Genomic DNA, 144,179 nt, shown 5'->3' on the forward strand with positions numbered 1-144,179 from the left:
CAGCAGACTCTCTATAATATTGTGCCGCTGTCATGCAAAGATCTCTTATCTTCAACATGGCAACTTTACAGGAGAAGGAAAAACCTTCATAACTTCAAATGGACGTCAGTGTAAAAAGATTTTATTCCACATCCTCTTGGAGCAGTTCTATTGGTCGTTAAGAAATGTTGACACAATATAAGGAACAGCAGCAGGATTTAAATGATGGCAAAAACTGACAGGTGCATTGAACAACACTGATTAGCTACAGTGGCATCCATCAAAGGGTGAATATATTGAGCCAAGGGCAAAATTCTGATGGCTAGACGACTGGGTCAGAACATCTCCAAAACCTCACGCAGGATCTTGTGGGGTGTTTCTGGTATGCTGTAGTCAGTACCTACCAAAAGTCCTCCAAGAAAGGAACCACTGGTTACCCAAGGCACCTAAAGCTCACTGACGTGATCCATGGAGGTCCCACCTTACAACTTACAGGACTAGTCCAAGTCTTGATGTCAGATACCAATATATATATATGGTGTTTGGTGTTTGCATTGGCGAGTGGACTGGACTGCAGCTGGTGCAGGCTGGATCAGGAGCATTACAGCACCCGAAACATCAACGCTAAAAGACAAAAGTATTGGGACACCTGCTCATTTATTGTTTCTTCTGAAATCAAGGGTATTAAAAAGAGTTTATCCAATCCAATACTTTAGTTACTCCAAGAGCTTCTGTCTGAGCTTCTGGGGGGGGGGGGGGTTAAATTCAGTAAATATATTTTTATAAATAAAACATTTTTAAATAAACTGTGCAGAAGTGTGCCTCAGTACAGGTATAGATGATACAGCAGGGGTACAATTAGCAAGGTGAGATATACTGTATATGTGGATGTACAGGTTGATTAATTTTTTTATGACATCACAACAAAACTATGCTTTCAGAACAGGCTGTAATTTCTGCTTAGTTTCCATCTGTGGACAGCATGGACTGGGGGAATGAACCACATGTTTCAGATCTTTAGCACTGTTAATACACCAAACTTCATTTCAAAAGTGAGGGAAACTGGCCCATAAAGAAGGGAAGGGTGTGGATTAATATTTTTAGTCTGCCCTCAACTGGACAAAGCAGAAACCACACACAGGCCTGTTTCTCATTCAGCTCAGCGTGTCTTGCTCTGGGCATCTGCACAGACCTGTAAAATTAACCTTGTAAACATCTTTTTGAATCACACTCCTCATTAGGTAAACGTGACTGCAGTGCTCATTTAAAGACCTAAGAATGGTTCAGGAACGAATGCTCTTGCTGGCTTACAGCCATGCCAGGCACTATTGAGTGTATTTCGCTGCTGTTTCTGCCAGTTTTAAGTTTTCGCCATGGTTTGGACCCTGTAGCTGCTCTGTACACGGTATCGATCTCCTGTAAAGTCACCATTTTAGAGATGTTTAGATTTTGACATGTTTTTCATTGGACAGTGATGATACACAGAACAAGTGAGAGTGGCAACTTTTCAGGAAAAGGAAAAACCTTCATAACTTCAAATGGACGTCAGTGTAAAAAGATTTTATTCCACATCCTTTTGGAGCAGTTCTATTGGTCCATTCATCATGAAATGTTGATATAATATAAAAAAAAAACAGCTGCAGGATTTAAATTATGTCAAAAACTGACAGGTGCAGTGAACAACACTACAACTACAGTGCCATCCATCAAGGGGTGGATATATTGAGCCACTTTGACAAGGGCAAAATTCTGGGTGACAACTGGGTCAGAACATCTCCAAAACATCATGTAGGGTCTTGTGGGGTGTTTCTGGTGTGCAGTAGTCAGTACCTACCAAAAGTCCTCCAAGAAAGGAACCACTGGTTACCCAAGGCACCTAAAGCTCACTGACGTGATCCATGGGAGGCCTCACCTTACAACTTACAGGATCTGCTGCTAATGTTAGATGCCTTCAATGTTAGATGTCAAATACCACAGGGTCAGAGGTCTTGTGGAGTCCATGCCTTGAATTGTCAGATCTTTTATATCTATCTATATCTATATCTATCTATCTATATATCTATCTATCTATCTATCTATATATATATATATATATATATATATATATATATATATATATATTTGTGTGTGTGTATATATATATATATATATATAAATATATATATATGCAAATGGATAAAATTATTGGGACACCTGCTCATTCATTATTTCTTTCTGAGTTTATCCTGCTTCTGTTGGATTAACGTAAAGTAAAGTATTGGATGGAGCACCATCCATCATTCCAGAGAATACAGTTCCACTGCTCCGCAGGTCAATGCTGGGGGGCTTTACCTAATGAGGAGTGTGATTCAAAGAGAGAATGTATTATGAATAATAATAATAATAATAATAATAATAATAATAATAATAATGATAATAATAATACAAACATACAATTAAAAATGTGTATTTAGAACTGTCAGTCATGTCAAAAAAAACAACACATGTATATACAGTCTATCCACCTGTTAATGCCGAGTTCCATTCAAACTGGGATGTCGGATCCTAAGTATGAAATTTCAGCTGGAACGCAAGTCGGGAGAACCTCGCCAACCCCCCCAAAAATGTTCACGATCCAAGATGTCTGCACCGTACATCAACAGTAGTAAAAGCAGTGGTGTTATACAGCTCTTCTATCCAGTTGTGTCTCATTAAATCAGTCTTGAACACGCAGTACTGTCCAACTGTCCAGGTGTTTGGATGCACAAAATATCATATAATGCAGTTGGTAGCTAACAGGTAATGGGACCTTACAGACTACCAGTTAGCATGGTGCTAACCGCATGGCTAAATCAATACAAACCGATAACGGCCATTTGTTAGGCAATGCATTCAAACCTATACCATATGTCCAAATGTTTGTGGACACCCCTTTTAATAAATGCATTTAGCTACTTTAAGTTGCTCCCATTGCTGACACAGATATGCAAATGCACACACCTGCACATACACACACACAGCCAATAGAATAGGACTCTCTGGAACAGATAAACATGAATCTATTAGCACCATGCCTAAATCCATACAAGGGCTAGAGGGGTGTAAAGCCCCCCAGCATTGAGCTGTGGAGCAGTGGAACTGTGTTCTCTGGAATGATGGATGGTGCTCCATTCAATATTTCTGGGATGAGGTGGGGAGTTGAGGATGAGGTGGGGTGGTGATCATCGAACATCTAGCCCACACTAACGCTCTTGTTGCTGAATACAATCAAACCCTCACAGGAATGCCTCTCCAAAATGTAGCAGAACGCCTTGAGTGGACAGTAGAATTACTTCCTCCAACAAAAGCTGGATAATCCCTTTTTAATCCCCTTGATTTTTGGAGTAAACATTTTTGGAGTAAGCATACTTTTGTCCAAGTAGTGTAGCATTATGCAAGGTCTGTATGTTGTGGTACATTTGAAACACACAGAACTCACACACAAACAAAACCTTCCTACCTTCTTTATTTGTAAGAAGGGGGTTTGGGCACCCCTGAGTTACAGTGTTAACCCCATGTGTCCAGCAGGGGGCAGATTTGCACAACAAAGAAAGCCCAGTGTGGGCAGCAGAAGCAGATAATCACTCTCAAAGTGACCACATGGTTGGCTAAACTGTAGATGAAGTGTAAAAAATAATAATACACCAGCAGACAGACCCTGTGTCAATATCTGAGGACATATCACACATAACTCCCCGACGTTGATCTCATAGACTCATCAAAGTTTTCTGGTGTAGTTAAGAATTCAATCAAATGACTGTTGAGTAAAAAGGAGCGGCAGGCCTGTCCAAAGTCAATCGAATCAATTACAGTGTTTTAGTTGAAAATCTAAAAAGCAGAAAATTGTTAATCAAGCTATGTGTTAATATCAGACGTTATTGCTGCGGATGCTTTAAGTGGTAATTGAAAAATTAATAGCCTGATATCTGTGGGGAAATAGCGCCAGCTAATGCATTAATGATACTGCAATTAGCGTGAGGGCAACCTTCTTTGTCTTTTTGTGTATCTTAGAACCAGTGAGGACCTTTGAAGGTCCTGTGCGTACTGCACATTGCTGTGATTTACTATGAAACAGTGTGGTCATTTGCCAAATACATTTGGGTTGCCAAATTGTCTAATGAAATCCTCCTAGAATTGTAGCCTTTCATTTCAGCCAGTTTCTCATACAGCACACAACACACTCATTATAACTGAATGCCCTGAGGTCAGCACTAAAAGCAAGCCAAGAGGAGAGTGTAATGGGACAGGCAGAAATGTGTGCCCAAGAACCATTTAGGGACCTACAGAGCAGATTTTGTATTTATTTAGGCCTTCCTGGTCGGTTACAGCCAATAATACAGCATCGCCAGCACCAGGCTTTAGCGAGCTTTAGCCATTATAAAGGGGTTCTTCTTCAGTGTCCACTTTCAGTGTTGGAGACACACATTCAACACATTCAAAGTGGGTTGGTTGTGAAACGGAGGTTCACAGTGGTGGTGAATGGAGCCAGATGTATAGTCATTTTAAGTACTATCTGAACCCACCAGTGAACCTATATGTGCCTTCTGGGTTTTACATGCAATGTTGATGATGGTAAACTAATAAATGATAAATAAATACATAAAATGAGAATGATGACTAAATATGTTTTCTTTGGGGACTATTTTCTTTTGCCACACAACACCCTGCATGTATGCCTCCACATTTTTTTTAATAATATGGAATTTAAAAAATACATTTTAGACCCAAATTCTTCTCAAAACTCTGGCAAAATAGTATCTCAGCCATCAGACAGCATATGTATAACCATTTGGTATATTGACATTTGCACCACCACTTTTGGGCCCTGTAGCACACTCAGGGCCACCAGCCATTATGCAGTTTGATTTAGGGCGTGTCGATGTGTCTTTGCTATCGTAACAATGGGAAAAGTACATTAATCATGGGTGTGTTTTGGGCAAAACGTTTAATAAACCAATCAGCGTGTCCATCGCCATTCCCTTTAAGAGCCAGGTGCTGACTTGATCTGGCAGATTGCTATTTCGATGGGTGTATTAGCAATGGGCACACTGTGGCCTGTGTTGACAATTCACTGCCAAGATAGCAACGGACAGCTGACTGTTCACGTCACCCTGGGTTGGTTTTAGTCAGTGGAGCACCTGTGTTTTCCGTTGCCAGAAATTGACCTGAACACACCCCATTTTGAGACCACCACGCCCATCGGCGTAGATATATTTGAACTCTAAATGACTGTTGCCGGGGTGTAAGATAGCAATTAGCATCGTGACGCGCCTTCTGTAGGGTGTAAGATAGGGCCCTTACTGGGCACTTACTGTTTATACAGCAAGGAAGAACCTGATACTTTGCCAACTTTAAGGCCTCTTATGTCATTAGCTTCATAAAACATGCTTGCAAGCTGATCATTAAATATGCTTATGTTATAACGTCCCTGTGTAGGCAGCCTTCAAATCCATTTGTTCTATTTTTTTTGAGACTTTAAATAAATTTTTTTTTAAAATATTTCCCTCTCAGACACGGCCAAAGCTGCTTCCCAAAACAGAGCAAAGAATAAATAGAATAAATGTCAGATGTTTCAACTGAATAGATCCAATACCTCACTGCTTTTTTTCTTTCTTTCTATTTTACCATTTAATAAAAATCCACTGAACAAACCAACCTTTATGCTTGTTGGCCTGAGATAACGTTTCCTTGGTTACGCACACAATAGCCAGCTTTCTTTATATATTTCTCTATAATAATGATGTTTGAGGGACACTGTAATCAAACGCACAAGTCTAAGGCCAGAGCTGTGACTCCAAAGCTTGGGAATCCAGAACAATATTAAAGATCTAACAGTGATAACAGATATACAGTGTCATGCTGACCATGACACAGCATGTAGCTCTTCTTTTAGTTTAGTACTACAGCTTAAAGGGGCAGTTCAAGGTTTTTCCATGTAAGCGCTATCTGCCGTATCTGTAGTGCACGATCAATAACTGCAGACAATAGTCTTGGGTTTGCTCTGTGCTTAGAAATAAACATTAGACTTGTGGCACTTTTGAAAAGGGTTTTGTAAATTAAACTAAAAACTTGCCTAATTCACTCTCTCAGAGGTGGGACTGGTTGTCCAGAAGGAAGGATTTGTAGTAATTTGTAAGTAAGGCATGATAACGAGATCATAAGTCATGGCCATTGTGTTCCCTCTTCTTACAAAGTAGTGGGCCTGACTTAATTATCTCATTACCATATGCCTTACTAAGTTGTGGCCATGTCTTTGGATCTTGTTCCCACGCCTTACTAAGTACTGGCCATTACTTAATTATTGTGTTTCCATGCCTTACTAAGTCAAGGCTATAATTTAGGATCTTGTCCAATGCCTTACTAAGTTGTGGCCACAACTTAGTTATCTGGTTTCTAAGATGAGACTATGACTTAGGCTCTCGTTCCCATGCCTTACTAAGTTGTGGCCACCGCTTAATTATTTTGTTTCTAAGGTGAGGCTATGACTTAGGCTCTCTTTTCTTTGCTTTAATAAGTTGTGGCCACCACTTAATTATCTTGTTCCCATGCCTTACTAAGTCATGTCAATGACTAAGGATCTTGTTTCCACGCCTTATTAAGTTGTGGCCATGACTTATTTATTGTGTTCCCATGCCTTACTAAGTCAAGGCTATAATTTAGGATCTCGTCCAATGCCTTACTAAGTTGTGGCCACAACTTAATTATCTGGTTTCTAAGGTAAGGCTATGACTTAGGCTCTCTTTTCTTTGCTTTAATAAGTTGTGGCCACCACTTAATTATCTTGTTCCCATGCCTTACTAAGTCATGTCAATGACTAAGAATCTTGTTTCCATGCCTTAGTAAGTTGTGGCCACGACTTATTTATTGTGTTCCCATGCCTTACTAAGGCATGGCTATAATTTAGGATTTCATTCCCATGTCTTACTAAGTTGTGGCCACAGCTTAATTATCTTGTTTCTAAGTTGAGGCTATGACTTAGCCTCTTGTTCCCATGCCTTACTAAGTCATGTCAATGACTAAGGATCTTGTTTCCACGCCTTACTAAGTTGTGGCCATGACTTAATTATCTTGTTCCCATGCCTTAGTAAGTTGTGGCCATGACTTAATCTCGTTTCCACAACTTACTATGTCATTCCTAAGGTGTATTTTTAAAGTACATTTATGTTGAAGGGATGCATTAAGGATGTGGTGCAGCAAAATATTCCCCAAAGAAGAAAAATATTTTTCCATATTTGCCACTTTCATCATGATCAGTATTCCATATATAGCTCAGAAGAGGCGTGTAGATTCAATGGAAAACTCACCCCACTCTGAATCTACAGGAGTGAATCATGCAAAAATGTTTAAAAAAATAATAGTGGAATTCCCCTTTAATTGGCACCAGTGTTAACACCAGCCCCGTTTTCACTTTATTAAGTTGCACACAAGGTTAATTCAAGCTGTGTGGTTTTACAGTGGTTTACTGGAGTACGCTGCTGTAATCGTGGGGGGAATAGGCCGGTTTTAGCATCTATTGTGCTGTCTGCCTCAATCGGCCTGTCTGAACATGAATGTGTGTGTGTGTGAACATGTGTGTGTGAGCTGTCACATGCATTATTCATGTCTCCATTCCACCAGCAAATTTCTTACCTGACACTTCATGATCCAATTAGCCCTGAAAATGATTCCCTTTGTATTGCAGGTCTGTAGATAACGCTAAACCCTCCCACCAAACTGCACTCTTCCCCGTCACTCAAGCTTTACAGCACGCTGCCTCCGAAAACGTGGCCTTCAAACGCTGAAGTGTTGCGTGAAAAGATGAGTGCGAATGGAAAATAAGCGGCAGCTGCGAGGCCTACTAACACTAATATTCAGGCAGACGCATGAGTGTATGTGTGTGTGTGTGCTGATACACAGCTTAATACTCTTCCGTATGTTGCGCAGGGATTTCTTTTAAGCGGTCGACAGTAATTTAAAGTGTGGGGTGGGGTGGTGGGAGGGCTATACAGGGAATGAATTGTTTACATGTCAACCTGTAGAGCCTTTTCACAGTTTTCGATGAAGTCTTGGCGAATGCTAACGCGTGTAGCCTGCTGTAGCCTGTCATCGCGCCTGAGTCAAAGCTGCCTGTGCTGATGTACAGCAGTGGTGTAACAAATTTGCAAAATCAAAGGCAAAAATGAATGGAAATGAAAAGCTTTTTGCCCCATTACTCACAACGGGTCTGTCTTGTTCCCATTAGCTGCTTCAGAACATGCTATGCAAAGATAACTAAAGGTAAATTAACATTAAGGAAAGCTGCAATGGCAAAAACTGCACCTTTATTTCTGTGCACATTTTATAAAATCAGATTTTGTGCTGTTGCGCAAGCATGAAGACTAAATCACAGCTATGCACACCCTTAGCTCTTGTACACTGACCACGGTTTCTGTCCTTTACACACTATTCTCTCTGATATGCACAGCTGTAAGCGCATATCAATGATTAAAGCAACGGTTTGGAGACAATCCAACTGAATATGATCGATCCCTGACCCCAGAAACAGTCGATCAGCCAAGGCTGATGTTTACTATCCGACGTGTGCTTGGTGAGATGTTAGGCTAATATTGTACTAACAAACACTGGACGTAAGACTGTCACCGATCACATGCCAAAATATTCATTTATTTGCTTCAGATACACAATACCTCCAAACACACAGTGTGACACAGCTTGTCTAGTGCCTCCCCTTTTTGGAGTAGATCAGCCTGAGCCTATTGGCACCATGTCCATGAGCTGTGGAACAGTGGAACTGTTTTATCTGGAGTGATGGTTGGTGCTCCATCCAGTACTTTTGGCATGAGGTGGGGTGCTGATCTCCTCACAGCAATGCTCCACAATGGCAATGCCCTTTCCCCTGGACAGTACACAAGACAGTTACTCCAACAAAAGCAGGATAAACTCTTTTTAATACCCTCGAGTTCTGAAGAAAGAATGAACGAGCAGATGTCCCAATACTTTTGTCCATATAGTGTATGTCATTTTTCAAAGTGTTGTATAATAAAAGCAGTGATGGTAAATGGGACCAAGCACCTGAAGAGCATAACACCTCTAAAGGAATCCTCTCAGAAAGCTGTATTACACCAAATGGTTATGAATACACAGCCGGACGCCTGAGAATTCATGGTGGAGGGATACATGCAAGGTGTTGTGGGGAAAAATATCCCCCAAAATCAATCCATTTCATCATCAACATTCCAAATAATTTACTGGTGGGTTGGGATAGTAAATAAAATGGCTATATCTGTGTTGCAGTCTGGTTCCTGTCACTTCCACTGTAAAGAAATCTGAGATGGTGAGATTTTCTACAGTGAACCACAATTTTATCATGACGCTGTTTTGAAAATTTGGTGGAATCCCACTTCCTTAATGAGCTACAACTCATAAAGGGGGTTGTGTTTCTCAAAAAAAGAGTGGAGTAAAAATGCGCTCACGGAGCAGACTTAAACTATAATCGCCCAGATCCTCACTAAGACCTTTTATTTGTCTGCTGTCTGAGCTGATAAGTACTCCGTAATGCCACGGAGATGATTTTGCCCTCTGTAGCTGCTCCTGTGAGCCTGCTGAGTCACGCTATCATCTCTAGGGAGCTTCAAAAGGCCTACATTTTTGCTTCCAGAGAGCTCAGGAGCAGCATTTGATCCTTTACATCCAACTCTGCTGCAGCTAATACTGCGCATCACTTCGGCAAGAATGGGCGGAGCCAAACTATGCACTGCTGTAGGCTAAATGGGCCACCATATGTAAATGTTTTCAGGGTTGACATTGCAGAACCTGACAACTTCACAGATCCACAAAAAACATTAGTATCAGTGTGTTTGCTAAGGTCGACCACAGAGTTTGGGAATTTCAGCCAATGCAATGTCATTGAAGCTCAACACGCTTGGAGGAGAAGGCTAATCCTCAATGTTATTAGGCTGGCTACCAATGCGCTGGCGCAATGAATGGCCAAAGAAAGGCATTGCTTTGCTATTATTGCTGGACCGCCTACCTGGCCGGCCTAGAAGAGGCAATTTCGCTTACTGAGTGATTGACTGATGAAACCTGTTGAAGTGTGCATGAAAATGAGGAGACATTTTCTGTTACTGATGGTCTGAGGACTACATTTAGCCACAAAGCTAACAAGTATATGTGCTGCCGAGAGGAGGTGTATTCTTAGGTAAGCTGAGGTTGTGTTTCTTTGCTTGAATTATTATTGTAAAGGGAAAGTGGTGTGAAAACATTAATGGTGTTAATGTGTGTCTCGAAGTTCATGGCAATAAAACGTGGACTTAACATCGGTGTTGCACCATTAGCAGGCCGCCAGGCACTGGCCTTAATTGGTGTTAGCATGTCCTTCGTCGGCCTTGCACAGCATCACTACTGCACACTCAGATACTGCTCAACATTCTCTGCTCTCCATAAAATCCTCTCAGAACTAACTCTGTCTCTTTACCTTCTCCAAATAAATGGCCACCCAGCCCGACCTGCTGGAAGATTGCCCACTGAGGTCCCCCTTACCTGCGTCAGAACAGCTGCCACCTACCAGTCTGACCAGCAGGCCCCCCACCCCCCACCACCCATACCTGTCTAATGACCATGTTCAAACCTAAATGGACTCTTAACTATCTGCCACTAATAATATCACATCTATTAAATATCTGTTGTATCTGGTTTGGTAATTTTCATCAATAATGTTTAAATAGTTCTGACCAGAGGAGGACAGGTCGGGTCCCTCTTGTGAGTCTTGGTTCCTCCCAAGGTTTCTTCCTCCAGCTCTGAGGGCTGTTTTTCCTTGCCACTGTAACCATTGGCTTGCTCACCGGGGGTCTTTGATCCTTCATGTCTTCTTACGTTATTTCTTTTATTCTGTCTTTTACTAATTACTGATTGTGTAAAGCTGCTTTGTGATGAGAACAGTTGTAAAAAGCTATACAAATAAATTTGACTTGACTTGACTATTAGCACGCCGGCTGCTGGCCTCGTCCAGCACTGCTACTGCAGCGTTAGCATTACTGCTGTGCTGGCTGACAGCCTCGCTGGCTGACATTCTGCACAATTGTTTACATACAGCATCAAACTCTTTCCAAAAAAGAAAAAATATTTCCAAAAAAGAACCGTGGAACCTTTAACACTGAAATGAAAACCAATTCCAGAATGTTTGGCCTTCACTCACAAGCTCATGACTGCGCGGTATTAGTGCTAATGTTTTCAATAACTGCAATGGCATTCCTGTCTATTAAGCCAGGGTGATGAAGGACACTTGTAATCACTTGTAATCATCAGAAACGATTAGAACTCAGAAAAGTCGTGTTTGTCAACATGACAACATGAATTGGCAGACATTTACCCTTACCATTAACTGCAGCTTGTTCTGTGCTTATTATTGTGTTTATTCCAAAAAAAGAAATGCATTCACCGAAAAGACAGATCCGAAGATCGGATCAGCCTGAGCTGATAAGTACTCTCTAAAGCCACATAGACGATTCTGTCCTTCTGTATTTGCTGATCTGAGGTAGCTAAGTCACGCCAAAGTCATGACTTAGCGTAAGACAGTTCCGGATCATTTAAAGTAACACTTAAAATAAGTGCTCTAAATTCTAAATTGGGACGCTCCACTGGTTGGTGCTATAAAGAATTGCAGTATGTAGGCTAACTTTGGAGAAGCAGGCAGGATAAAGCTCGCAAGAACTTTGTATCAAATCTGATTATACTCAACCACGTCAGTCCACAGGCTTCTTTCCCTTTCAGTTATGATTCTGTATCTCACAGCTTGTCCAGAAATGCATGTCTAAAGCCTTTCCTTTAGGTGTCTCAAAGCCCAATTTGTACTTCTCAACTGCCGGGGGAGCTCAGGAGCAAGAAATAACCAATTCTCCATAATGCTTCTTTAATATTGAGTGTCTTTTCGTACCAAGCGTTGACATTTGTATGTTCAGAGATAATAGAACCACATTTAATTGCATTGTTGAACCTCTGGATAGACAAAAGACCATCACTTAGCTTCATTCCAAAGGAGAAAAATCCACACCTAAGGATCATTGATGGGATTCATGGAGACCACATCCACATCACAACATGCAGGACTTGGATCAGGATCTGCTGCTAATGTTAGTCTTGGTGCCAGATACCACAAGATGCTTTCAGGGGTCTTGAGGAGTCCATGCTTTGAATGCTTAGATCTGTTGTGGCAGCACAAGGTAAGTATTTGGCAGATGGTGTTAATGCCGTGCTGCTAATGGTGCTAATGATAATGATGTTGCATGTAGGTTCACTGGTGGGTTTGGATAGTAAATAAAACGGCTATATTTGTGTCGCCACGGAAGTCACTCTTTGCGGCAAATCCCATTCAAACGAATGTATCGTCATTTGTGAGAATTCGCAAACAGAGGTCCAGTATGATCTCGGCTTTAGTCTGTTATCCATTGCCGAGCCACATTTTTCTACTTAGGACTTCCTTATCTGTGGGAACCATTTGTCATTGTCGAATGTTAGCGTAATGAATGCTGGACTGGCCATCCAGAGGGCCGGGACAATTCTCGGTGGGCCGCTATGGGGGTGGGAAATGTGAGAGGAGAACACTTCCCTCAGTGCACCAGCCAATCATGCAAATACCAACTAGTGTACTGAGAGTTGGGCTCATGTTCCTTTGCTCTACCACTCTTTGGTCTTTCGTGCACATGCTCTCTGTCCGAGCGGGATGATACATTCTGCTGAATTGGTGCCATTTCCGTTCCCAGGAAATGAATAATTGTAAAATAAATTTTATTATTAAGCACAGTGTCTTGTACATTGACCTAATTGCAAATTTACGATATAAAATTAAAAACATTAATAAAAACTACCAAGAACACTTACAAAATAGATTTACAAAGGTGCTTCATTGTTTACTCAAGATTAACCTCAGCTAGTTTGAATAGGCCTAAAATTCAAAGATACCTCTAAGCTTAGACACAACTAAACACAAGTCAATATGGAGACCATAATACTCTACACTTCACCCAAGTATTCTTTGAAGAGGAGGGTCTTCAGTCACGGTTTGAAAACAGCGAGCTACTCTGCCATTCGGACACCCAGGGGAAGTTTGTTCCACCACTTTAGTACCAGGATGGACGCTTGTCTTCCGTGGATCTTAAGGGATGGCAAGCCAAACTGTTCTTGAAGCTGGAAGGGCTCTTGGTGCAGATCGTCTTTTGACCATTGACATCAAGTACAGAGGGGCTGGTCCATTCTTGGCTTTGTAGACCAGCGTCAGGGGTTTTAATCTGATGCGGGCAGCAGCTACAGCAGGAAGCCAGTGAAAAGAACGCAGCAGTGGAGTGACATGGCTGACCTTAGAAACGCTGAAGACAAACCGTGCCGCTGCATTCTGGATCAATTGCAGGGGCCTGATGGTGCGCAAAGGGAGACCAGCCAGAAGGGAGTTGCTGTAATCAAGTCTTGAAGTGACGAACACCTGGGTGACTCTCTAGAGAGGCCTCTATTTATTTGTTCTCCTGCCCCAAAAATTCAAGGATGTGCTAGCTAGCATTTTAACTTGTGATTAATCCTAGTAATTATTCACAGAATATTGTTAAGGCATTAATCTTTTTAGTAGATTGATACCACTAAAACAAATACCAAAATCAATTTAGCATCACCTCAGTTACCTTATAATTACCCTGATATAGTCCTTAACGCTATCGAAATATCTTTCCTATACTTCTGCTTGCAGCATTTATTCTAATATTTATCAACTATTTTAGCCTATTGAAATATCCCATCTACTGCTTCATTGAGGCAGCTCTACCTACAGACATACACTATGCACTATACTAGCAGATGTTTCAACCTCATAAAATGTGATGTCAAATACCCCAGGAAGCAAGAAACAAGCGTAACACCCACAACAGACGTAAATACAACAGGTCTCCATAACCTCCCTCACCTCCTTTGTGTAGTGAAAGGGTCTCAGTGCAGCCTGTGATTGAGGCGGCCTGGTCTTAACAAATGTCCAGGGCTGAATTAAGCTCCAGTCCAGCCCTGCTGTGCACCAGTGTTATGTTATGCTATGTATGTAAGTCAGTAAGTGGTGTCATGTCTATTGAGGCAATCTCAACTGTGTATGACTGAGCATTGAAGAGGTGCCTTTACATACACTTGCTAGTAGTCTTCCAACCTCGGCTGCAGCCTTGGCTTGTGTGATGCGACTGCAGTGGCACAGAAAAGAGTGGAAAGAGCCACACTCACTGAACATAGGCTTCATTTAATTATGCCACACATTTCCATTCGGCCTAGCCGAGTCCATTCAGCATATACAGTACTGCGCAGAAGGCAGAGAGAACCATTGATTGAATTTTATTCAATCAGCTATTAAGGACAGGTTTTCTAATTTTTCAGCTTCAGGGGACAAAAGCTGGAAACATATTAAAGTGGCCCTGGAATGTCAAACTGTACTTATCCAGGCATAGTTAAATAAGAAGAACCAAGACAGAGCTGTACAACGAGCCAATCCCTAAAGCCTACAACAGTCTTGACTCATTATACAGGATTTACAGCTCCAAAATGTACATGAACCCCGCACACTTGCAAAAGCACATAGTCAAAGCTGGCAAAGCAGTAAGAAACGACAGAAACTATGCTAGTAATGGGAATACGGGTTGCTACGAGAACCATAACTCGTGATCATGGCTTTTGCTAGTTACAGGGAAAAGAGGTTGCTACGAAAACCTGAACTCGCAATCATGGCTTTTGTTAGTTATGGGAATATGGGTTGCTAAGAGAGAACCATAACTCGTGATCATGGCTTTTGTTAGTTATGGGAATACGGGTTGCTAAGAGAGAACCATAACTCGTGATCATGGCTTTTGTTAGTTACAGGAATATGAGTTTCTACGAGAACCAGAATGTGTGAGGGGAGCTCAAACTTGGCTCATGACAAAACGAAAGCCGAAGAGGCTAAAAGCTAACTCTAGCCAAAATTAGCTTTTACCATCCCCTCTCTCCCCAGTACCCCAAGTTCTGCAACTTTTTTGTGAACGTTTTTCACATTTATTGGCATTAGCTTGTATACAAACCAAAAAAATGACTAAATATCTAAGAAAAAAGAAAATGAGAGTACAGATGACAACAACAGTACATTCACTTCAACACTCATAATACAGTGCTCTCAAAACGTTAATTGTGCATTTGCTCCAGACTTACAAAAAAACTCTAAATCACAGCCTTAAGGTTGGAAATTAAAGCTTTTATTTAATTTCTAGTCTGAGTCTTAAGTCTCACAGTGGACGGATAAACACAAACAGCTGTTGATGTTTTAACGTGTGAAGGAGTTTGGATTTCTCTTCTCTCTCAAAGATGAATGTTGGGTGCTGTTTATTTAATCAGGGAGTGGTGCTAGTGGTCTCCCTGGCCTTTCAGAGGGTTGTTGTGGGTTTTTTTTAACTGTGTTTTCATCTCTGTTACTGTGATTCTTCTTGTATGCAAGTGGATTATCTTCTGTCTAATGTCCTCAGAAACATCTACTGAACACTGAAGACTTAATAACACAATGGCTATTTTGACTGGAAATGACATGAGGTAATGACGTTAGTATATTCGTCCTTCAAACACGTCCCCTTGGTTCACTGGTTTCACTGGTTCATAGTGTAACGGGTAAAACAGCCCTAAGAAAAGGTCAAAAGTCACCAGGCCTTAAATTGCCCCAACACTAGTTTTCAGATCCGATCCGGATGTCCCTACTTCAAAGGAGTTCAAAGAGCGTCCCTGGCTGCTGGTCCCTGTCAGCGCTGTCTGGAGAAGAGGTTCCTGAAGGCGTTGTTGTAGTTCTTGTTGAAGGCCGTGTAGATGAGCGGGTTGAAGAACGAGTTGGAGTAGCCGAGCCAGAGAAAGACGCTTTTCCACACGGGCGGGACATGGCAGGAGAAGAGCGGAGTGACCAGTTCGGTCAGAAAAAACGGGATCCAGCAAAGGACAAACACTCCGATGAGGATTCCCACCATCAGTGCCGCCCGCCTTTCCTTCTGCTCCCGCCACGTCTCTCCATCTGTCTGGAACGTGACGGTGGCGTGCCGCACTGTGAAGGCCATCTGAGGCTGCTGCCGGGACGCCTCCTTTACCTGTCCCAGAAAACACACAAACACACACATATGAAAACCCTGTGGGCTCATATATGTATCACTCATGCATATATACTATATGTCCAAATGTTAGTGGACAGCCCTTCTCATTAATGCATTCTGCTATTTTAAATTGCACCCATTGCTGACACAGATGTGCAGCTTGTTGAGTCCCTGTAGAGAACTACTGCCAATAGAATAGGACTCTCTGGAGCAGATAAACATAAACCTATTAATGCCACTAATGCCAGGCATGCCATGATGCATGCTGCTCCATCCTATACGTTTGGGATGAGTTGGGGAGTTGGGTATGAGGTGGGGTGGAGATCTTTCAACATCCTAAACTTACTAAAGATCTTGTCACTGAATGCAATTAGTCCATGCCTGGCATTGGGCATGGTGCCAACAGGTTCACATTTATCTGCTCCAGAGAGTCTACAGGAGTCTATTCTATTGGCAATACTACTTTACAGGGACTGGATAAGCTGTATGTGTCTGTGCATTTGCACACCTGTGTCAGCAATGGGTGCTTAAAGTAGATAAATGCATTCATTCATTTATTAGAAGGGGTGTCCACAAACACTTGTATAGTGTATATATGTGTGTGTGTGTTTTTAATATATCACTGTATTGTTATATTGTTTGTTGTGTTCAGGGTTTATAACATCAGGCCTTGGAGAATACGGCTGAGAATTACTGCTATTCATTTATTGATGTATTTATGTACATGTTAAATGGGCATTAATACTGATACACAACCAAACAGGCTTTACCATTGTGCTTCACTCTTACCTCACTAACCCAAAGAAATGGTTTTGTAAAAAGCATTTTACTGCTAAGTCGGCACGGTTTGTCCCAAACACACCCACACATACACGTCTAAAAGCAGGAATAAAGACATACTCGAAAGATTCCAGCGTCCAGTTTTAGTACTTTAAATCTGAGTGGACCACAAGCCGTGTAATCCAGTGGAGACCCTGTAGGTCCACAGAGGGAACAAAAAAAGCCTTTTAGCCGTTGCAGCCACTGACATCCCCTTAAAGTGCCAGGACATGTTCGGGAACTGACCACATGCTGTTCAACTTAATGGTGCCCTTGGGGACAACCTGACCTAATAAAAGCGTATTCATTTTAACACAAAGATTAACTTAAATGGTTGCTGAGAACACAGCTAATTACAGGGGCTGGAATAATTCCCTGTTGGCGAAGTACAAAGAACGAAACGAGTGAAATAAAACCGTTAGATTGGTGATTCAAGACTCTACAGAGTTCTTACTACAGGTACTTTTTTTAAAACCCTGTTAGGTGGTTTTACGTTTTTGAGGTTTGTGTAAAATGTCTAGTTGTTCAAAATCCATTCATTCTTCTTATCCACTTCTCCTGCTCAGGGTCAGGGTGGGCCCAGAGCCTACCTGGAATCACTGGGCACAAGTGATCGTCTAAGGCTAGACGATACTTCTACAGTGTATACTTCTAAGGTCTCACAAACATCTATAGAAGTACGACTCAAGCTTTGCTTTTGCCACTCATAAAAATATTCTCCTGTTAACCTAGCGGCCTTGAGTGCAAAATGTCTGTAGTCAAAACTCAAGATCCTTGTCTGAATAACAGGCCTACAGGTTAAGAAATTTGATTAAACGCTGAAAGGAGAAGACACACACGTACCTCCACAGCTTCAGCTACTGGCGTAATGGTGTTCATCTTCTTGGACCCGATCCGAAACTTGGCCGCTTTATAAATCTTCCAGTAGACGAAAAGAACCACGCAGAGCGGAAGGTAGAAGGCCCCAAAGGTGGAGAAGATGGTGTAGGACGGCTCCTGGCTCACCTGGCATTCCATGCCCTCCTCCGAGTACGTCTCCCCCCAGCCAAACAGAGGAGACAAGGAGATGACCGAGGACAGCAGCCACGTTAGTCCGATCATCACGTTGGAGATCTTTTTCCGGGCCTTCAGCGTGTACTCCAGGTGGCGGGTGATGGACCAGTAGCGGTCGAGCGCGATGGCCGTCACGTTCCAGATGCTGGCCGTGCAGCACAGCACATCGAAGGAGATCCAAACGTGGCACAGGACTCCGCCCAGCTTCCATCGCCGGCCATTCAGTTCGTGCACCAGGCTTAGTGGCATGACCAGCGCGGCCACCATCACGTCAGAAATGGCCATGGAGGCCACCAGGTTGTGCGGGACGCGGTGGAAGGTGCGGACCCTAAGGATGGTAACCAGGACCAGCATGTTCCACACAAACGTGGCCACCACCAGCATGGCCAGCAGAGTGAAGGTCAGCACGCTGAACACTGTGACCGGCCTGCGGGGGCTGCCATAGGCCGAGCTGTGATTGGAGAAGGCGGAGGAGCTGAAGTTGGTCATGCCAGGAACGCTCTGGACGCTTACTGGATCCCTTTACAGCTGCAATAAGAAAAAAAAAGTTAGAACTGTCATACAAGCTCATTGTCTGAACCAATCGGAATCCACATAGTCAAGACTTGAGGTAGACCAATATATGGGTCGGCCGATATATCGGGCCGATATTTGCCATTTTTTAATATATCTGCATCGGCCGATATCTATGTTTAGTAGCGGCGTTTGAAAAGTCATGTACATCGGTGGGCAGACCTGTGTTATTGGTGGGTTTGACCGAATAATTTGTACCGAACAATGACATTTTAATAAAGCTAACTGCTCTAGTGTAATACACACATTAACACGTGATTTTTACACAGCGAGTCTGACCGGAGCAGCCATAGTTTCCCAGATAATTTTAGCTTCAAGCATTTGAGTCAAACATAAATGAAGAAGAAGTAAAGAATACAGAACAGCTGCTGTGTTACAATCATTACAGCATATCAGCGTCTTTCTCTCTCGCTTGCTGTTTCTCTCTCGCACGCATCGTGCACTATATCTCTCTCGCTCTTTCAGAGTGCCTTATCCTCCTTCAACAACCGCAAACTCCAATTTTACTACGACGCGATAAAAACCCAACCGTGAAATGAGGCACTCTTTGTAGCGACAGGCAAATATGTTGGCTGTGTGGAAGAGACGCCGTACAGGAGAACATGCAGAACAGGGTAGATGTTATTTTTTTTTTTTTATGCTGCTACATCAATTGCACTGAAGCAGTTTTTTTATGCACAGTTGGTTACTTGAGGACTTGTTTTATATGAAAATCCTAAAAGTTTCTACTTATAATTATACTATAATTGATTTTTATATATATATATTTCAGTTTAATTCAAATTTATTTATAAAGATGGTTTTAAAAAATGATGTTAAGTTCAGAAATGTTGTGCATCCACTTTATTAGTGTGACATTTTAGCATGCAAATAAAGCTGAAAACTTCTAGATATCGGCCATTGGCTGACCCTGACCTCTAAACATCGGCATCGGTTATTGAAAAACCCATATCGGCTGATATCTAGTCAAGACCGAACAAATCAAATTCTCCTTTTCAATTGGGGCCTGAAACAGATGTTCAATCTCAGTAATAACCAATTGAAATGTCCTTTTCACTTGGGGCAGGACAACAGGCCTTCATTCACAGTGAATGAACCAATGAAATTCTGCTTTTTTAGATGGGGCAGGACAACAGATGTTCAAATCTCAGGGAATGAACCAATCAAAATATTCTTTCTACATTTGGGGCATGAAACAGATGGTCAATCACTGACAACCAATCGAAATGTCTACTTCTCTTAGGGGCAACAAACAGTCAATCTCACTGACTGAACCAATCAAATTCTGCTTTTTAGTTGGTCGCAGAACAACAAACAGGCGATCTCGATGAATGGGCCAATTAAAATATCCTTTTACAGTTAGGGGCGGGACAACAGACAGTCAAACTTATCGACTGAACCAACCATAGTCTCCTTTTCAGTGGGCAGGGGGCAGGACAACAAACAGGTAATCTCAGTTACAGAACAACGGTCGGGAGAACAGGTAGTTAAACTCATTGACTGAACCAGAATCGCACACATACTTGTTTTTACTGTGATTAACAAACTAATGCGTTTTAAAATGATTAAAATATTAATTTGAAATTCTATTCAAGATTTTGTATAAAGCTTAATGCTTACTGGCTCATATGCTTGCTTCCAGATACTAATACAGCTGATGAGTTAGATATTAAATAAAGTCAGAGACACAACATTGTTTGATACTCAGCTAATAGGTACCCAGCCCAACCCTGGAATGAACATCTTTTAAACAACAAATCACCTGATAATAAAAGTTTTATCTCCTCCAGGTGACCCAGAAAACCAGGCGAGAGTAAGACATTCACATCAGACTTCTAAAAGGAAAATAGAGCAGTCATAGTGAGATAAAAATACATCATGATGTGACATTAGCAATATTTTTAGCTGAAGCGACACCCCAGCCAGCGTCTCTGGTGTGCCAGGCTGATTTACTCTCACTTTTGGAGACGCGTCAGCCTGACTGACACTGGAGCTCCTGTCAATTTAGAACAGAGGAAGAGCCGGGAAGCCGCGAGGAAACAGAAATAACACCTTTCTCAAAGATTCCCCCGGAAAAGGAGATGCAGGATGAGCTAGAGACAGTTTCCCACGTTCATTAAGTCAATAAAATGTAGATATCTAGACACCACTTACTTACACAGCACTTACACAGCTTATATATTCTCCATAATAAAGCACTGATCAATAGAACGGGGTGCTCTTGAGCAGCTGTAAGCACATAACCCCAAGGTCCCTGTGTCTTACGCCTAGGGTGGGCTAGAGGGGTATACAGCCACCCAGCATTGGCAGCAGTGGAGCTCCTGGAGTGATTAAGCTCTATCCAGTACCTTTGGGATGAGCTGGAGTGGCAGAACTAATCATCCACAGCTTGAGGATAAAAATGAATTATTAAATAATAATAATAATAATAATAATTACTTAAGAATCTGAGCCAACTTCTGATGACAAGACGACTGGAGGGTCAGAACATCTCCAAAACATCAGGCAGGTCTTGTACCAGGTCAGTACCTACCAAAAGTGCTCCAAGGAAGGACAACAGGTAAACTGGCGACAGGGTCCTGGGTAATGCTATGGAGGCCCCACCTACCAAGTGCTGAGAGGTCAGTACCTACCAAAAGTGCTCCAAGGAAGGACAACAGGTAAACTGGCGACAGGGTCCTGGGTAATGCTATGGAGGCCCCACCTCACAACTTACAGGACGTCTTAAAGGATCTGCTTCTCTCGTTAGTCTTGGTGCCAGACACCACAGGACACCTTCCGAGGTCTTATGGAGTCCAGGCCTCGACACGTCAGAGCTGTTCTGGTGGGCCCAATATTAGGCAGGTGGTTTTAACCTGAAGGCTGATCGGTGTGTACGTCCACCTTCTTCGGCTTCTACCGCTATCAGCTGAGACCTGTCTGCTTTATGCTAATTTCTCAGCTGCCTCAGTTATCTGGACCGTTTGGTCAGTGTGCTGTTGGGCATCCAGGCAGTGTGTTTAAAGGGCATTTCACTTTTTTTTAAGATTTATTTTTCTCTAACTCATTTTCAGCACCAAAGCAAACGACTTCACAGTAACTCAGCGAGGTAGCTGCTCTTTCTGCTGTCTGCTGATTCACACTGGGTTATAAAAAAAAAAAAAGTATGTTTTAATGGGTTCCACTGTGGAAAATGAATTACACATCCAATCCTGGCTTTCCAAATCCAGATTAAGCCTATGGTTAATTTATGAAGACTTTTTCCACTGAGAATCTGCACTGAGAGGCTGCAGAATTCAGGCTGGGACATGGTCTAACGTGAGTCAGAGAAAGTGTCACAGGGGTGTAACGATACATTTGTTTGAATGTTCGATTCGATTTCCAATTCTGAGGTCAAGAAAAGGTCTGATTTTGGATGATGTGTTAAAATGACTGTAATTATATACTGCACTAAAAGCAAAGCACGAGTCTTCGTGCTTTGGCGATCATTTGGCGTCGGATCACCCTGGTAATGGTTAATGCCAGGTGTGAAGATGACTGTACTTGTACTGTACTGTACTAGTTTTTACTCGCTTGTAGCTCATATTAGGACAATTTCAGTGCTTGGTAAGCCTCCTAGTACCAAAATAGATCCCAAAAATTAGAATTCCAGGCCTCTTCAGAAAACTCCTGTTATTTGAGCCTGGATATGTCCGTAACATAAGCCTCACGTCCCTCCTTACCCACTTTACACTGATAGGCTGCAACCACATGCCTAGTTTAGATCACTAACATGCATTCACTGATATATATATATATATATATATATATATATATATATATATATATATATATATATATATATATATATATAAAAGAAAGAAAGGCGTATCAGCATTGGTGCCACGCTTCGATATGCTGATATGCTGATATGCTGATATGCTGATATTGTTACACCATCACACACAGCATGAAGGCTCTTCTTCACATGCAGTTTTGCAGAAGCCTGGAGCCTCAATGATTTTGAAAGACTTTGCTGAGCCTTCGTCTCGTCAGCTCTGTTCAGCTGCCCGGTGTTTGCATTTTGATGTGCATCCTGCAGGGAGAAAGTGAGCCTTTGATGATTTATTCATGTCTAAAGTGTGTCACTGAACGGCTTAAACCCATATTTTCGTTCAGGTTCACCCAAAAAAGCCCCCCCCCCACTTCATTACTTTCTAATGGCCTTGAATTTGGAAAGCCAGTCCAAGCTAGAAAAACACGACTAAGCTGCCAGTTAGATTTGGCTATATCTGTATCAGTGGGTTGGTGTGAAATGCTCTGGTCTAGAGAAACCTGGCGCGTCAGAAATGTTCACAGTGGTCTGTGGCAGTGGTGGCTCAGTGGCCAGAGCACCGATAACAGGGTTGTGGGTTCGATACTCTGCAAGCTGACACTGTTGGGCCCTTCAGCAAGTCCCTGAGATAGCTGCCCACTGCTCTAGGCATGTGTGCTCACTGTCACTGTGTGTATACGGATGGGTTAAATTCCATCTGTGTCCAACACTAATGGTGAATGGTTGTCTTTTGTCTTGTCTTGCTGGACTGGGCTGGACTGGACTGGACTGGGGAAATTCTGGGGGAAAGGGCTGAAGCAGTCACTAAAGTGCAGAAGACCGGTGAACTAGCGGTCACTGCAGTTCTTAAACTACAGTACTTTGGACATCTGACAGTGATATTTTAAGAAAATTAACTGTACCTATTGTTATTCAAAAATATACATCCACTCACTGTAACTACGGTACCAGACTGTAGCGGGCTAGGCTAGTCTAGCCTGAAGTTCAGGGCTGAATTTAATTCCTAGCCCTTCTCTGACAGTGGTGGTGAACGGAGCCAGATCTACAGAATTTAACGCCTCTAAAAGCTTAGAAAAAAGGGTATTTACACCAAATTAGACAAATCAGACACTGTTTTACCACAGTTTTAAGAAGATGTTGCCATATTCATTGGGGAGGTCTACATGCAGGGTGTTGTGAGGCTTAAAATAGTCCCACTTTTTCAGATTTCTTCAAATGTACCATGATTTTCCCACCATGAATATTTCACATAATACTCAGAAGATACATATTATTTGGACTGGTGGGTTTGGATGGTAAATACAATGTAATATTGTGTATTTGTGTTGTAGTCACAACAACACTGTATAATGATAAATCCAAGTTGTTAAGGGGTTCTAAAATGAACCACAATTTCACACCGCTGTTTACATCTCGACCACTAAAATTATAGTTGTGATTTCTCCTGAATTTCTTAGGTAAGGCCTGGACCACCAGCACTATTACCAGCTCTGAAGAAGCTGCTGCAGTACAGACCTGTGAATACGCTGCTTGGGGCGTGCTACATATCTAGCCCCCACACTGGATATTGCTCTGGGACCTGTGTTGCTGGACAGAGACTCTATAAGCACTCAAGGACGACCAGCTTGGAAGGACCAGTGAGCCAAAACTCTGTATTTCTCTATCGCTACACTGCAGACGGAACTGAGGGTAAATTAGATTTACCTTTTTTTTATTTTATTTATTTATTTATTTTTTTAACATGCCACCTGCCCTTTACCCTGTTCCAAACGGACCAGCAATAATGGTCCAGAATTGCCTGGAATGAAATCATAGCATACAGAACATTTTGTTACAGCGACTTTCACATTACAGGGTTTTCTATACAGTCTTCACGATCACACATTAGTGTACCGGGTGCTGCTCTGAGTGCGAATGTGGTCTTTTAAAAATGATATGCGTGTGTGTGGGTGGCTCTAACCCACACTGACACCACCATCTACCCTTCATCAAATCTTGAACGCCCAGCGCCCTCGCTGCTGAGTCATTACTTTAATGACTGCTCAAAGCGCCCAGGCTGGAGTGGACAGAAGCATGGACCACCACTGAACAGCTAGTGATCCTGCAGAGCCTCAGAGACCTCGCTGCGTTCAGATCAGCACGCTTCACAGCCTGGAACAACTCGTGAGGTTGATATTTAATTCATACATAGATGTGCAAATGTATACAGTGTTGTAATTAGCATAATCAACAGTACCATAACATTATCATGTCTGATTAACTTATGTCAAAATGAACATAGCTGAACATTACCGTAACCCATTATTCAATATATTATATATTATGCCGTAATCATATAATAAACGTATATGTATACACATACACACACACACACACATATATATATATATATATATATATATATATATATATATGTGTGTTTGTGTGTGTGTAATCATATAAGCTTAAGTGATACTTGATATTGATACTAGCATTTTATAACACAGCTAACTGATAAGCTTAATCATTATAATCGTATCATAATAATAATAAGTCTATATAATTTATATTTCATTATCTAATTAGCTTATATGTAAACATTAACATTATCATCATAGAGTTTTTGTAATGACCAATTATCTTAGCATAGCTTATATGCATATCTTATAGCTTATAGCTTTGGCAATTAGTTCGATTGTCAATTAATATGTTAACATCATAACTCATTAATCCATACGTTAACATTATCCTAACTCATATTATATAACAGTTTAAGAACTGATTAACTTAGCATAACTGATAGCTTATATGTTGGCTGCATATTTATAACATCAGTTTATAAAAATATTACTGTTTAGACGACCATAATCTTGACCTCTATTATGTCTAACATCATTATAACTGATTAGCTCATATGCTAACAGTATCATATTTCATTAATATATTTGCACTATCAGAACCAATTAGACTGACATTATCATAATTTATATTTTAACACTATTGTATTAGATTAGCATTTTTATATGATCTTAACTGATTAGCTAGTATGTTAACATTATCATAACTGATTAGTTCATAAGTTAACATTATCAAATTCCATTCATGTTTGCATGATCATAACCAATTAGACATACATTATCATAACGTACATAATATTATAGCATGTTTTGTAATAAATTAGCATCTTTATATGATCATAACTGATTAAATCATATGCTAACATTATCATATCGATTATTCCATTAATCTATGTTTGTATGATCAGAACCACCTAGACTGACATTATCATGACGCATATCGTAGATTTTAAAACATTTTGTAATAGATTAGAATTTTTATATGATCTTAACTGATTAGCTCTTGTTAACAATATCTTAACTGATCATCTCACATGCTAAAATTATTTATATATATATTATATTTCATTAATCTATGAGTGCATACCCAATTATACTGACATATCATAATTAATATCTTATTTTTAAACATGTTTTGTAATAGATTTGCATCTTAGATGATCTTAACTGATTAGCATCTATGTTGACATGATCATAGCTGATTAGCTCCTGTTATAATTGATTAGCTCTGATTGATTAGAACTGATAGTTTAACACATTTTGTAATAGATTAGCATCTTTATACAATCTTAACTGATTAGCCTGTACGTTAACATTATCATATTTCATTAATCTATGTGTGCATGATCATAACCAATTAGACTGACATTATCATAATTTACCTTATTTTTAACATGTTTTGTAATAGATAAGCATCTTTATACAATCTTAACCGATTAGCCTGTATGTTAACATTATCATAACTGATTAGCTTATATGCTAACATTATCATATTTCATTAATCTATGTGCATGATTAAAGCAAATTAGACTGACATTATCAAGACTTATATCTTATATTTTGACATGTTTTGTAATAGATTAGCATCTTTATACAATCTTAACTGATTAGCCTATGTTAACATTATCATAATTAACTCATATGCTAACATTATCATATTTCATTAATCTATGTGTGCATGATTATAACAAATAAGACTGACAGTATCATAATTTACCTTATATTTTAACATGTTTTGTAATAGATTAGCATCTTTATACAATCTTAACCGATTAGCCTGTATGTTAACATATTCATAACTGATTATCTCATATTATCTCATATCTCCAATTAGACTGACATTATTAAAATTTACCTTATTTTTTAACATGTTTTGTAATAGATTAGCATCTTTATACAATCATAACTGATTAGCCCATATGCTAACATTATCATATTTCATTAATCTGTGTGCATGATTAAAACAAATTAGACTGACATTATCAAGACTTATATCTTATATTTTAACGTTAGCATCATTAGCATCTTTATACAATCATAACTCATTAGCCTGTATGTTAACATTATCATACCTGATTAGCTTATATGCTAATCATATTTGCATGATTATAACCAATTAGACTGACAGTATTAAGACTTATATCTTATATTTTAACACATTTTGTAATAGATTAGCATCTTTATACAATCATAACTGATTAGCTCATATGCTAACATTATCATATTTCACTAATCTATGTGCATGATTAAAACAAATTAGACTGACATTATCATAATTTACCTTATATTTTAACACATTTTGTAATAGATTAGCATATTTATATGATCTTAACTGATTAGCCTATATGTTAACATTATCATAACTGATTAGCTCATATGCTAACATTATCATATTTGCATGATTATAACCAATTAGACTGACATTATCAAGACTTATGTCTTATATTTTAACATGTCTTGTAATAGATTAGCATCTTTATACAATCTTAACCGATTAGCCTATGTTAACATTATCATAATTAACTCATATGCTAACATTATCATATTTCATTAATCTATGTGTGCATGATCATAACAAATAAGACTGACAGTATCATAATTTACCTTATATTTTAACATGTTTTGTAATAGATTAGCATCTTTATACAATCTTAACCGATTAGCCTGTATGTTAACATATTCATAACTGATTATCTCATATGCAAACATTATCATATTTCATTAATCTGTGTGTGCATGATCATAACCAATTAGACTGACATTATTAAAATTTACCTTATATTTTAACATGTTTTGTAATAGATAAGCATCTTTATACAATCATAACTGATTAGCTCATATGCTAACATTATCATATTTGCATAATTATAACAAATTAGACTGACAGTATTAAGACTTATATCTTATAGTTTAACGTTAGCATCATAAGCATCTTTATACAATCATAACTGATTAGCCTGTATGTTAACATTATCATACCTGATTAGCTTATATGCTAACATTATCATATTTGCATAATTATAACAAATTAGACTGACAGTATTAAGACTTATATCTTATAGTTTAACGCATTTTGTAATAGATTAGCATCTTTATACAATCTTAACCGATTACCCTGTATATTAACATTATCATAACTGATTAGCTCATATGCTAACATTATCATATTTGCATAATTATAACAAATTAGACTGACAGTATCAAGACTTATGTCTTATATTTGAACACATTTTGTAATAGATTAGCATCTTTATATGATCTTAACTGATTAGCTCATATGCTAACATTATCATATTTGCATAATTATAACAAATTAGACTGACAGTATCAAGACTTATGTCTTATATTTGAACACATTTTGTAATAGATTAGCATATTTATATGATCTTAACTGATTAGCCTGTCAGTCTATGAATTAGCATGAGCTGAAGCCAGTGGGCTACATTACCATCTAACAGCAACATTATCGCTGCCTGGTGTGAATTTACTGAAAGTGATCAGATTAACAGCCAGCACAGCTGAACACCTCATTCCTTAATGTTAAATAATTAATAAACAGCTAATCAGCAACTAGTCTGTTGCCATTTTACCAAAATTAAACTCCCCAACAGACAGTAAAGCAGTGTGTTTTACAGACTGTAAAGCCTAATAACCTTCTCCCCCCAGTATCACTATTCCACCAAGCAGCTCAGAAACAGCAGCGCTCTCTCAGCAGTTCCACCATATGAAAATACATGAGGTGGGACACAGCGTCTCACAGTCAGAGAAGCCTAGAAGCCCACCCACACATGAATGGACGCGGGCAACAGCGCTCAAGCCTCAGTGACTTCACTGCTAATAACCCACTCAGTTCAGTTCAGTGCGGTCCGGTCCGGTCCGGTCCGGGCAGGTCAGGTCAGTCCAGCAGCGGGAAGTCATGCAGGAAAATGACACATGCGTGAAAAGTGAACCCAACTTAAGCAGCAGTCCAGCCCTGAACAAACACTGAACGTACCTCGAGCTGCAGACGCCCGTCCACTGCCCAGCAGGAGCAGAGCTGACCACTAAAGTACAGGCTGGCTCCCTCGCTGCTGATCCGTCTGCACGCGGACTCTCTCCGGTTCTCTCCGTTTCATCGCTCAGATGTTCTTCGTGTTTTTCTTCCAGACTCACCTTTAACGAAGAGAGCAGAGGAGGGAGGGGCAGCAGATCACCCCCCCCCCCCCAACACTTCCACAGGAGTGCACAGGAGTGTGGGGCAGCAGAGTTCCCCTTAAACTGAAATACTACTATTGTTTTTTATAATATGATTTTAATAAACAAAAAATATACAATATACAACAGACAGGCTCGTCTGAACAGTAGAATATATACAGTCTGTAGTTCATTAAGATGACCCACACAGAAGTGCTGCACAGCTTTATTCCATAGAGTTTACTGGTTTACACCCGGGTCAGAAGATAAACACTCAAGTTTACCAACAGAAGCCCAAAATCACCTGTTTTTTATTATCCTCATCTGTTTCTTGCAGGAGAGTGGCAAAAATTGGACTTTTCAAAATAATAAGCTCATCAGACACTGGTTCAACATTTTGTCAGTTTTTCTTTTATAGTAAGGGATTATTTTGTGATTCTAAAGTTTGAGATAAAATAATTTTAGGAAGCCAAATTTCATAAAGTTTAGCAAAATAAGTCAATAAATAAAATTAGTACATTTAGTAAATTGTTGTAAAATACATCATTTGTGGTACTAGGTCAGGTTGCTGAGATAAAAGCCAAATCTTAAAAGCCATCCAAAAGTTTCTAAACTCAAAATTTTGAAGATAATGAAGAAAGACAGCACTGATGATAATGAAGGTGGTGCTGATGAAGATAATGAAGAAGACAGCAATGATGATAATGAAGGTGGTGCTGATGAAGATAATGAAGAAGACAGCACTGAAGATAATGAAGAAGGTGGTGCTGATGAAGATAATGAAGAAGACAGCACTGATGATAATGAAGGCGGTGCTGATGAAGATAATGAAGAAGGTGGTGCTGATGAAGATAATGAAGAAGACAACAATGCTGATGAAGATAATGAAGAAAACAGCAATGATGATAATAAAGGTATAATGATGGGGCTGATGAAGATAATGAAGAAGAAAGCAGTGAAGATGATTATCTTCATCAGCATGACCAACATTATCATCATGAGCATAATGAAGAAGGGAAGTAGTGATGAAAAACAAGGAGGCGCTGGTGAAGATAATGAAGAAGCAGCAGTATAGATGATTATGATGATAATGAAGGTGGTGCTGATGAAGATCCTGATGAAGACAGCAGTGAAGATCTTCGTGCTCATGATGGTAATGAAGCTGGTGCTGATGAAGATACTGAACCCAGTGAAGATGATTATGTTCATGATAATAATGTCTAAAGATATTGCAAAAAAAAAACAGAAGTGGTGATGATTATGCTCATGGTGATAATACAGGCAGTGCTGATGAAGATAATGAAGAAGAAAAACTATGATAATGAAGGTGGTGCTGATGAAGATAATGAAGAAGACAGCACTGATGATAATGAAGAAAGATGAAGAAAGATGATGATGCTCATGGTGATAATAAAGGTGGTGCTGATGAAGATGAAAAAGAAAGCAGTGATGTTGATGATGATAATGTTGTTGTTGATGCTGATGATGATGATGAAGATATTATTATACACTTGATTATACACTTTATTTGTATGTGTCTAGAACCCACAAAGCCATCAAGAGTCCCATGCTGGAACTGCTGGAACTGCTGTAGTTGTCTCTGATTGCTCTTCAGTAGCCCACAAACAGTGTGACTTGCGGTGGGAACGTATTCCCCCCTGACTTAACTCTTAATGACCAGAAACACATTAATACAGTTATTATTCAACAGTTATTATTTTACTACTCAATCATTGCAGATGTTTAGGTGGTAATACAGCACTATGCACAGCCAGAAGTCAGTCAGAGTCAGTCTAACACGAAACATTAGAAAAGCTGAGTATCTGTCCTCAGCGACCCCTAATCAACAGAGAGCTGCGATGCCGGTAGGATGAGCTAACGAGGTTTAGTCTTCCTAAAAAGTGGGAAAAGAAGAAATGAGCTGACCCGAGGTCAGCAATTACTCACTTCAGAAGCATGTTCTGCTGACTCAGTTTGCTCTTCATAATAGGGACCACCGTAGTCCACTGTAGGCCTTCTTATCAGGCCCACACAGAAGAGGTCAGTCTGAAATGTGTTGGTGGCACTTCGTGCATTTCTGAGTTTCGTTTCACATTTGCATTAATTTGCCACCTGTGGCTCAGGCAGCTTCATTTGCGAGCACAGTTGGCTTCAAGCCAAATGTACCATAACTGTAACTTTCTGAAGGCCCAGTAGCCAGTGCATGAATAATAGCGTCCACTTAAGCAAGCTCGCTGAGGAAGCATTTCTTTACGTTTTTTTTTTAATCTAGAACCAAAAAATCTCTTCTAATGAGTCCTGTCCAGAAACTGTCCAGAGTTTCTACAGACGACTCCATCTGTTATTCCGATTACAAGTAGCAGATAGGTAGCAGATACTTATCTGTGTTTCTTTCTGTCTCAAAATTCTTATTATCTTCACTAGCACCACCTTCATTATCATCACTGCTGTCTTTTTCAGTATCTTCACCAGCACCACCTTCATTATCATCACTGCTGTCTTTTTCAGTATCTTCACCAGCACCACCTTCATTATCATCACTGCTGTCTTCTTCATTATCATAACCATCTTCACTGCCTTCTTCTTCATTATCTTCCTCAGCACCATCTTCATTATGATCACTGCTGTCTTTTTCAGTATCTTCACCAGCACCACCATCATTATCTTCACTGCTTTCTTCTTCATTATCTTCATCAGCACCACCATCATTATCATCACTGCTTTCTTTTTCAGTATCTTCACCAGCACCACCACCCTTATCATCACTGCTTTCTTCTTCATTATCATAACCATCTTCACTGCCTTCTTTTTCAGTATCTTCATCAGCACCACCATCATTATCATCACTGCTTTCTTCTTCATTATCTTCATCAGCACCACCATCATTATCATCACTGCTTTCTTCTTCATTATCTTCATCAGCACCACCATCATTATCATCACTGCTTTCTTCTTTATCTTCACCAGCACCACCTTCATTTTCATAATTAAACTATTTTTCACAGCTTTCTTCATTACTTCCATCTCCATCATTATCATCACTGCTTTCATCATCATCATCATCATCATCATTCTTCTTCTTAATTAGCACCACCTTCATCAACACGATCACAATCTTCATTATTTTCATCACTTTCTACATCATTATTATGATCACTTTCATATCACTATCATTACAATATGTATCAGCACCACCTTCATCATTATCCTCACCATTGTCGTGCTCATAATCTTCCTCACCATCTGCTTCTTCATTATTTTCATCACCAGCCCACCAGACTTCCACTTCTAACTTTACCTTCATAAGCTTGTCCATCATTATTATCGTGGTCATCATCACCATATCTATCTATCTATCCGTCTATCCGTCCGTCCTTCCTCCCTCTTCCTCCCTCTTCCTCCCTCGTCCTCCCTCGTCCTTCCTCCCTCCCTCCTCGTTCCCTCTCAGGAGGCTGTTCTTCGGACGCTTCACATTTGGCGCCTTAACTACTAAAAATTCGTGCGTGTCGGACGTAGCTCCTCCCACAACCGGCAGCTCTTTCATTTTAGAGGGGTGACGCAAACTGCTGTTTTAATTATTTTCTAAAAACACAAAAAGTAATTGCATTTAAAATGTTTCACTTTGTCTATAAAGTCATTATATATAACGTGGTGTAAAAACATTTGACCCTTTTAACATAATATTATCAACATACAGAATCGTGGTACCGTTGCCCCCCCTCTGGAAGAATGGCAGATCCGCCGGCTCGGCTTTGGCGCTCTGGCCGGGCTCCGTCTCTCCTAGGCTGGCTGCTGACCTGACCGAATAATGCTCACTTTTACCCACACAAGTCCTCTTAAAACCGCCTGATCTTCTTCGCAACAATGTCGGAGGAAGAGCTAAAGGTTCCCGACGAGCTTTTCAAGGACGTGAAGTTCTACGTGGTCGGTGATATTGAGCAGAAGGTAAAAGTTTGCGGTGGTTTTCGGTGCTAGCTAGCTTACTGAGCTAAGGTAGCTAGCTAGCGTTAGCATAACAGAGCGCGCTGATCGCATTTAGCAGCTAGCTAACGAGCTGCACTTTTCCACAAAGCGCTCATATGGGCCAGTTTTATAAAAGCATGTATAATATAGTTATTAAGCTCAAGAGAGGTGTTTTGGAAATCGTTTAAAGGAGTATTTTCGGTTTACTCAGCTGCCAAAGGTGACTAGCCTGCAGCCTCCTTCATTCAGAATGAACAGCACGAGCTAGGCTAGGCTAGCTAGCGCTAATAGCTACGTGACACAGTCCCTAAGTAAACAAACCAGGGTAGATATGTGATATATTGTACTTAAAGGATGAGTTCATGATAATTAGATGATCACTGCGACGTCCTGTGTCATTAACGTTGTGTTATTTAGCTAGCTAGCTAACTTGCCAGCTGATTTAGCTACAGATTTAGCTAGCTGATCAGCTGACACACTTTTTGGATAGGGTGATGGATGAACAGATGGGTAGACAAGTTAAGTAAAGTCAAGCTAAACACTGACAAAAACTAGATAGACACACAAGTCAGATTAATCTGAAGACTAGCTAAGTAAGTAGACAGACAGACAGGAAAACAGATATACAGAGAGAAAGGCAAACTGAAAACTGTGGACAGACAAAGAGATCAGATCAGACAGCGAATTTGTTACTGTGAAGGTTTTAAAAATCATATTCTAATGTCAAACCAATAAAGTCAATGTGGCAAGAAATCTGAATCTGCTTGGCATCGCAATTGTATTACAATCTCTGATCATTGTGAAGGAGCCCTGTATATGCCGGAGCTCCTCAGCAGCCACCGCTGTGTTTCTTGTCTAACTGAATTTTCCATGCAATTTTAGGTGGTGCAGCTGCTGAAAGCAGGGAAGGGTAAAGAAGTCTCCTACAATGCCCTTGCCACCCATATTATCGCAGAGGATGGAGACAATCCAGAGGTTGGCGAGTCACGGGAGGTGTTTGACCTGCCTGTTGTGAAGGTAAGCTGCATATTGATGCATGGCACAGTTGCCAGGTTTGGTCAAATTCTTCACTTTCTTCACTTTTTCATGTAAACATGAAAAAACTGCTTGTGACTTTCTTATCTAGTGGGGAAAACTATGAATCTGATAACCCTGACATCAGTCTAAATATCAGTTTTTGTCCTTGTATATTAAAGCTTCAGTGTGGACAAGACACAGTATTACCATTCTATTACTACTTAATTGAATTGCTATACTCCTTGCAATCTGCTGTAACACTTTGGTGAAAGCTTTATGTCACCTGTACTTAAGGCCTGCGTTATTTTGATTAAAATAAACGCTGTGGGTTAGATGGCTGACTTGATTCATATGACATACAAGAGTTAAAGTCTGATTTTGTCAGGATGCTGACAGGACAGTGCTTGATCAAATGTCTCCTTGGCATTTTGACTATGATATCAGTGTTGTAAATGCCAAAATGTCACAGTAATGCCTAACAAATCATATACAGTGCAGCCTGTGTGTGTGAAAACCTCACTGTGATATTTTTTTTGTGTCTTTCAGCCCAGTTGGGTGATCCTGTCCGTGCGATGTGGAGACTTGCTACCGTATCCTTATGAAGTACCTGGATTTGTCTAGTTATGATATTTGTAATATACATTTCATAGGTCTGTCTCATACAGCAGGCTGTTTTGATGGTCAGCTAACCTTAAGCTGAATTTGATTCCGTCTCATGTCAGGGGATCAAGCTAGAGCTGGGCAATATGACCATTTGTTTTTATCATATCTTGATAAGTTTTGTTATTGTGATGCATAATCTGCTTTTCTTATTGTATTGAGGACATTATTAGTGCTAAATAAACACTGCTGCACGATTCATTACCAACAGTGTGATTAGACTGGTTTAAGTAGATGACGTGCAGCAGATATTAAATAAAAACCACTGTATTACATTGTATTCACTGTAAGATTAGAGTATCTGAATAGCGGTTTTTAATAATCTGTCACTACTGATGTATTCAGTCTGTAATTACATGTATCGTGATTGTGTATCGTAAAATGTCTTTAAATACTGTGATATAGTATGTTTACCATATCGCCCAGCCCTATCCATAATTGCAGGAGAAGAGGTAAAAAGAGTCTTAACTCCTATGTTCGGTGTTTGGGATTGTAGATTGCTCTTGGACCAATCAAGGACAGTGGACACTTCTGGCCCTTTCAGTGTACTAAAAAAAGAAGCAATTTTATGTTTGATGATTGGCTGTTAATGGCAGAGTCATTAAGTCAAGTTAAAACAAGTGAACCATGGGTGCATTTATGAGGTTTTGTTAATCGAATACTTGGTCAGGAACCTTGTGTAAGTTAACTTTGCTAGATCCCAGCTTTCTACATATATGTATCTTTTAAAAGTGCAGGGGTGTGTGTGTGTGTGTGTGTATGTATATATATATATATATATATATGTATATATATGTATGTATGTATGTATATATATGTATGTATATATATATATGTATGTATATATATATATATATATATATATATATATATATATATGAATGAGAGAGAGAGAGAGACCATATCTTATATAATGTATGTATGTAAGATATGCAAGGATCAATGTTTTATTTTGTGTTGTTTGAACCCCTACTATTAGATAGCAGTGTTGTTCTTTATCTTTAAGTTTTATGCTTATTATGGTCTGTATTTTATAATCTGTAACAGTATATCGCCTTGCTTACAGTTTCACAATATATCGCAGTATGTTGAATCGCAACCCCTGTATCATGATGCGTATCATATCGCCAGGTTCTTGCCAGTTCACAGCCTTAATGTATGTATTCATATGATCATTATTTACATGGCTTATTAATTGTCACCTTAACCAACAATAATTCAGGGTTACAGGCTTTTCGCCTGAATCTGGGCAGCTTTTCTTTGGAGTCCGTGCGTGTTTACCCCACGTAAGTTGTTATTATTAGTTACCTAGAGGGTAGATGTTTTATTTACTGTACCTTCATGCTCTTCATGTTCAGGCCCTTAAATGACGTTCACTTATATTGTATTATGTATTGGCTTCACAGCTTGCCGAAGACCTCAGCACCCTGTGGGCCTTTATAACGTTTTACGGAGGCGAATGTCAGCTGAATTTCAACAAGAAGTGCACACACCTGGTGGTCCCTGAACCTAAGGGGGTAAGAAAAATATAAGCTATTCATCTTGTCTCACTGGAGTTTATAACCAGTGCTTTCCATTTGCATTTAGATTTGGCCTTAGCTGCTGGTTGTGAAGGCTGAGTATATTGCTGGGGGCACTTTTACGGCCAGTGAGTGACTTTTTAACGGTGCCGTTGGCTTTGTTTAACAGCCAGCCGTCTACTGTGACCGTGCGTCTGCTGCCTTTGTACTGTTGGATTTGCTTGTTTGGGGAGGGAGGGGGGGTTGGGTGTTTATTAGCCCTGTCTTAGGTGTTGATGCCCTTTGTGGACTGGGTTGGAGGAAGAGTTTATGGTGTCCAGCCTGATATTTCCTATGTGAGAATCCACACCAGCCACATTGTGACTTGTCAGCAGGTTTAGTGTTCATGAGACGGCCGCTCTAGCCAGTTGTTTCCACACTCTGTTTACTTTGGTCGAAAATGTTCTTGGACATGTCCCAATCTGTTCCAGTGACATGGGGACAGGGGCTGGTCCAGGATTTTTTTTTTTTTTTAAATGGATCATCTGTGACTTTATTTTGGTGAGCGAAACTAAATGGCTTTATTGGAACTGATAAGTGCGGCAACATTACCAGTTAACAGCCCAAATTAAAACTAGCTAGAAGTTAGCTTCTGACTCCATTCCACCTTAAATAGTGCTGCAGTTACACTGTGTACATTTCAACAGCATAACGTAACTGCTGCATTATTTAAGGTGGAACAGAAAGTTAGAAAGATCTAAGGTTCCTCTCATCCCGTTTCTACTCCTGTATATGCATTCAGAACTAAGGGGGAGGCTAATGCACACACACTAAGTGATCCGACTGCAGAGTTATGAAGGAATTGGGAGCTGAATAGTCAAGTGGTTCAGTCAGACTGGACTGTAAGATATTAAACACTAGAGTTTTAAACAGTCTTTAAAATATTGCTCCAAACAAATCAGATTAGAATTTAGTTTGATTGTTGAAGCTAGAACTAGAACTAGCTAGTACTAGTTATTTTCCTGCTGTTTATTATTGTTACTTTGTTACTATGTTACTTTGAAATCACTTGCTGTCATACACTATATTTACATTTACAATTATGGCATTTAGCTGACGCTCTTATCCAGAACGACTTACAAGGTTACTCGTATTACAGAGGAGGTGTTAGCAGTGTGTTAGGACCTTGCCCAAGGACTCTTATTGGTATAGCGCAGCATAGTCAGGCAGGTAGTGGTGTTATCTGTTGCGCCACACCAACCACCTGTGTTTATATGTCTTTGTAAGTGTTTGTAAACCCCTTTTTAATGAATGCTGCCAATATAATAAGAGCAGATAAATATGAACTTATTGGCACCATGCCTAATGCCAGGGTCTTGGCTGGAGGGATATAAAGCCAGTTGTGATTTGAAACTTGGCTAACATTTTCCATGTTATGACCATGCATGTCCACCCAAGCTTGTCATCACATTAACCATGAAAGGAGCTGAGAAAGCAGCCATGTTAATAACATTGTTTGTGTGTTGTTTATGTACATTGTGTGTGTGTGTGTGTGTTTCCAGGCCAAGTATGAGTGTGCTTTGAGACACAGTAGTATTAAGATCGTGACCCCTGAGTGGATCGTAGACTCCGTCAAAGATAAGAGCAGAAGGGACGAGGCTCTTTATCACCCACGCCTCACCTACCACGAGGAAGATGAGGAGGACGAAGAGGACGAAGGGAGCGAGTATGAAAACGAGCGCAGCTCCGAGGGCAGCTCTCGCAGCAGGCGCTCGAGCCCTGGCTCCTCCCGTGAGGCCACACCGTCCAGGCGCCACACCCGCTCCCCTTCCCCCAAACCCGAGCGGCGGCCAGAGCTCATGTTCGACGACTCTGACGACTCCAGCCCGGAGAAAGAGGAGCGGAACCTGAACTGGACGCCTGCTGAAGTGCCCCAGACCGGCCCGGCCAAGCGCCGCCTGCAGCCAGGCAAAGATACGGGCCTCATCAACCTTTGTGCAAACGTGCCGCCTGTCCCGGGCGCGGTGGGCCCTGCAGAGGCTCGCCTGGGGGGAGCTGCTGGCCCTGGTGTTCCCTCAGGGGTGGAGCGGCCGGACATGATTGGTGGCTGGAACGCACCTGCCCGACCGCTGCGAAACATAACGAACAGCGGTGAGCCGCAGCAGGTCAACCGGCCGCCCAACGTTGCCCATGTAAGACAAGCACTTTACTCATTGCCCAGTGTGTTGTGTATTATGCAGCAGTTTTGCAGTGATGCTAAAGGTGTGAACAGGGTCATAACTATTGGTGTAAGAAATGTCAGAACCTTGTACAGCCCTAATCCTAACATGATCAATGTATACTGTATGTAAACATATACTGTGCATTAAATAACCCTCTACCATGACCTTAGATTCTCCAGAGTCTGTCTGCCTCTGCTAAAGGCATGGAGCAGCAGGGCGGTCAAGGCCAGCCTGGTATCCCCAACCAGCTGCTCTTCAACACTGTGAAGGGGCCACAGCAACAGCAGCTCACTCCTGAAGCACAGCAGCAGTTACTTCAACACCAGCAGCAGCAGCAGCAGCAGCAACAAGCACATCAGATCCCTCCACAACAACAGCCGCAGCAACAGCATGCACAGCACATGCTGCAGCAACATCCCATGATGCATCTGCAACAGCAGAGCATACAAATGCCCCATCAACAACAACAACAACAACAACAACAACAGCAGCAACAGCAGCAGCAGCAAGGGTTCCCTCAAATGCCACAACAGCAGCATCAGTACCTTCAACAGCAGATGCATCAACAAATGTATTCACAGCAACAACATCAGCAGCAACAACATCAACATCAGCAGCAGCAACAACAACAACAACAACAGCAGCAGCAGCAGCAAACATTTTTGCAGCAGCAGTTGCGACCGCAGTTGCTGCGGCAACCTTTGCAGCAGCTGCAGCAGCTGCAACAGCAGCAGCAGTTGCAGCAGCTGCAGCAGCACAGGCTCCAGCTGCAGTTGCAGCAGCAGCAGCAAAATCAGCAGCAGATGCACCAGCAACATTTGCAACAGCAGCAGCAGCAGCAGCATTTCCTGCAGCAGCAGCAGCTCCAGCAGCATCACATGCAGCAGCTGCAGCAGCAACAGCAGCTGCAGCAACAGCAGCTGCAGCAACAACAACAACAGCAACAACAACAACAACAGCAGCTGCAAACCCAACAGCAGCTGCAGCATCAGAACCCACAGGCCCTTCAGCATCCACAGCAGACGGCGCTGCAGCCTCCACAGCTGCAGCAACTGTTCGGGCATGAGCCAGGGCAAGAGAGTAAGTATAGCAACTGGCTAACATTGATGATGCACTTGCTTAAGTGTTAGGGATGAGGTTTATTGTGTTTTGCTTCACGTTAAATTGAGCAGTGTTGCATTTTAATTTGCTTTAACTAGACCACTGTTTGATTGGAGGCGTTCTGGTGAATATTTGAGTTCTCATTCATTCTGTTCAGTCCCAGAAGATGGCTTTTTGGTTGGCTGTGTCTTCGCCATCGCTGACTATCCGGAGCAAATGGCCGATAAGCAGTTACTGGCCACATGGAAAAGGGTAGGTTATCAGAAACAGGGGGCTGGGCAGGGTAAATGTTTGTTTGGTGTGCCACACTCCAATCTTGAATGACCTTTTGAGACAAATCCTGAGCCAATGTAGGGGACCTGTGAAGCTTGGAATTCTTGTTGTATTCAACAGGATTGTGTCAGAGGGTGTTGTCTTCTTGATGTGATCCTTTTTGCTAATCATCTGTAACAATTTTTGTCCTTAAACACAGATAATCCAGGCGTATGGAGGGTCTGTTGACTCTGCATTGAATCGCTGCACTCACTTGCTGTGTGAAAGTCAAGTCAGCAGCATGTATTTGCAGGTATGCATGGGCTCTAAACATGGCTTTGAGTTTGGGGTGTTCTTATTAATTACAAGAACTCTCCGGTATTACACACTATATGGATAAAGGTATTGGGACACCGGTTCATTTATTGCTTCTTCTGAAATCAAGTAAATTTAATTAAACAATGTATGAAACTACCTCCATCATGTGTGGTGGTTGTATTTTAGCCTGCTTAGCTCTTACTGTAAATTGTTCATGTGCTTTAATACTCTGACCACTTCTCTAATAGTGGGAATAACAACCCTTGGCTCGGATGACTCTGACAAGACATCGTGGCATGGACTGTATTCGGTTATCGGAGGTGTTCATTATAGAGGTTAACTGCTCCGCTGTGGCGCATCTGTACCACATGCCGAAATTGTCATTCCCGTCTGGCGTCAATGGCCTGTGTGGGGCACCACTGTTATGACATTGAGAAATGCATTGAGAAGTACACCTTCACTATGGCTGCTCTAGAACATCCTAGGAAATGTACCAAGTAAGGGTGGTAGAATCTCCAAAACTGTCCATCAGTCAGATTGCGTTCTTTACTCATGACTGTCATTTTGCACTCTGCTACAACTGACTGGTGTGCTCGCTTATTTATATGTGCAGCAAACCTGCAGCGTTCTTTCTGGTGGGTAAAAGGTGGTAGCATCTCAGAAAATTAAAAATGTTATTAGATGTTGTAGAGCTATCGTAGTGAGGGTGTACCGAGAATGGACTTTTCGCACATTAAGTGCCTCCACACAACATAATAGTGGAGCCCCACGTGTCTTTGATGACTGGGGGGGGGGGGTGACGGCAACGATTCCAGCCAGTGGTACAGAGCAATCGACATGCCACTGTGGTGCAGTTAAGCTCTAATGAACACCTTCCATCCCCGAATATGACTGTGTATTACAGCCACCAGTTCGTTTGAGCCTCGCTCTCTGATACATTAACATCCCTCTCCACTTTAAGTACCGTGTTATTACATTTTTGCCAGATCGCCCACTCCTATTGAGGTCCAGGATGTGTACTCTTAATTTATATCCTTAAAAAATCTAGATCTAGAAATGGACTCAAACTTTCTTGTAAAAAGGGGAACAAGCCCTACCTAAACAGGTGCATAATGTTCTAGTGCTGCCATTATCTGGAGGTTAATGCTGCATTCACTGCCACCTAATGTGCTGATGATTCACTTTTATAGGCTCTGAGAGAGGGAAAGCGCTGTGTGACGGCTCATTGGCTCAACACCATTCTGAAGAAGAAGAGGATGGTTCCTCCTCACCGGACGCTACACCTGCCCTTCAGCTTCCCTCCAGGAGCCAAGCCCTGCTCGCAGCATGTATGAAGAACGCTTCCTTTTACTCGGAGTTCATCCGAACACTTTATTATGCAGTTCCCTAAGTGACAGCTGCTGCACTGCTTATAGTGAATTGAGTAAGAGTCCATGTGTAGAGGCATGTAAATAATGAATTATTTATTTAATAATGTAAGCTAATGTAGCTAACATATAATGGAAGCGTATATATCCCACCAATTAACAAACAGCATACCCAAGTCATCAAGCCCTGTCAGGTTACAGGAATAGTTTGGCCAAAAATCTAAATGACCCTGATTGATCAATGAGCCCAGATGCAGTCAATCAACCAAGAGCTGTTTGATACTTGGCATGTGCTTCTACAGGAGCTGCTAGGCTGATGTTGCTTAAAAAACACTGGGTTTAGACTGTCACCGCTCTCATCTCGGTGAACACCTTGTTTTAATCATATTCTTTTACTTTAAAAGTCTCTAGAAAAGCTTTAAAGAGGGTGGTTCCAGTTCACAGTTTTTTTTTAATTTATTTTAATTTTTTTACATTTTTTTAAATTTTTTTTATTTTTTTTTAATTAAAGTCACAAAGTCACCGTCTAAGTTCAGTGCTTATTAGCAACAGATATCAAGCTGATCAATCTTGGCTGATTGATTGCGTCAGGGTGAGTGATAACTTATGTTAATCAGATTTTTGACAAACTGTCCCTTTAAGTTATCTCTAACAGACTTGCTTATGTGGTATCCGATACGGCTATTCTTGGTGTTTCAAGCTGCGAGCTGTACTTTGCAAAAGTACAAAACTAAAGCAGCAAACGTCTTAAAATAGTAGTCTACTGTATCTTCTATTCTTAACATTTTATGTCCTGTAATTCTCAGATCATTTCAGTGACTGGGTTTGTGGACAGTGATCGAGACGACTTGAAGCTCATGGCCTACTTAGCAGGAGCGCGCTACACAGGCTACCTCTGCCGCAGCAACACCATTCTCATCTGCAAAGAGTAAGCCTCCATTAATTTGTTGCTCTTGTGGCCTTCTTTCTTCCCTCAGCCTCAAGAGATCTTGTGGATTAGGGAGGACACTGCTAATGGACATCATTGGAGTGGCCTTAAGTGAAATATTAAGACACTAGAGCTGTATAGATCTAGATTTCTCTGTGTTGCCAATAAAATGGGGCGCTTTATATCTGGAGCAGTGGCACATGAGCCAGAGGTCACTGTGTCCAGAGCCTAGCTTTGGGCTGCAGAGCTGTGTTTTCTGGGGTGATGGAGATCCAACCAATACCTTTAAGATGAGTTGGAGCAACAGACCTGACCTCATTAATGTTCACAATGCCATCAAATCCTCACAGCAATGATCTGAAATGGGAGGCCACAGTGGACCTACTAATTGTTTTGCATCGTACTTTGAGTTTGATAGGTTGCAAGAGTGTGACAACACCTCAATCTATCAGTAGATCAACATAGCATTGTGTGTGTTTGTTGTGATCAGGCCGAGCGGTCTGAAGTACGAGAAGGCGAAGGAGTGGAGAATACCGTGTGTGAACGCCCAGTGGCTGTGTGACATCCTGCTGGGGAACATTGAGGCTCTGCGGCAGGTCCAGCACAGCCGATACTCACAGTTCAACATGACAGAACCACTGGCACCCAACCCACATCTAGTCCAGAACCTACTGGGTAAGATTCTGGGACTGAAACCAAACTGAATAGCACTGTGGTAGGAAGTGTGAATAAATCTCTGCTTTTAGGATCTCAAAAGGGCAAGCAGTCACTACTGGAGTTAGGGCTCTATTATTTTCTTATGCTTCACTAGGTTGGTTGATGAGGTGTCTAACTGTCTCTCTTTCTCTGCAGTTGCCTGGAGGAATCCTGTGAAAGTCTCCCCGGATGCATTGGTGGTGAGGAGACTTGCTTTCTGAATTGACTTCCACTTATTAATGATGGCCAGACTCATGTAGGCAGCCTGTTTGAGGCCTTGGTAAAGCAATAGAATGGCGAATAAAAATCTGATATACACAGCTATCCAAACGTGTGTTTTTATGCACTGGAAGCTTACTGGACTGCACACCTCAACCATTACACACATAGAGCTGTTCAATAATCTGTAATAAGCTTGCTTATGTGTAATCTATATACACCTTGTCTATGTTTGGATAGTTTTGTTCTCTAAAGAGTTGCATATTAGTTAAACTGTTTCTTTTAGAGGAGGTTAGGTTTTGCCGTTTATCATAGTAATTAATTGAAACTCTTGGTTGTAAAGCAGATCTAAAAACAGCTGATCAGTGTTGTGTGTTACTGGTGTGTCTGATTGTCATATATGTCTGTGTGGTGTTTCCCTGCACAGAGCCTACGCCTGCAGCAGAAGCAGAAGCAGACCGACAGCAGCTCCCAGCCACCAGCCAAGAAACCCAAGTAAGTCCTGGCACACACACACACTATGCTATGGGTTTAAAAGGGGTGGTCTTTCCTTGAAGTTAGGTTTATGCACAAATAAATTGGGTAGAGTATATGTCATTTAATATAAGATTGAGGCTGATTAAATGAATATTTAGCATAAACATGAAAGTAAGATGATAATTTTAAATGGACTCATTAAATTTTAAGTGGAAGTAAAGAGGCCAGAAAAAGGCAAACTAAAAAATGAGCTACATAAACTAGGCAACAGACTATCTAAAGTTTTTTTATTTGTGTCTTAAAAAGTGATGTTAATATTTTAATTCATTATGAATAACTCTAAATACCTAATTAATGCATGACTACTCAGTTTGAAGTAAGATTTAGCTGTTATTATCAAGCATTAAGCATCTCCGTTTTCATTGTTGGAATAAAAAGTGTCATTTTTAACTTTGTTAGAGACAAACATCAAAGTTACAGGGTGTCCTTTTCCAATTTCCAATTTCTGACCGATCTGTAACTCCTCATGTATTATGTGGTGCACATAAAAAGCCAAATTCTGCACAAATCAAAACAAACTAAGTGTGAAGACAGTTTTAAAATTTTGCTTCATGAAAATTATGCTGAATGAACACCCATACCCCAGAGGTTTTAGCATATCTATTAGAATAATGATCAGTTTGCCTGAACTGCTCAACAGTTGCATGGTCTAGATGAAATATGCTGTATATTGGCAAGAAAACTCCTATTTTAAAACTGGTTCCACTGAATGCCAAGTACAGCACACATCTAGTCGTTGGGCTTTAAACAAAACACTGTCTGCCATCAGTCTTTGCATATAAACTGTTAATTAAAAATAAATACCTTAATAATTGATACAGTATTGCAAGACATATTGTGATGATGAATTGTATTGATATTTTCTTAGATGAGACGCAGGTTCTGTGTAGAGTGGAGCTTTAGGTTTGCATGTTAAAGTGTTTAAAATAAAATAAGGTGCTAAAATCGAAATATGCTATCCTGCAGAATGGAGGAGCTGCCCACGCCGACCAAAAAGCTTCCGCCGGAGTCCACGCCGTACGTCTTCTTCACTGGCTTTGAACCTCTGCAGGCCCAGCAGTACATAAAGGTATCTGAACCCAGTGTGGGTCTTTTCACGTTCTGTAGTAGAGCCTCTAATTGGCACCATTTGGCAGAGTGTCTAGAAGGATGTAACTGGTCTTTGGCTGCTCGTTAGACAGCCTTTGCTGGTCCAGTGTCTGAAAAGGTTCGCTGTAAATGAACACGTTTGGGGGAAGAATAAATGCCTGCAGGCTTAGAGCGGCTCAAGATCTGAGAGAAATCAGATTGTCATCTGAAATAACACTTACACAAGAGCTCTTTACTGAGCCTTCACGTTTTGTCTCTCTCGCTCTCGCTCTCTCTCTCCTTCAGAGATTGTACGAACTTGGTGGCGAAGTATCTGACAGTGCCCAGAAGTGCACTCATCTGGTGGCCAGCAAAGTGACCCGCACAGTCAAGTTCCTGACGGCCATATCCATCGTTAAGCACATCGTCACACCGGAGTGGCTGCAGGAGAGCTGGAAGAGCCAGAAATTTGTGGGTGAGTCTGTCTGGAGGTGATCTGCAGGAATCATGTGCATTTTTTGATAAAGCAATCCTCAAGGCCACAAATCTGATTGTGAAAATCTTTTGAAAATGTGTGTGTAGATGAACAGAACTACATGCTGCGTGATGCAGAGGCAGAGGTACTGTTCTCATTCAGTCTTGAGGAGTCACTGAAGAGAGCTCACTTGGCTCCACTCTTCAAGGTAAGGAGCTTCCCCTTCTGCTCTCATTAGAATCAAAATCTCAAAAATCTGTTTAGCATAAACTGTGATCTAGGAGTGTAAATCTCTCACCCTACTATTTGGAATGCGCTGCTGGTATTGAGAGCTGCTGTTGGTATTGTTTATTTACATATCTGTGGAAAAAATATGTAATGTGATCATAAATAAACATAAATAAATATAAGCATTACAGAAGTATAATTTATTAGTAGAGATTCCAAATGCAGTAAAGATTTTTGTCCAGTAGTCCAGCGTCACCTAAACATTCACCTTCTGGAGTTCAGTAAAGACATCAAAGCACATCAGCTTCAGATATTGGACAACTCTGAACATCTGATGCAGATTTAAACAGGAGGCTTACATAAATACAAGCAAATATCTACTGATGCCAGTATGATGTAAGATCTTTGTGCATGCCTTTTAATAGTATTTGTTAGAACAAATACATGTACTAACAAAATCTGAGTTTCACATTAAGTTCCTAATACTGTATTTTTGTTAATTAAAAACAAAACAATGCTGTTTACAGAAACAGTAGAAGTAATTTAGTTTTGAACAAAAATAGTAATTTTATTATACAAAAAAAGCCCAGCAATTTTAACAAAAAGTAGTGAAGATAGACTAGTGACTTCATTTTAAATTAATTTGATTTTTTTTTATTATTATTATTTTGAACCAGAAAATGGCCCAGTAATTTCATTTTAAGCCAGAAATGGCCTAGTAATTTTATTTTGAATCATAAAATAGCTAAATTTTATTTTGAACAAAGAACAGCTTAATCATCTTATTTTAAAACAAAAAATAGCCCAATCATTTAATTTAATTTGTTGAAGTGAATGCTTTATTATTTAAAAATAATTTGATTAGTATTTGGTCCCAATCCAGTTAATTCTGTAGTATTTACATCCGTATGTCCGCACTTTCAATAAAATAACTAAATAGTGTGAATGTTGGTAAACTGTACAAATCTTTTCTTCTACACTCATTGTAAGCCAGTATGGGGCCAATTCCTTTCCTCTGCTATGAAACATTCCTGAGGTGCAAGGGTTTTTTTTTTAAACAGAAACCACAAGTTAAAAGACAATAGCTTTATTGCCGGCAGTGACAGTCATACATCTCCTTTCCTCTTTACTCATCACCAGCATCCCTCTTTTTCCCCCCTCCCCCCAGCCTGGTCTTGGTGAGCGTTGACTGTACTCCAGCGCTCGCGAATGGCTTAATAGGATGTCATGGAATAACTTATTCTATACTATCTATCTATCATTCATATATATATATATATATATATATATATATATATATATATATAAATAATTAATTCTGAATCTTTTTTTTTTTTTAAATGTCTTACTCTCGTCTCCACAGGGGAAGTACTTCTACATAACGCCGGGGATATGTCCGAGCCTCAGCACCATGAAAGCCATCGTTGAGAGCGCTGGAGGGAAGCTGCTGTCCAAACAGCCTTCCTTCCGCAAGATCATGGAGCACAAGCAAAACAAGGTAACCCTCCTGCCCTTCCCCCACGAGAACTAGCGCGGTCCCAGCTCCATCAGCCGCTTAGTTTATGTATCGATCTCCTGGAGCCATTGAGTCTTTTGCGCCAGACATGATGGCTACACTCAATAGAGACTTAAATAGACTTATTTACAGCTAAGAACCGGCAGCAGGCCAGCACTCCCTGAAAAGTGTTTGATCTTCTTTGTGTGACCAGGTCAAATACAGTCACCTTGTCGCCTGATGTTCTTTTGTAGATTTTAAAATGACAGTTTTAATTCAGTTGTCTGGGTTTTAAAAAATAAAATATATATACACACATGTATATCGCTGATATGTTTCTTTAGCCAAGTGCTAACACAACCCTTTAATGTGCTATGGCCTGTATGTTAGTCTACACTTCTGTTTTCACTCCTATAAACTAAAGTTTCTTACTAGGGTAGTTTAGTGTGATTTCTTGGAATAAATGACCGTATCAGTGATGAAATTAACATTGGAAATTGTCTAGACCTACCCTAATCAGGATCTGTCAGAATTCTTGCAAAATTAAACAAAAATGTAAATGAACAAATTAAAGCTTAATTTACTTTTTTTATTAAACTTTGTAGGAAATATTTCTAACAGCTTTCTTGCAGCTATTTTAAATAATAAATAAAAAAAGGAATAAAATATAAAACTAAAACAAACAAAAAAAAGAAATTAGAAAACATTATTTGTGGGAAAGAAATATTTTCTATACCCTTTATATACTGCAACTGCACTATCTAGGAATACTTCATATTAGTTACTGAGTAAGACATTTTAAGATTATTAATATGCCTGAAATTTAAGCCCTGACAAGCATTTCTGTTATTCTCTCCAACAGAACCTACCAGAGATCATCCTGATCTCGTGTGACAATGACCTGCACCTGTGCCGTGAATACTTTCTGAAGAATATTGGTAAGGAAGTCCACCTTTTAAAATGCTAATCTTAATTTCAGATTTTTGCTTACTTGTTGACTGAACAGGTAAAAGGAGGACTGCGCAATATGGACAGTATTCTTGTGATGCATTAATAAGAATATTGGTGATAATAAGGTCAATAATGAGACATGACATTTAAAATCTTTTTTTTTTTAACAAGAACACACACATAAAGCCACCTGGAGCTGTGATTGGCCAGAAACAGCACACAGTAAAAACACTACTTGGATAGAGACTTCTTGGCATTATTAATAACTGTTACATTGTTGTACAAGTTTGATGTGCTGGATGTTCTTTACTCCACTTGTTTTTGGTATGAGATTAAGTATGAGATTAATGAGATTAAAGTACTAATAATTTTGCTAATCCATGTCCCTTTTCCCCACATCCCTTTTTTTTATCCCTTTTTATATTGTAGATGTGCACAACGCTGAGTTCATTCTAACAGGAGTGCTGACTCAAACCCTGGATTACGAATCATATCCTTTTACCCCCAAACTTGGTGAGAAAGAACACACAGTGAACATGAGCTCATGTTACCCAGTAGGCCCTGTATTGTGTACGAAAGTTGATTACTTTTAGGGGGCTTTTATGTTTGGTTTATACACCGATCAGCCATTACATCAGCGCTACCTGCCTAATATTGAGTAAGTCCTCCTCGAGGCATGGGCTCTACAAGACCCCTGTGGCCCTACAGACCCCAAGGCGACCTGTGGCGTCTGGCACCAAGGCGTTAACAGCAGATCATTTACCTCTTGTAAAAGGTGTTCATGACCTTGTTGTTGGTTCACTGGTTGCCTGTGTCGTCTAATCATTACAATTTGGCCTCAGATCTTTATGCTAGCACATTTTTTTTTTCTGCTTTCAACAAATCACCTTCAAGAGCTGACTGTTTACTTGGTGCCTAATATGTCCACTTTTTAAGTGCCACTGTATATTATGATAATGCCCCCCCCCCACACACACGCCTTTCATTGGTGGAAATGTTATGGCTGATTGGTCAGTAAAGTGGTGTCAAAAAAACTGGTCCGCACAGCATTTTACAGGCTTTGACAATCAAATATTTTGATCAATATGTAAATAAACAGTCATTCTAAGAAATATCCTTAAGAGATGTTACATAATGAACCTCAATTTTAAGCATGTTTGTTTACTGCAGTTCAAGATGTAACCAGTACGGGCAGTGACTTATTAGTGTTTTAATCCAGAGATGGCGCGAATGAACGCTGTAAGGCATATGAAGGCTACCCATGAGAATAGCCTGCACATGCCTTACCGTAACTATATAGGATGTAACTATACTTACATTCATCACATATGTCACGAATTTCTGATGCATGAAATCAGTCTGAATTTGTTTATTATTTTTATCTTTTATCTCCATTTTTGGCCTAATGTGAATCTGATAATCAATTGTGATATACTATAAATATATTATGGAATATAAGAAATAGTCATCAGAGAAACAAGTAGCAACATGAATAGTATACTCCACTGTTTACGTTATTCAGGCCAGCCCCATAAAGTCAAATTGCTTTTACTTGAAAGTGCCAGTGCAAAGTTTCCAGCATTGATGACGTTGTTGTCCTTAACGCTCACACATATAAGTTCACATGAGGAGGATGTCCTTGCGAGGATCTGAGGGAAGAGAACACTACAGTCTCTCAATTGGTGCCTCCACTGGGCCACAATGAAGGTTACCTTTTTTTTTTTTTTTTTTTTTTTTTTCTCAGAATCAGAATATACAATATAAAGTTGCTTATTTGCATATTTGATTTTTTTATATGGTTCCAGTCATTTATTACTGTTTTTTGTAGATGTTACAAGTGAGGGAGGGGAAGGGGGGGCAAAAAATAAATTGCTGTTATTTTTTAATTGTTTAAATTATGCCATATCATCTGGTTTGTTTTTATTGTAATGTTAATGTCTTACCTTTTTGGAATAAAAACCTCAAATGATTGTGAACGCTGCCCCAATTTCCAGCAGGGGGACCAAACAAAAAAAAGCGAAGCGCATTGTCCTCTGTGACATATGCTGTGTGTAATATACATTTATATCATTTCCAGCAGCCGCTGCTTTGAGGCAGCCTGTCACCTCAAGTTACTACCGACTATATTTGAGATGGCCTTTTGATCATCTCATCTCCTCTTGATGGGGCTTGTGGAGGAGCACACGGCGGAGCGCCCGTGTGTGTTGGGAATCTTCTCGCCTTCTCTTAAAAGCAGTATTCCTGATAGACGGAATTCAATTAATTGTTAATGAAGTGTCACGGGTACTTACCGGTAGAATGCAATTGTGTGCTGTCAGCCAGTTTAGCCCCGGGTGCTCCCCACGCCCCAGTGCTGGGGTGCGGGGAAGAGCCCCTGGTAGTGCCCTCTAAAAACAGATAAATTAAAACTCGCCCAGCCAAGGTCATGTAGCAGAAACACTGCTGGAGAAGCGATCGTCTGATGGAGGTGTTTTTAAGCACGCTTTCTGAAAATACGTCGAGTGTGCGTGGCCGTGTTTTGAAGAGAGGGACAGCCCTGTCGAGAGCTTTTTCCATCTGAAACGGCTGCTGGTGTGCAGTTTGCCCTTTGGTCTTACTAGGTCGGCATCATATATGTATATATGGGGTCATTTGTTTGTACAAGACAACCTCTCCCATCCTTTTTGTCCCTGCATTACCCCTGAATTGCACTGGCTGTTAGAGTTACAGTGCCTCTAAGACTGGTGTATGTTAATGACCTCTGTTCTGATTGGCGGTCCTTTATTGTAACTCATTCAAAAAGCAGCCTGGATAACATGTAACTTGTATACGTGTTGGTTTTAGTGACCTCTCAAACCCAATTGCTGCAGGTTAGTTTCCATATATGAGCTGTGTGGCTCTATAATGTATTTAAATGTTAAAATGTTAAAAAAAAAAAAAAAAGTTTTGAGGCCCTTTAAAATTAGGTACCTCAAATATGACCTTTAGGGCTTTTTCATTTTTCTCCCCAGACCAGGGTCTCCTTGCTCTGAGAGCTTTTGGTCAAGTGTGAAAGCTGTGTGAGCCTGGGATAGAACCCAGAGAACCGATCTCTGGTCCTTCTGAAATCGGCGGTCGAGGGTTCGCTTCAAGCAGACTCTATCAGCACCCGGCATCGTGTGTGAAGTGGTCTGATTGGTTAATTTAGTCACAAGTCTGCTTAGACTTAAATAGACTATAGTCTGCATAGCTAAAAGCTTTCTATGAGAACTGCTCCTTGTTTGCAGGTGTTCCTGCATGGTGAAATGCCACGGCTGCAGAAATGTGCTGTTATCCACAGAGTGTTTGTATTCAAGACAAATAAGGAAAATCAGTCGAGGTTCTACTATTGTGCAAAAATGCTTGCGAAATAGTGTAATGGATCCACGGCTCATATGGGATTCTCCTATGTGAAAGCAAACCAATGACCATGAGCCCCCCCAAACACTCCTAGAATTGGTCCTGGTTGTGGACTTGTGTATTCGGGACAAATGTGAAAACTCCCTTGGTCGTGTAATGTAATCTGGAAAAGTAGCAATTATTCATTTATGTTCTTATATTCAACTACAGGCAGTCCATTGCGGTAAAAAAGAAGAGGTAAACACACACATATATATATATATATATATATATATATATATATATATATATATATATATATATATATATATATATATATATATACACACACACACACACACACACACACACACACACATAGGCTGTTTATCTCTTCCTTCTGTTCCAGGCGACTGCAAAAATCTTAATTGGCTAATGCAGCGGATCTTTTCACTTTTCCACAGCTTGACTACATTCATACCTAATTGTCACCTAATTGACACACTGCTTAATTGCAATTAAAAATGCAAATGATGGGCCCAGATCTTTGATTAACGTGCACAAGTTCCTTGTTGGTTTGTGGATGTCCTCGAAGATTTGTGCTGTTGATGCTCTCCTGCAATAAAACATCAGGAGACGCCGTAATTAACCTTAAACGCTAAAAGGATGTGTGTTTTAATTACCACGGCCCCCCCCCCTTTCCTCCTCTCGGTAGCGTTGCAGCATTTGGACTCTTAACTTCTTAGTGGTAAATGTATTATAATATACAAATTACATGCTAATTAGAAAGAACAATGCTTTGGGATTCACTGACGCTTACATTTGCATATGAGCTAATTACCCTTCATTAAAAAGCTGGCTAATGACTAATTTGGTGAAGGCAGAATTAATGATGACATAGCAGGGGCTTTGTGTGGACAAAGCTGGGTTGTTTAGGCCCATTTCATGAGGATTACCGTCGCCTACTGTAGTAGTAGTACAGTAGCGATCAAAACTCCAGAGCTGAACACGACAGAACCATGTGGGTTTCGATGCGGTGCATTTAAATTGCGCTAATTAAAGAAGGTTTCTGAATGGATCTTTAGAACGTCCACGTTCAAACCAATGGTAATGAAGCACATAGATATGAGCAATTAAATGAATTATGTAAAACTAAATCGAAGTCGTCGGGAAAAGGAAGGCGAAACCCAAATTAATAGACGTGCCAATCATTCGTCTCGAAGGGATTTTACAGTCCATATACATTAAAAAGGTATACGAGTCTTACATCAATCAGATGATAATTGCTTTTGTGTCTGGTTGGATGAGCGCACTGCTGAGGGGCATGGACCTGTTTCTTAAACAGCCTTTTTTGAAACCCATTTTTAGAGACTTTTGTTTAAGACGCTTATCAAAAGACACCCACTGCAGAATGTGCTGCTGATATCTCAATACAGGCTCTGGAAACTGTTAGTTAAAGCGTGTGAAACAGTAAAGGGGTGTTCTCTGGAAGCCTCTGTGCCTCGACGGCCATGAAGGGGTGACGCTTTGCTGCTCTTGCAGGGTTAAATGTATGAATTTGTCACGGTATCTTAAAGCTGCAGGGGGTGGGATTTATATGTTAACGTGGTATTGAGCCATGCTCATATGCGCCAGCTATTCAAGTAGTCACCACATGGCGTTCGCTCCTATAGGCGCTTTGTTTCTGAGGCCCATTTTCACCAGCGTCTTTTACCAAAACTGGTGGAACGACAAGAAAAATATCAGGATTGCGGTTTCGCATTTAACCTACATGCCTCATGCAGGCCTCCTACGGGTTTACAGTGCTATGAATAGCTGCTTACTTTCTTTCAAAGAATTGACAGTGGCCTCCACAGGAATTTGGACAGTTTTTGTTGTTGTCATTGTGTTGGGAAACCAAAAGTTGAACCAATGTAACCTTTATTTTAATCAGGTTGTTCTCAGGCTGGAGTTCGGTCTGTTTCGGGTTGTTATAGTTTCAGCAGTTTCTTTGCAGACTCTTTTTCAGGTTTGCCTGCCGTCGAGAACTTCGGAGCTCACGATCCTATCAATGAAAACAAACTCAAAACGCTGACAGTCTGGAGGTGCTGGAGGACTGCTTTCAGAACAGATTCTATACAGCAGTACTTCTCACCTCTGTTCCTGGAGGCCCACTGCCCTGCATTTTCTTTTAGTGTTTGCTTTTCTCCCAACACACTTGAGATCCAGCTAATCAGCTCATTAACTGCCCATTACTGAGTTAAAGTGGGTGTGTTAAAGCAGGGAAAGCACTAAAATGTGCAGGGCAGTAGGCCTCGAGGACCAGGGTTGAGAAATACCGCTTCACAGTATGCCTCAGTGCAGTCAGGCTGAAAATCTAAGATGTGCTCTCAGTACTTCCTCAGTGCCTTTGAGATTTGGTCCATGTTGACATGATTGCATTATGAGTCCATGGTGCCAAATTAGAATCGACATATGTCTGATGAGGCTAGGCTTCAGCTCTCCAGTTCTGGTGATCCTGTGTCTGAGCCACTGCAGCCTGCAGAAGCCCCGACTTTCTAGCCGCTCCAACCACACTGCCCTCTCAACAGTTGCCTGCACAAATACACCACCTCCACCAGCCTGGACTGGACAGTTGGCACAAGGCAGGTTTGGGTCCATGGACTTGTGCTGTTGGTGCCGTTATTGGCTGACCGAAGTGGGACCTCAGCTGTTGTAGTCCGTCTGCCTCAAGGCTGGCAGTGTTGTGTATTCTGAGATGCTTTTCTGCTCTCCATGCTTGTACAGAGTGGTTATCTGCATTACAGTAGCTTCTCTGTCAGCTCCAACCAATCTGACCATTCCTTTTTGCCCCACTTTAGCAATGTCAGCTAAAGCTGCAGGCTTGATTTCTGATTCATTTTATGCATTTCTCTGCTGCCACATGATTGGCTCATTGGATAACATATTGAATATTGGTGTGGGTGTACAGGTGTTCCTAATAAAGTGCTTGCTTTAGAGTTAGTAAACAAAACCCAGGTTATCACCTTTGGCTTGATGTAATAAATTCATTATTAGCGAATGGGTCCCAGCTGTTTACCATCACTTAAACAAGCAAGTGCTGCCCTCTGTTGGCCCATGTTGGAAAAACGGCTACTTTTGTACACCCCGGTTTGTGCTCTTGTTTTTCTCAGACTAAAATTCCCCAAATACTTCAATTTAAAAAAGCTCTAGTGTCGTCAGCAGTAGTCTGAAGAAAGCAGTAGCCTTCGGAAAGCTTCTCTGAACCGTAGCGGCCTTGAGCCTTTCTTTTTTTTGTGACTGATGAAATGAACGCCTCCTACTTGAGTAGTGTTCGACGTGCTGTTGTGGTGAAATGAATGGCACGAATGAATGCTGGCTTCCAGGAAAACAGTGCTAAAGCAGACAGCCCTTTATTCCATAAACACAGTTTTCACAAGCTCCCCTCCACAGCTTTTATACAGGTTATACAGTTTTACAAAACCAGAGAAAATATGTACAGCGTTTTTGTGCAAACGTGATTTTCATTATGATGAGAGATGTAAAAGGCATGCATAGGAGTAAACTTTGGCCAGATGCAAACATGTAAGCCTTTTAAAATACACCAATCCACATGTTTAGGCATTTTGACACAAGCTGTCGGAAACACCATATGCCTTAATGCAAGAGTGATCTAGACTACTGGAGATATCTTACTGGATTACTATCAAACATCACACACATACACACACACACACTCACTCTATATAGCCTTTAACTTTATATCTAGTCTTTAATGAATGTGAAAACTTTGGTATTGTAGTGAAACACTTCAAATAAAATCAAATAAAAACAGGTCACTTAGGATCGACCCGTGTGTGTAACGTTAGTTGTAACTAAAACCAGCATTGTAACCCAACATAATTCAACTTCTCAAGCTTTCAGCTTCTTTATAAACAGGCAGTTCAGGAGTTAAGTTATTCTATGGTAGATATCTACTTGGCAATGATCAACTTAAAACAACATAGATGAAAATATACTATATTCATCCATTTAACTTTTTCAAAAATATTTTTTTGTACACATGTATATAGTCAGTGTATTTAAGCAATATAATAATTCTCACGCGTCTATAAAAAATAAATCCGACACTATCAATTCAAACTGATCCCTCACATAAAAAAAACAACAGTTCTCCAGAAGCACCATATCTACCATATTACATTATACCGTGCAGTTATGCTGTAAGCAAGAAAAACAGCAGCATTAGTGCACAACTACAACACTGAAAGACAGACCCACATCCCCAAATGCTTTACCCGGGTCTAGATGACTTAGTCAGTGGTATGTAGCACTGCCCATCAGAAAGCTGGGGAAGGGCACCTGGCCTTTCCAGCACTTGGATCATGTTTCCTTGTTTAAGATTGAACTTTGGGATTAAAGCCAAAGTTTACATTGTGATGCCAGAGCTTTTCAACTTTTCCAGTGTTTAAACCACATTTGAATGCATGATGATGCTGGAATTGGCAGAAACTGGTTAAATAAACATTTCAAACCTATTTTTTTTTTTATATCTATTATTTTTTTTTAATGAAACCAATTTCTTTTACAAACATGCAGAATGTTTATGTGACGCTGGGCTAGTGAGCTGTCACACCAGTGGCAAATTTGTAACCCTACAGAAATGAGTGTTTTTATAATGCTTACTGAGGTAGATAGAATTCCAATTTAGGTAAGTTATATATTAGAATAATAATAGTGGGAAGAACCACCCTTGGCTTAGATGACACTAGCGAGCCGTCAGGCCATAGATTGTATTAGGTTAACTGCTCCACAGCGACGCGTCAATTGCTCAGTAACACTCACTGGTCGTCGCTCCCATCTGGCATCAATGGCCCGTGGACACCACGGTAATGCCGCTGGGAGTCCTTTCTCAGTGCACCTTCACTACGGCGGCTTCGCTATATCTAAAACGTCCCGCGAAGTTTGCTGTTTCCGACATGTCACCACTCTTCTCCCGGTACCTTATTATCATGCTCTTTTGGACATCTGTCAAATCGTGTCCTTTGGCCAGGACAATCTTTTTGCTCTCTGCTACAACTGACTGGTGTGCTCGCTCATTTATACATGCAGCAAACCTAGCAAACATGGTTACGCTGCGATTGTTTTGGAGCCCTCAATGTTGAAATGCACTCTTAAAATGTCAGAAAATGGATAGTGGAACAAAAATGGAAGTTTTGAAGAGGCAATGTGACCTAATGATGAGGTGAGGTGAAACTCCAGCGCTGTAAGAAAGAAGAGTTTCCTGGGAAACCCTTTCACCTTGTCATGTGGCATCAGTGATGTCCCGGGCTGAGTTCATTCCAAAACGTATAATAATATTAATATTTAATTAGTAATATTCTGATATGACTGTGTGTGTGTGTGTGTTGCTTTCCTAGTTATGCTATTTACTTTTGGCAGTATTATTTAGGCTAAAACTGAGCAATACACTTTGGCAACCAGGAAGCTGAGCTTTAGCAACATAGCTTTAGTAATGTGACCGAAGCCGATCCTCACAGTTATAGACCGTTTTCTTAGTTGAAAAGTATCTGTGAAAATCAAACGTTACTTTGGAAATTTAAAAACAAGGCTCATGTCCTCAACTTTTTGATGGGCAGTGTATTCTGTGAGCGATAGATATACATACCCCAGCACTGATGAACGGAGTGGGACAGAAACCCGAAATGACTGGAAAAAAAGACAGGAGTCTTATGCCATATCCTTTGAGGCTGGCGCTGGTGTGACAGTGGGCAGGCTTCTGCTGGCGGCAGGCTGTTGTCGCGGGCTGCTGAAGCCAGGGACGTGTGGGGCACGGCTAGCCCGGCTCACGGCGGTGGGGGAAAGGAGAGAGGGGGAAGACGGGGATGAGGAAGACGAGGTAGAGGTGGGAGAGGCAGAGGAAGAGGAATAGGATGAGGAAGAAGAGGAGGAGGAATAGTAGCTGTTTTGGGTGCCGTGGGTTTGGGCCAACTGTGAAGGGCCGAGGACTCGCAGGGACTCGTTAGAGGGCGGGGTCGGGCTGCGGCTCGGCCGGCTCAGGTTGAGACACGGGATAGAGGACTTGGAGCAAGGAGAAGGGCGATTAGTAGGCTTAGAGGCGTTCGAAACAGGAGCAGGAGCGGAGCTGCTTTTCCCCGAGCTAGGACAAAAGGCTGGGATCTTAGAAGCAGGCAAAGCAAGGAAAGCATATTTACTATTCCCGTGAGCTGTGATACCGCCCCCATTAGCCTGCGAACAAAGACGTCGAAAGACACAAGCAGTGTCAAGCAAGGGTGGAGACACAAAGACAAGAAAGTAAATGCATATCTGTATGAACCCACAGTTGTGACACACCAACAAAAATACTTGTATTGTTTTGAGAGAACATCTGAGGAAATCACTGCATGTTTAACTTATTAAAAACAGCACCTCAAGAAAAGCAAGGAAAAACTGGCACTGCACAGGCCCTGGCTTTGCACCTCTACCTCAGTGCATTGTAGTGTTCGAAGCTATAAGCAACCCCCTCTTTTATGTAAATGTAAGACGGGCATGCTTGCAATTACGATGGACAGGAAACGGGAATGGTGGGACGTGTAGGGGAAGAGTTGTACCCAGAGAGACGGAGGAAAATCACACGGACATCACAGCTGATCCACGCAGGTCCACTCAACAAAAACAGTCACAGATTCACAGTCTAAAAGGCGCCATGGGACATCACGCGTCTGCATCTTTAGGCGGAGAGAATGAAAGAGTCCCTCACAAAGGCGGCCCTACAGTAAAACTACCTGTCGGAATTGCCTCTGGGAGTCCTGGATCTTTTGGGACTTCCCGGGCTTCTCTGCAGGTCCCGACTGCTGCCGGGATCTGGGTGAGGAAATTCGACTTGACGAAGGGGAGCCACTGGGATTCTGCAAGAAAGCCAAATCACAAGAGAATAAAGTTAGAGCCAGGCTGGGCAGTGAAAGACAACAGAGTGAGAAGAGCAACTTTGTGTGATTTCTAATTCGGAGACAAGGTTCTTGGACCCAGAAACGTACAGCCAAGCATGCTTGAGTAAACCAACATTTTCCCCAACACCGAACACATGCAGAGTCAAGTCATTAATCACAAAGATCAGAGCCAGTCACTTGGACAGAGGAAAAACCTTCACCACCTCGGACTTGCAGCCAAAGCGAAGTGGCGCAGACGAGGACAACAAGTCTGTCAAGACACCCCAACTCTACAAATCATGGCAAATGAAAATCACACACAGGACTCAAAGCAGAGAGGGGGGCTGTGAATTTCCCCCCACAGGCACCTACAGAACACATTCACGGCGGATTAAAGTCAGCAGTTAGAGTGGCAAACCCTCAGAGGCAAACCCAAGCCACCAGCGGGAGTGGAGAGGAGTTGAAGAGAGAGACCTGTTTAGTGCCACTGGAGTTGGAGGAACCGGAGGAACCGGAAGACGAGGTTCGAGGGGCGGACTGTGCTTTGGCCTTCTTCCGCTGCAGACATTTTTGGGGTTTTGGGTTCTGAGAAGTTGGCTTCTTCGAGGGGCTCCCTTCACCCTGCTCCATTTGAGCAGCGGTTCTCTTGGTCTTTGACTCTTTTCGTGAAGTTTCGGGGGACAGCGCTGGGTCCATGTCGCTGATTGTTGTTTCTAGTTGCTTGATGGTCTCCTCTAGGCTGTCCAAGGTCTTGTAGGTGGTCTTGCAGATCTCATTACTCCTTCCTTTAGAGGGTGGAGGACTGATTGTGTTGGTTTGCAGAGTGGGGCTGACGGAAGTGACGGAACTGGTAGAGTCTGCTTGCGATTTGATCTCGAACCTCTTGGCCTCTCTTGCCTGTCTCACCGTACCATCTGGTTCTTCTTCGTCCTCGTAAACTACCACCTGCAGGGTCTTTTTGCCTGCTTTTGTCCCGGTGCGGATCGCTTGGCCGATGGCTGCTAGCTGCTTCTTGGGAAACTTAAACTTAAATTTCTTTTTACCTTCTTGCTTTGCATCACCAGGCAGATCTACCTTGGATCCATCCTCCGACTCTGGGGAAGAGCACTCTGTAGGATTCGGCTGTTGTCCACTAACTAAAAGATTACTACCACGATCATCTGCCGTTTGACTGTCTGACCTGCCCTGATCTCCTACCTCAGCCTTAGTCATTGCATGCCCTGAGCCTGCCTCCTCTTCTTCTGTCTCCTCGTCAATGGTTTCCTCCGAAAGCATCCTGTCCAGCTCCTCCTCGCACTCAAAGATGGTGGAGAGACGTTTGTATGCCTGCCGGATGTCCATAGGCTCATCAAAGACGATGATGACGGGTTTCTTACTAAACCCGCTGTCCTCTTCGGCAGATGCGGTTGGGTCTGTTCCTACTTTTACGGTTTCAACGTCTTGGCCCTTGGAGCTGACCAACTGCTGGTACTCTCCGTTGGACAGAGCCTTTACTTTGGTTTTAGTGATCATAAAGGCAATGTTGTCAGGTGGGGGTGGAGGCGGAGCCTCCTCTCCAGGAAGGTCAGGGCTCAAGCTGCCATCCTCTGTGTACCTTGCTCGAACTTTAGCTGACCTCATTACCACTTGCTGCTCATTCTCTTGGCACCCGCTCTCTGACGATAACTCCGAGGCTTGAGATACCACTTGAGAGGCAGCCGCCTGCGCCTCAGATCCAATACAGGTTTTCTCAGCGACAACCGGGTTTTCAGAACTTGAAAGCACTTGCTTTCCTGGCCTGTTTGTGATGCTCTCAGACACTTTTCCTTTCGGAACAACTTGCGCATCATCTTCAGCCCTGCAGGTATCCCTCACAGACTTAAGAAGACTTATCTGAAGAGATTTCTGATGAGTATCAGCGGAATCCTGGCTTTCCTCCACTGATTTAGGAGGATCTAAAGTTAACTCGTGTGATGTTAGTATGTCTGGCCGCTGAGAAAGGTCAGAAGCGTTCAGATGGGACACCTTAGAGGAGGAAGTGATTCCTTCCCCGGACTCTTTGTGGACCTCAGGTTCTCTAAGGAGATTGTCGGTGGGAATCTTTGCTGTGCCAGTGATGTAATATATTACCTGATGAAGAAAGAGATTGCTTATTTTAATGGAACACAACTCAACATAAATATACAGTGGAAGAAGAAAGGATGAATGAAGGAAGGACTAAAGTGTTTTACCCCAGAGTCAGCAGGAGCACCGGGAGTGTGCTTTCCATCTTCGCAGTGGTGAGCTGTTTTCTAACATTTGTAAGGGACAGAATGAAAAATGGGCAACACTGCACATTCCGAGTATTTCATTAACAACAGATAAATGGCGCCATCTACAGTTTTTAACTGAAATCTCATGCGTGATTTAAAAGAGCTTAAGTGCAGTTTAGATTGGAACGGTGTCAGTTTTCCATCAGCGAGTGCAGGGAGTCCTGATGGAAAGATGTATGTTAGCAAAAGGACTGAATTTCATCTGATATTCCAGGAGAACCTAGAGATTGTGGATTAGGTACATGCAGTTAACAGCCGAAAATAAGCAGAAGAACAAGAACAAGGTCTTAAAACAGCAACATACTTTTACATCAGGACCACACTAAAACATCCCGGCAATGTTTTAATGTATTAATCACCTGGATGTACAGTTAAATAATTCAAATAATGAATTATACTCTCATGCATTTCTGTACAGTTCACTCCAGTACACAGCCCTTGCTATTCACCAGCCCACCCCTATTCTCTACCCTCCTGTCTTTCCGAACATCATTCCTCTCCTCCCCATCATGCCTGGGCCGAAACATCTGTCCCTTTTGGATTCTAGCAGCAGATGTATGAGTGTGAGAGCAGGGTTAGACACTCAGTCAAGTCTCCGCGGAGCACTGCAGCCACTCAAGCGTGGTTAAAGCCAAACCGAGGCCGGACATTAGTAACAGCGGTTAAAAGGACACAGGGGAGCCCCCCTGTAAGACACTGACTGACATTACAGCGGGGTGGAGGTAGATGGCACTGCAGCGTGTCTTGTTACCTTTGGGTCGTATGAGGAGAGGGAGAACGCTGCCTCGGTGTCTGGGAGCTCGTGGGTGGTCAGGTCGACCACATATCTTGGCTCTAAATCTTTAACCGGGCACTTCTCAAACACCTGGATTAGAGGGTGCGGAGATTAGGTGGAACAAAAGGATGGACCTGTATAATCCATGTGGATTTTACCATGTGGATTTAATTTATCAATACTGTGTTTTTGAGAATCAATACAGCACTGCAAAATATATTATTGCAGTTCTGTACATTCATATTTTCATACACCCTTAATGTGCACCACAGGTCAGCAGCTTTTTAAAGCAACACCATGTGTCACTATAACTGAGAAAGTATTTAGTGTCTTAAATAAAGTAAAAACCTCCCAAATAAACATTTAATAGTTTAGTTAGTGGGGCAGTGGTGGCTCAGCGGTTAGAGCGCCGGGATATCGATAACAGGGTTGTGGGTTCGATTCCCGGGCTCGGCAAGCTGCCACTGTTGGGCCCTTGAGCAAGGTCCTTTACCCTCTCTGCTCCCCGGGCTGGAGTTGGCTGCCCACCGCTCTGGGTGTGTGTGTGTACTCACTGCCCCTAACACATGTGTGAGTGTGTGTTCACTACCAGATGGGTTAAATGCGGAGGACACATTTCACTGTACACTGTACAGTGACAAATACGTGCACCTTTAGCACCTTTATTTAATAATAATGAGTGACTGCTTATCGTAAGGGTCTGCTATCCACAGTGTAAAGTAGGGACGTCTTGATTAAGGTTACTTTGCTCCCAACCTTTTGAGCTAGTCTGAAAAACAAAGCTGGGTTACAGATTTTTCCTGGGCGCCCCCTCCAGCCAGCTCAGCATGGGTGGTTAAATTCCATCACCAGCTCACGATTTACCATGATTTAGGACTGATTTACCAAACCAGGGGTTTCGATGAGAACTACAAATAGTGCTAGACTATGAGGAGCACATGAGGAGAGCTTTGGAGATGTTGTAATGAGCACAGTGATGTAAAAGGACTACTTTTTGTAGAAATTATATCAGCATAAATATTATAAATGCAGCGTTTTACTGGAGAAATGAACACTTACTGCCCCAATAAGGAGCTTTTTCATTCAAATTTTTATATCTGCCTAAAACCTCTACACAGTACTGTACTTTTATTGAAACTTTACTAATCACTGTTTGCTTCCATTATTTTGTCAGACCTCAGTCAGAGGCTCAGTTGCTGTCTGACACCACTAGAGGGCAGAACAGACAACAACATGCAGAAAGTGAGAGTCAGATGATGCTCTGAAACAGCTGTTTATTTGGAAATGTCAGCATGGGTGTGACCGGTTGAGGTTGACGTAGGAACGTTTGTTCCAAAACACCCTCAGCCCTGCCCCGGTGTTTCTCCATACCCGGCTGTGTGTGTTTCTTTGCTAATATGGACCACATTCACACCCTTGTTTTATCTTAGCAGGTGTAGCGTGTGTGTGTGTGTGGTGTACGGCAGGGATTGACCCACCTGCAGCTCTGCTATGATCTTATCTTCATCGTCCTCTTCCTCGTCTCGGGCAGTAGCGGCGCTGACAGGGGGAGGAGTGTAGGGTTTGGGTTTGACCTCCGGGGGAACTCTTTGGGGTTTGGCTTGGATCGCTCCCTCCTCTGCCTCCTGCTGCTGAAACAACCAACCAAGCATGATGGACCCTCACATACCACTACAAGCCCCCTCTCACAAAGTTGTGGCTCAGTATTGGTCCTGATACGGCAGTGCTAACAATAGTAGTCACACAAAGTAAAATCAGAATAAGCACCTACCTACTATATAAAAATACCTAGCTGTTATATAATAATTACAGCTGATTTGATCAATTTAGGGCTATTTTTTAAAAATTATTATTAAGTATGTATTTATCTGTTTATCTAAGTATTTGTATATGAGCTAATTCATAAAAGATAACGAACCAAGTACCAAACCATCTTTAATTAACACTATTTTCCATTTTTCATAATTTTATGGCTGATCAATGTAAATCTAAATAAACATACAGAGGTCAGCTCACTTATGCTAGCTGATAAATCTACTGTGTTTTAGTTTAAATTTCCAATGACGAAGCTGATGTTCTAGTTGTGGGTTTGAAACTAATGTCCAATGAATTATTCCAATGTTCTAACAGCATTTATATCAGTGAGAGTGGCACACCAAACGCAGGAGTCTTGTTTGTGAGAGAGATGTTTGGGAATGCTGTTCAACTAGGTCTAAAAAACACACACACACACACACACACACGCACACACACACCTGAGCAGAGGTGGATTCCTTGCGGCTGGTGTAGATCACCTCTCCGGAGCGCCCGGTTGTAAGCCCAGTGCTTTGAGGGTAGAATCTGCGAGGGGGAGGCGGAGGAGGGGACTTGCCTCCTGTTTCGGCAGCGCAGGGCTTGGCTCTGTCAACACTGGCTCGGTGTGGCTTCTCTATAGGAGGCTTCGGGAGCCTCTCCGCGCTGGCCTGGACTGGTTTTTCTGCTACAGGTTCTGCTGGTGCGGTGGCCTCTGAGTGCAGACGTGTGAAGAGGAACCAAGATCAAAGGGTACGCCGCGCAAGTGCACAACTACAGAAACACATTTCAGATGCCAAACATGTCTTGGTTGACTGACTACATTCGGAGTGAGTGGCGGAAGCTGTTTATGGGACCTTTAACCTTGCTTTAACTGTCTAATAGGTGTAAAGTTCAGTATGTGAGTTTGGGGGTAAATCCCGGGCGAGCACACTCCGGGTAGATAGATGGCGCTGTGATGCCGCATCGGCAGCAGTTGGAAAAGAGGCGGTTGCTGGCTTTGCATGTATCGGAGGAGGCATGTGTTAAGTCCTTACCCTGCTAGTGTCAGGAGCTTTGCTAGTGCTAGGGGAAGCTACGAATGGGTGGGTTAACTGGCAATACCAAATTGGGGGAAAAAAGGGGAAGAATTTAACCAAAACGTTTTTAAATAAGGAAAAAAAAAGTATCGCTACATACCTGGAAGTGGAGCTGGAGGTTGAGGGCAGTCCACTTCGTCAGGCAGTGTGATGGTGACCGGTGGGTCTGTAGCACTGCTGTCCTCCTGAGTGGTCACCTCCAGGTTAGGAATGGCTTTCATGAGGTTGGCCTGGGCCTGCTGCAGAATCCTCTCCATCTCAGTCTTTGCTTCATCCTCCACCTTCTCCTTCCCTGCAGCCTGAAAGCGCACAGCAACAGAGGATCAACTGAGACTATAGAAATGCTCCATCTTGGTTGGAGCTCCATCATTTCATAGAACACACTTCCACTGCTCTACAGCTCAATGCTGGGGGGCTACACCCATCTAGCCCACGCCTGGCATTAGGCATGGTGCCAAGAAGTTCCTGTTTATCCTCAGTACTTATCTACAGTGACTAGACAAGCTTTGTGTGTGAGCTCTGTCAAAGCAGCTGAATGCATTCATTAGAAGGCATGTCCATGAACATTTGGTCATATAGTGTGTACATACATATATATATATATATATATTTAATTACAGTGATAATAAAATAGTATTAAACAATGATTTTATTAAAAATGTCTGTTATATTTCTATAACCTTGTCTCCTGTATTTGCTGTATTTTCCTCATTCGGTGGTGGAGGTGTGGTGTTTTCAGCTGCGCTAACAGAGCTGGAGTGAATGACCTCCTCCTGGACAGGCGGAACACCCCTCTTTTGCAGGGCGGGGCTGTCCTCCCGGCTCCGTGGGCTGACCTTGGCAACGGTGGGGGAGTCGCGGCCGTGTGTGGGTGTGAGTGGGGGGCTGGCATGGTGGGACAGGGCTGTGGAGAGCTGGCAGGGCTGCAGGCTGACTGGGGCGCTACGGGCACGCTGCACCAGCACGGGCGAGGAGGGGGTGAGCTCAGAACGGACCGCCCGTGCAGGGGAACGCGGCTGAGGGGTTGGGGAGTTCTGGGGCAAGACTGGGGACTCGGGCTCCTCGGGCTTGGAGGACATCGGGTCAGTGTGGAGGTAGCCCTCTGTGGCACACCTGCGAAGCACACATGTAGTTCTGTATTAATAGGTTAGTTATTGTACAGCAAGTAAACCTGTGTTAAAAACTTTCTGAAAAGCGGAGTGTCTCTAAACTCTTAGCAGGTGCTGTACCTCCTGAGGCTGCCCAATGTTTCGGTCAGTGCTTTGACCCTCTTCAGCATGCTGTCCATCTTGTGCGGCTCCTCCTTTAGAAAGCGCACCGCTTCCACCTCTACTTTTAACACGGAGCGCATCTTCAGCTGCAGTGCTGGGAACTCCCCTGAGGGACACACACACACACACATGGGCATGACCATTCAAGCAGACTAAACCAACTAGTTTTACCTCTCAAATTTATTGTGAAATCAAACCAGAAAAGGACGTGCGAAAATGGTGATCTCTGATTGGCTACCCTCTGTTGTGCTTTATTTAAAAAGTAGTCAAGTCTGAAAAACTGAAAAAGTGAGGAGTGGGAGGGGCCAAACCGCTGTAGATAGAATAGAAATAGAAATATACCGTCATGAGAAGAAAATGAGTACACCCATGACATCTGATCTTCATTTGAACAATACTGGGAGATGGAAGTAATACAACTAAACACATATAACTGAAGAAATGACTGAAGAAAATGTAAATATTAGAAATGCAATTATTAGAAAATATTAGAAACCCCCACGTTTATTACTACTTCATATTAGAATCAGGTGCAGAACATTAGCTGCAGATGATTAAAACATTTGGAGGAGCCCTTTCCAAACTCACCTGCATCTACAACCTGCTCAGAGAGGCCTCAGAGAGCTCTTTGGATCTGGCCATGGTGATCTTCACCACTAACTTCAACCATCAAGAGCAGACCAGCCTAAATGACAATTCTTCAGTTGTGTGTTTAGTTAGATGACCTCCATCTCCCAATAATGTCCAAATGAATATGTCCAAATGTCCAGACGTTTAAATATATTTAAAAAAAACAAGGTTTACATGGGGTGTTCTAGCTTTCTCACATTAAAAAAAAGTGTATGTGAAACTGCATTGGCTTTAGTGACATCAAACTGTGATGAAAATGGAATGGAAAAGGAAAGCTATACATATCTGACCTTTCAGTGCAGCGAGGGCCTCCCCAACTTGTCTCAGACTGACCGCCCCGTCCTCCACATCCCGCAAGGTGATCGGGCGCTGAGCTGTCACGGACATCGAGTCCCTCTTCAGGCCCTCCACGTGTTTCTCCAGGTCTCTGTAAGGTCACAACTGGGTTAGTGGGTGGGGACTGATTAAGCTATGCATGCTCCGCCCACAAACATGTTCAAAGCAACTGTTGTTTGGAGAGTTTGGAGTTTAGTTGAAGCTTAGTTGAAGTTAAAACACTAATCACAGTCTAAACACTAATCAAACCTGAGACACTTTGACGAGGGCCGGATAGTTATGTCCAGACAGCTGGGTCAAAGCATCTAAGCACTAAGGCAGTGGTGTGTATCAACTGACGATGGTTTGAGGAGGGACAGACCACCAACCGAGACACCCAAGGCTCATTTGTGTGCAAATAAACAAACAAGGACTAATGTGGCACCAAATAAATGTTTAATGATTGTTACTGAAGGAACGTGCACTACAGCGCCCCCTGCTCTTAGCCACAGATTGGTCAGAATGCTCATGAACAGATTCATTTAGCTTGACCAGTTTGACACATTCAGCATGAACAAGGAATACGACTGGGATGTTCTCTGACAGCGACTGCATGGCGCGCTTTTCACTCGATTTCAGTCGTTCTGACCTGGCACTCGCTGTCACATAGGCCGGGCCGCAACAGGAAAGAAGTCATGGGTAGGGTTTTGATTGACCCTTGCAAGTGTCACATCTGGAAGCTCTTGTTTTTCTCATTTCAGCTGCAATGATCATCACAGTCATGCGCTTTCAACTTAAACTGTCACTAAGGATCTAGACTTCAGGAGCCATCTTCATCCTCGTTCCTGTTCACAGTGAGACAGTGATGACGGTGAACCTATTCGCATCCACACAGCATCAGGCCTTCACTGAGGAGGGCAGAAACTGGCCAGAGTCCAGAGAGAGCAGTACGACTAGGGACAGCTAGCTTTTTAAAATATATGGAGCAGTTTCACATGAGCTGAAATTTACTATGCCCAACGCTGAGCGTGAATTAGAGAGGTATATAGCCCCTGTGGGCTTCTCTGGAGCGATGCAGAGCTGGAGTGTGCAGAACTAATCATCCCAAATCAGTACCTGAGCTAATGCCATCAACTCCTCCACACAGCAATGTTCCAACATCTTTCGCAAAGCTATTCCAGAAGAGCAGACGCTGTTACGACAGTGGGACAAATTCTCTCTCTTCTGCTAATACGTTTGGAGGGTGGAGGAGCAGGTGTCCACTTACTTTTTGGACAAAGTGGACAAAGCATAAGAAGGTTTATTGAAGGGTTAAGTGTCACCACACCTGTAAACATCAGCTTTATACACCACTTTTAACCACCAATCAATCTTTCTCAGCAATAATTGGGAAAAGAAAAGTGCCAAACTCAAGAGACGTGTTCTTCACATCAAGGACGACACTTTGATTACCCAAAATTTGAGGGCTGAAGCTAATTAAACCCAAAGGATCGGCACTCAGTAGAGTTCAGGTCTGTTGTTCTTTCTTAATCTGATTAGAACTCAAGGTCAGACCTTCATAAGCAGTGTTTACATTTTTTCGCTGACTACTCTTAACACATCAGGGGGCAGCGTGGGGCAATCAGGCTGAGGCAAACGCTGATGTCTGTTGGACTGCACACCGTACCTCAAAGGGTTAACCCTCCCTCCCCTGCTGTGAAGCCAAATATATCTTCTTGGCTTTTTTTTCCAGTAAGCTGAGATTTAGCGTGGTGTGAGCGGGAAAGTTGAGGAGAGCGAAACACTCTGAAACCTGTTCGACACGCTCGGAGAGTGTTAGCTGACGGTGTGAGCGGAGAGAGAGCGAGGGCGAGGGCGAGCTTTGGGTGTGTAGAAGTGAGGAGCAGGATTTCGAGTGTAAGAGACTAGAACAAGCACAAAAGCTAATGTTGAACCGGCTTCGTTAAAATTAGCCCACATTATAATTCAGTCAATTTTAGCCTGAGTTCCACTGAATAATTCAGTGTTTGAGTTCAGTACAGTTTGGTTCACTGTCGGGAAAGTTACCGATCGCTCGGCTCACAGTGGTGGTGAAGGGGACTGGGTTTTGCTATCACTACAGCACTAATACAGCCACCTAAACAGAGAAGCTACACGTGTCTCATGCTTCATTTGGGATGATGAACATCTACGTTTCCGGTTGGTGTACGGTATGGTTGTATCTCTCCACTGTGAAAGGCTAAAACTATGAGAAACCAGTATCTCAGCTACGTCTAAACTCTTCAGGTCAGGTTTCATTCATTTCCACCACTGAACAATTCTGCCATCAGCATCCAGAGCCTGAGAGAGCACAACTGGCCTTGCTCTCTTCGGGTGGGTAGATGGCTCTTTATTTCTCCCCACATCACTTCAGTGTGATGCCGGCCTGCACAGGCGTCTGCTCGCCGATGCATCAGTGCTGAGTACCCGGCACTTTCCTATGTTTACTTTTTTCATTGCCTTGGCAGCAGTTTCAAAAGAGGTGGTGCCTTGTTGCACATGTGTCGGAGGAGGGATGTGTCCGTCAGGAGCATTACATTAGATAAGGTAATAAATAAATGAATAAAAAGAAAAGAATTCCAGAGAACACAGGTTCCTTTGCTCTTCAGCTTAATGCAGAGGGGGGCATTCGACATGGTGCCAGTAGGTTCATGTTTATTTGCTCCAGAGAGTCTTCTATCAGCAATGGGTGCAACTTAAAGTAGCTGAATGCATTAATTAGAAAGAATGTCCAGAAACATTTGGACATGCAGTGTATTTAAATGTATCTAAAAAAGCTTAGTAAGCCTAGTTGCTGTATGTGGACTAGGGAGTCAAACGTTTTAAATGGTCTAATAGTTCAAAAAGTGTTAACATACTCATTGTCAAGAACTGTCAAACTCAGTTCTTTCTAAATCGTGAGGAAAACACAGCTTTCTATGATATGGCTCCTTCAATGCACTGGATTATGGTGTAGATTGTAGGTGTCTGAGGTTTTTATTGAGGAAAATTGACCCTGGCTATGAGAGAGTTTCTACGTGTTGAGTGTTCTTTCCCAGAAGAGGCCTGTGTGTGTGTGGCTGGTTTCCTGCTGAAATGGCAGCTGGGCAAAGGCCGCTGTTGTCGGTCACAGATCCGACCTGCATTCGAGATTAAAGCTGAACACACCAGCAGCGCTGCAAGAGCCTGCTTGCCTGTGCACACACTGAGATCATCACTGCGTAGCGCCCGTGTGTGTGTGTGAGTCTGTGTGTGAGAAAATGATAGCTGTTTCCATGATTTAGCTGGGGATGCAGAAGCCTCGGGGGGTGTCCGCAGGGAACTCCCAGGCACAGCAGCAAATCCGACTTACTCGGTTATCAAACACACACAGCTTACAGTTGCACAATCAGCTCTGTGTGTTAAGGAACAACCTGGGATCTGCTTTTTTTTTTTGTTATTCAATAAAACAGTAGTAGATGCACACACACACACACATACACTAATGAGCCAAAACATTTCAATCCCCAGTCTAATATACTGTTGGTATGTTGGTTACACCCAGGCGGGATAGCCTTTGTTCACCCTCGCCCCAGCGAGCCTCAGACACCCAATACTCTGTCTGTGGTTGGTGGTCTGTCTGTCCTTGGACCACCGTGGGTAGTTCGTCACACCTGCTGCCCTGGAACTCCTGGTCCAATCTTAGATTAGGGTGGAGTAGTCTTCAAGCTGGAAGCACCCTCATGCAAAAATGTCCCATGTTAGGCTAATTCATCCTATTCAGTGAATTTTAATAAATAAATATATAAATAAAATAGCATTTGATATAAATAAATACATTCAATAATAATATTAATAATACAAAATAAACAATGTTTTATATAAAAATTATCTTTCTCAAACCTACAAGCTACAAGTCATGATGCACTGAATCATTTTCTAAAGAATCGTAACTGAATCGAACTGCTGAGGTCAGAGATTTACAGCTCTATATATCACTGTATTATTACAGTGAGGCATAATTAGATGACGTGAGGGAAGATAAATCACAGACACCTGAAAAATAGTGACTCAGCAGCTTTTTCTAAAATAACCCAGGGCGATTTTAGAGGAGGCCAGCAACCCCGCCTCTTTTTTCTGTCAGGTGATCTTTTCTCAGCCCCCACAGCGACGTGCACATCAGACTCTGATTAAACACAGGGGTTTAACTGGACATGTGGCCCCATTTCTGCAACTGGTCTAATCAACCCTGTCTTCCCACACAACGCGAGTGACGGTTTGGGAATCCCTTCAAGTGCTGCACTTATGTTGTCAACTTAACCAGACAGCGAGGACCCTTAAGCTGTACATAAATTCTATTCCAGCTCCCAGAACACCCAAAGCCATCAGTGGAGCAGTGATTACCTGGCTCAGGAGTGTTTGGAGCAGGAACAGGACAACAATGTGGAAAGGTTGCAAGCAGTGCTGATCAGTCACTTGCAATGCTAGCCACTAATGTGAGAAGCTAGTCAATAATGTAAAATGCTAACCCATCACAGGTGATGCTCGGCAACCGTGATCACATGAATGCTAATCAAATGCTTGTAAAGGGACACAAATATGTGTAATTCTAGCTAATTACAAGTGGTGCTAACCAGTACTGTGCGATGCTACCTAAGCACAAGTGGTCCTAGCCAACTGTGTGTGATGCTAGTGAATGGCGTGCAATGCTAGCTGGCGAGCTAGTGATGCAAGTGATGCTAGCCACTTATGTGAGAAGCTAGTCAATAATGTACTATGCTAGCCCACTGCGAGTGATGCTCGGCAACTGTGTGTAATGCTAGCTCATCACATGAATGGTAATAGTAATGCATGCAATGCTAATCAAATATGTATAATTTTAGCTAATTATGAGTGATGCTAACCAGTACTATGTGATGCTAGATAAGCAGAAGTGGTTCTAGCCAACTGTATGTATGGTGTGCAATACTAGCTGATGCTTGCCAACAGTACTGTGTGATGTTAGCTAACTACATGGTCTGCAATGCTACTAAAATGTGGGTAATCCTAGCTAATTGCAAGTGATGCTAGCCAGTAATGTGCAATGTTAGCTACTCGCAAGTGATGCCAGATCCCTTGTGTGCAATGCTAGATAATACTGTGTGATGCTAGCTAATTGATACTGATTCTAGTCAACTGTGTGCTATGCTAGTCCACACATTCTTGCGTACTTAGAAGTAGACATTTATGTGTCCAAATGTTTGTGGACACTCCCTCTACTGAATGCATTCAGCTACTTTTAGTTGCACTCAGATATGACACACAAGTGCAAATGCACACACACAGCTTGTCTAGACCCTATAGAGCAGTATTGTGTTCGTATGTCCGTATAGTGCATGTTTTAGCAATAATCCTTCCAGGCTGGTAGCACAGTGCCGTAGGCCTAGACAGTGTTACCGTAGAAGGAGACTTCTGCTTAAAAAACTGTTGGGTGTTGCTAGGATCGCTGACTGGGCAGACCTTTCTAAAAGAGCTTTGCTAGCCTATGGAACCTGACTAAAATGGGAGAAACTGGGTAAAAAGAACTGGACAATCTTTGAGTGCATTAAGACTGAACTGGAAAGCTGTCTTACCCCAGCTGGAGCAGCACGTTTTCCTCCATGGCCAGGTATCTGTGTCTCTCCTCGTCCACCTGGCTCCTCTGCTTGTGCAGCGGATCGTCCAGCAGCCTCAGCCGCTCGCATACTCTCTCCACCAGCTCTTCCTCAGCCTGCTGCAGCATCACCCTCATAGCTTCCTGGTTCTGCAGCTGGAGATGTCACACCAAACACATCAAATGTAAAACACCTGGATAAAACATCTGGATAACCTTAATTCGCCAGAACAAGCACTGAAAGCTCTTCTGAAAACTGTCGTACATTTACTCCCATATGCATGACAACATTGATCCTACTGGTAATGTAAGTGTTTGTGAGTGCTGGTCAGTGAGGAAAGCATGAATGGGTCTGGCTTGCCTGCATGTGTCTGAGCTGCTGCAGTTGTTGCCGAAGGCTGGACACGTTCTTCTGGAAGCTGGTCAGTGAGGAGCCAATGGCGGGGTCTGAGGGTGGAGGTGGTGCTGACTGTAGAGGGTCAGTCTGTAGAGCAGGACTTTTGCAGACAGCCACAGGGGACACTCCTGTAGAGCAGTTGAACATGCATACTGTCCATTAGAGTGGTCATTCAGGCTAAGTGTTGTATGCAAGGCTGGCCTGAATAACGTGGTAATGCCCTTTACGTGAAAATGAATGCATTCAGCTACTTTAAATTGCACCCATTGCTGACACAGATGTGCAAATGCACACATACACACACAGCTTGTCTAGACCCTGTAAAGAAATACTGCCAATAGAATAGGACTCTTTGGAGCAGATAAACATGAACCTATTTAAATAGCAATGGTCATTAATCAATACTTATCAATACAATTATTAATAAGGTTTATACGATGGTACATAAATAGAAAGAACACTAACCCCCACTGTTTATGCTGTGAGCTGGAGATGCAGAAAGAGACTTCTCACTGTAATCAGAGAGCAGAGTAGCAATCGGTTAGCAGTGGTTAGATGTACAATTTAAAGCATGAGCTAAATCTCCTGATTAAAGGAGAAGTTCAGCCAACAATCAGATGAACATGACTGATCACTGACTTCATATGCAGTTAATCACAATGTTTGGAATCTGCTGTGTGCTCCTTTAATTTACAGCAAGATATGCTAGGCTGACGTTGCTAACAAACACTGGACTTACACTGTCACCAATCTCATCTTGGTAAATTCATAAGTCTGCTGTACATTATGTCCATCATGGTGTACATGATCATGCTTACCTGGCGGTCTCTTTGCCACTGCTGGTGTTTGTTCCCTTCAGAAGTGCATGCTGAACAAGACCTGTGAGACTAGCTAGCTGCTGCTCCATAGCCTTCATCCGCACACTGGAGAACAGAAACAACACCATTCATTTAGCACTCCAAGTTCCATCACTTAGAGCAGGGGTGGCAAACAAACAGCCCACAGGCTAGAACCGGACCAATAAAGGTTCTAATCCGGCCTGCAAAATACATTCATAATCCACGTTCTCAAAAACGACGTTTTGATTAGGGTTCAATCGCTTACTAATAGAAATCCACTCTCTCTAAACTGTACTGACACTGTGAGAGCAGAACCAACCATACTGAAAAACACGAGTACACAGCAGAACCAATCAGAATCTCTGATTTAGCCAGGGCGTGGCACAAGCACAAGAGAGGGTCAAGCTCAGAATCCTCAGCTTGCTACGTTAGGTTCACTTCTGCTTGCTGTTTTTCTCAAAGGCAGAGTGTTGTGGCTCAGTTTGATGTGGGCGCCATAAACAGCAGATAATAGCATTGAGATTGGCTCAGAGACACAGACATTGTGTAGTTAACTTTACCACAGTGTTGATATAGGATGAAATTAGCATGACAGCATGAGCAGTAGAAATAAGCAGCCATAAAGCAAAGCAGGAAAGCAGACTTCCTCTTTTCTCACTGTGTTCCAGCACAAACATGAATGAGAAGAGGTAAAGGGGAGGTTTCTGATTTAATGGCCTAATTCTGGACAGTTGGAATTCATAAGGCTCCAAACAGTAGCTTTGGTTAAAAGGGATGTTTAAATGGGAAGAAGCAAAAGAATGATTCCCAGATGGATATGCTGTCCCCTAGCTGTCCCCTAACAATGTGATGTGCTCTTCATACACATAAAAAAGAAATATGGGTATATATATCGGTATGGATTAATGGGTGTGGGTATGTATGGATGGGCATGGGTAAGAATGGGCATGGATTAATGGGTGAGGATGATTAATGGGTACAGATGAGTGGAGATGGGTATGGATGGGTGAGGATGGGTATGGACGATTGGGTGGGAATAAACAGATGTGGATGGATTTGTATGAATGGGGATTGATTGGTTTGAGTGGACGGGTGTGGGTATGGATTTGGATAGATAGATGGTATAGAATTAGTGTGGGTGGGTATGGATAGATGGATGGATGGGTATGGAATCAGTGTGGATGGATATGGATAGATGGATGGATGGGTATGGAATCAGTGTGGATGGGTATGGATAGATGGCTTGGGATGGATGGGTATGGAATCAGTGTGGATGGGTATGGATAGATGGCTTGGGATGGATGGGTATGGATAGATGGCTTGGGATGGATGGGTATGGAATCAGTGTGGATGGGTATGGATAGATGGCTTGGGATGGATGGGTATGGAATCAGTGTGGATGGGTATGGATAGATGGCTTGGGATGGATGGGTATGGAATCAGTGTGGATGGGTATGGATAGATGGCTTGGGATGGATGGGTATGGAATCAGTGTGGATGGGTATGGATAGATGGCTTGGGATGGATGGGTATGGAATCAGTGTGGGTGGATGGGGAATTTAATCAAATCCTATTTTCTCTCACCTCTGAGGGTCTGCTGTTATTGGCCCTTGAAATGGTCTGTCACCGTGACCCGGCGGAAGGTCAGTAAAAACTGGGGACGCCAAAGTCCCCCTGACCCTGGCCACTGCCTCCATGGCGCCATTACTATCCTTCCGGAATGACCTCCGCACGGGTGAGCTTTTCTCCTGGGCCTGGGCCAGCATGTGGGTGTTCTGCCCAGGGTGGATGTCAATCATCCTGACCTCACTCACTCTGTGAGGGGACGGGGGCGGGGTCTTGGGCCCAAGCGGAACGCTGTGCTGGTTTTCGGAGTACTTGCGTGACTTCTGCCTGTAGAGGGAGTGCTGGGGGGCATCAGGGACCTCAGAATAGCGATGTGGGAAGAAAACCGCTCCGTCTGGGACATCCTGGGACGAGGCCAGGCTCATGCGGGCTTCAGATGGGCTGAATGGTCCCACGTCTTCATCTGGTTTGACGTCACGCCGCTCCAGGATGACGCTGGAGCAGGGTGTGGTGGAGCGGGCTGGGGGGGCGCTGGACATGCGCTCGCGGGGCAGGGTTGCACTGCCCACAGTTCGGGAGCTGTAGGCCAGTCTGGAGGGTGAGGAGGGCATGGAGCGAGCAGCTGGTGGGGACATGGAACCCTGCACAGTGCGGATGGGGCTGTGTGGGGCCGGCAGGGTGTGGACCAGGCTCGGACCAGTCGCTGGCTGTCTAGCGCCATACAGCCGCTCGCGGGATATCTGAGGACACAAGAGGAAATTTAAACACTTTATGACAGAAGTAAAGAGACACTGCTTTTACTGCAGTTTTAAGCAATACTAACATACTTCAGTGGTTTTTGATAACGGTGAGTCATACAGTGTCAGACACCAGATCACTCAGTCTATCAGAGATTACTGATCATTACTACATGCTTTGAACAGAGTGTGTGATGACTCATTTCTCATTATGGGATGGCAGTAATTTAATTATAGTTTTAAGTCATTTTAGCAAATTAAACTGTGGTTTACTGATGGATATTTACTATACTTCACAAAAACATATAAAGTTGTCATTAATTACAAAAAGTTTAATGTAAAATTTAAGATACTAACTGCTAACTGCTTTCCAATACCTACATTAAAAAAAGTCTATTTATATATAAATTTATCGGCATAAGAATGGCATCTGGCATCTGGATTCTCGTCAAGCCGGTATTCGACCGTAGCTGTTGCTGCGTTCTGCTTACAGCAACACTTAAGTGTAAAGTGGTTGGTGGCTGAGGCGGGCCTAACCCCCTGAGACACTGACAGAGGGAAGTGCTTAGCTGATTACAGATTCAAAAGAAGAGGCTGTAATGTAGTGGGTGATCAGAATAGGAGTGAAGGGAATGGATCTGTCCTGTAGTATTTCACATTAAAAGTTAAAATTAGTAAATAAATAAATAAATCTGTTTGTTTACATTCCTTTCATTCATTCACTGAACAGCAGATTTCCTGATAACTGGAAAACTGGAAAAACTGTTTACGAGCAACCTCTGCGATAGAGAATGAGCGTGGCTGGGAGGAAGAACATGCATCAACAACTGTTTAAAGAGAAATTGCCTCTTTCGCAGGTGCATGGTCTGATACAACAGATAAAAGATGGGAATTATTGGTGGCAGTCGCACGACAAAAGACCCAAAACTCCCCATTCAGATTAATACCCAGTTTTGAAAGCAGGAAACTGGAGGCAGAATCTCAGCCCTGTGTTGGTGTGATTAAGGCTTGAAAATAATGGCAGAGTAAGACTTGAACAAAAGGCTGAATGTGGCACCAACAATAGCCCTGCCTGGACCTGTCTTTGTGCAGTGGCCAGGCTTGAGCATGCAGGAGTAAAGCGGAGGGGAGCCTGCAGGTGAATTAACCTGCATACAAACAGGCTCTATCTATCATCGCCTCCCCCATTAGCAGGAGAGCAGGGAGCACGCTCAATTCAAATCTGTCAGTTCACCCTAAACCGCTTCAGATGTACGTTTTTCATGCATATCAAATGCTCTGAAAGAAAACCTAAAAGTGTTTAAACGTTTAAGAGGTTGATCAAGTAGCTCTGCAACAAGAAGGATAGCGAGACACACTGTACAGTCCTCTAGAGAAGTACTGCCAGTAGAGTAAGACTCTCTGGAGCAGATAATCATGAATCTAATGGCGTGCGCTAGAGGTGCACAAAGCCCCCCAGCATTGAGCTGTGGAGCACTGGAACCTCTCTGGAATGATGGATGGTGCTTCATCCAATACGTTTGGGATGAGCTGGGGAGTTGAGGATGATGAGGTGGGGTGGTGATCATCCAACATCCTGATCTCACTAACGCTGATGTCGCTGAATGCATTCAAATCCTCACAGCAATGCTCCTCTACAATCTAGTAGAAAGCCTTCTTCTTCCCTGGACAATAGAAACAGTTACTCCAACAAAAGCAGCGTAAATCTTTTTTTTTTTTCAGACGAATCAATGAATGAGCAGCTGTCCCAATACTTTTGTCCATTTGGTGTTGTTTAGAAGTATGGACCACCGTTTGGACCATGGTGCTGCATGGTGGTGGCTTAGTGGTTGCACATCTGGATTATCAATACCCATGTCTGCTAAGCTGCCACTATTGGGCCCCTGAGCAAGGCCCTTATCCCTTTCCGCTTCATGGGCACCATAGCATGGCTGACCCCAGCTCTGACCCCAGCTTTCTAAGTTGTAATATGCAGTTGTAGTGCAGATGTAGTCCTAGTTCGAGGGAACTAAAGCTAGCACAGGCTGGTACGCATTATGCAGATGACATGGCTATTGCTAATTATGAGCATTTCTAGATGTATTATGTCTTTAATATTTGATACCAAGGCTTTGGGGGGGGGGGGGGGGTGGATGTGGTGTGTTTCTGGATAGACAGACGCCTTCAGTAGGATTACCCATCCAGCTCGAGGGGGAGGCATGTTTGAACAGGTGCAGTACACATTAGCTTAGAAACTCCACGGCGAAATACTGCCGGTGTCTTCTTTCTGGGAGCACATAAAGCCCTCTGTTGGAACTTTGGTGGTTTTCTTAGGAGTGAACCAGAAACACAAACACACTGAAGTTACTAGTAACATGGTAGAAAAGACACAGCCATGAGTCCGTAGCCCAGCCTTTTAGCACGCTCTCTCCACACAAGACAGAGCTCCCTGCTTATAAACTGAGTTTATACTGTAAACGCCTCATTAAACCTTTTAAGAGGTTTAACCCACAGATAACCTGCCAAAAGACGGGCAAACACAGTGTAAAGCACAAGCGCCCCAGACAATGGGTCCTTTAAAAGACCAGCGAACAGGTGTGTAATGCTAACAAGCGAGCTAGCACATGTTTGCCTTCTCACACATTAGCGCGTCCTGATTGGCACATGGGTTTGTTTATCGCGCCCCTATCTGAGCACTCATCTCCCGCTTGCTCAGGGAATGCAATACATGCAGTACATGCGGCCCGGGTCTGTTGTTTCTGTGGGGAAGATGGGCGCGTTACGGGTTGACACAAGGTTGATAAGTGATGACAAGGTGCTGTACAGTGGTTTATGTCTGGTGGCGGCTCTGGAGCAGGTGTACCGCTAATAGTTTAGAAACACATTTGGGCGGAATTGGGAACATATGGAGTCTCCAGGCTTCTGGACGAACCATTTCAGCATGAAAGTGGATCACATCAGTCCAGACCAAGACATTTTAAGTTTACACTTAAAGCTAAAAATTGTACTTTCTAGCCATTCTGCAAGGAATGAATTCTAGGAATCCAATCATCTGGAATGAGTTAGTTCACATTTTTCCATTGTGCATTCCTTCTGCAAATGGAAGCCATGTTTTCTCATTTTGTCCTGAAGTGTAGGATTAAAGGACTACGTCGAAATTTTCCATCTGGACCTCCAACCACCACTTATGTAGCACACAGTCAGTTGGCATGGACAGCAATGTTGCCATGTTTCCTTGTTCTTAGTAAAAGTACAGAAAGCATGCATTTGCCCATAGGCTTCTATGGGTCTATTAAAAATGTGCTTTGGTTCAACAGGTTTTCGGTCATTGTACGTATTATAAGTATATGTAGTCAAATTATTTTTTTATATATAAATGGTCCCACTTATTTTATATAGGTATACATGCAGCTACAAATATAATTAATTCAAGTTTGGGCCCACATACAGAACCTTAAGAGTTTTAATACAATTCACGTTGTATTTTATTTGCATCTACTGGCCTAATATATGCCTGCCACCCACGCACCAGGTGCCTCAAAGGGTTCTTTAAATGGTGCAATTTGTTGGTATTTGATTAAAAGCTAATATTGTGTTTACAATTATTGTAATATGTTATTCCTACACAATTTCACAAGTGTCTAATAATCAGTAGGACTGTAGGAAGCTGTGAATGAAATTTAAGAGATGAGGGATGCATCCAGAATGATGAACAGTGTTGTGAGTTATTCTAAAACTGTATAATAGGGAAGTCCAGATCAGGGCATTTTGCCCCCGAATTCAATCAGAGACCCTATTTACCATTCTAGTACACAGTGTATTTTCCTGAGCAGCCTCACAAACAAACACACACACACTTACTCACTCACTCACTCACTCAGCCCCACGCCCGCTGCAGGAATTTCAGCTGTGGTTTGGGACTCGAGCCTGAATCCCCCTGTGGCTCACTGGCCCACTCCTCCCAATGTGATCCAACACCCCACCCCAGACGGACACACAGCACATCTCAAATAACTATCTACTGCTCCAGAACTCAGTGTTTACAAACACACACACAGACACACACAGTCACTCACTGCTGTTTATTACACAGATTTACAGTCTGTGTCTGAAAAAGTCTGAAATCACATACAATATTAATAATATAGAATATAGAATAATGTAGAATTCAACATTAAATGTCAATATATTTTTTAATTATATTTAATCTACATTTTATTTTCTATTTAATTAAATTTATTTAAAATAGTATTTTAGAACATTAGAAATTAGATGATTAACAGTATGCTCTGTTCATCACTGTATATTGATTTATTTAAACACTCTGCATCAACATCATTCTGGTCACGCACAAATATTTACAGCCTTTTCTTTTTACATATTATAACAGATTGATTTAATACTACTGAAAACATCAATTCCAAGCTATTGAAAATGAAGGTATGCACTTATTTCTTATTTATTGATTTAGGATTTCTACTGTAATAATACAAGGGACAATATCCGACATTTGTCTTCCATGTTATTTATTTCTTTCCCAAGGTCTGCTTATAACTTATAACCAGTTTTATGTACCAATTATAACAGTTAAAAGTTATTACTCTACAGTTTCCCTAATGCTATGTACAGTTAATAAGGCTGTATAGTGTCTATAAAAAGGATTCAATGTTTCCCCTTTTATTGCATTTATAAATGGAATCATTGTTAATTAATTTGGCTTTTTTTTTAGCACAAATTCACTAAATTGTTGGGTATGAATATGATGGATTTAACTTAACCTGGAATTTTTTGTATCCATCCACTGATTTATACTCTTCAATAATCTTTTCTGTTGTTCTTGAATCTTCATGCTGTATTTGTAGCCAGGAATAAACTGATTAACCAGTCACACAGGTGTCTTTTTAATACAAATACTTTGGGACACATTCACCGCACTCAGGTGATCTCCATTACACTAACTGTGAGACTACTAGCACTAACGGCCTGGACCTCTGGCGGATTAAGAAAGCCACTTTAAAAGGAGGCTACATTATATATACTTAATTATGATTAAATATAATTATATCTGAAAAGCTAAATAATATTACCCATGATTACATTTATAAAAGCAACAGAAGGGGAAAACATCATAGGTAGTAGATACGTAGTAGATAGGCACTGTACTTGTTACCGGGCCTTTAAGGCTGATATATGCAAATGACCTCTGTTCTCATGTCCTGTACTGCTCCACATTCAATAAGCAGTCTGGGCTGAAACACTCATTTTAACTTCAGTGTGAATGGGTGGGGCTAAAGTGCACTAGGCTAAATGTACAGTATATTAAATGTAAAAATGTGTGTATATTTGCTGGCTTTGGCACATCACAAAACCAATACATCCAAATGGCCTGTTTATGAAGCTTGTATGAACTGGGAAGTGAACACTGGGTTTTCTAGGAATCTGGTTTCTCAAGATATGGGTTCTTTTAATGGAAGAAGAATGTTAGCTGTTTCACTAGACTGCATGGTGAATTCACAGCCAGCAGACTTTAAACAACCCATAAGACATCTGTGCAGATGGGTTTCATTGGACCAGCTGTGAAGCTGGTAACAATTACGAGTGCTACTGAACTCCAGATGCTAATAGGAGTTTTATGGGGCCAAAGTGATGCCACTGTCTGGCCTGCTGAACTGCATTCACTTGAGAAGCACCAGCACCTACTAACATTTCACCAGTTCCCGCTACAGTCTGAGCTCAAGATCATATTGTATGCTATTTAAAGGGACAGGGATGGGTCAAACGAGCATAACACTGAACACTCTCTCTACCAGTTGGAAAGCCCAGACGATAGACGGTAGTCAATTCGCCAGGAAAGCTTGTCTGTTGTTTTGCACTGGACTTACGAAGCTAATGTAGCTAACATGAAAGAAGCTATTACTCTACACCCAGCATGGTGCTAAATGTGTTTAATATTTACACTATACGGACAAAAGTACTGAGACACCTGCTCATTCATTGTTTCTTCCAAAATCAAGGGCAATGAAAGAGTGTATTCTGGTTTCTGCTAGATTTTGGAGCATTGCTGTGAGGATTTGATTGAGATAAAAGTGTTAGTGAGGTCAGGATTTTGAATGATGACCACCCCAACTTATCCCAAACGTATTGGATAGAGCACCATCCATCATTCCAGAGAACACTGTTCCAATTCTCCACAGCTCAATGCTGGGGAGGTTTATAGTGTCCAATAGGTGCTAATAATGGTTATAAGCTTGAGAGAGTCCTATTCTATTGGCAATACTTCTCTACAGGGACTAGACAACTGACCTCATGAATAGTTTGTAGTGTTTGGCTCAATAAAGCTGCTGACTTACGCAGATCTCCACAACGAGGGTCTTCACCACTAGCACCACAATATCTTCCACCCTCCTCTGCTTGCAGCGTAACCAGCAAGCCGACTGGCTCTTTTCGCTGGAGGGCGGGTATTTATCAGTGGACAGAAGCCATGTTGACGGTTACGAGTTGCGGGAAGTCTCATATTTCAAGCAGTGATCAGTCTCCTCATTTACATAATACTACAGAAGCCAAAATATGCCAAAATACACCAAGTTACTAGGGATGCACCGATACCAGATTTTCAAATATCTGCGATGCCGATATGGATGCCAACTCTAACTTAAATACTCGATAGATTTAATCAATCCTGATATCTATAGTGTTCCACTTGCAAAAGTTCCATTAAATGTCTGTTTACTGGTAATAACTGTTTATGACTGTTTTTATTGGTTGTTTAAATGTTTGGTTTCATAACAAAGTCTGTAAACAAAAATGTTCTATGTACAAATAAATAAAATAAAATTGTAGGGCGTCAGTAAGCTTCATGTATCGATGCTGTCTACTGCTGATTTTGATACTCTGCATAAGTGCTGATATCGGTGCCAATACCGATACGGTATCAGTATCGGTGCAACACTACTAGTTACCCATCTATTTGTACATCAAAGCCCATATTCACATTCCTGAAATGTTTAACAGCCATAAGAAACACAACCCTCTTGTTCTGTATGTGGAGAGTTTGGGTCTATGGGGAGATCAGCACCACAAGTAGGAGCTATAATCAAGCAGTCCAGTCGATGTAAATGGTAATGAGGTATAACACCAGCAGTGTATTTAGACTAAGAGCAAGTATGGGACATACAATCTCTTTTTCATTTCTTTTTGTAGATGTAAAGACATTTTAACGTACACGCTTCGCAAAAATGTGGCGAGATGAGCGGCAGCTACGCTACATCTAAAACAGCTGTCCACTGTCTAGACGTCTGGAGTCTGACTGGCTATATGTACATTTTTATAGACAGCTGTATGTCAAACACTGTCAGATTAATCATATGTGATATATGTGCTCGTATGATTATAAGAACGAACCTGGCCCACACGCATAGTTACGCATACAGTACACAACCAGTATACACGGACTGGGCCTGCCCTCAAAAATGCAAATGTTTAGCCCAAAACAACACCTGCATCAGCTGCTACAGTCAGACTCTCAGGCAGTAGCTCAGCGAAAAGTACACGATTGTCCTTCACCCAAAATATAGCCGATCAGCCGAGACATGTTTGGTGTCTATAGTTTTGCGTCGGAAACCAACTAAGCAAGTCTATTAGAGATGCTAAACACCTTCACGCAGTTTAAGGAAAGTGTATAATGACTGAGGCATGCAGTTAGCTAATACCTTGCTAATTGGTGGGGTATAAGCTTGCATTGCTTATTATCTACATTGGCCTCCTAGCTCCAGTCCAAAACTAAAGAAGCCTCTTCAGACACTATATGAATTGGCTAATTAAAAGGGGGGAGGGGGGGCTTCACGACTGTGTAAATCTCATGCATTTGCAGAACTATTATGCAGAACTGGAACATCTGGTGCAGTTATTGTTAGGGGTCCTTCACTCACCCTGGCGTCTCCGTTGTTGCTTCTGGAGGTGTGATTGAAGGCCTGGGTGGGGTCCTTGTGGTAGAGCTTCAGGCAGGAGTGGGGTGTAATGTTTCTGTAAACACAACATGAGCTGGAGGTTAACAAGTGCAACATGAATTATGGGACAGGTACCCTGCGGCATCTTTTCATGGGCTCACTGTGTGTGAAACCCGGCTCAGAAATATGACTTTAAACTTTTTTTAAAGGTTTACAAAAGGTTTGGAGACCATTAATGATAGTAGGAATGTGCACAGGTACTTGAGTCATAGGTTAACGGTTAACTGCCTAAAAAAAGTGGACGTTAGCTTGATGTTAAACTGCTCTAGCAGATTTAAGATAGAGGTTAAACTGCTCTATCTGATGTCAGCTAGATGTTAAACTGTTCTAGCTGAAGTCGGCTAGAGGTTAAACTGCTCTAGTTGATGTCGGCTAGATGTTAAACTGCTCTAGCTGATGTCGGCTAGAGGTTAAACTGCTCTATCTGATATAAGCTAGATGTTAAACTGCTCTAGCTGATGTCAGCTAGATGTTAAACTGCTCTAGCTGATGTCGGCTAGAGGTTAAACTGCTCTAACTGATGTCGGCTAGAGGTTAAACTGCTCTAGCTGATGTCGGCTAGATGTTAAACTGCTCTAGCTGATGTCGGCTAGGTGGTAAACTGCTCTAGCTGATGTCGGCTAGGTGGTAAACTGCTCTAGCTGATATCAGCTAGATGTTAAACTGCTCTAGCTGATATTAGCTGGATGTTATACTGCTCTAGCTGATGTCAGCTAGGTGGTAAACTGCTCTAGCTGAAGAGTCGAAGAGTCATGATCCTCAGCATCCAATATCATATTGATTAGCGTTAGCTCATTAGCTCACCTGACGAAGCCTCTACTACTCATTCCACATGAAATCTACCCTCTTCCTTTTTAAATGCCTCTTTTTGAATATCTGCACATCTGTAATTCATATTCGACTTTGATTTGCAATTTGTCCGAATGCTCAAATGTTTACGCTTGTCAAATCCAAGCAGAAATAACAGCATCTTAATTTGACAGACAGGTCATGGGGCACGTTAACACAAGTTAGTTCCCCATAACTTTCTAACTTGAGCTCCCAGCTCCCATGTAAAAACATACATACACACCCTCCCACACACACACGTTGGCGTGATGGATCACACTCCCCATGCTTTCCTGTTGACTCGTGTGTGTGAGCCGCAGGGGCCAGTATGGTGGAGGGTGTGTATCAGGGAAACACCCAGCAGTAGGCACGCACTCACACACACACACACACACATGTACAATCCTTCAGCCAAACATGCTAGTGAAGCTGATCTGGAGTGAAAGTTAGCAGTTAGCATTGTGCAATCAGATCGTGCTAACTTCTCCCTTCATTGGCTGTTGGCCAAGTTAGCGTTCTGGCTAACAAAGACATGGACTAACAGTAACCGAGTACGACAGACAGAACCTGCAATATTTTGATACTGACTCAAGTATGCACGCGAATCTATGTGCAAGGCCTTGCTAATCAGGCCTGGGGTTGTTGTGTTCATAATTTCACTGCATTACTTGCTTCATTGATTAGTGACTGATGGGCACAAATTAGCAAAATATTCCAGAGTGCGACCGAGCAGAAAAAGCTTACGGCGTTTCCCGTCTGCTGAGGAACTGCAAGTACTGCATTTTGCACAGCTACAAATTTTGTGCTCTCCAAAGCCAAGTCAACTGCGGAAGATGAGAAAATAGGGTATTGATAACCTCGAATTTGGGAATTGTGCACAATTATTCATCCACTGCCAGTTCCCTATGCCAGTCTATGGGCAATAAAACAAATGGCCTAGCATCACGATCAACACAAAACAGCCATAGCAAATACACACACATATAGTTTCCCAGCAGGCAGTTGGAAAACCTCTCCAGACCAAGGTGTAAAATCACTTAGCTGGCCTCAGAGTCATGAAATACAGTCATTCTGGTGATTGGGATGAGAGGAATCCGAGCCACGATGTAGAGACATTGCCAGACCAGGAAACATCCCAGCTGTGATGCAGAGTCACTCCAGCAACGAGCTTTGGAAACATTCAAGTTGCAATCTACAGTCATTCCAATAGCAGGCCACGGAAACATCCAAACCACGGCATAGAGGGACTCCGACAACAGGCCTGGAAAACATCCAAACTGCGAAGTAGGGTCACTACAACTGCAGGTTGTGAAAACATTCGAGTCACAATGTAGAGTCCCTCCAGTAGCAGGCCTGGGAAACACTGAAGTCGTGATGTAGAGTCTACCAAAACTACCAAAAAGCAATGTGGAGTCACTCTGGCGGCTGGCCTGTGAAACATCTGAGCCAATCCAGCTGCGATGCAATACACGGTCACTCCCATGGTGGCTTGTGAAACATCCGAGACACAATGTAGACTCAATACAGGTGGCAGGTTGGGAAAAACATCTAAGCTACAATGTAGAGTCACTTCAGTGTAAAGCTACATTTTTTTAAATTAATTTTTCAAAAATGACCCTGAATGAAATCTGTAGGTTTGAATGCCCCTTGAGTAATGAGAGGCAATGAGAGTTAATGAGCTAAAGCTCACCTAGCTAGATTCATTTCTGCCTTCTCACTCGCGCTTCTTCATAATTTGTTTATTTTTGTTGAGCTTTCACAACTGAATGAACTGACGATAAATGGAACTGAATTACAGGTGATGCCTAGGTCTGTTCTGGGGCTGTTCTTATGGGCTATGATTTATGTGTTATGAATTATCATACACACTGGGTAAAAAAAACAAAACATAAGACACACCCACCGGATGTCTGTGAGCTCGTAGTAGACGTTGCGTGCATGGTCTTTAATGTAGATGGCCACACTGGGCGACTCCAGCATCTTCAGGTTGAGCTGCTGGGGAAAGGCACTGACGAACAGAGCTCGGACTGTGTCCACAGTCGTCACCTCATTGGGCATGAGAATCTGCCTAGTCTCCTCTCCATACTGAAGGTACAACACACCTGCATGGAGATACCACATATTTACTTTGACAACTCTGGACCCTCCTTGAAGAATACTGCCTGACTATCCCCCAGGCAGAGGTGTCAAGTAACAAAGTACAAATACGTTGTTACCTTAATTAGGTAGAAATTTTAGTTATCTATAGTTTACTGGAGTAATTATTTTTCAGCCGACTTTTTACGTCTACTCCTTCCATTTATCTGTACTTTCTACTCCTTACTTTTTAGAAATAGCCTTGTTACTCCTATTTCATTTCCATTTGTTTTCACTATGACTCTCGGGCACCATTACAATACTTACGGGCAACTATTCCTCTCATATTTGATATTACTAATGAAATGCATTCATTTCCATTGGCCATATGCAGCTGATTTTCAACATTAACATTTTAATACAACATTAAAGTCATTATGGCTTTTAGAAAAATGTTTTTGGGGAGGTGGGGTAGGGCACTATAGACCCCTGCTTTTGAGTAAAAAGCTTAAGTTGATACTTCAACTTCTATAGGTTAAGTTTAATAAGTTTAATAAGTTTTTTTTTTTAACCCTAGCATCTCCACTTCTACCTCAGGAATGAATGTGAATACTTTTCACACCTTTGCCCCCAGGTTGAGACCCCTGATGTCACTGATAAAGAGTGAAATGGGAAATGGGTCATGTAATATATATATATATATATATAAATAAAATAAAATAAATAAAAAGTAGTAAAAGATAAAGAGTCCCAATGTCTTCAAGAACTGTGACGTCCTATTTTTGCTGTATTCCCCACTTTTATGTAAATTCCAGTCTACTGGGCACTCTACATGTGTTCTTCTTTTAGTCTGAGACTTCAGAAGGACCAAGCTCAGGGTTTACTGTGTGCGATTATCCATTTAAAGACACATTTTATTCACGGCAGTATAAACTAAGTGGTCAGTGTGTGATATAAGTGTGTGTGTGTGTGTGTGTGTGTGTGTGTGTGTGTGTGTATGTGTGCGCAGAATTGCCAGTCCATTAGAGAAACCTCAGCAGGATCTCAGTGGCTCGCCTTCAGCCGCAACTAAACCCCTGACGTTCTGAAGCAAAATCCCAGCGATGCCAAGCCTCTGCTCCAAATGGATAACATATGCGTCAGTTGTGTACCGGTCAGCCGGACTACTAAAGTAACACATCTCACATGGGAAGGATCTAAATAAATGCCACGCTCTTGAAACATGAGCTTAATTGCAGGCATTTTAAGCAATACTGTTGTAAGCAATATTTTAAGCAATGCTGTGGATTTATTTAGTGCATTGAGTTTATTAACTATGAAAATTCGAGTCATGTGAAAGGATCTCCAGTTAAGGCCCCACATCTACTACTAAATAAAAGGCCAGGCTGAAACAATGGCCACCATTTGTGCTCTACCGGCTCCAGAACAGCGCTCAGTGCTTGGACCCCTAATGATTGCCACTTGTGTAATCTTGGTGTAATTTGAAGATGGATGCTCAGCTCTCAGCGGTTTCAACAATGCATAGAATTCAACGTATTCTGTGGTTTTTAAATGTAAACTTATTTTGGCTTGTGGTCTAGATTCATAACATTCATTGATTATTTAAATTAACCCTTTTATGCCCAAATATTCAAACATGATAAACAGGAACCAACTTTAACACTCACAAAATTTGACTTTCTTTTTACTCATCAAATCTACATGATTGATCTATGAATCAACAAAAGTTATGCATGTATGTAAGCAATAGCCATGTCATATGGGAGATGCTAGGCTAACATTGCACTTAGGCCCTATTCGGACAGGAATAGTTTTACATGGGGAGGTGGAGTAACGGATTTTTACCACAGGACTTTTGTAAAATCTATGAGCGATTTGCACTCATGATCATGCAATCATGAAGGTAACCATCTTATACCCCACTTATAATAATGCTGTCATTTTAGCAGTTACATGTTCATAATATGTATGTAGGCCATGGGCTGCGCTACACAATCACTTGCCTAAAGCTGCCAGAACCGCCGTGCCTTCTGTACAAAACCTGAGGTTGAATGACCTGAGGAATCTGTGCCATACATGCTGAAACTAAATGCCTCCTCAAGGCGTCTCCATACTTGGGAAAAGCCGTGTAAAGCTTCTTTTCCACAGGATACGATGGAATATTTATCCACATATCGATTTGCACAGGATGTGAATACTCTCGTTTTACAGTAGGTAAAAGGTGCTGGAATCTTTACCGGCAGAAGCAGGAGCGCACAGGCTGTAAAAATGACTGACACAGTGCATTCGGACGGAGCGATCTTTTAATCCCAACAAAAAGCGTCATGTCAGTCAATACTTTACAGACTGTGCCCTCCAGCGTCTTTTACCTTCTGTAAAATGTGCCACAAAAATAATAGGTTATGTTAATCCTGTGCAAAGGAGTTTTCGCATTGTTTCTCAAGTATGGAGGCGCTCGGGAAGACACCAGATACATTTCAGATACCTCGGGTCTGTGGAAAATCTCAGGTGCTGTAGGACATACAACATCCAAATCCAGAAGACGAGCTTAAAGTCTCCTCAGAGGGGTGATGCTTCTGGCAGCTTTAACGCTGTTGTGTTGTGTAGCCTATAGGCTTCATACACGTTATGAGCATGTAGCACATTTTCAATCTTATTAATGATCAATTATCAATTTTATTATTACTATAAGTGGATTATACACTGTGTTTTTTTTCAGAGGTGACGGCAGTGCATATATCCTAGCCAGTCCCCTCTCGGTCAGTTATGCATGATTTCGTATCCCCAGCAAATGGGACATAAATTCTACAGACGTCCTACAATAAAGTTACATTACCCCGCCTTCCCTTTTAACCAATCCTATCCAAATAGGCCTAGACTGTCCCCAATTCCATCTCTGTAAATACACACCCAGGTCTCAAGAAGAGATTGGTGACAGTCTAGCCTAGTCCCGTGTTGGTGAGCCGCGTTGGCCTAGCATCTCCAATCAGATGTCAAACATTTCCTGGCTGATCGGATGCGTCTGGCATCAGTGATGGATCATGTTTTTTTCAGCTGTTCCTTTGACAAACTACTTGGCGAATGGGGATCCACAACAACCAACCACAGTCAATCCAGAAATGTTAAGTGACTGAGTGAAGATTTCTCAGGACGAAGCTCTTCAGATATGTAGGAACAGCTTGTGTGATTAGACAGAAGCAGATGGGTTACCTAGTGATCGGTCCTTGGTGTGGTTGCTGGATTTGACCGCAGGAAGGCTGGCCCGGGTGCGGCTGCCCCTTGTGAAGGCAGCGGGGGCTTCTCCCTCAGACATGGCCTCCAGAGACTCCAGGGAGGCCAGAGAGTGGTGTTCCCCCTGCTCCACTACACCAGGCTGGGCACTTCCACCATGAACAGGACCTCTAATCTAAAACACAGAATGACAACAACATAACATCACTGAATTGAATTCATTACAGACCCCTGGCTTGTAACTCACTCTGTCCTGTGTCAGCAATAAGTACACCTCAAAGAAACCGTTCGGCAAAAAATCTCAAAGATTTTGGGTGTGTATTTATATACAGAGATGAAGCTGGTGACAGTCCAAGCCCAGTGTTTGTTAGCACCGTTAGCCTAGCATCTCCTGTTGTAATCAAAATAAGCACATGTTAGATACTCAACATTGGCTGCATCTGGGGTCAGAGAGCAAGCATGTTCATCAGATTTTTGGCCGAACTATTCCTTTAAAGTAGCTGAACTCCCTACTTATAAGCTGTGTCTGGATACTTTTGGACACAGAGTAGGGTCTAAATGCAGTAAATGCCATGTGGATAAAAATACAGTCACACTGAGATTCATGGGGCAGAAACATGGGGAGAGAGAAAGAGCAGAGAACGTACATTCATTTCCTGTGCCTGATCCACACACACACACACACACACACACACACACACACACACACACACACAGACGAAAATGCCGAAAATGTTTATTATAAGAGATTTTTCCACTGGTGCTACTCTGCTGTGCACTCTGTGGATTGTGTGGAAAGGTCAACGATAAAAAGGCAAAATCCTGTTCATGCAACAGAGAGCACAGAGAATGACCGCTTTCTTCCACTGTCCAGTTCAAAGTAGATTATAATATCTACATATGCATCGTGAAGTCCGAATTATGTATGATATATGCTTTCAGATCTGACTACTCAATTAATCATTAAAAAGGTCAATAAATTGTAATAAACAGTGAATAATGGTGTTACTATTAATAGGGTTGCAATATTCAGGGAATGTTGGGTAACAGAAATTAATGGCTAATTATAGGAATTAACAGGATTTAATGGGAATAAAATGGGAATATTTAAAGTAAAGGTTAGAAACAAACATATATATTTGGTAAAGAATATACTGAAGCATAATCTTGGCTAAAATAATTATATGATATGACACCAAAACAGTTGAATAGCAAAGCTGCTCCTCTATCCCAGGCATTCCCCAGATGAGAAACTTACTATATGTAACTTTCTCAGCTTTAGCTTAGAATGTTCCCATTTTATTCCCATTCATTCCAGTTAATTCCCATAATAAATTTGTATTGTTATACCTTCAAAAAAATGGTACACTGATGATAGTATATAATATACACTTTAAATGATTCAATATTAATCCAACACATTTCCATAATTTCCAAAAAAGTTTCCAAAATTTCCATGGAAAGTTTATATTCTAGAATAATATAATAAGTTCCTGAACCAAAGTTCCCATGGAAAGATACATAAAGACTCATAATTTACTGAAAATTTATTGGAATTTTTCTACCCCTTTGCAACCCTAACTATTAATAAGAGGTTCAATAGACGCTGAATGTTAAGGCAATAAAAGTTATACCAAGTGACATGCCTGCCCCTGTTGTCATGTCTGCCTTTGTTTGGTTTAGCCATGTGCTCCCAAGCACATGGCTCTGTTTGTGTCTTGTCTGCCCTAGCCACGCCTGTCCATTAATGTTTTCCAACAGTGTCTCCTTTGTAGCCAAGCCCCCTTGTTATTCCCAGGTGTTCCTTGTGAGTCCCTTGTTAATCTTTGTATAAGTACCCCCATTCTTCAGCAGCATCCAGTCACAACAATGTTCAGCAGCAGTTTTCAGCCATATGAGCATTTAGCAGCAGTGTTCAGCAGAAGCTGCATTCAGCAGCGTTCAGCAGCTGTGATGTACAGCCACGGCAGCATTCAGCATCAGCAGTATTTAGAGGAAACAGTGTTCAGCAGTGATCAGCAGCAGCAGTATTCAGAGGAAACAGTGTTCAGCAGTGATCAGCAGCAGCAGTATTCAGAGGAAACAGTATTCAGCAGCAGCAGTAGTCAGAGGAAAGTGTTTAGCAGCAGCATTCAGCAGCAGCAGTATTCAGAGGAAACAGCATTCAGCAGCAGAAGTATTCAGCAGCAGCAGTATTCAGCAGCAGCAGTATTCAGAGGAAACAGTATTCAGCAGCAGCAGTATTCAGCAGCAGCAGTATTCAGAGGAAACAGTATTCAGCAGCAGCAGTATTCAGAGGAAACAGTATTCAGCAGCAGCAGTATTCAGAGGAAACAGCATTCAGCAGCAGCAGTATTCAGAGGAAACAGCATTCAGCAGCAGCAGTATTCAGAGGAAACAGCATTCAGCAGCAGCAGTATTCAGAGGAAACAGCATTCAGCAGCAGCAGTATTCAGCAGCAGCAGCATTCAGAGGAAACAGCATTCAGCAGCAGCAGTATTCAGAGGAAACAGTATTCAGCAGCAGCAGCATTCAGAGGAAACAGCATTCAGCAGCAGCAGCATTCAGAGGAAACAGTATTCAGCAGCAGCAGTATTCAGAGGAAACAGTATTCAGCAGCAGCAGTATTCAGAGGAAACAGCATTCAGCAGCAGCAGTATTCAGAGGAAACAGTATTCAGCAGCAGCAGTATTCAGCAGCAGCAGAATTCAGAGGAAACAGTATTCAGCAGCAGCAGTATTCAGCAGCAGCAGTATTCAGAGGAAACAGTATTCAGCAGCAGCAGTATTCAGCAGCATTCTGCAGCTTCGGTGTTCTGCTGCAACAATGTTTAGCAGCATTCAGCAGCATTTAGCAGCAGCAGCATTCAGCAGCACCAGCTTTCAGAGGCAGCAGTGTACAGCAGCCTGTCGCCGCAGGGTTACTCCCTGTTTTACTACCCACAAAATACACGTCTGAAACTGTCAACACATCTTTAAGTCAATTACAGCCGAGCTTTGTCATCTGCTTCACACTAAAAAAGAAAAACAAGTGATTTATGTCCAGCAGCAACAGAAACGATCAACGTACACACATATTCACAAATACTCGCCTGCACAAACATATGCGCACACACACACTCTCAGATTGAGTCAGGCACCACATCTTAATGTGTCTTGGCTCGGTTCCTGAGTTCCTGTCATTCTGCAGTTAATTTGTATTCATTATGTGACCGAACTGCAGAAGTGCTTCCCCATGATAAGTGTGTGGAAACGGAAAAGTGAGGAAAGCGAGAGGAGAAGATTTATCAAATGGAAGACCACGCTGGAGCCCGGAGCCAACGCTGTACCGCTAGAGGAACAGAGAAGCTGACAGGCACAAGCCCCGCACATCCTGAGTCCAGAGAGCGTCTCTTCAGAACACCATAATTGCACACACACACACACGGTCAACTGTTAACTTTTCCGCACCTTTTGTGACCTACAGTGTTGATCTACAGAGCATGAGCTTCTAAATGAGCTCTAAATATCCATTCGTGATGGTAACACCACATACAGTGCCTCCACCCGAACTCGGGCGTGCACCAGAAAACAGCACACATGCAAATGACACATTTAGAGCGTTTTCACACCTGAAAGTCTGGACCAAAGTCTGGACCACACCTGAAGTCTAGTTTCACACTGCAAAGGCTAAGCAACACACTGGTTTTCCTGACCAAGAACCTTAAACAGGCTAAGAATCTTAAACAGGCTAAGAGCATCAAACAGGCAAAGAACCTCAAACAGGCAAAGAACCTCAAACAGGTTAAGAACCTCAAACAGACTACAAACCTTAAACAGGCAAAGCAACACACTGGTTTTCTTAACCAAGAACCTCAAACAGGTTAAGAACCTCAAATAGGCAAAGAACCTTAAACAGGCTAAGAACCTCAAACAGGTTAAGAACCTCAAATAGGCAAAGAACCTTAAACAGGCTAAGAACCTCAAACAGGCTAAGCAACACACTGGTTTTCCTATCCAAGAACCTTAAACAGGGAAAGAACCTCACACAGGTTAAGAACCTCAAACAGGCTTCAAACCTTAAACAGGCAAAGCAACACACTGGTTTTCCTAACCAAGAACCTCAAACAGGTTAAGAACCTTAAACAGGCTAAGAACCTTAAACAGGTTAAGAACCTTTAACAGGCAAAGAACCTCAAATAGGCAAAGAACCTCAAATAGGCAAAGAACCTTAAACAGGCTAAGCAACACACTGGTTTTCCTGTCCAAGAACCTTAAACAGGCAAAGAACCTCACACAGGCTAAGAACCTCAAACAGGTTAAGAACCTTAAACAGGCTAAGAACCTCACACAGGCTAAGAACATCAAACAGGCTAAGAACATCAAACAGGCTAAGAACCTTAAACAGGCTAAGAACCTCACACAGGCTAAGAACATCAAACAGGCTAAGAACCTCAAACAGGTTAAGAACCTCAAACAGGCTAAGAACCTTAAACAGGTTAAGAACCTCAAACAGGCTAAGAACCTCACACAGGCTAAGAACCTCAAACAGGTTAAGAACCTTAAACAGGTTAAGAACCTCAAACAGGCTAAGAACCTTAAACAGGCAAAGAACTTCACACAGGTTAAGGAAAAATACTATATCACAACATTTAGACATTTTTCACAACACATGATATTTACCACGACACGACATCATCACAGACTAAATACAGCAGTAGCAACAGATTCTTAAACACTACTATTTAGATCCTCTCCCGTACTGAATACACAGATGTTTATTCAACACCTGCTGCTCTTCATCTAATTAAGCCAGTCTAATTACACTGGTGGTTATTGGTTAATAAGCACATGCAATATGCTCAAAATGCTATATAAAATCATACTGTGCATCACAATAACAAAATGTATCACGGTACGATACAACATCGTCAAATTGCCCAGCTCTACTAAAACAAGCTAAGAAGCACAGAGCTTTTCCTAAGAACCTCAAACAGACTAACACAGAAACACACTGTTGAAACCAGACAAAGAAACACACTGGTTTCGTGATCGTACACTCTGTATCCGTATGAAAGTCAAAGTTCTGGTATTGTGGAAACCCCCCCCTAACAGAGGCTGTTATGCTGATGCTGTAGGAGCCCGTGTCCGGATCTGTCAGATTCTAACGTAAAATGAGAATTCCTGAAGTGACGCTGCAGACGGCTGAAATTCCCAGACGCTGACATCATCCTAAACACTGCTAGAAAAGCAAAGTCAGCATTTATCTCCATCGTAGTGTAAAGTTGTTTAATGTCTCCATAGCGACTCAGTGCTGTCTTTGAAGTCTACTTGTGTTACTGTCTGCTGTGTTGCTGTACTGTTTAGACTGTTTAGTGACAGAGTTAATAACAATATAGACGCAATGGTTACATTTACATTTGATTTATATTCCGTACGTCTGCATGTGACCGTTATTTAGGTCAATAAGGGGAATAACATGAGATGGACCATGATTTGATGGGAATTGTGGGCTGATACATAAACATTTCTTTATAAAATGTAGACATTGGACTTAAAGCTACATAGATACAGAGATACAAAGAAATGTATCACAAAGACACAACATCTTATAAAACTGTTATTATTATTATTAAAAAGAATGTTTATTTCTAGAGCGTTAAAAATCACTGCTCATATTTCAGACATGTCAACCTTACAGGAGAAGGAAAAATTTTCTTAACTTTCAATGGAAGTCATTTTGGAGTATTTCTATGTAAAGAACAACTGCCAGATTCAAATTATGTAAAAACGTGAAAAAATAAACTGCAATAAACTACAATACTTTTGCGTAACAATTTAAATGAATTTAAATAATATTAAAATGCAGATATTTTAGTGCGGAAGTCGAGCGTCACCCAAAAATTCTGCTCCTCAGGAGTAATAAATGCTAGTGCTGTCAACGGTAACACGTTAACACATTAACACACACGATTTATCTGCAAACTTTACCACGTTAACTTTTTTTAAATGCAAATTCATCATCTTACCAAGTTTGGCCCCAAATTCCTCCCTTAGGTCTTAGTATAAAGTGTCGTATTAGCATTTTTATTTAGTGATTAACTTTTAATAGATTGACACCACTAATAAACACTGCTACCCCCCCTCCCAATACCAGTACAAGTACAATAACATTGCCCAACCCTAGTAATTATTGTCCATCAAATGATCTATCTAACTTAACCCATAATAACATATTCACTATTCCTCTTACAAACACTAACGTGGTTCGGACTGAAAGACTGAAACCTGCACTGTCCACCGAACCGCTCTGCTTGTTTCAATGAGCCACGAGTCAGAAATACTTGATACCAAACGCCACTGACTTCTAAGCATCACTAAATCTTAGTGACGTTGGTCAGCATAATGCAGACGGCATCTTTAATCTGCAGCTCAAAGCCGAGGGCTGGAATGCGTCTAATAGACTGTAATGTATTCAGGGGGAGTGGGCAGTTGTGGGCATTGTGGGCTGTTAGATTATGGAAGAATTAATGCGCAGTAATCTTAACGCCTGGATTGCTGAACTTCTGCTCGTGTTCATGGATGAGGGGATGCTGAGCATGGCGAAGCGACGGTGTGCGCGAGTGAGTGTGCAGTGGTGCATATAAGAGCTCTGAGCTTGTGGCCTTAAATAACCCCCTTTCTTTTCCATCTTACACAGTCTGGACAACAAGCAGGAGCCCAATCCTGCAGCCCAAACCTCCAGTGGGATGTGGTCAGGAAATAGCAGCTAGTTACAGTCAGACTGCTACACATATACAACAAAACACACACACACACACATTTCTACGACTACTACGACTGTCCACTCTTTCACAGGCCTTACCTACATACTACTGCAGCTAATTATTATCCATATGCATCAATGGCCTTTTAACTCAGTGCAGGGAAATGTACAGAAACGACTGTCTGCTCCTAACCAATCACACAATGCAGGCAGAGATTACACTGAAAACTCCAATCTATTCTTTTAATAAAGTTAATGAACCTGTGCTTCCTGACTGCTGCTACTCTGTGCTAAAAGAATGTCTCCAGGCCTGACATAGCTTGTCCTGACTGGACTGTTTTCTTCCCTTAAAATGACTCCAAGGGAAATCCCTAATTTTGATGCACTTCCTTGTACTTATTAAAACAGCAGAAAGGGTCATTGACTTAAACACACTCATAACAGAAGCCAATGGGTATATGATGAGGCATCTGATATTAGACATTACATCACCCAGCGCTACATACCATTCCCTTAAAATACACCATGCATATAAAAGTGACTTCAGGTGCTTTAGAGTGCACCCATTACTGCCCAGTGCTGTTATACCATGACTGGTGACTTTAGACTCATGCATGACTGCTCCATGGCCAGCCTGTTATTAATTATTTGCAGTGCTTTTCTATGGCAATTAAACCAGCGTTTCTGTTAGTGACTCTTATTTTGACATGGCCTGTTTGTTTGTAATAGTGACTTATTTTGTTACCCTGTCTGATCATTCATTTATATTCATCACTTTTATTTTGACACAGTTTGTTCGTTTGTATTATACACTGTTATTTTGTCATGGTCTGTTCATTTGTTTTAGTTTGATTTTGACACTGTTTGTATTAGTGACCTATTTTTACATGGATGCTTTGTTCGTTTGCATTAGTGACTCTTATTTTGACACGGTGTGTTTGTATTAGTGACATATTTTTTACACTGCCTGATCATTCGTTATATGTTATACATTCGTCCGTATTACTAACGTTTGTTCGTTTCTATTAGTGACTTTAATTTTGACAGTTTGTTTGTTTGTATTACTGACTTATTTCTACACTGTCTGTTCATTCGTTTATTGTAGTGACTTTTTTGCCATGGTCTGTTTGTTTGCATTAATGATTTATTTTAATTATGGTCTGTTCGTTTATATAAGTGACTTTTATTTTGACAGGGCCTGTTTGTTCATTTGTATTAGTGATTTATTTTGCCAGGGTCTGTTTCTTTTGTATTAATGACATATTTTATTTATGGTCTGCTCATTTATATAAGTGACTTTTATTTTGACAAGGCCTGTTGGTTAATTTGTAATAGTGATTTATTTTGCCAGGGTCTGTTTGTTCTTTTGTATTAGTGACTTTTATTTTCACATGCTCTGTTTGTTTATTTGTTTTCATGACTTTTATTTTGACGGCACATTTAGCTTTGCATACACAGCGCCATAGAAAAGCCCTGCTAATATAGCAGAATGCTTGGGGATGCATGGAGCATCCATGCATGAGTCTAAAGTCACCATGCCCAGAGCCATCCGCTACATAGAGCCCTGCAGCACTGGGCTGTGGAGCAGTGGACCTGACTTCTCTAGAGTACTGGAGCTCCAGCCAACACCTCTGGGCCGACACCATTTACAGTACCTGGCCTCACTAATGCTCTTGTGGCTGAATGCCATCAAATCCTCAAAGCAATGTTCACAAACTCCCTTTACTGCCTATGCTTTCAATTGCAACTCTGCAGAAGTAGGTGTCCAAAAACCTTTGGACATGTGTCACAACAATTTTAAGCTATATTGTAAAATAGTGTAAAAAGGGCTCTGAGTGGTTCAGTGGTCTGAGGGTCGCGGGTTCGAATCCTGAACTTTGCCATCAGCAGCCGGAGACCTAGAGAGCACAGCCGGCTGTGCTCTTTCCAGGTAGGTAGATGGCACTCCTGAGCCATGTTGGCTGGCACAGGCATCTATTAGCTGATGTGGGTGGAGCTGGGTACCCGGCACTTGGTACTTCGGAGCGTGACGGCTGTTTGAAAAGAGGCAGTGGCAGGCTTTGCATGTCTAGGAGGAGTCATGTGTTAAGTCCTGATGCTCTTAGCGTCAGAAGCATTGCTAGTGCTAGAAGGGAAATATGAACTGGTGGGTTAATTAGCAGTACCAAATCTGGAGAAAAAGTGCTGCACACAGTAGGTCCACATTTCCACAGCAGTTCTCACAGTCAGAGGTCACAGCACTACACATTCTTCCAGCCACAATCATTTCAGCAGCAGCTTGCAGTAGCTAATTTGCACGGCCTGGGCAGCCGTTTGCTGGAAGCTGAGGGAGCAGGTTAGCCCTGTCTGAGCTATTTAGAGGGAGAAGAGTGATGTGGGTGTGTGTGTGTGTTTGTTTCAATACATTTTCAGGACTAAATATCTCTACAGACTCTGTTGTAAAATCAAAGAAACCACTGACAGGTGAAGTGAAAAGCACTGATTATCTTCATCAACAGCGGCGTCTGTTAAGGTATGGGATACATCAGGCATCCAGCGACCAGTCAGTTCTCGAAGGCGTTAAAGCAGGAAGAATGGGCAAGCTTTTGACAAGAGCCAAACAGTGATGTCTAGACGACTGGAGAGTCAGAACATCTCCAAAACAGACAGACCAGGCAGGTCTTGTGAGGTGTTCCCGGTATGCAGTGGTCATGGGCAGCTGAAGCTCATTGATGTGATCCATGGAGGCCCCACCTCACAACTTAACGGATGTATAGCTAACATCTTGCTGCCAGATACCACGGGACGCCTACTCAATATTAGGCAGGTGGTACTAATGTTATGGCTGATCAGTGTATACAGTATATGTACTTGTACATATATGTAATTCATATGGGGTATATTATTACATATATGCATTTACACAATATGCATAATACATTCATGGGGCATGTATACGACCCCACACCCTGTTATTACGTGTGTGTGTGTGTGTGTCCTCATGTGAATCCTCGTAAATGCATCACACAGAGCCCTCTTATCTTTAGTTGAGTTTCCGTGGCTCTCGGCTGCGAGCAGAGGCTGAAAGCAGCCGGAGCAGGAGACTCCTGCAGGCGGAAGGTGCTAAATGTGCTAGATCCTATCTCTGCGCAGGTGCAGCCGCAGTAAGGGTTACCTTGCCACTCATCCATTACGAAACACTATGAAAGGGAAGAATAGCCTTGATTGTCTTTGCCTGAGTTGAGATTTATAACCAATGACAGACGCTCCAATTCCCCGCCTGCATTACCGCCTACCGTCCTGCAAGCTTAAGAAAAACGCAAACTGGGCAAACGAGCATTTTTCACATTTCAAGCCTTTTCCTGCGTCATGCAAGCTGACCAGGTTTCTACAGAGCTGGTTCCAGGAGGCTGGCCATCGTGCAAAGACCAGTTTAGAGTTGAGAAGGCTTTAATACTAGCACTGAGACCAGGTTTTCCTCTACAATACCAACAAGAGCTTTCAAATCTCTGCTGATGCTCTGACTTAAATACTCGATAGACAGCTATAAATCTGTTCCACCACCTTTTATATCTTATCCCAAATAAGATATAATGCGCTTGGAAGAACAGCATTTACCGGTTGAGGAACTGCACATTTGAAAAGTTTCAGAGCTATAAAAATATATAAATTGCCACTATTCAGAAACATGTGCAGGTACGGAAAGCAGAATCTGGCTAAGCTTCATCAAACAGATTTTTAATTAGTGTTTAAAATTCATATTTCAGAGCAGTGAAAAAAATGCCAGATGAAAATTAGGAAGTGCTAATGCAGCAATTTCAGATTCAGGTACACGTCTGACTTTAAACAAGCTGCTGAAACTCAACTTTTGGTTTCAGAACCAAAAAACAGCACATGGGAACAGAAAGTGTGAATGTAGAAGTTCCATTAAATGTCTGTTTTATGGTAATAACTGATTATGACTGGCTTTTACTGGCTGCTTAAATGTAATGCAAACAAAAATGTTGAAAATATGATATTAATAAATGTAGGGCGTCAGAAAGCTTCATGGTATCGGTGCTCTCTCTCTATAAGTGCCGTCACACAGATACAATAGGAGTGGGAATTTAACACTGTGTAGATGTAGTGTAAATAACATGTTTCTTTTCTAAGGTTAAACTGTTATTGATTCACACAAAGCATCATATTTTCAGCTAAGCTACGTGGGAATAAAGGCTGAGAAAACACTGAAATACCTGAAAACTAGTGGCCATGCATTAGCTTTAAGCTATTCCGAGCAACGTAACTGGTGGTTACTGGCTCTCACTCATTATTAGAGAACATGTAGCCTAATATGTTTGGTCAGGCAAGTGCTTTAAATGAAAAGCAGCGGGCTTCTGGGCAGCAGTCGGTACGGTTCACTGCACTCTCTAATCGCGGCTAGAGGAACGGCCAGGAGGCCGTGGCTCATCTGCGCTGGGCTAATGCCAGGCCTTTGAAAAGCTCGGACAGGCTAGAATAAATCATGCCTCCCCAGCCACAGTCCTGCCGGCTCTGGGGAATATTGGAAAATATGAAGGGCTGCACTCACCCCTCCCGGGACGGGTGGGCTCTAATATCACTCCCAGTGAGCAAACGCGCATGAGAAAATGGACTGGACTGGCACCATGGGGTCTAGGGGAGTGGGAGTGAGTGGGGGGGCGGGGGCGGGGGTGGGGGGGGTGTTGGGGGAGCTCTTCTTGATGATTACACCACTATGTCTTGGCAGTAGGCCTACGCTTTCAGAAAGAAACCTCCTCACTGTCTTCACAATGAAGATTAGCCAGCAGAAACGATCAGATCAGCATTAGATCAGTGGAATACACCAGCATGGAACAGCACTAATCCAGCACCGAGCAGCTCTCAAACCAACCTGGGCCAAGACTGAACCAGCACTGACCAGCATAAACCAGCATGGACCAAGACTAAACCATCAAAAAACAGCCTGGGCCAAGACTGAACCAGCACTGACCAGCATTGACCAAAACTAAACCAGCATGAAACAGCACCGGCCAGCATAAACCAGCATGGACCAAGACTGAACCAGCACTGACCAGCATGGACCAAGACTAAACCAGCATGAAACAGCACCAGCAAGCATAAACCAGCATGGACCAAGACTGAACCAGCACTGACCAGCATGGACCAAGACTAAACCAGCATGAAACAGCACCAGCCAGCATAAATCAGCATGGACCAAGACTAAACCAGCACTGACCAGCATAAACCAGCATGGACTAAGACTAAACCAGCACTGACCAGCATAAATCAGCATAAACTAAGACTAAACCAGCATTGACCAGCATAAATCAGCATGGACCAAGACTAAACCAGCATGGACCAAGACTAAACCATCAAAAAACAGCCTGGGCCAAGACTAAACCAGCATTGACCAGCATAAATCAGCATGGACCAAGACTAAACCAGCACTAACCAGCATAAATCAGCATGGACCAAGACTAAACCAGCACTGACCAGCATAAATCAGCATGGACCAAGACTAAACCAGCATGGACCAAGACTAAACCAGCATGGACCAAGACTAAACCATCAAAAAACAGCCTGGGCCAAAACTGAACCAGCACTGACCAGCATGGACCAAGACTAAACCAGCATGAAACAGCACCAGCCAGCATAAACCAGCATGGACCAAGACTAAACCAGCCCTGACCAGCATGAACCAGCATGGACCAAGACTAAACCAGCACTGACCAGCATAAACCAGCATGGACCAAGACTAAACCAGCCCTGACCAGCATGAACCAGCATGGACCAAGATTAAACTAGCACTGACCAGCATAAACCAGCATGGACCAAGACTAAACCAGCATTGACCAGCATAAATCAGCATGGACCAAGACTAAACCAGCCCTGACCAGCATGGACCAAGACTAAACCAGCACTGGGCAGCACTAAATTTGTCTGGACCAAGAATATACCAGCATAAACCAGCACTGGACCAGGACTAAACCAGCACTGGACTAAGCCCATCTAGCATAAACCAGCAGGGACTAGCACTAAACCAGCACTGAACCATGACCAAATCAGCACTGGACCAAGACTAAAAGCAGCCTAAACCAACACTGTCCAGCATGCACAATGTTTTACTGATCTATCCTGGATTTCTCAGCAAGGTCTTTCAACAGAAGTGGACCAGGGCTGGACTGGAACTGCACCTAACTGCTAAACTGTAACCCGACCAGAGAAGCTACAGTGTAGCTGCTTCTCAAGACCCTTTTAGAAGATTCTGACTAGTACCGAGACTTGTTCCAGCACTGCTGCAAAAGCCCTGTATGATAAGAGTGTGAGCTACAGAACTGCTGCAGTATGACTATATACATATGATAGGAGGGCGCGTGTAATCCACATAAGCGCCTCTGCTGATGCCCGTCCTGCTCATGCAACACTCTCGTGCTCGTGCAACTGTCATACAGCAGATTATCGCTCAACAGCAGCTTAGTCCCACAACCGTCGACTTGCAAAGAGTTCGTGCAACCTTTTCCCCCCTCGAGCCACAGATAGTTGAGAATCAGGAGTCTCGTGAAGACCTGACTGCTATTGTAACGTTAGCTGCCTTACCGCGCGAGACCTGCTGCTTTCACGCCGAGCTCATTCCCGACGGACCGTCTGCAGTTCAGCCAGATTCTCGTGCAAAACTGAACCCGTGGCGTCACGCGTTCATCCAAACGCCCGAGTGAACGAAAACACACACACACACACACACACACACACACACTCGCTCACACTCACCTGTAAAACCTGCTCAGCCGCGCGCTCGCCCGTCTGGTTCTGAGGCGTGTGTGTGTGTGTGTGTGTTGCAGTAGGTGCGTTTTCACCGCCTCGTGCGCCTCGTTCACGCGCGCTCTGAAGTTGCATGCTTGCACTAAAGTTGTAAACAGTTGAAGAGGAGGGGCGCGCGCACTTATGAAGGGCGCGCTATCACAGCGATCTGAGGCTTTGATCCTTGATTATTTAATATATATATAATGAATTTGTTTTAATTAATTAATAATTAATAAATCAAGCAGGACATGTTTGATTCAGAATAACAGACAAAAAGACCGAAACAAAAGAAAACCTTAATGTTACTTATTTGGTAAAAGCGCGCCGTCTTCAGGCTACAGTGCGCCATTACACTTTAAACGCTGAGAAGAAGCGGCCCCCAACCTGGGTTCTGGACAGAGCCGGCCCCAACGCCACCAGGGGGCCCTTAGGAGCACCAAAATATCATGATAAAACATTTATATTTAAAAAATAACACTGAATAATAAAATGAAATGGTATTACACAGGTTAAGGTATATTAATAACACAGGTATATTAATATATTTTCATATTTGGCACATCAATACTAGGTTATTTAATTCATTTCTGCTGCTGGGTGCTGCCACTGTTGGGCAAACGCAGATACGCGCCACTTGGCCCGGCCAAAATCAGCGTATTGCACAATATCTCTCTCTCCCTATGGAATGATGAAGCATCTGGTGCTGAGGTGGTGGTGTGGGGGGCCCCTATTGAAAATCTGCTTGGGGCCCCATAAAGGCTTGGGCCGGAGTGGGTCTGCAGGGCCAGGGTTCCAGGGTTCGGGACCAATGTTTTAAAGGACTGTTTAAAAATCATCCGTTTCCCATATGTGCTACGTGGACAAAAGTATTGGGACAACAGCTCATTCATTGTTGATTCTGAAATGAAGCGTGTTTTATTAGAGCATTAATGAAGTCAGGATGTTTGATGATGATCACCACCCCACCTCATCCCCAATTCCTCATCTCATCCCAAAAGTACTGGATGAGGAACCCACCATAATTGCAGAGAACACAGCTCAATGGCAGGAGGCTTTGTACCCCTCTAGCTTCACGTTCCTGAGTTCTGCGCCAGAGAGTCCTATTCTATTGGCAGTGCTTCTCTAAAGTGACTAGACAAGCTGTGTCTATGTGTGCATTTTCTACACAGGGTTACACAGGGTGTCCACAAATATTTGGACAGTGTATATTCACACCGTATCTGTATGCTGTTGTGGTCCACCTAACAGATCCCTAACCGTAATCCCAGCATCCAAAAGTACATCTCCTACATACTGCATGAACTGCATAAACACATGACCACACGCCAACAAAACGATAAAACAACCAAGTCCAAGCATGGGCACCACTCAAGGTTATCCAAGCACAAAAAAAGAGGCGCTGGAAATGTCAAGTGGAAATGAATAGTTATAAAAATGTCATTTCCTGCAGTGCATCAGGAGGAACCTATTAACGCTGCATCATAGAGCACAGCAACAACACAAGAGCATGGGCTCAATCAAACATTAGCTGGTTTAGAAAAGACCTGATATACATATAACAACTGTGTGTGGCCAATAATTACTGTAACCAGGGGAAAACGGCCTCACGAACAAACTTCAGCAGATGTGTTACTATTTGAAAATACTCAGGAAAGCACTTACACTTCAGTACATGAACCTGAGGACACGTATTAATTAACTTTGGTCCCGTCCAGACTTTTCTGGATATTTTAAAACAGAGACTAGGGTTGCAAAGACATGGAAACTGTCCGATAATCTTCCAGTAAATGACCGGTCACTTTCCATGAGAACTTAATTAATAAGGATTAATAAGACATTTTGAATAATGGAAAGGAATTATATCATACACTACATCATCAGTGCACCAGTGTATTACTTATTTTAGCCAAGATAATGCTTTAATATATTTTTTTGTTACCAGCTATATGTAAGTTTCTCACCTTTAGCTTTGGATATTCCCATTTTGTTCCCATTTTATTCCCATAATTGCCCATTACCTTCCACAGTAAACTTCCCAACATTGAAAATTCCTTGAATTTTGCAACCCTAATCCAAACAGAGACGAAAACACTTGCATGAGTACCCTAACCCTATATGCAGCCACATCAACATCAGCCCTATATGAAGTACAACATAAAGAGAGTAGAAGATCCTCAAGGACCTTTTGGAGGTTTCTCAGTTTTATACTTTGGAGGAACTCTCTTAAAGTGCTTTGAGGAGCCTTCTTCTACAATCCTTTCCTTGAAGGTTCCTCAAAGCAGAACCTCCAAAAGTTCCTCAAGGATGTAATAATTTTAACAGTGCATGAAAAAGGAAGAAATCCCAAATTATGCGTTACTCCCTATGTAGTGCACTAAGCAAGTCAGGAAATAAGTGCGGACTCTAAGGGTAAACAGAGCATATCTGCTCATATATCTGTAGTAGAACAGTACTTACAGTTATTCATATCTCCAAATGTGAAATCTAGTGTTTTCTGCAGGTAGACCTTGTAGTTTTATGACTTAGTTCACTATATAGGGGTTAGGGAGCTTTTTGGGATCCAGACAGGAACATGTACACATTGTGACGGCAGCGTTTTCATAAAGCTCCTTTTTTAAGACTTCTTAAACATCTCCACCTTGGAGAGCGTTTTCGAATGGACAGTCAAAAAACACAGTTCTAGAGAGTCAGTACTGTGATGGTGAATGGGTTTAATGTTCTCACAGAAAGATTCCTCTCTTATATCACAACAAATGGTTATGAATACACTGCCTGATGCAGGTGACACTGTTTTACCATAGTTTTGAGAAAATCTTGGAGGTAAAAGCACTTTATATGAAACTCAGAAGACACGCGTAGCTTCACTGGTGGGTTTGGATAGTTAATAAAATGGCTATAGCTGTATTGTAGTCCATTCACCACCCCTGTAAAAAAATGCTGAACTTCAATTTAACACCAAACCCCACTCTGAACCTCGACCACCGAATTATAATATATATATTAAATTAGCAAACAACAGAAATGCTGTAATTCCCCTTTAACAACACATATTTTCTACGTACATGGTCCCGAAGCCTCTCCTGGTGGCCCATGATGGAGGAGGCGTGGTGGGGGTATTTCTGCTTCAGGTGCTCCAGGAAGGCCTCCCTCCTGCGCTCTACGTTGTGTGGCTGCATGGCTACCGTACGTCTGTGGGGCAACGTGCGTGGTGACCAGGGGTCCAGGCGATCGCTTTCGTCCCTGCTGCTGTGTCCCCTGTCCAGGCTGTCCACATCCTCAGCAGAGCAGGGCCTCTGCTCTCCTTTGTCGGGCTCTGCGATCATAAAAATAAAGGAAAACAGACGCAGGAAGAGAGCTTAGATAGGGATATGCACTGGGGGGGCGGCCTCTCTTGGTTCAAGACCCGCAATTAATTAGTGTGATAAGCAACACAGACACAGTAATGACCGTCTAAAGGGTCGGCCAGCTGCTGGACAACGAAGCAATTAAGGGGCCCAGCGACCGGCAGGCCATTTATCTCTCATAAAGTGCTTGCTCACGGTGGGATGGTTCTTTATTGGCATTGGGTACACTGCACACTGTGGGTCTATATAAAGAATCTGAAGCGTTGAATAGAGCCGGAGCTAGAGGCTGCACATCCTGCACTGAATGTGTAGTCACCTTTAAATGTTTGCACTGGTTACATTTATGCAGAAAATATAGTAAATATACATATATAGATGTAGATATAATACATTGTATATATCTAAAAGGGATGCAAACTCTAGTTTCAAGTAAATTCAAAGCACTATTTTCATATTATGCAGGTTTTTGCCAAGACATTGTTGCAGTAGTGGACTTTAGTAGTCATGAGGGAAGAGTTAGTATGAATACACATTTGTCTGACGCTAATAAGCCATTCCTGAAGAACAAACAAGAGCACCCTGCTGATGCTGGGGCTGGAATACCACAGCATCAATGCATTTACCATGAACTGTATAAATCAGACTGGAGGCCTGCTCCTACACAGAACTACAACAACACTATGACAGCAAAGGAAACTATTTAGAGTCCCCTTAACAAACCTATTTATCATATAAAGACTGTACAGTATATCACCATTTGAACCACTGTGGCCTGACCGGAGCAGTAATTACACCCACACATGCTCTGAGGCATTGTTTTGAGCCAGGAAATAATGTAAGGAGCCCATATGCAAATGGATTCTTCCATATGTTTTCCATTAAGATATCACTATTACACACAATAACAATAAGTGTTAACAATAGCTCTATGGCACTGTGCATAAATCAAAAAACACATATTGTCAAGTCAAGTGGGTTTATTGTCATTTCAACTACATACAGAGTACACAGTGAAACGAAACAACGTTCCTCCAGGACCATGGTGCAACATAGACACAGTGCATACAAGACACAAGTGCAACACAAACAAACAAGTGCGGACAGACAACACAACACAGTACAGACAGAGGATAATAAATAATGACGGTAGTGTGCAAGTTGTGCAATGTGCAATAAATAGAGTCCAGTGAGGTAGTAAAGTTATTAGTGCAAATGCTTGTGCAAAAAATGCTTCCCATGTTATCTGGGGTAAATGGTTGGAAAGAGAGAGAGAGGGAGAGTGAACATGTACCAGAAAGATATCAGTTCAGAAGTTGAGTTGTGTTGAGGAGTCTGATGGCTTGGGGGAAGAAGCTGTTGCAGAGTCTGGTCGTGTTGGACTGGATGCTGCGGTACCTTCTTCCTGATGGCAGGAGGGAGAACAGTCTGTGTGAAGGGTGGGTGGAGTCATCCACAACGCTGGTTGCTTTGCGGATGCAGCGGGTGGTGTAAATGTCCATGACGGAGGGGAGAGAGACTCCGATGATCTTCTCAGCTGTCCTCACAATGCGTTGGAGGGACTTGCGGTCAGAGGCTGTGCAGGTCCCAAACCAGGCAGTGATGCAGCTGCTTAGGATGCTCTCTATGGTTCCCCTATAGAAGAGGGTGAGGATGGGTGGAGGGAGACGGGCCTTTCTCAGCTTCCGGAGGAAGTAGAGACGCTGTTGGGCTTTCTTGGCTGTAGAGCTGGTGTTCAGGGACCAGGTGAGGTTCTCCGCTAGGTGGACACCAAGGAACTTGGTGCTCTTAACGATCTCCACAGAGGAAGTGCACAACCCTCAGGATTTCAAAATACACTGCCGGCAAATTTTCGTTAATTTTTATTCAATATAATCATCATGCCTGTAGTGTAGTAATACTGTTACGTTTTGGTAAACAAAATGGTAGAAGTCTTGAAACGGAAAACTGTCCAACCAGAATTCTTACTGCAGCTACAGCCAAAGAAAGCTCTCCCATTGGACAGTTCTTCAGGAGCTGGACTGAAAATCTTAGTCTTATTCAATTTGAAAATGAAGAAATCAACCAGCTAATACGGCATGCGGATAGGGGTGTTTCCACTATTTCATCATCATCAACACTTTATGTAAAACTAAAAAGACACATACAGTTTCAGTACAGGTTTAGATGGTAAATAAATTGGCTATATTAGTGTTGTAGATTCATGGCAAGGCCTGGTTTCATTAACCACCACTGTATAGAAATGTACAGGTATGTTTTTCAACAGTGAAGCCATGGGACCAATTCTAAGAGAGAAAAAAACATCACTTCATAACTTCTGGAGGTTCTAGATGTATCACTGCCTGTAAAGGTGAACAGTAGTGTGCACATGTTTTAGTCAGTTGCTGGAAATTAGAGATTAGTGCAGCAGTAGTTTTGTGCAAAAATGCCTTACTCCTGCTTTGCTGAAGGAGTCGCTGTAAAACTGATACATGTAAGCTTACATATAAGCTAATGTCTTTTACAAGCTTTAAATAACTGTGTTTAGTCTAGAACTGCCAACATACTTAATGAAACATACCACTGTAAACAACAGAGGTACAAGCAACAATTAGCATTTTTGGAGTTTTTTACAGCCAAACTGAAGGCCTAGATCTGACATTGATGATTCATCACAGTATATTATTGAATAGCAGGTAACTTTACAGATAAAAAGGGGAAAAGGGTGATTATGTTAATGTTTGCTAATGTTTTGGACCATTTCTATTGGTCCAGTGATCCTGAAATGTCCACACAATGTCCACACAAAGGGCCGTTAGCATATACAGTAAATAAGGCACTATGAAAGACCCTACAGACAAGTTCACCCCAACAGCACTATGCTAATCTAGTCTTCTGCTTTGCGACCTGAATGAAAGGTCAGCTATAATCGCCTTTACTTGCTTTCTCACCACAGACTGTTTAGCAGTAGGAGTCAGACTGTCTGCTTCTTAGCATAAATACCACTATAAGCTCTATCTATAGTGGTTCCTCATCAGGAGATAGAGGAGTCTCTCTGGTATGTGCAACGATTAAACTATCACACTATATCCCCTAAAACTATTTGCTTCTTGTAGGAAAACTTTAAGGAATAGCCTTTTATAAGCCATTGCTAACCCCCCGCCCCGCTGAAAAATCCAGCTCAAGACTCGAGGCGCTGGTTTCAGATGGTATAACCTGGTCTTTGATGGTCAAGGTGGTTAAAAACGTGGTCATCCTGGCAAAAATCTACCCTAAGCCGGGAACCTAGCTGGTTAACCAGCTCTTGACCAGCATAATGTATGTGACATTAGATTGTGCTCATGCTGGTTGACCAGCATGGTCAAGCTTGTTCATACTGGTTGATCAGCTAGGTGAGGTTGGTCACGCAGGTAGATTAACCAAACCGTCAAACAAAAAAAGGCTTGTCAACCAACTTGACCAACTTGAGCTGGCCATGCTGTTGTTTTTAGCAGGGAGGTTAGCTTCTGTGGTAGCAAACTAACAATAAGGTCCCTTTCATCTTTTATTTTGGGTGTATGTAGTATTCTACTAATCTGAGCAGGTGCAAAAGAATTGTCCACTTAGATAACAATTATTTTGAAAACTTTCGGGCCGTGACTTATTTCTGTGTTAGTAAGCTAGCATAGGCCTCCCAAGCTTTGATTTTTGAGATGTTCTCCTACAGTCAACCTGAAATCAATGTTCCCCCCAAACCCCATAATACACCACCTAGCTTGAAAAGCTAGTTACTGTTTTAGCTAGTTAGCATTTTGGCATTTGGGGGGGGGGGGGTTCAAAATAGGCCGTTTAATCTTCAGTAGTATGATTATGCTTAATGCTCTGATGAGATCTGACACGTCCTCTAAGCTTCTTTTTAGACGTTTGAGATCTTTCACAGATGAGCTACATGCTAAGGTTTAACAGATCTAGTCAGGCTTTGCGAAGGTAGGGGTTTCAGAGATATCTCATGTAGGGCTTTATGGTTATCTGAGTCCACAGCACAGATTAACCCATAAGTCAGATCAAAACTAAAGTTCATGATAGTTTTGTTCTGTTCAGCTAAAGGTGGTATAGCAGCCTGATTCCATACTCCAGTAAAAGTATTGCTACTTAAACAAAATTATGATTCAGGTAGACTGGTTCATTTAGCTATAAAAAAAAAAACCCAACCTGACCAAAAAAGTGTTAACAATTAATAACTCCTAGAACTTCAGTGGAGCTTATTAGCAGAAACAGTTGTCCAGGACAGAATGGCGCTATACTCTGAAGAGAAATGGGATGTTCAAGGAGAAGCACATCATTTTCTATACTAACCACTGCAAAGTAATCCCTATATTAAAAATATGAGGAAGAGTACAAATCCATCCAAATGAATGTACATAAATGAATGGAGTCGAGTAAATGAAACAGTTGTATGGCTTCTGCTATTATAGCCCTTGACATGAGCTGAGAGTGACCCAGCGGTCAGATTTGAAGTGGTAGGAGGAAAAGGGCTTCAGATAAAGTAACTGAAGAAGAACGTTCCTCTTCAGCCGTCAAGCAAGAAGGAAGGAGAAACACACAGCAAAGACATGACCGCCAAACTATACAGTGAGTCCAGTAATACCCCAAGAGGAGAAGCAGGTTTGCAGCGTCTAAAGATGTGAGTGATAAATCTGGGAGTTTTAAGGGGTTAACCCCTTAACACAGAATGGCTTATTACACACTAATGTGTATTACTCAGTAACTACAGGGACTTCTGTACAAACTGGGGGGGAGGGGCTATTCCTTAGTAATAGACGTTTCACTTCTAATTTTATTTAATGATTTAACAAATATTTAATCTAATTGAATTTGATATCTTTATTACAACAACAACAACTACTACTACTACTACTACTACTAATAATAATAATAATAACATATAATTAAAGGTAGAATTTAAAAAAGAGTGTTGTGTAAACCATTCAGTCAAAATTGCAAATTCGCTTTGCAAATTCTGATGCAATTTGAGGTTTCATCACATATAAAATCATTTCCTACAGCATTCTAGTCTCATGACATCACTGTGTGGTTAGAAGTTTACACTCACAAACCGAAAACTCCCACAGTACGCTCTTCAGGGTGAGTCCTGCATCTGTGCATGAATCATGTGTTTCTCACATTCTTAAGTTAAGACACTGTGAAAGTGTATAACCCTCTGTAACACCAGGTCATTCTCAGCACCATTCACTGGACAGATGGGGAGTGTTTCTCTGTGTGTATGCGTTTCACAGGCCTGTGCAAAAGCTGGCATTCAAAGTCCTGGTGAAACATTTGGACGGTCCCTGAGTGGAGGGACCCCCAGTGCGGGAACCTGTTAAGAGGCGGCAGAAAACAGATAACGGAGCAGCTGTCGGCCTGCTGATGATGAATGAGTGTGTGATTGTGTTCGCTAATGTGCTGTTCTCACTCCTCAAGAAATCAGCAGTCAGTCACACAGAGAAACAGACACAGCCGATAATGACCCTATTTTAAGAGGGTGTGACGACAGCATGCTAACATGCTAACATGCGATAGACCTGAATACTGTGTGCCAGCAGGGATGGACTCCTGTTCTATATGTTTCTATAATAACATGGGTGTGGGTTTATGAACCAAAACCAGCCATCATTCATTTTCCCATCAGCCATAACATTAAAATGAGGGGAATAACATTGGTTATCTGGTTCTGGTGGCATCTGTCAAGGAGTGGGATCGACATATTAGGCAGTAAGGGAACCGTCAGTTCTTTTAGGTAGGCAAGCGTACATATCTGAGCCACATTGACAAGGACCAGATTATCATGGTCAGGCAGGTCTTATGGGGTGTTCCCTGTTTGCAGTGGTCAGTACCTACCAAAAGTGCTCCAAAGAAGGACAACCAGTGTACCAGCAACATCAGTCATGGGTGTCCAAGGCTCACTGATGCTAATGTAGGCCCCACCTTACACCTCACAGGACTTGAAGAAAGAATCTGCTGCCAACGCCTTGGTGCCAGATATCACAGGACACCTTCAGAGGTCTAGTGGAGGCCATATCTCCATTAGTCAGATGGATTTAACGCTATGACTGCTCTGGTTGGCTGCCCTGTGTAGTGCCATCTGTCCCGAATATGTAGAACAAACTGAGGTCCTCATTGACGTTCGGCCTAATAATGTTAGCATGAAAAGGGCGGGGCCAAACAGAGATACCCTGAGTGGGTGGTCATATGGAAATACTGTATATGGACTGCATGCAGTAAACAGCATGCTTTGGAAGAATATGTTCAAAACCTGTTCATAAGTATGACATCACAACCATGATGTCATTTATATTACTAGTGATGCCATTTATATTATTAGTGAGCAGTATGCTTTGGAAGAACGTTTACATCACATTAAATATACTGAGAAATAGGCAGTCATATGAAACTGTGTTCATAACTATGACATCACAACCATGATGTCATTTATTTTGCAGCTTAGTTTCTAAATACAGACTGCCTGGAGTGCGCAGTATGCTTTAAAAGAATGTTTACATCACATTTAGGGCTTACAGAAATAAGTGGCCATATCGAAATGTGTTGTGACATCACGGCTGTGACATCACAGCCATGGTTCAGTTTAAACAGGCTGTTTTTGCAGCGATTCTTCAGTGCATGTGAAAGCAACCTACGATGATTGACTGACTTAAAGAGGATGAATTCACACTTCTGCTGATGCCAAATGTCATATTAACGTAACTGTATGACATCATACCCGAAGCATATGAGAGTTGTGCTCTTCGGATTTGGGGGGCGTCTGCAGCCTGCTGGTCAATCCAACATAAAAATCTTCCTGCAGAAGATCTAGGAGTATGTGTGTGAGTGTGTTTATTAGCTAGTAGCTGGCTAATGTAGGTGTGTGTGTGTTTAGAGGTGTGTGCTTTCATGGAAACAATGCTTTATTCCACTTCTTATCGATTTCCTTCCCTGGTAAACACAGTTCTGGAAAGTGGAGAAAATCCAGGCATTGTCTTTAACAACTCATTTTCCAAGAGTGTGAGGTCATGTCATGGGGAGGATTTCCTTAAACACACACACATATATATACACACACATACACACAGATCTGTGTAACAGGCTTTGGGATCAGAGTGACAAACACAGATTTCCCAGACAAAACATCATGAAAACAGTCTGAAACACAACACACACAGACTGAGCCAACATTAAAGGGCCAATATCGTGCATTTTGGGGGTGTTTACTGGTGAGGGGTAATCATAGGCAAAATCATAAAACACTTTAATACACCCATTTTTCCATCCTCATGGACCTACGATACCTCCGCCTGTGCCTTTAAGATCAAAATATGTAAATGAGCTCTGTTCTGATTGGCTTCCTAATAATAAGCTGTTTTTTGTGACATCACAAAACCAATAAGACTGCTTAGTCCCCATCTATGGGCTCTCTGCACTCCCCCCACCACTCACCAGCGTGATTATCGCCTGTGGCCTGGGTGGGAAACAGTGGCATGCCATTCAGAGAGGCCTCTAATCCCTCCATTGCTGCATCATTAGAGAGGTAGACAAGAGCTTCATTATGCGGTTCAGTCATTAGCTGTAGATGAACAGGGCTTGCTACTGTATCTCCTGCATGGCGGCATAGCAGAGGTAATCCTCCTGTATAGAGCAGATTAATCGCCCTGTCAAAAACATTGGAGGAGGTGCATAGCTGTGTAAAAGTCAGACGTGCCCGGCCCAAAAACAGCCAAAAAAAAATAACACCCCAGCTCCCCGCGCTGCTGCGGCCGCGGCGGGCCGATTACAACACGCTGTGAATGAAAACATCTGTCTCATCTCCACCACTGCTGCTGCCAAGCTGCTAAACCTGACAATTAATACTGGACTCCATGCCGGCCTCAGGAATGAGAGGCTAAAGGCTTTTTTTATATATAATGAGAGAGAGAGAGAGAGAGAAATGAGAGAGAGACTCATTCTTGGCACACAGCCATGGCCTCACGCTAACAATTGCCATGATTATATTTCATTTTGATTTCAGTTTTGCCATCAAGAAGAGACAGTACTCCCATTAGAAAGGCTGAGTAATCCCTCCGTCTTACTTTAAAGCGCCCATATGATGAAAAATAACCTTATCCGTATTCTTAGTAAACGGAAGGGTTTGACATGTAACACAGGTTCCATTCGAACCCATATATGGAGTCTGTCCTGGCTGTGATGTCACAACTATGAGAATATTTACATATATTAAAGTTTCGCTCCCCACGCCATCCAGCCTGGATTCGCTCTCCATGCCAGCTGTACTGCAGGACAGCCAGCCTTGAGTGATGTCACAGCCATTTTTAATATTTCGCTCCCCAAATCATTCATTCAAATCAATCATTCATATGGAAACTGTACTGTGTGGTTGTGACTTCACAACCATGAACATGCCATTAAACTCTTTTAAAGCATCGCTCTCCGCTCCATTCACACCAATTTTTAGAATTTTAGGCTCGGCTTCACCCACCATCCCTTAAGACCAACAGAAAACAAGCGTCCAGGCTTTTTTTTTGTCCTGGCACCAAAGTGGTGGAACGAAGTTCCCCTGGGTGTCCAAACGGCAGAGTCGCTCACTGTCATCAGGTGCAGACTGAAGACTTCGGTGAAGTGTAGTGTAGAGTATTATAATCTCTACCATGAACTCCATAGACCACCACACCTATAAAATCTGGTCATTGGTGGTCCTATGGCGGACTCCTTCAACTTACCCAGCCAACAACCCAGCTCATGTGGGACTCATATTAAAGCACATACAGTGCTTAAGTGCAACGTGGGTCAGTTCTGGCCTGCTGCAGCTGCTGCATTTTCATGGCATTTGAACTCAGGGCCAAAGGCTCTACTAATTTCTACTATGGGCCAAAGCTGGCCTCCAGTGTGCCATCTGGCCCTGTCTAAAGTGTTATATCTTCATATTTTTACTCTTTGCAGCGCATTAAAAAAATAAGCTCTGTCCATTATTTAAAAGTAATTCTGCATTTTCCAAATGGTGCATTTAAATGTGTTGCTGTTGCCTGGGCTGCTGTGATAAGCTTTCTTTCTGCTCCATTATGGGAAAATAATGAGTTCTACCTGTTACATGCTGAGCCGTTCTCTTATCGGGGCATTCGTTTAGCCTACACGTTGTAAAAAGACCTCAGAATGAGTCGACTGTCCAGGCAAAGACATATAACCTGACTGCTGGTAGATACAGGATAAATGGCAAAAAGGCCAAAAGTAATCATTCTTTTTTAGTGTTGGTGGCTAAAATATAAGGTATGTAAATTGCACATTGCACAAATGAGGGTGCTGTGCCTGAGATAAACAAATCCTCCGAACTTTCAGCGCCCTCTAGTGTTCACTAAGGCAGAAATTCACTCATATTCCACACTACAAAGACTCTACACACAGCAGAAGCCCCTTCCTGTAGTTCTACCTTACCCTTGGCCATGCTCTTGTCTAGACATTTTTGGGTGGGGGACCTACTCTGAAGCTAGTGTGTGAAAAAACCCCAGCAACACCAACCACCATTAACACTGCCATGCCAGTGTCACAGCTGTGGTAAGAATGGACCACCACCCCTATAATATCTGGTCACTGGTGGTTCTATGGTGGGAGTCTTGCTACCTACCCAACCAACATGCTCAGGTGGGGCTCACATGGGTGGAACGTGGGCTAGGAGGGTTCCAGGTGGGTTCCAGGTGGGCATGGGCTCTGAGTAGGTTTGTGCATGCTTTGTTACTGGGACACAGTTGGGGCTCCCAAAGGGGTTCCATGGTTACAGCCCACTGTAATCTCACATGGGTCCCATTTAGGCCCCATATGGAATCTATAACCAAGATGGGGTCCATGTTTTAACAACTCCTGGCCCCATTACGGACCCTGGTGGGCATTCGTATGTGGGGCCAATGTGGACACAAACGAGGACACAAACTTCTGGTTCCCAGTTAGGCTATGATTATAGGTCCCGTATGGATCATATGTAGCTGGGTAATAGAGAACATGGTCAACGCATCAGTGGTAGTAATACACTACAGCAGATTGGCTTCAGTCTGTAACTGTAAATCTACAAAGTGAAACAGTACCACTAAGCTAAATTATTACTGGATGTGTGTTAACTGACACAAGATTGGTGACAGTTCAAGTCCAGTGTTTGTTAGCATTGTTAGCCTAGCATCTCCCATTGTAAACTTAAGAAGCACATGTCAGATACCCAACATGTCTTGGCTGATGGACTGCATCTGGGGTCAGTGATCAATCATGTTACTTGGCTTTTTCGCTGAACTATTCCTTTAAGAAAACCCCTGTGTAAAGTCTGTGGTCTGCAGTATAGCATTTCTCAGCCCACATTGGCAGTGTTTATTAATACACTAGGAGTGTGTGTGTGATGGCAGTGTTTCTCTTGGCACGCTCTTAGGTTTAAACTCAGACAGGAATGTGCTTACTCAGTGAGCGCCATTCACGACCTTGCCGTTATTTTGTTAGCCGTGGCACAGTGTTGAAAGTGGCCATGAATACCGTAGGATAGCTTTATTAGCCAAACAGATCTATTGCTGTGCGGCACGGGAAGCGCCTGCAATGCTAATCTACACTGTTTAAACAGAGAAGAACGTAGTAGTGATGTAACCAAATATGAACAGGTAAGGTAAGTAAGAGGCGCACAGTAAAACACATCTCCACTGCTGACATGACCTCAACATGAACTCTACATAAATTTCGCTGGCTTGTAACACTCGCCTGTGCGTCTGAATACATTACTGACCTTTCCTTATCTTGGAGGCTGTCCTTGATTCCGCTGATCTGCAGCCCATGGCTTTAGTGAATATACTGGCAGAGCTGACTAGCTAATGGATCCACATGGCTACCAGATCAGGTAGACTCTAGTAGAGGGCATTTTAGTAAAGTATTCGGACACAGCTGGCAGTCAGCGGTTCACTCCAGTAGCCTGACCTTTTCACTGCCTTGCTGAGCTCCACAATAAAGCCATATTTTTATATAATACTGACCGAAGCAGGATTTCCATCCACCAAGTTTTTGCAAATTTGTATGCTGGAACAAGGTAGATTTTCACTCAAAATGCGAAAAGGAGTGATGGAAAAGGTTTTCTTGAAAAAACAACTGGCCCTTAGCCGTCCAGTCATGACATCGTCTGGAGAATGACTCTGCACTGCTCTACTAGAACTGCCTGGTGCTCACAGATGTATGGTGGACATCATCACTGCTCGTCCAGCCGAGCTGCAAACAACAACACAGCCATAAAAAGATTGCAAACGGCTGTAAAGATGATTTTACTAAAAACAATGGTCTAAATTTATCTGGATGCATTCACGCAACGGCGACAGCACACATTTGTACACTCCTGTATGAAAACAGTCTTGGAATAAAGTGTGGCCTTGTCACTTGGCTTTCTGTCTGTGCGCATGAGGGGGTGTGTAGCGCCTTGAATGGCAGCAGTAGAGCAAGAACAGGCCTCAGGACGTTGGTGACATTTGCATCACAGCACCGTCAACACGGTCTGACCCTCAGATCGCCTACTATTGCCTCATGTTCCACACAGATGTCAGAGGAATAAAGCATTCGAAAAGAGCACAGGCTAAGTCCACTCGCTCGCAGCGCTGCTGAAGTTCAGTGAAGAAGAGCTGAGACCGTTACACTAATACTAATTAACCAAACAACTTGTAATTACATCACGTCTCTACTGTCCAGGGAAAGGCTTTCTATTAGATTACACAAGAGTAGTCTAGTAGACAAGAGCGTTAGAGATGTTCTGAATGTTGGATGATCCCCAGCCTACCTCATCCCTAACTACCCAACTCTTCCCAAAGGTATTGGATTTAGCACCAACCATCATTCATCAGTTGCACTGCTCCACAGCTCAATGCCGGGGGGGCTTTATACCCCTATAGCCCACGCCTTGCATTAGGCACCATGCCAATCAGTTCATGTTTATCTACTCCAGAGAGTCCAATTCTATTAGCAATACTTCTCTACAGGGACTAGACAAGCTGTGTGTGTGTGTGTGTGTGTGTGTGTGTGTGTGTGTGCATCTGCACATCAGGCTTAGCACGGCAGAAACTGCACTATGGTGGACACACTAACTTTGGTGAAGTGGGCAGACCAATGCTCGCGAGAACCATGTACGGTGATAAGTCAGTGATGGTTCTGTATCTCTCAGCTTGTCCAGAAATGCATGTTAAAAGGGTGTCCTTTAGGGGTGGCTCAAAACGTGGGAAGTCCAGAGCAAGAAATGCCAGTTCTCACACAAAGCTGATTTTAATATAATCAATTTCAATACTAACATTTCCTTTTGAGAAACAAAACTCTATGTAAATGCTTATGGATTTGGAACAGGATATGTAGATGTGCCAACACTTTTGTCCATGTAATGAATTCCGTAAAGAGCCAAAATCTAAACGCATGAAAATGAAAAACGCAGCTGTGCATTTGAAGGTCAGGAATCTGTACAGTTGCTAACTAAACAATCACTTCTCGTAGTCGCTATGTTGGATGTGGGAGAAATGAGCCACTTCAAGCAGAAATTGAGGGGGGGGGGATCCTGGTCAGCAGTGGCGAGTGAATACTGACAGTGATCTGACAAACCAAGAAATTGCCAAGGCTTATTAATTTATGGACAAAGGCTATCCCGTGGCCAAACTGTCAGAAAGGCTACTGTGGCACAACACAGTGTAGTGTCTCCTGCTGCCTATGGGGCTGCATAGTTGCAGAACAGCCCATGCAGACGCCTGTCCACCGCATGCAGACGCCTGTCCACTGCCGAAAGAACCTACAGTAGACACACTGACTTTGGAGCAATGGTAGAAGGTGACCCAGTGGGATGAGTCCTATTTTCTTTCCAATGACATGGATGGCCATTTGAAACCTGTGAAAGTGACGGCACCTGGATGTACTGTGAGAAGAGGACAAGCCAATGGCAGGAGTGTGATGTTCTGGTTGGTGTTCTGCTAGATCCAGGCATTCGTGTGGATGCAATGTGCCACACTGCACATTGTTACACGCCATTCAGGAATGGTTTGAGGAACATGTCAGAGTTCAAGGTGTTGCTCCGGCCACAGAATTCTCTAGATCTCTACCCACTGAGCTTCCATGGGACTTGTGGCAACAACAAGACTGAATTATGGCAGCTAAACCTCACAACTTACCAGACTTAAAGGATCAGCTGCTGATGTCTTGGTGCCAGATACCACGCCTTCACACGTCTTGGCATCCATTTAGCTGCTCATGTGGTCCACTATAAGTTTCCTTTCCACTTAACCAGAGTGGCAGTTTAATTTAATGAGGCAGTTGTGTGTGAGTGTGTGGGAGTATGTAAAAGTGGGGAAATACACACTCCAACATTAATTCCTAAGCAGGATCCTAAGTAGCGTCAGGGGAAAAATGCTCATCCAGTGATCTTACTCACAGTCTTGGCACAGATGACTTAAGTACCTTTTCTGCAAGCTCATCAGTTACTCAGTCATGCTGCTGTTGTGACAGTCCAGCAGGCCTATGATTGCAATTTCTTTTTTTCCCTCTAAAATTAAGCCTTACTCTATTCTGAGTCACAGTGTCAGTGTTTTAAAATGTGAGAAAAAGGTCAGAGATACGACTTTCTAAATTTCAGATGACTCCAGTCATCTTCAGCAGATCCTCTAAGATGCTTGAGCTTGTTTCTGCTCAGAAGGTCTTACCCATGGCCTTCCTATCATTGCTACTATTGCCAGGTGACAAAATACCATTATTTTGTGCCTATATTTTGCCATCAGCAGCCAAAGTCAGAGAGAGCACAGTTGGCTGAGCTCTCTACGGGTGGGTAGGTGGCGCCTAGAGCCTAGAACATGTAGGAACGTGTAGTTTTCAGAAATCAAGGGCATTAACTGGCACTTTGTCCTTCATTTATTGCAACAACAGCTTCTACTAAATATGAGAACATTGCTGTGAGGAGGATTTGATTGCACTCATCCACAAGAGCATCGGTGAGGTCAGGTACTTATGTAGAATTATTAGTACGGCCACTCTAGCTCATCCCAAAGGATTCTGGTTGGAGCTCCATCACTCCAGAGAATGCAGTTCCACTGCTTTACAGCTCTTTACAGCCCTCTAGCCCATGCTTGGCATTGGGCAGTAAATTGGATATACTGGTGCATAATGGTGCGTTGTACCAGTACCAGTGTTGAAAGATGGGGTAAAAAAAAGGTCTTTCAGCATCTGTTTCCTGCCCGCCCTCTCATCTGTGTATGGTGTGGAGCTCACACCTGTTGTTGTCCTTCACAAACGTGCCTGCCCTGCTCTCCACCGCTGCAGCGGCTCAGTCAGAGCTGCTAATCTCCCTGCAGTCAGCACAGTTTAGGAATGCCCCTCGTCCTGCTCAGGAAACCTCCAACAGTCCCCCCAACCCGGGCTCAGCAGAGCTTAGAGCTGCCCTGCATCCATCAGCATTTCAGCACACCTCCGTAACAATGAAGCCTCATCATGCAGAACTATTCCACAGCCCGGTTCACTGGTCAATGCACAACGCCTCTTTAAACTGCTGTTCCCTTCCACACTTGTTAGCACAGAGCACCCTTGTCCACACTACTGTCCATGTTTATAAATAATCATGAGTAATAAACCACGTGCTTTTATTTTATATGTGTGTGTTTTGTTGTTGTTGTTGTTGTACTTACTAAGCCTTAAGCCTAAAGATACTAGGCCTTTAGTCTGTAATAACCTGCCTAGAGACAACAGATGAAAATTAGCTTATTAGCTAATTCAGGCAAATTTGATGTGCATCTTCCCTGGTAAATAAATACATTTGTATGGGAGCCTATTCCTGCCACTGTTTTCATTATTGATTGGATTGCTAAATCATCACAAGAGATGCTTTGTTGTTATTTTAAGATAATTTCTTATTATGAAAAACTTCTAATTTTTTAGATCCTTTCTTGTTTTAAGAACCTTGCATCTCATTATTTTGAGATACTAATGCAAAGTCATTATTTTGAGATACTAATGCTTAGTCATTATTTTTAGATACTAATGCTTAGTTATTAGTTTGAGATACTAATGCTTAGTCATTATTCTGATATACTAATGCTAAATCATTATTCTGAGATACTAATGCATAGTCATTATTTTTAGATACTAATGCTTAGTTATTAGTTTGAGATACTAATGCTTAGTCATTATTCTGATATACTAATGCTGTCATTATTCTGAGATACTAATGCTGTCATTATTCTGAGATACTAATGCAAAGTCATTATTCTGATATACTAATGCTTAGTTATTAGTTTGAGATACTAATGCTAAGTCATTATTCTGATATACTAATGCTGTCATTATGTTGAGATACTAATGCTGTCATTATGTTGAGATACTAATGTTAAGTCATTATTCTGAGATACTAATGCTAAATCATTATTCTGAGATACTAATGCTGTCATTATGTTGAGATACTAATGCTAAGTCATTATTCTGAGATACTAATGCTAAATCATTATGTTGAGATACTAATGCTGTCATTATGTTGAGATACTAATGCTAAGTCATTATTCTGAGATACTAATGCTAAATCATTATTCTGAGATACTAATGCTGTCATTATTCTGAGATACTAATGCTAAGTCATTATTCTGAGATGCTAATGCTAAATCATTATTCTGATATACTAATGCTAAGTCATTATTCTGAGATACTAATGCTAAGTCATTATTCTGAGATACTAATGCTAAGTCATTATTCTGAGATACTAATGCTAAATCATTATTTTGAGAGACTAATGCTAAGTCATTATTCTGAGATACTAATGCTAAATCATTATTCTGAGATACTAATGCTGTCATTATTCTGAGATACTAATGCTAAGTCATTATTCTGAGATGCTAATGCTAAATCATTATTCTGAGATACTAATGCTGTCATTATTCTGAGATACTAATGCAAAGTCATTATTCTGATATACTAATGCTTAGTTATTAGTTTGAGATACTAATGCTAAGTCATTATTCTGATATACTAATGCTGTCATTATGTTGAGATACTAATGCTGTCATTATGTTGAGATACTAATGTTAAGTCATTATTCTGAGATACTAATGCTGTCATTATGTTGAGATACTAATGCTGTCATTATGTTGAGATACTAATGCTAAGTCATTATTCTGATATACTAATGCTGTCATTATGTTGAGATACTAATGCTGTCATTATGTTGACATACTAATGCTGTCATTATGTTGAGATACTAATGTTAAGTCATTATTCTGAGATACTAATGCTGTCATTACGTTGAGATACTAATGCTGTCATTATTCTGAGATACTAATGCTAAGTCATTATTCTGAGATACTAATGCTAAGTCATTATTCTGAGATGCTAATGCTAAATCATTATTCTGATATACTAATGCTAAGTCATTATTAAGAGATACTAATGCTAAGTCATTATTCTGAGATACTAATGCTGTCATTATGTTGAGATACTAATGCTAAATCATTATTCTGATATACTAATGCTAAGTCATTATTAAGAGATACTAATGCTAAGTCATTATTCTGAGATACTAATGCTGTCATTATTCTGATATACTAATGCTGTCATTATGTTGAGATACTAATGCTAAATCATTATTCTGATATACTAATGCTAAGTCATTATTCTGATATACTAATGCTGTCATTATGTTGAGATACTAATGCTGTCATTATTCTGAGATACTAATGCTAAATCATTATTCTGAGATACTAATGCTGTCATTATTCTGAGATACTAATGCTAAGTCATTATTCTGAGATACTAATGCTAAGTCATTATTCTGATATACTAATGCTGTCATTATTCTGATATACTAATGCTAAGTCATTATTCTGAGATACTAATGCTGTCATTATTCTGATATACTAATGCTAAGTCATTATTCTGATATACTAATGCTGTCATTATTTTGAGATACTAATGCTAAGTCATTATTCTGATATACTAATGCTAAATCATTATTCTGAGATACTAATGCTAAGTCATTATTCTGAGATACTAATGCTAAATCATTATTCTGATATACTAATGCTAAGTCATTATTCTGAGATACTAATGCTAAGTCATTATTCTGAGATACTAATGCTAAGTCATTATTGTCAAATGATTTCTCATTATTTTGAGAAAGAAAGATCTTAATTTAAAATTATTTCTTGTTTTGAGAAACTTCTTATTATTTTGAAACTAATCCGCTCTCATTATTCTGAGATGCTTTTGGAATAAAAATGATCAGATTTTGTTTTTATTTTAACTGGCAGGGATGGGCTTCCATACTATTAGAGTCCCTGTTAACCTGGTACCTTTCAAGTCTAGATCAAGCCTGTCTGTTTTGCAGCCGTCTCGCCGTGGATGTTTGTATTCCTACCGTGGCTCCCTACGTAGGGAACGAAGCCAGTGACAGAGCTGACAGCTACACTGCTACAACCGTACTTCTGTCATGTCCAATCAGAGCCACGTCGAGTGCTGGAGTGAAAGTTTAAAGGAACGCTGGGCTGTCCTGGAATGTAAACATTATTCTAGGGACATCGTATCCACTCGAGTGAGCTCAAAAGGGCGGGTATACTTATTGTGAAAGCTGAAAAACTAACATTGTTCTAGAACATTATCCATGCTCAGGGTTATGGACACGATAAAAAAAAAGCTGCAAAAAGCCACCAGGCCCCTCTGAGACGGTCATTTCCTACAACAGGACGCAGCATAATGGCCCTGACTGTGTTTTATTGCTAATGCAAAGAACGCGGTATTAGCTCTGTAGCGGTTAGCGCATAACTTGCACGAGCACGTGCGCGTAAGCACATACGAGACGGTATCTATAAACTGCAAATGAGCTGGGGCCAGAATCCTTCCTCAGATCCATTTCGTCCTGACGCCAAACTGCTTATACCAACACATCCAGAGGCCCGAAGGGTGGTTTATTATTCAGACATATGAGCCCAGAATCCTGCTGAAATATGCCGCTTTTCCCGAAGGCGAAGCGCTCAGACATTTGTGGTATTTAGTGGTGGAACTGAGTGGTCACCACACTGAAAATCCTATAATCCAAAGCTGGAGCTGCCAGCGATGGCTGTGGCCCTTCACTTCAGCACAACCGCACAGAGACGGAGGAGAATTTCACGGCCTGCTTTCGTTAGCCGTCGCTTATGATTGAGGCTGCCTTTGCGCCCTTCCATTCGGAGCTTCCACAGACTCTAACATTTTACTAAAATATTGACGCTGTCAGGTAGAAATCAGGAAAATCCCTTCTTAACTTTCAATGGAAGGAAAAATATTTTATTCCGTGTCATTCTGGAGCATTTCCATTGGTCCATTCATCATGAAATTCTGACGCGATGTCAAGAACAACGGCTAGATTCACATTATGTCAAAAAGGGAAAAACCAGGGGCCTCATTCACCAGTACCGTCCTAAAATCTTTCCTAAATTTGTTCTTGAGAAAAGTCCAAACACCACAGTCTACCATACTGTGCAAAGTATTAAGCCATCTGAGAAGGCCACAAGTGTTGGCTAAAAGGCTATGAAGCCCCCCCAGGATTAGGCTGTGGAGTAGTGGAACTGCTTTCTCTGGAGCGATGATGGAGCTCCATCCAGAACCTGAAATGAGTTGGAGAGGCAGAGTTAATCATCCAACATCAGAACCTAGGCCTCACTGATGCTCAGAATGAGCAAAGTGGCTGAAGACAATCAAATCCACCTTACAGCAATGTTCCAACATCTAGTGTAAAGCCTTCCCAAAGGACTAGAGGCTAGTACTGCAGCTCAGGGAACAAACTCCTCATTGGTACCCTTGGTTGCAGAAGAAATTCTGGAGGACTGTTGGGGGAACTGTCTTCGGCAGTCTTGAACGCAGGCAGTTCAAGGCAAGTCCAGCAGCTGATTCACCGAAGATGAAGCTCAACTGTCTCTCTAAGGCCATAAACCTAATCTGCATAAATAAACAAGCAGACTGATCTGGAACACCCGTAACACACACTGCCCAGCAAGTGTCAATCAAAGCGAGTGTAAAAGATGCAGCATTCATGACCAGTTCAACCACTGCAACCATTGTTAACTCACCGCTCTGAATGTCCTGTCCGGTTAGTGGGACTGGAGTTGTATGGTCAGATTTCTCTCTACACCTTACTCCCCTAGACCGCCAGTGTTCATTTAAATTGTGTGTGTGTGTGTGTGTGTGTGTGTTTGAAGGAAGCTCTATTGTACAGCTTAATGGTGTTCTCCCTTTCCACAAGCATGACCTCACCTCTGCAAAAGGAAAGGGAGAGGTGACAGAGCGAATATTGACCATGTGTGAGTGTGTCTGTGTGAGTATGTGTGTGTGTGTTTGTTTGGGAAATGTGTTGCCATGCAGGTGACTCCCTGCTCGAGCCTCTGGGGACTACAGAGGATGAGTGACCTTTTGTCACTGAGGGGTCAACTTTTCAGCGACAAGCCAGCCCTGTCCCTGACTCTGCACACACATTACATACACACCACAACCATCACATGCGGGGTTTGATGATGCGTCCACTCATTTACTTAACTCAACTTAACTTAACTGTGTGTGTGTGTGTGTGTGTGTTGTCTTAAATATAGTTACATGTTTTGACACCACAGCGTGTTAAGATGGGAAACACAGGATTATACAACTACAATAACAAAAGGCAGCAACGCACCAATCAGCTTTCAGCAAAATTACTTAATTAAGTTCATGAAATTATGAATATTTCTTTTTTTAATCAACAATATTTTTTTGACTAATAAAAACAAGAAATATTAATGGCATAAATAAATAATACATATTAATATATAAAAACTATAAAATATAATACACAACAATCCTAATATTTGTATTACTTACTATAACATACTAAATAAAATGTATGAATATGAATAAAATAATAAAAATATATAAATAAACATAATTTTCTCTATTTTTCCTCTTCCTGGAAATGGTTGTGGTGGACTCAGAGTTCATGGAAGCAAGGTAGGAAGACCCCCGGACATGGTGCAGAGTCACCATTTAGCATTTAGCACCATTTAGTACAATTTAGCATAACCAATCAACCTACTGACATTTGGGTGGGGAGTACCCAGAGCTCCAGACTCCCACAGACAGAGACCACAGCAAGAAGACCTCTGGAGCTTTGCAGCATACACATGTAACTATATTTAAGACAACACACACACTGCACCTCAGAGTTAATATAATAAAATATAATAATATAATATACTAATATAATATACTTGCCTAAAATAATATACTAATATACTAATAATTATTGCCCATCTATGACATGTATATCATACAGAACACTAATTATTATTAATACTGAGTACTAATTATTGTATTATTATTATTTAAACACAGATTATTACAATGGTGTGCTTGTATCCATGTGTGTGACTGAATGTTTCCAGCACCTGCTCATGGTTTGAAGGAAGTGGAAACTGTAGCTTGTTGATCAGTTAATGAGTGTTTTCCTGCCTTCCTCTGTTCCACTGCAAAGAAAAGCAAAAGCAGAGCCCTCCACATCCATCTGACCTTGAGCTGACTAAAGAAACCAACCTCACCAAAGCTCTGACCGGTCAAGGCATGGATTCCACAAGACCTTTGAAGGTTTTCTGTATATTGCTGCACCAATGTGTAAGCAGTAGACCCTTTAAGTCCTGAAAGTTGTCAGGTGTGCTCTACTGATCACATCAGTGAGCCTTGGATGCCCATGGAATCGGTTTTCCTTCCTTGCAGAACGTTTAATAAGTACCAACCACTGCATACCAGAAAAACCCCACAGGACCTGCCTGGTGTTCTGGAGATGTTCTGAACGAGTCGTCTAGCCACCACGGTTTGCCTCTTGTCAAGGTGTCTCCTGCTTCCAACACATCAACTTCAAGAACTGACTGTTCACTTGCTCTGTAATATATTATATACATTTAGTTATTCCCTTCACCTGACAGTGGTTGTAATGTAATGGCTGATTGGTGTAGAGACAAGAACAGATGATGATACTGTGTTGATATCAGAGCACCCGGCGTGTGTGACGTGACGCGGTGACTCACACCGTGATGTTCACTTGTGGAGTCTTGCAAGCGGAACGTGGCTGCGCTGAAACCTCGGAACGTATCATCAAAGCTGTGAGCCCGTCTCGCACATTTTCACAGCGCTCTGAAGAAATGCAGTGCCAACACTTTCTCTCCACACACGCATTTACACACACTCACACACACTCACATGAAAGTGTCTATTTCTACAGCTGCTACATTAGTAAAGCTCTCTCTCTCACACACACACACACACTCATACACAACTTTACTGAAGGTCAGAATGGAGAGAATTGTCTTCAAACGGTCTGGTGAAGTGTGCTTAATCTTCAAGTTTGCCTGAAAGCATCCCCCCCACTTCATCCCTCTGTCCTGAGCATGGAAGACATTTGGAAGAGGGGCCGAGGGGCGTGCGATACTGAAAAGTCGCAGCGAATGTCCCAGCAGGCAAAGCTGACATTTCGTATCAAGAGAGCCCCTAAAGAAGTGTTATTTTTAGTGGATTTCCCTTCCTCTGCATTCGGTAAGTGAGATCTTCAGTATTACCCCACCAATGTCAAACAAGAATATTAGCAGAGTGAGATATCTCGCTGGTGTGCAGGTAGAGACTGTCAGGGATTTTGGGCCCTATGAAAAGATATGACATGGGGCCCCACAACTCTATCAGTTATGCTACAATACTCAATTAATCATTTTATTATGGCCCCTGTCAGTCACAAGCCCTTAGAATCGACCTAGCCCCCCCCCCATATGATTCTAATAAAGTGGTCAGTGAGTGGAAGTACAAGTTAAGTGTTTCTAATAAAGTGGCCAGTGAGTGGAAGTATAAGTTACTGTAAGTGTTTCTAATAAAGTGGCCAGTTAGCACAAGCACAAGGTAGGTGTTTCTAATAAAGTGGCCAGTTAGCACAAGCACAAGGTAGGTGTTTCTAATAAAGTGGCCAGTGGGTGGAAGTACAAGTTAAGTGTTTCTAATAAAGTGGCCAGTGAGTGGAAGTATAAGTTACTGTAAGTGTTTCTAATAAAGTGGCCAGTTAGCACAAGCACAAGGTAGGTGTTTCTAATAAAGTGCCCAGTTAGCACAAGCACAAGATAGGTGTTTCTAATAAACTGGCCAGTGAGTGGAAGTACAAGTTAAGTGTTTCTAATAAACTGGCCAGTGAGTGGAAGTACAAGTTAAGTGTTTCTAATAAAGTGGCCAGTTAGCACAAGCACAAAGTAGGTGTTTCTAATAAAGTGGCCAGTGAGTGGAAGTACAAGTTAAGTGTTTCTAATAAAGTGGCCAGTGAGTGGAAGTATAAGTTACTGTAAGTGTTTCTAATAAAGTGGCCAGTTAGCACAAGCACAAAGTAGGTGTTTCTAATAAAGTGGCCAGTGAGTGGAAGTACAAGTTAAGTGTTTCTAATAAACTGGCCAGTGAGTGGAAGTACAAGTTAAGTGTTTCTAATAAAGTGGCCAGTTAGCACAAGCACAAGGTAGGTGTTTCTAATAAAGTGGCCAGTGAGTGGAAGTACAAGTTAAGTGTTTCTAATAAAGTGGCCAGTGAGTGGAAGTACAAGTTAAGTGTTTCTAATAAAGTGGCCAGTTAGCACAAGCACAAGGTAGGTGTTTCTAATAAAGTGGCCAGTGAGTGGAAGTACAAGTTAAGTGTTTCTAATAAAGTGGCCAGTGAGTGGAAGTACAAGTTAAGTGTTTCTAATAAAGCGGCCAGTGAGTAGAAGTACAAGTTACTGTAAGTGTTTCTAATAAAGTGGCCAGTGAGTAGAAGTACAAGGTGGGTGTTTCTAATAAAGGGTCCACTGAATGGATGCACAAGGTAGGTATTTCTAATAAAGTGGCCAGTCATTTAAAGTACTAGGTATGCTCACCCACACTGTGCATAATAATGACCTTTTTTGTACCTGGAGCAGAACAACGTTCCTGTTTTACTACCCAGGTCTGGTCTCACAGTATCAGGAAACACAAAAGCTAATCTCTTTGTGATTATGTCAGTTTAAGGCAGCTGTGCTAATAGGTTAAGTATTAGCTTCTATTAGCTACAATAGCCTCGCAGCTTTAGTGCAGGAGCCCAAACGTAGTGGGTAATCGGCTAAATCGTGATAAAGGCAAAAACTGGGCTAATTAGATTTTTGCTGAACTACTACATGACTTTGAGGATGTGTGCACAGATCTAGCGCGAAGGACTTGACACTCAAGGTCTCTGGTATGACAGTGGATGGTGGTGGTTGGGGGGGGGGCGGTTAAGTCGGAGGACACAGCTGTGAGGAAAACCGTGCAGGATTCTCTCAGCTTTGACAAAGCTGAGCTGATTGATTTAGTTCACTCGTGCCCTGGAGCGGGTCTCGGGTCCACTACGTTGCGATGGTTCACTACACACACCAAGCCGAGGCAGCAAGCAAACATCAGATCGGCCAGCAGCGCATGGGGAAATTCATTAAGGAAAGAGGAGGGTTTCTAATGCGCTGTGTGTTTCATCTGCTGCTCCAGAGGTTTAGGAAACAGCTGGGGAGATGCTAGCAAATGGCATTCAATCCTGGGGCTTTCCCCCCAGGCTTAGTGTTTCCCTTGCTCTGACAAAGCTCATCTGCTAACTGCCAAGCATTTGTACTCCAGTACCACTTAAATTCACACAGTTGTCCCACAGTATCCTGAATACACTCGATCAGCTTGGAGATGTCTGATGTCTGTTTGAGTTGAGCACTGGAGCTATGAGGCTAATGTAGCTGACATAGTGGAAACTTTTACCTTTAGATATCTAGCTACCAATAGCAATGTGTCTCAACCCTGGTGGTCTCCCTGCTTTAACACACCCCCTGTGATTCTGAAAGACCCTGTTGATGAGCTGATCTTTAGCATTATGCTAAGTGATGAGGTATTAGATAGACCGTCATATAGATATATAGATAGATCTAATCTAATACCATGGCACTAACGGTATGCACATGTGGGGCCCGTATGGGTTTTGTCCGCGGGTTCCACGTTGGCCCCACATATGGTTGCCTAGCAGGGTCAGAGAGGTTAAACATTATTAAGGTGCGCGTATTTGTCGTATTTGTCACTGTACAGTGTACACTGTACAGCGAAATGTGTCCTCCGCATTTAACCCATCTGGTAGTAAACACACACTCACACACACACACACACACACACACACACTTGTGTTAGGGGCAGTGAGTACACACACACACACAGAGCGGTGGGCAGCCAACTCCAGCGCCCGGGGAGCAGAGAGGGTAAAGGGCCTTGCTCAAGGGCCCAACAGTGGCAGCTTGCCGAGCACGGGAATCGAACCCACAACCCTGTTATCGATATCCCGGCACTCTAACCGCTGAGCCACCACTGCCCCATGGGTCCCATCTGGGTTGTACACTGTACATAGGGCCTAGAAGGGACCCATGTGAGATTAAGGTGGGTTGTATTGATTTGGGAAGCCCGACTGGGTCCCAGTAAAGATTTATGCAGGAACCTACCAGGAACCCACTTGTTCGCCCATGTTCGACCAGTGTGAGCTCCACATTCTAATGTTGGCTGGGTGGAGCTCAACAGACTTGGAGGTGAATGCTAATTCTGCTACATCAGCTAATCAGTGTTGAGGGAGTGGAATAGCAGTTACGCTCTCTGGATCTCTGGATGGATGGCTCTTGTATCAGGCAAGTATCTGGCAAGCCTATTACAGTACTAAACACCTCCACACGGTTTGAGACAAGTGATAATTGTTATGATTCAGCCAGTTCTACAGTTAGCACAGTGCTAACCTGGCTGCTGTAAGCCTCTGTTAGCTGCATTAGCATGTCTTGGATGATGGACCACATTTGGGAAAATTGGAGTAAGTGGGGGTCAATTGTTTTGAATTAGCTGAATTATCATTTTTAAAAAATAAAAAAACCAGTCAATGGAGTCTAGCTCAGGCTGAGCTCTGCAGGTTTCCTTCAATTTTGAAAAGAGGCAAGGGAAAATGAAAAAGCACTCAAAACCACGCAGGCCAGGGCTGGACTGAGTGGCCTTACTGACCATCATGTTAAGTGGTGCAATCATACCCGAGACTACTGTCCTTATCAAAGTCTGGGATGGTGGGAAAAAAACCAACAACTTAGCTTCGACCTCAGAGAACCTGGGTGTTACGAAACACTGCTGTGATTTGTCAACCCCTGTTAGCCGCTAGGAGTAAACAGAATTCAACATTTCACAAGAAGCAGTGTCACCGTCTTAAAAGGGGGACATTTCAAGCGAAGCATGAAGATGCGCTCTCGCTTATATAAGCCAAAAGGCGTGTTTGCGTTGTGGTTTCATGTTCTTTTGCTAAGCCAAACATCAAACTCCATTTTAAAACGGCGACCGCGTGACATGGCAGCGCGTTATGGCTGACTCAGTGAATATGACACTGGGCTGAGAAAGCTTTAGTTCATGTGAAGTAAATGGCGGGCTCGTCGTGCATAGGCTGCCGCTGCGCTCGGCTCATCGCGCACCCCGAGGGCTCGGGCCGTTCACACTCTGCAGCATAAACTCAGCGAGAGAGCGCTGTGCGCTTTAGATAGCTGAAGACGAATCAGTTTGTGAAACAGTACAGAGGCCTAGTTAGGAGCTCTAGATATCAGGCCTCTGGTATGGACGCCTTGGGTTCAAACACACATTTTAATTTATTAATATGTACTGTACATCCATGAGCCAAAACTTTATGACCATGATGTGAATGACCTTGATTATCTCAGCACCACATATGAAGATCTGGCATATATACCATAACTGAGATATACGCTATAAAACTACACCACAACTTTGTGTAGGTCCCTCTCGTGCTGCCAAAACAGCTGCGACCCGTCAAGGCTTGGACTCCACAAGACCTCTCAAGGCGACCTGTTAAATCTGTTAAGTCCTGTTGTGGACTGAAGTTGTGAGGTGGGGCATCCATGGAGCCTTGAACACCCATGACCTTGTCATTGGTTTACTGGTTCTCCTTCCTTTTGTACTTTTGACCTTGACAGATGCCACTGGCACCAGAAATTCAATGCAATTTACTTAGCTTAGCATCAGTGGTTTTAGTGGTTTTAATGTAATGGCTGATCGCTGTATTTTATGAATCAGCGACGGGATGTTGGGTGCCCAGTGCTCATTTCTCAACACTTGGAAGAGCAAGATGTCCCCAAACTTTTGATGGGCAGACTTAAAGAAGATTCCCTGAATGGAATAAAGTGCTTAGTCTAGTATGATTTAAATCCGAAAAGTCCTAAATTGTCTCTGATTTACGATATTTACTATATGGACCATTGTCTACTTTACAGCCCTGCCACAAATCACCAAAATGGCTAAATCGCACAACACTGACCTGCAAATACTCATCTATAAAAAGGCTTTCACTCTGAAATGACATCCACTTCTCAAGCGGCACGTTTACGACTCTGGTAAAAGCGCCATAAGCAGCAGGAAAGAGCTTTAAATCTGAAGTTAAGCCTGATGTTTCCCATAAATCTTGGCCTAGACTCCTGTTCCTTGTGGTTAGCCGCTGGTGTAGCCACTGCAGCTCACTCTCAGCCAGGAATGTGGTACAGAGAGCAGATGAGGCCTGCTGGGCTGCATAGCAGAAAATATCAGATAGCCAGCTAGCTGCCGTTGAGGAAAGTAGACATATCAACCACACAGGCTCGAGCTAGAGAGCCACAAACCAGCAACCAGTCGCACTAACTCTACCTTTCTACAACTTTGGCTCAGCTTTATGTGTTAAGAGTTCTAGTTACATGGCTATGGCGCTGCTTGGGAACAACTGCACATGACCTGAAGGTCACCATGCCCAATTATGAGCATGAGCTAAAGGGGTAGAAAGCTTTACCTCTGGTAAAGGCTGGGAAAGGCTGTTACTGCTATGTCCAAAAGCAAAAATTTGAACCTAAGGCTAAAAGTTAACACACACTTAACACAGTAATTAAGATGTAACGACTGTCGGTCAGTGCTTTCCTGTCTCTCTCTCTCTTTATAGTCAGCTCTTTAACTCTGGAGGAAACATGTTTCTTTAACAGCTGAGGCCGAGGATCCAAGCCAAGCAAGCTGCGGTGTGGATCCAGGCCCACTCCTGAGAATCAAGGCTCTAACAGTAAAGACTGCACTGAGAACTGGCGGCTACTGAGAGGCACGTGAACAGGACGTAGAAAGTGGAGCATGCTGAATGAATAGCTTGGCAGTAAACAGAAGCCATTTATCCACTAATTAGCAATGATGGTGTTTGCCTAATGCTAACTGGTGCAGGTTCGTGTTCATTTTTTTTTAGCGAGGATAGCTTTTTTGACTGAACTGTTACTTTAAAGGATTGCTTCAGCTTAAAGGTGGCTAATAATGAACAGAATTGAAGGGTTCTTTAATGGTTCTTCAAAGGTGAAGTGAAAAACATTGATCGTCTTCATCTACAGTGGCATCTGTCAAAGGCTGGGATAGAATAGGCAGCAAGTGAACAGTCAGATCTTGAAGGTGGTGTGTTAAAAGCAGGAGAAACAGGAAAGCTTAAAGATCTGAGCCATTTTAACATAGGCCAAATTGTGATGGCTAGATGACTGGGCTAGAACTCAGGTTGGGTGGTTCTGGTATGTAGTGGCCAGTACATACCAAAAGTGGTCAAAGAAAGATGACTCGTAAACTGGAGACAGGGTGATTCGCACCTAAGACTCATTGATGCAATCCATGGAGGCCCCACCTCAAATTGACAGAACTTAATGGATCTGCTTCTAAAGTGTTGATGCTAGATACCAAAGGATGCCTTCAGGAGTCTCTGTGGAGGCAATGTCTCGAATGGTCAGATCTAGTGGGACGGCACAATAGGGGCAATGGTGGCTCAGCGGTTAGAGCACCGGGCTACTGATAACAAGGTTGTGGGTTCGATACCCGGGCTCGGCAAGCTGCCACTGTTGGGCCCATGAGCAAGGCCCTTTACCGTCTCTGCTCCCCGGGTGCTGGAGTTGGCTGTCCACCGCTTTGTGTGTGTGTACTAGTTCACTAGTGTGTGTGTGTGTTCACGACCACAGATGGGTTAAATGCGGAGGACACATTTTGCTGTACATAGTACAGTGACAAATACCTTTAATATTAGGCAGCATGTCATGGCTGATGGGTATATATTAAATTGCTATTGTTATAGAACCTTCTGTGGGTCACAATTAGCATAGTCTATTTGGTCTGCTAGTATGTGCTATTTATTATTATCAATATTAGACATTTTTGACTGCAGCAGTTCTCTAAACCAGGGGTGGGGAACCTCGGTTCTGGAAGGTCGTATTCCTGCACGCTTTGGTGATTATCCTGACCAGCAACTCACTGTCTAATTATCCAGGTGTTGTTCTGTGTTCTAAAGCAGGGCACTCACCAAAAGGTCACTAGACCTTTGTCACCAAAAACTGATCCAGAAACAGCAGTATCTCTACAACAGGGCTCTGTTTCAGAAGCAGCAGCAACCTAGCTAAGGTAAGACCCCAAGACAGTAAAAGATATCAGCTGTCATTACAGGTTTGCTCTATTAACTACAGGACCCAGCCTGAACTCCCAACTCTAATCCAGAGCCTGTATGCATACGCATGTGTGTGTGTGAGGATTGCTCATGGCAAACCGAGGTGAGAGTCAACGGGGCCTCAACACATGATTTCCACTACATACCCAGTGCCAAGGAGGCAGACTGAAATTAGAAAGGAGCAGACAGCTGTGAGGAGGGAAGCGTGTTGCACTTCTGCTGCTGTTGCTGCTGCTGTGTGTTGAATGGAGCGAGGCCAGCTACAAGGCTATAAAAAAAACTACAAATGCCAGAGAGCTTAGCTGGCACAGAGGGCAGGGAGAGAAAGAGAAAGGGGCAGGCACACACATCCCGCATGATCAACACACACAGCTGTCTGACCAAATCACTGCCTGTGGATTAGGCAGAGCTAGCTAGCAACACATGGGGTTTGGTGTAATTACCATATCGCTGATGGAGGCAGATCTGGGGAAGTTACACAACGATAAAGGAAATTATTTACAGCTTAATCCGTTAGTGATCGGACTCTGGTACTGATTTTGTTGGTTTGTCTGTATTTCATAGTGGAGTTAAACCTTTCAAACCTTAGTTTATATAATGCAGAATCTACTAGAAGTTCCTTGGTAACTGTTTGGTTTAGCATATATTGTGGAGTCCCACAGGGTTCTATTTTAGGGTCTATAAAACTTATGTTAATTATGAAAGTAGCACAGTTATGAGAGGGATAAACTGAAGTGTGGGGGTATGTACAGGGTTTTAGGAGTTAAAGCGGCATTATGCGAGAATTGGCATTTCTTGCTCATGCGCTCCCCCTACAGTCAGGAATTGGAATTTACGCTTTGAGACACCACTGAAGCTGTTTTTCCCCAACTATGGTCCTAGAGGCCCACTGACCTGCACTTTTTGGTGTTTGTCCTGCTCCCAACACATCTGATTGAACTAATCAGCTGATTAGCAGCCCATTATTACATTAAGATGGATGTGTTGAAGATGGAAAAAGCACTCAAATGATTGAGAAACACTGCACTAAAGGACACGCTTGTCACACACATTGTACAAGCTGAGAGATAGCTAACCGGCCTCTGAAACTGAAAGAAGCATGTAAACTGAGGCAGTAGATTATGTCTGAGTTGTAGATTATGAGTAATTTTACAGAATTTTAAAGAAATATATAACTTTCGCCAAAGTCACATAGTGCAGTTTCTGAAGTGTGTTTAGAAATACAAGTAATCCAATGATGGCATAATCAATGAAGATGAGTGAAACACTTCAGTAAAGATGAGTGAAACAGCGATATCAATAAAAAAAGGTAAGTGATTCTATGGCATCGTCAAAACTGATTAGAGAACCAGCTCCATCATCAGGAAATGTGAGTGGCCCAGTGGCATCATCAACTAAGGCAAATGACCCAGTGACATAATTGATACAAATGATCAATCGAATAACAATCAATAAAGATGAGCAATCCAGTTAGATCATCAAAAAAGATTATAATTAAAAAGGAGTGATCCAATGACATAATCAATAAAGATGACCCAGTGACATCAATAATAAAGAAAGTACTGTATCAAAACCATCAATGATGACAAGTGATCCAGTCCCTTTAATAATCAATAAAGGCGATTCTTTGACATCACAAAAGGTGAGTGATCCAATGGCTTCATTAGCAGAGAAACAAAGTGAACCACTGACAGCATATCAACAATAAAAACAAATGATCCAGTTCCAGCACCAATCCTATGACGTCATCAATAAAGATGAGAGATCAATAAAGGCAATGATTTGTTGGCACTGGCAATAAAACATTAATAAAAACAGTGCCGCAATGCCATCATCAATAAAGATGAATGATCCAGTTCCATCATCAATAAAGACGGACCTGTGACATCATCAACAAGGATGTACCGTGACATCATACAGTACCGTGACATCATAAATAAGGTAAAAATGAGTGATCCAATGAAAGTAAAGACAATCCAGTGACATCATCAATAAACGTGAGTGATGGTGCAGTGAAAGGGCACCGGGCATCTGATGGCAGGGTTGTAGGTTTGATACCCAGGCTTGGCAAGCTGCCACTGTTGGGCCCTTGAGCAAAGCCCTTAACCCTTTCTGCTCCCTGGGTACTGCAGCGATGGCTGCCCAACGCTCTGGGTACATGTGATCACTGTCCACTGTGGGTGTTTGATCACCAGTGTGTGTGTGTGTGTGTGTTTACTGCAAAAATGGGTTAAAAAAGGAGGCCAAACTCCATCTGTGTCCAACTCAAATGGTGAATATGATTGTCTTCGTCTCTTTGATCCAATGGCATCATCAACCAAGACAAGTGAACCAATGACATCAACAATAAAAATGAAAGATCCAGTCAAACCACACAAAAGACAATCCTGTGACATCATCTATAAAAATGAAGGATCTAATCACATCAATAATGACATACAATCCACCAAAAAACAAGGTGACGCAGTGGGTGTGCTTCAAATTATGAGCAGTTCCCAGAACTCTGGATGAATGTATTTTCTGGTTTTCAGTTTTCCATTAATTCATTCCAGACATCACAGGCCTGGGAATCTGGTTCTTCTACATGTAATTTCTGTACACAGGCTGCAACCCCATTGCTCCTGCTCTGTCATCTTATTAAAACCTCTCTCAAACTGAACAGTTTCACTCAGAAGTGACAGTGACCTCCCTTCTGGCTGCCAGGTGGTGACATGTCCTAACGCAGAGAGAACAAAGTGAACCAATTCAGCCTTTCAGGAGATCTTCTCAGGGGGCTCAACGGTGGGCGCTTTCTCTGCAGGCAGGCCGGAGGAGCCGCACTGGGACAATCGCAGCGTACGCTGGATACATAGGCAAATTATCTTCAGCCTAGCAGACCATCTCCCCAGCCTCCGCCAGGCTGCCGCCTCATTACGATTAACATCACCTACTCTTGAAACACATTTCTCATTCGTCCCCCAAAAATAGAGCATGGCGGCGCGTCAGAATCTGACAGACGATTCGTTTGATTTTATCAGCGCTAGAATGCACAATGGCACAAGACTCCATAGATTACACTATCCATGACTGCACAGTTCTGTAGCTTTGCTTTGTCATGCTTAAGAGCTGGGAGAGCAGGGGCAGAGGAAGAAACACTGGGGAGGGAGGAGTATTGGCAGGAGCAATAGGAGCGCACTGACAAAATGGTGTAACACAAACACAAATATGGGCAAAAATAAGTGACCTGTTCTGCCTGGATAAAAAAATTAAACTTTTTTTTAACTCATATGATGGTGTGTTTTTATACTATGACTAATACTAATTCCTGATCAAGTGTTATCTTATCTTATTTTATCTTATTTTACAGCATCACAATATACTGAATCGTAACCCCCTGTATCGTGATATATATATAGTACTGCCAGATTCTTCCCAGTAGATGAGAGCAACCACACCTTACTTCCCTGTTGTCCAAACAGCAACGCCCCCTTTTTTGGGTGACATCCCAATCGTATTGCTGCGGCCATATTGGAAATAATGGTGTGACCATGCCTAGATTTTTCTCATCCAACAACAAATGTTGTTGATGGTTAATGGTTAATGATTGATGGTTAATGAATGGTTAATGATTTTCTATACTTCCCCTTAGACCACGTAACCCCTTAACGCAGTAAGGCCCACCACACACCAAGGCACACCACCCAGCAACCACCAGGACCTCCACAAAAACCACTGGGGCCACTCTTCGGCAATAGACGTTTGTAATAACACTTTAGGCCCGCCCACTTGGGCCATAGGTGATTTACGGGGTTAATGATGCTAAAGTTAACAGTGCTAAAGTTAAGTCAGAGTACTAAACGCTGATTCTGCACTGAAAGAGAAAAGGGATTGTAATGAAAAGCCAAGGAAATCTCAGTTGAATTGTTTTATGTCCTGATTATCACCATAACAATCCAGATTTAAGTTGGTCTAAATGCTGCATTAATGCCAAGACAGTAAAAGCACAGAGAATCGAATTGTCATGGATTAAACTAATCAACAAAAATGTTCAGTAAAACATACTGGGTCGGGCCGTTCGTCCACTTTGACGAAGACATACTGAGAGGGCACTGATCAGCCTCTATTTCTTAGATTTTGTTTTCTATACAACGGCGCTGATATAACTGCCTGGCTGGCCGTAGGTTTTCAATGTAAACTGTCAAACTGTCAAACTGTTGTATTTATCGCCATGCAACTTAGAGTAACTGTTTATACCCCGAAAAGGGTGGGGCCAGTACACACAGCTATAGTACGTGGACGTTTTTTTCACATTTTGCTTAAAGAGGAACCCCACCAAATGTTTTAAAAAGTCTTTAAGGTTCTTTACAGTGGTTGTCCTAGAGTTTTATATGCAACCTTGATGGTGGTCCAACAGTGGCAAATTCTTTCTGGTCTACTCTGTCTTAACCCCTTAAAAAGCCAGTCTTGTATTACCCATCAGTTTGTACAGAAGTCCCGATAGTTACTAAATAATACGCCATAGTGTGTAATAAGCCTTTCTGCGTTAAGGGGTTAAAACACCCCGCATATAACTATCCACAATGAACAGAACTCCAAAAAAATGTTTGAAGGAGCTTTTAGAGACGTCGGTTTCCATTCGCCATCACTGTGAACCATTCTGACTCAATTCACTGTGTAACTAAATACATTGTTCACATACCAATAATAACATAAATCAAATGTACAGCAAACTGACAATAATAGCTGTAGACATCAAAAGGGTTAAAGAACCTTAGATTAGTATATATTTTTGGGTGTTGCGTGTACCAGCCGTCAGCATGGCCACAGCAATTTACACAGTTATTCATAGATGAACAGGCGGACGGGAAGCCTGCCCGGCTTCTAAAGTGACCTGACTGGAGCAGGGACAGACCTTCCTAATTTGTTTAAATAAACTGACTGTCAAGGGTTTTAAGTGCACTCTAAACAGCAGCAGAGACCAGCCTAACCATCACACGCGCTCTTTCTGCAAACACACACCACTTTCAAGGGCCTTTCAGGCTCAGTTTGGATAGTGAAATGGGCTGGAAGCACTGCGAGGCACTGTTACCGGACATACAGCATACAGCTGAAAGTAACACCAGAGAGGCCCACCTTCAAAATCTATAAATATTAAAGTAAATAAAGATAAGTCTTTAAAGTAGATGGTAAAACTTTATGTGAAAGGGCCAGTGGACACGGCTGTAGATGCTGACATTCGATTATTATTCAATTTGATAATTTATTTTAATAAATGTTGTAGACGTCAATTAAAAAGGTCTCAACTTAACTTAAGAAGGTTTAGTCATTTTAGACTACCAGTCAATTGCCATGAAATACTAAAAAAAAGAGTGCACTCACTCTAACCCTAAGCTTAACCCAAAGCAACCCTAATGTCACGTATCCCATTTGAGAAGCGGTGGTTCCTTGAGGCGCTGGTGCACGGCATATTATGGGTCTGGGGATGCTGTGCGGCAAAAAGTTGAGCTGAGAAGAACTTCATGCAAATGATTCTGGCCAAAGCGATGCGTCAATCAAATCAGAAGCAAAGTATGACACATCTGTTCTGCAGTCAAATGCATCCAGTTTCATCCCAGTCCTTTCTGACACATTCCTACCAATGGATCCACTCGGATCAATGGTCCACATATTAATGCAAACATCTGGTAGGATGTGAATATCCTATTAAATAGCTGATGCTGAGCGCAAGCGCTAAAAACCATTGTACCATCACCTCTGAAAACTAAAAAAAATCATGTTAAACTAAACATATTTAAATGTGCTTCTGGATTATTCGAAAATCAACACATTTATTAAATTAAAAAGGACTAAAAAAAGGACCTAAATTTCTGCTTAATTAAACAAATGAAATGTAAAGAAAGTCATTCAGAGTGGACCTGGCGTGAAAAGCTCTGGAGAAACGTTTCCAGATTAGTTGACTATGGTTTTACCATAGTTTTGAATAGATTTTTATTTAAAACTTGTGTAAAATCCCTTCATGGTGGAGGGATACACGCAGGGCGCGGTGCAGCAAAAATAGTCCTCAAAGAAAATCTTTTTTTCAGATTTTACGTGGTTTTACCAGAATTAAAACTTCCTTTTAAAACTCACTGAGGTTCCCTGGTGGGTTTGGATAGTAATTAAAATGGCTACATTAGTGTTGCACTAATGGCAACGCCTGATTCTATTCGCCACCACTGTAAAGACATCCAAGTTTGTACATTTCTCTACCCTGAACCACAATTTCCCACCAAACTCAGACTCCAAATGACTTTGTATACATCTCACTAAATGACTTCTGGCTTTTGCAGAAAGGTTGAAAGATGAGTAGAATTTCTTTAAACCTTCCTTTAAACCTGAACCCCAATCTAAACCCCAACTCTCACGCTAGCCCTATAACTGGAACCCTACTCAGACATGAAACAAGGGACTCAAAAAACGCAGCTTGGACAGTAAGAAGTCCACCTGTACTCACCTACTGCGTAGCCGGCGCCGACAGGTCAGTAATAACCAGCTCCCTGCTTTCTGCGTTTATCCGAGCGGTCTGATCGGCTCTGATGAGATCAGGAGACGGATGGAATGTGACGAATGTATCTGATCAGCAAAGACACAGACGGACCCTCTAATCCCTCCCATACAGACGCGGCATCAGCGGGATAATGCCGGCACGCGCCCATGTGCTGCCGTCAGGGATGCCGGACAATACAGGGCTCCACGCGCAACCCACGCTACTGCTGATCGCCTGCACGGCTTTTTGTGAGCTCACGTCTGAGCGAAATCACTTTAATGCCAATTCAGAGACGCTGAATGCAGAATTGACTCAGCTATTAAAGCGACAGTGTCTGAGGGCTGTTTGCTGGCTATATGCGCCATCTTGAAGCTGGAGTTTTGACCCCCATACTTTAGTCTATGTTTATAGCCAACAGTCAGTCATACAGTGTCAGAAAACGCATGAGCCAGTCTGTACCCCCATCCGCACACGGTCTGAGTGGTTTGAGTGTGTGGTGATGTAGGGATGCGGTTTTCGGAATGCTAACCTGCTAGCTACATGTAAGCATTCGGTACTTGTTGGCTACATTGGAGTTGCAGCTTCAGTGCTGAGCTAAAGAAGCACTTTAAGAACTGGCTGATTGACTGGGAATGTAAATGTGATATTTACTAATCTATCATTTGAAATCTTTCCCCTTAGCTGGCAGTTCCAGTAAGTAATAGCGCACTATGTAAGCGATGACGATCCATTTAAAAGTTTGTTACTTTGATATTTCTTTAAAATGAACGGTTTTTAATTTAGAATTTCTGCATAATTCAGTGTTTGAGATGAACACACTGAGAGTGGGGGTTTGGTATCACTAAACTTACCATATCACATTTCTTTACAGTGGTGGTGAATAGAACCAGGTATCACCATGACAACAGCACACCCTCATATCTTATTTACTATCCAAACCCACCAGTGAACCTACACGTGAGTTTTATATGTAATGCTGATGATGGGAACGTAGTGGCAATACTGAAAAAAAAAAGAAATCTGTTGGGGCCTATTTTGCCTGACATCGTCCTGCATGTATCCCTCCACCGTGGATGGAGTTTGGAAATGCGTTTTAGGCCAAAAGCTTCTCAAAACTACCGTACAACAATGGCTACGCATGCAGTAACTTTCTGAGATTTCGAGGCATTTTTGGGAAGTTTCTCTTGAGCAGGGGTGCACAACTCCAGTCCTGGAGGGCCGGTCACCAGCGAAGTGTGGTGATTGCCCCACTCAAACCCACCCGATTTAACTTATCAGTTAATTACCAGGCAAAGTGTGTGTGTGTGTGTGTGTGTGTTTGAGTGGGACACCTACCAAACTTTGCTGGAGACCAGCCCTTCAGGACTGAAGTTGTGCACCCCTGCTGTAGACCGTTTCACACCAAACCAGTCTAAATGTGGCTAAGATGCTCAAACTCCGACCCCACAGAAAGAAACACACAGCTAACATTACATCACACAGTGTGAGTGTTCCTGATCTCAACCCAATACTGTGCCGTCTGCAGAAGTAAGGACCTAGTAAATGTACCTGGATTGGTCAATGTCTTCATGGACCAGTCCTGGCTGTTGACAGCCTGCTGCTGCTGATCCTGCTCTGGTCTGGGTCTCACCAGGTTCCCTTCACTTCCGGCCCTCATCAGCCTCTCCCCAACGATCAGCATCCGCGAACGGTTGCCTGGTGGCTCCTTCCGCGTCTGCTTGGAGGGTTTGACCAGGCGAGACGGCTTGGACATCTTCACAAGTTCCTTAAAATGCACTGGAGGAAGAGGTATCCCGAGCAGTTGTGTTCCTTGCTGAGTTGCTCTCAGAAGCTCCTTGAGTCTAAAGCCGAGGCACCTCTCTTATGGGGCAGGAGTTCATTGTGCTGGCTGAGAAGTTTGCTAGAAGTTGACACGCATCAAAGCTTCCAGTTTGCTAAGGTGGACAGAAACACAGCAACATATTTGGTCAACACTGAAGCCACAGTCCAAAACCTTCACTTCTACACCGTAGATGACCTCTGCACTGTTTGGACTGCTGGACTAAATGCAACTCTGCTCAGAGCGATGCTGCACTTTTCCTCTGCCAAAGAAAGACAGGTCACATGCACACACATAATCACACACCAGTGGATGCCCTCCGGAGCCGTGGGCACCAAGTCCCTGCCGTGCCGATCCCTTGCTAATCACCCTCCAAGCGATCCTTCTAATGGTCCAGAAGCAGAGCCCTAATCTACTCGCCCTCGCTGCAAAAACGCGCTGTGATTAAAACGGATTTAAGCAGGCAAGGCGGCGAAGGTGATTACAGTTTGACAGTTGCTTCTACTCTGCTGTGAATGCTCTCCGGAGCTGGGGCTAAAGCTTCATGCACAGGCAGAGAGAGAGAGGGAGAGAGAGAAAGCGCACAAGAGAGAGAGAGAGAGAGGAGAGAGACAGAGACTGAGATTTACTCCCATGTGCCTAACTGTGATAGGCTGCCTGCAGTGCTTGGACCCCTACCCCCCCCCAGCCTGACTGCGTCATGCTGAGAGGAGAGCAGCCACAGTTTAGAGTAAGCCTTGGATGATGAACACTCCTACAAAGTGCAGGGTCTACATAAGCACAGTGAGTGAGAGCCTCACTGCAGATGACAGGTAATTTAGACATTAGGCACATGCAGGGCTTGATTTGAGAGGGATGCAATAGGTGGTCAAAATTGCTCCTCTTCTGAAACTGCCATGCCCCCTTTCCATCCTCTTTAAATTGCTGTCATTACGTCAAATAAGGGTAACACTTTGCACACCTACAAATGCCTCTCATTACAAC

General features: G+C 42.3%; 4 protein-coding genes across 6 annotated transcripts; 1 reads left to right on the top strand and 3 right to left on the bottom strand.

Annotated features, from left to right (window-relative positions):
- Nucleotides 1-15,543: 15,543 nt before the first annotated feature.
- htr5aa (5-hydroxytryptamine (serotonin) receptor 5A, genome duplicate a) lies at nt 15,544-18,455 on the bottom strand. 2 transcript variants are annotated; one of them, XM_072669194.1, is made up of 2 exons: nt 17,757-18,455; nt 15,544-16,091 (listed from the first exon to the last, which is right to left on the bottom strand). In XM_072669194.1, exons 1-2 carry the CDS (start codon nt 18,453-18,455, stop codon nt 15,756-15,758), a joined length of 1,035 nt encoding a protein of 344 aa, XP_072525295.1. In that variant the 3' UTR covers nt 15,544-15,755. The 2 variants fall into 2 exon arrangements, with proteins under 2 accessions (XP_072525295.1, XP_072525296.1); XM_072669195.1 differs by having other exon boundaries at nt 15,544-16,082; nt 17,751-18,455.
- Nucleotides 18,456-32,605: 14,150 nt separating this feature from the next.
- Nucleotides 32,606-49,584, top strand: paxip1 (PAX interacting (with transcription-activation domain) protein 1). Its single transcript, XM_072668581.1, has 21 exons — nt 32,606-32,786; nt 33,687-33,821; nt 34,368-34,411; nt 35,704-35,767; nt 35,888-35,998; nt 37,543-38,172; nt 38,373-39,282; nt 39,461-39,555; nt 39,776-39,868; nt 41,064-41,201; nt 42,047-42,168; nt 42,659-42,843; nt 43,021-43,064; nt 43,511-43,578; nt 44,587-44,689; nt 44,995-45,163; nt 45,271-45,371; nt 46,755-46,889; nt 47,749-47,824; nt 48,267-48,326; nt 49,449-49,584. Exons 1-21 carry the CDS (start codon nt 32,706-32,708, stop codon nt 49,463-49,465), a joined length of 3,381 nt encoding a protein of 1,126 aa, XP_072524682.1. The 5' UTR covers nt 32,606-32,705; the 3' UTR covers nt 49,466-49,584.
- Nucleotides 49,585-54,541: 4,957 nt separating this feature from the next.
- Nucleotides 54,542-57,560, bottom strand: LOC140546241 (uncharacterized; the record flags this gene model as incomplete). The annotated part of the gene is made up of 1 exon (XM_072669477.1): nt 54,542-57,560. A coding segment is annotated over one exon (678 nt), but the record flags the coding sequence as incomplete, so codon positions are not given.
- On the bottom strand, nt 57,484-106,287 carry LOC140545825 (sickle tail protein homolog). 2 transcript variants are annotated; one of them, XM_072668815.1, is made up of 19 exons: nt 106,087-106,287; nt 89,480-89,675; nt 86,097-86,295; nt 83,288-83,381; nt 74,662-75,383; nt 73,057-73,161; nt 72,704-72,750; nt 72,203-72,366; nt 71,822-71,997; nt 66,209-66,345; nt 65,247-65,394; nt 64,698-65,130; nt 64,118-64,316; nt 63,403-63,653; nt 62,626-62,775; nt 61,124-61,237; nt 60,292-60,351; nt 58,556-60,190; nt 57,484-58,060 (listed from the first exon to the last, which is right to left on the bottom strand). In XM_072668815.1, the coding sequence occupies exons 1-19, from the start codon at nt 106,198-106,200 to the stop codon at nt 57,923-57,925; spliced, it is 5,082 nt and encodes a 1,693-aa protein (XP_072524916.1). In that variant the 5' UTR covers nt 106,201-106,287; the 3' UTR covers nt 57,484-57,922. The 2 variants fall into 2 exon arrangements, with proteins under 2 accessions (XP_072524916.1, XP_072524915.1); XM_072668814.1 differs by having other exon boundaries at nt 60,086-60,190; nt 106,087-106,246.
- Between the last annotated feature and the right edge of the window lie 37,892 nt (nt 106,288-144,179).

The sequence above is a fragment of the Salminus brasiliensis genome, chromosome 23, assembly GCF_030463535.1.
Source record: "Salminus brasiliensis chromosome 23, fSalBra1.hap2, whole genome shotgun sequence".
Classification (NCBI taxonomy): domain Eukaryota; kingdom Metazoa; phylum Chordata; class Actinopteri; order Characiformes; family Bryconidae; genus Salminus; species Salminus brasiliensis.

Bases quoted from the DNA above. Each gene is read 5' to 3' on its own strand.
- htr5aa (XM_072669194.1), bottom strand. From the start codon at position 18,455: ATGACCAACTTCAGCTCCTCCGCCTTCTCCAATCACAGCTCGGCCTAT. The intron at 16,092-17,756 runs GTACGTGTGTGT...TTTCTGGGACAG, and splicing joins CAGTAGCTGAAGCTGTGGAG to GTAAAGGAGGCGTCCCGGCA.
- paxip1 (XM_072668581.1), top strand. From the start codon at position 32,706: ATGTCGGAGGAAGAGCTAAAGGTTCCCGACGAGCTTTTCAAGGACGTG. The intron at 39,283-39,460 runs GTAAGTATAGCA...CATTCTGTTCAG, and splicing joins GCATGAGCCAGGGCAAGAGA to TCCCAGAAGATGGCTTTTTG. The intron at 39,869-41,063 runs GTATGCATGGGC...TCACTTTTATAG, and splicing joins TCAGCAGCATGTATTTGCAG to GCTCTGAGAGAGGGAAAGCG.
- LOC140545825 (XM_072668815.1), bottom strand. From the start codon at position 106,200: ATGCAGCCACACAACGTAGAGCGCAGGAGGGAGGCCTTCCTGGAGCAC. The intron at 83,382-86,096 runs GTGGGTGTGTCT...TTGTGTTTACAG, and splicing joins TACGAGCTCACAGACATCCG to AAACATTACACCCCACTCCT. The intron at 65,395-66,208 runs GTCAGATATGTA...TGTGTCCCTCAG, and splicing joins GGCCCTCGCTGCACTGAAAG to GGGAGTTCCCAGCACTGCAG.